At 37.2% G+C, this 144,179-nt stretch overlaps 1 long non-coding RNA gene across 1 annotated transcript; it reads left to right on the top strand.

Moving 5' to 3' along the window:
* Window positions 1-51,648: 51,648 nt before the first annotated feature.
* Window positions 51,649-120,935, top strand: LOC123572904 (uncharacterized). Its single transcript, XR_006697492.2, has 3 exons — window positions 51,649-51,716; window positions 116,163-116,276; window positions 118,855-120,935. It is a non-coding gene; the product is annotated as an uncharacterized lncRNA (long non-coding RNA).
* Window positions 120,936-144,179: the final 23,244 nt, after the last annotated feature.

Raw genomic sequence — 144,179 nt, 5'->3', positions numbered from 1 at the left:
ACTTCTACGGTCTCATCCAAACAACAGACCTGCAGCATCCTACACAGACTTCTATTTATCTACTTGGGCTGAGCTGACCCCACTGGAAATCGAACATTGCTGCAGATATTGATCCAGGCACACGGACACTGGCAGGGCTCCCTTTGTGTGAAATTTACAGAAGGGCCTGCTAGAAAGGAGGGAATTCTAAGTACAGAAGCAGCCACGAGACTGCTGCTTCCCTCATAGGTCTGATAGAAAGAAATCTGCGATCACTTCTATCTGGGCAAGGGACTAGCACCACTGTGGTGCCTCACTGTGTATTGTGCTGAGCATGGCTTGGCTGTCCTGTTCACCCCTCTCATTCCTCTAGCTCCTCCATCTTGCTCTGACTCTTAATGTAATGTGACCAGTTAGTCATGACCTTCACATGCTGCAGTGGTGCCCTGTTCTCCCTCTGCTCTGTGTCTCTGGCCTTAAGCTGTAGTGAACTCACTAAGCACGAGACTCCCCTTTAAAACATCTAACTGAAAGGAGTGTTGTTTGCTTTCTGGCCCTCAAACACCAAGGCACTGTTGTGCTCCTTAAAATTGTAAATTATGTCTGTTTAAGAAAATGTCAGCGTTTTTTAAAACAGAATAACAGTGCTGGAAAAGACTTGGCTGTGCAATTTGTTACCAAAGTTTCATGCAAGAAAAATGATGCATTCATCATTATGAGCACAGTCAAGGGTTCTAATGACTTGGGCACAATGCCTCTTCAGTTCTTTTAAGGAAAATGATGAACTTTTTTCTTTCTCCTCAGCAAGTTATCTGAGTAACGTAAAAGCTCATAAACTAAGATTCAGGGAGACACTGTCAATGAGGCATTATACTTAACAACAATTAAAACGTAAGACACATCTTGTATAATTAAATTGATTTTTTTTCTGCCAGAAACAAGACCTTTTCGGGTAATGATTGCTTTGGTTGTCTAAAATTGTATGTATTGAGGCAGCAGTGGAGGAGATCTGTTGTTACATTTATACATCACTTCATGTGTCTTCAAAATCCAATTCCTAAATAGGCCAGTAGGATGATTTTTGAGTAGGGAAGGGTAAATAGTAGCTATGGATGATCAGTACAATCGATGTTGAGTCACTGCACTTGGAAACATATTATTTAGCTACTTAGAATTTCAGTTCTGCAAGTGGACTCACAGGTTTAGAAAGGCAAGGGTGAAAGTGGTAGCAAATGGGGCCAGGCCTCTGATTTTGATGGGTTATCTGGGAACTAAAGTTGGGACCTGGGGAAGGTCTTAACTTACCCACACATTCTCCAGCGTCACACAAGCATGACGTTGTCACACTTTTTGTGTGTCTGAAATACGTTAAGGTCTGTAAATAAAATGCTTCACTTTTTATATTAAAAATTGCCTTTTAAGGATAGGTGTAACACCACACCCTCAAAAACCACAGTGTCTTTTTGACCCCTGGGTAATTGTATTAAACGGGAATATTTACCTGAATTTTCCTTACTTGGCCTCCATTCAGGTTAAGCAGCTGTTGGAATGAATACAAAGGGACTTGCCTGACTTTCTAGTAATAACCTTCATTTTTTTTCCTCGTGGTTTGAACACATTATTTAGTGGATTGAGTTTTACCTTTTCCTGCAGTGGGAGTAGCTGCTTTTCTGTTAAATATTACTGGGTTTTATTAAGAGATATTAAGAGAAACCTTTGCCATATGGCAATTTCAAAGAAAGAAGGAAGAAAAAAAGAGAGCTATGTTTGCTTTTATTTTTACCTGATGTTTGAAAAGCTAAACGTAACCCAGAGGAGAGTAGGCCAGGGGTTTTTTGTCAGTGGGTGGAACGTATTTGCTGTGAAATGTGATGGAATGTTTACTGAGCTATTTTCTTCAAAAATCAAAATGTTCCTGCTCTCATATCCAGTTTACACAGCAGTAGCCTTTTTAAAAATGTTGCCTCCGTTATGGGCAGGCAGGCTTCGTATTGCTGTCTTTGGAAGTAATGGCCCAGGGTTGTGCCTGGCTACACTCACACTGCTGGGCAAAAGCGCAGACAGATACGCTCCATTTCCAAGCATGTGGGAGCTGAGTTCCATCTCTTTCTGGTATTTACTAAAGACATATCTAATGGATGGGAGGAAATCTAATCCTGACAGAATGTTTTCTTGCTGTCTAGGTTAACATGTGTGTTTCTATGCCTGACTCTCAACCTTGGGCTGGTACCTTTGCAATCACATGGCCCTGGATGAATGAGGAAGGGTGGCATGTGAATAGAAACTGGACCAGGGAGACCACCAAGGAATGGTGTGCACTCAAGCAAGGTCCTCATTCTCTTTGAGTCTCTAGATTCTGTTAGATGAAAGCAAATTAGGACAGTTATTTATTTGTAATAATTCTATGCATACAGAAAGAGATGGAATTTAATATAATAAAATCATAGCAGTGGTGATGTTAATGGAGTGGGATTTTAGGAGAATCTGGTCTTCCATGTCTCTGGATTTTCTGTAATTTTCCCTAAACACACACATGCATACATGCACACACTAGTGACAACAGCAACATTAAAAGGCTTTTGGGCAGGTCTTCACAATGAATAATTCATATTATTTACCTTCATATGCACCAATAGTCTTCAGTCAAAAAATAAAATACATACAAAGTATATATACTCTATCATACTCCTTCATGGATTGTTTTGAAATTAAATGATTAAGCAAACGTGCTTAATATCTTATAGCTTATTTTATAGGTATTGTTATTTTGGAAATTATATTATCATTATTATATTGCTATCCTAAGAATCTAGTTTATCACAAACATACAGATACACATATATAATTTTTACATATTTATCATGTATCTCTCTATATAGATATATATCTATATATATCTCTATGGAGAGAGATCTATAGATCTATATATAGATCTATATATAGAGATCTCTAGTAATTTGAACATTATTTGGGGTATTACATTTTTATTCATTTGGTGAGGGAAGGTTAGTTAAAACTTTATTTTGGAAATGTGAAGATGAACTGTTTTGGAGGCTAGTTTTAAAAATTAAAAACTGTGTGTTTTTAAACAACAACAACAACAAAAGACCAGATCTTTATGTTGTCTTAGTTACTACTGTAGTTTTAAAACTTCCGTGTTTTCCAACTCTATGATTTTCTCTCTTTTCTCTCTTTGAAATTCACTTTAGATGTCTGAGTGCTTTTTTCTTTTTATTTTTTAATTTTTTTGACAGAATCTTGCTCTGTTGCCCAGGTTGGAGTGCAGTGGCGCAATCTTGGCTCCCTGCAACCTCCGCCTACTGGCTTCAAGTGATTCTCCTGCCTCAGCCTCCCGACTTTTTTTTTTCCCCCAGTGGATCCTGCATTAGAAAACCACCAACTTATTGTAACTTTTAGTTAATTATAAAAAGATAACTTTGTCACTGTTCAATCTTATAAAACAATGAAACCAAGTATAAAGTATTATAAGTAAATTGCTTTTCTGCGATTTCTCTTTTCAGAATTGACTGTGGCTCCATCATTTGTTGTAATTAATTAAGCCATGTTCATTTGGACTTTTGATCAAAGTTAGCTAAATGTATTTATTTTATTCTATATTTGACCAAAAGTTTGTTAGTAATAGCATCATCTAGATTTTAGAGATAGTAATAAAAACTGGTAAAAATACTAAGTGGGAAAGTGCACTGTTGTAGCTTATCAGTGTTAGAGCTTGAAAATACCTAAAAAACTGAATGCAGACAGAAAGAAAAACCAAGAGCACTAAATCCAGAGGGTTGCATACAAGCAGTATAAATTACCAGAAAAAACACTAGGTCAAGCTGAGGGAGCATGAATTCCTATGCCTGCTTTGGAATTCCCATGTGGATTTAGGTGAGCTGCCCCTATGCCTCAGTGGCCTTTATTCTTAAATAGAAGGGCCAAAACAGTTCTGTAGGAAGTACCAATAGAAGGGAGTGTATGTCCTGTGCACACTTAATTTTTGAACTATAGAAGCTCTATTTTTGTATGTTTTATATTTTCCTGTCTTGTGTACAGTTCAGTTTGCAGTGAGGTAAGTGTTCTGTTTAAAAACTATTAATGTATACATATTTCTCTCTAAGTAATCACTGAGACAGGCTTGCCTCCTCTAATACATGATTTAAGATACTTATCGTGTAGAGAAATCCTCATATCTGGAACAATGTGGAGAATAAGTGTATGAATAGTGAAAATGATCCATTTAGTCAAATATGTATTGGTATCTACTACATGATAGAAAACTAAGGTCATAAAACAGTAAATCTTAAAAGGAAGTTCTAGATTGGAATTAAGAAACCTAGAATTCAGTTGGGTCTAACCACACTAGCCCTGTCACCTCAGCAAGTCAAATTTCTAGAGTTAGCTTATTATCTGATTTTCTGAACATATACCTTGTCAAATGTTGCTTTGGTTTCTAAGTGCCCACCTAGCCATTCCCTCTTATAGCACCCCAAATATACTAAAACTTCCTTCTTTTTTTTTTCCTGAGCCAGAGTCTTGCTTTCTTGCCCAGGCTGGAATGCAGTGGCATGATTAGGACTCACTGTCACCTTGAATCCTGGGCTCAAGTGATCCTCCCACCTTGGCCTCCCAAAGTGCTGGATTTTCAGGTGTGCGCCACTAAGCCCAGCCTCAGACTTACTTCTGATAATGTAACTCTGACTATACTAATTCGAGTTAATTACCCTATGATTTTAGACTTTAGTTTTCTAAAAACTCCTTTCCAGCAAATTTTTTACTCCTAACTTGTGCTTGTTGTGTCTATCATTAAAGTATTATTGCCTTACTCCTAACCTGGGAAGCTCTCAGCTCCTCTAAAACACAACTTTGGGGCCGGGCACAGTGGCTCACACCTGTAATCTCAGCACTTTGGGAGGCCGAGGTGGGAGGATCACCATGTCAGGAGATCGAGACCATCCTGGCTAAAACGGTGAAACCCCGTCTCTACGAAAAATAAAAAAAAATTAGCCGGGCGTGGTGGCGGCGCCTGTAGTCCCAGCTACTCGGGAGGCTGAGGCAGGAGAATGGCGTGAACCCGGGAGGTGGAGCTTGTGGTGAGCCGAGATCGCGCCACTGCACTCCAGCCTGGGCGACAGAGCGAGACTCCGTCTCAAAAAAACAAAAAACAAAAAACAAAAACAAAAAACACCACAACTTTGGGAAGGAAATGCTTGCATCCACTTGCATCTACTTTTCCATGAATTACTTGAACAAATATTTGTCCACGGCAGGAGGGATTGAGCACGGCGGGATGGATTTGCAGAGTGTCTATTAATAACTGTGATGAAGGGACAAAAAGGGAAAAAGAGACTGACAAGTAATGATCACAAAAAAAGAAAAAAGAAATATCCGAGTAGAGATACAACACGTTTCCCGACCTTCACAGAGGAATTTAAGTTTATGTCATTATAAAGCTCTGAAGATATTTCAATGATTATGGTGGATAAAATGGAACTCTTAAATGATCATACAGGTATGTAGCAGTTCATACTTAACGTTAGCGGAGTATTATAGAGTATTATAAAAGTTAAAACCTGAGGTCATCTTTGCTAGATGATTTCTATGTCAATGAAAACTCAGATGTATAAACCAAAAAGATTGCATCATCCTTCTCAAATTCTTATATTTATAAAAACTTGTGCTAAAATTTCATTATCGCCAAGGTTTCTATCCTAATAAAAGAAGAACAACTCACACTAGAAAGATACCTATGCCAATCAGTGGGCAGGAATACACTATGCAATTTCAGGTCTCTAAGATGACAAATCAAAATAAATTACCCCAATTAAGGCAGACAATTGCACGAGGACCTGACCTGGCCGGTGGTCCTATCCACTCCCTTTTCGGTAGGTTTTTGTTTGTTCATTCTAAATATAAGTGACCAGTTCTTACAAGTTTATATTCAAATAAGCGTTCAGAAGTAAATAAATGCATCTATTCATTCCGTCAAGTAAAGTAATCCAATTTTCCTAGTGTGTGCACATGTGTTAGTGGTTTCCTAATATATATATATTTCTTTTTTAGAAATACATGTGCTGTGGCTTCAAGGGTGGAAAATTTTACACACTTATATAAGTGAGGAGGTTTACTTGTAACCCTTTTGCATTAGTTTTGGAGAAAATCTCTTTAAGAAAATAAATATTGCTTTAGCACCTAGAAATACATATAAAATACTGTGTTTACATCTCTCTCTTCCAGACCCTCCAAACAGTAGTATCAGGTCATTGGTTCTTTTGATGCCTCGTTTTGGCACTGTGTTTGTTCTAAAACGTATTCTAGAAAACACCAAGTAGGTATGCCAGTTATGACCTTCCAAATACATTCCACTTCTCAGCATGCTAGAATATATTTAAAACAGATTGTATTTTCCTTCTGTGTTTCAGTTTTCACAGTTAATAAGACAGGCATTTCCATGGCTGACTTGCTGTTTTCATGGATAGCAAATATTCTGATTAGTATTCCAGATGCCAAGTTTACCAAATTTTATTCAGAATAGAAAATGCCATAGAAATTAAAGGTTTTGCCTCTTACTGTTTAAAGTTAAAACATCAAAATAATAATATATAGCTAATATTCATGATTGTTCTGGTAACTGGTGTTTCTAATGAAGTATCCCTTGAACCAATGTGTCTTGAAAAATACTCATGTGATGTAGAAGCTGCTGAGTTCAAAAAATAACTCCTAGCACTAATCTTATATTTAAAACTTTTAAATAAAATCTTACTTTGGATCCGAGAGATGACAAGGAGCTTTGGAACAATGACTCTCCTGTTGTTTCAGTCCTTATGACCTAAACTTCTTTGCCATCCTATCATATACAACTAACCTTTTAATACCCTCTCCAAGTGGGAAATAGTTGAAGGTAATGTTGTGTATGTTTTTCCAATTATTCTTAGGAAACTAACATGATGAGTTGAAGGTAATGTTGCTGGTAAGTTTTTCCAATTATTCTTGGGAAACTAACATGATGAGTTGAGTTTCGGTACAAGATCTACTACAACTTCCTAACCTCTTTTTTTCACAGGGAAAATAGACCCAGTGTTTCAAAAAAAAAAAAAAAAAAAAAAAAAAAAAAAAAAAAAAGGATGCTTGGGCATTTTTTTCCCTCATTTTGATTCATCATATGTTTTATGATGTTATGATATTAAACATGGTGTTGTAATAAATAGGATCAATGAAAGTCAATAAGTGATTGGATGGGAAGTGGAGGAAAATGTAGATGTCATGTGGCAGTGATGATGGAATTAGATATGTCCAAGAGGGATGATAATGCAACTTGGGGGTCACATGAATTTGTCATAATTTCCAAAGATCAGCCAAAAACTATAAAAATGATCCTTTTGAATTTTAAATATTGTATTCTTCATAAAATGTGGGATAATTTCACTGTTACATGGGCTGAGAGGTTTATTTATTAAGCCTAAAAGTTTCATTCTTAATTAGTTTAATGATAACATTTTGGGTTGAATGCACTCTAACCTTTATTTTGAAAGCACCTGCAACTAGAGGAATAACCTGAAATTACATAGATAATATAATGGGTATGTAAATTGAGCTATTTTTCAGATCTGATGAATTTTTCTTTCTCTATTGAGAATTTTCCAGAAAGAAATACGTTTCAGTCAGTCTGGCACACAATATAGCTAGCACCATGTTCCTGTCTCATACTTAAGGTCAGTTTGATAGAGGATGTGAGAATGCATAGCTGATTGGCCAGCTCTACTGCCACCCAGTTAATGCTTCACAATGGGTGCTGGGTTTAGCAATCTTCCTGGGTATCGTTCTGTCTAGATCCTTATCTCAGGCTGGTTTATATTTGGAAGACTCTCTAAAACTTCTTGAGAATTATTTATTCATGATCTCTGGTGGCTATAATTTCAGTTTAAATCCAGAGCAAATAATCAGCATGATGCTATCTTCTTTCTTAAATTGAAGAAGTTCAATAAATTGAAGAGAAAGTAAATTGCCATTAGCAAGGAAATTCACAGTTTTTTTTTTTTTTTTAAAATGCATGTCTGTTAGGATCCAGTGGCCCAATATGCCTTCAAAAAGTAAGAACTCTTCTTAAAGGCAGAATCAGGTTCATGACCTAAGAATCTGCCTTCTTATACTACATTAAAGAGAAGAAAGAAAAGAAGGAAGGAAAAAGGAAAGAATTTTATCAGGCCAAGAATTTCCTTCTTCTTTCCTTCCTTCTATTTAATGTAGTATAAGAAGACAGATTCTTAGGAAAGACAAAAAGAAAAACTGAAAGAAGGAAGAAAAGAATGAAGACAAAAGGAAGAAATAAAGACAGAGAGTAATTAAGAATAAGCTACTTTTTGAAAGTTATCAAATAAGTTAATTATAAAAGCAAAATAAAAGTCCAGATCTAGTCACATTTACATAAATTAGCATTAAGTTCTTTGTCAGTCATTTGTTAGTTGTCATTCATTCGTTCTTCCAGGCTTGTGCTAAGAGCTAGAAGAATGATAGAAAAGACTCTTATTGTATAAGGCAATGGTTTAAAACCATGGGACAAACCCTACCCTTGAATACTTGACTGTCAGCAAAGTGACCTCCACAAAGTGCCATCCAGTTTCCATTCCCCTTCCAGCTTCTTTGATATTTCCGGGAACTGATAGAGTATGCCTTCTGCATTTAATATTTATAAATTGGTTAAATGTCTCAGACTTTGGTCTAAGCCATATAACATAGGGCAAAGAATGAAAGAGGTTAGTCAGATCAGAGAGAAAAGCAGAGAGAGAAAGGGTCTCAACAGAGCTGTAGTTATTTTCTGTAACCAACTGGCCCTCGAAAACAACTGACATCCTTAGTCAGATGCTAAGCATGTGATGTGGAATGGCCATGGCTGGCACCCTTCACAGAGGATCGTGCGTCTCCACTGTGCAGGTGTTTCTGCTCCTGGAGGCCTGCCAACCAGCAACCTGATTCTCTGAAGGGATCACACACAGTTGCTTCTTAGTTAAAACGGGACACTTAAGCAAACACAGGATCCACTGTTGTTAAATTTAGTTGCTCTTGTTACCTTTCATTCTCTGGTTGTAAATGAGAGAAGCAGATGCTGGCAATGCAGGCTTTACAATTCTTGTTTTTCTACTCATTTAAATTGGCACCCACAGCTTCTACACAGAGACTACACAGCTCTGAAATGACGCATGAAATGGAAAAAAATGGGAACAATTTTTGCCCTGAATGCCCAGGTCACAGAAATTACAGACGCAGATTCACACAACAAATGGTGCTATGTCTCCATTTAGTTTCAGCAAAGATTTAAGCCAACTGTAGTTGGTTGTACCAATAAGCAGAGAATTGAGTCAAAAGAGAATAGGGACTTAGGTCTGTCCACTTCTTTGACTTGACACCATCTCATATGAATCATCTGAAGTCCTGCCCTTTCCTCCTACACCGTCTACCAGTTTGTGCTTCCCTATCACATTTCTTCCTGATTTTTGCTTTCCTTTTTTGCTATGTGCCCTCTCCAAATATTCAACACTTTATTTTCATGCACTCTTTTCTTCCCTTCTATTTTATTTTTGCTCAAAAGCCCCTTACCCAGAGTACCTTCTCAGGAGCATATTAAAGGGAGGCAGAATAAGAATGGGGTCGTAGGGTTTAAGCATTTATTAAAAATAGAGACATATTCAAGAAGCAAAGCCACCAAATGACCCCCGTCTGTAGGTGCCGGTCCATGTATTCTAAAGAAACAAAAGCTATGCTGTGTCACTAAAGATATGACTATCAACCAATTGTCTGCTGGAAGTACTTATGATAGGTCACTTTGCTAAGCAATGTAGGCTTGTCTGTGAATACCCATAAAACTGGATGGGGCTACTTCCCAGCTGTCTGTCACTCCAGCCCTGTCTCTCTTAGTCAAAGAAGGAGATCAAATACAAGAGTAGAAGTTGTATTGGGAGTATAACAATGAAATTTATTTTAAATAAAGCAAGATCTAAATTCATACTGCATTTTAAAGGTTCTGCTTCTCAGCAATCTTGCTATTCAGATGTATAAATGAGGCTGAGCAGGCTTCCCTTTCTTTGTGGATTGTTACTTGATCTTTGAGAATTTAGGGGGTTTCCAGGAAAAGTGTAAGACTTGACATCAGGATACTGGCCTTACTGTTTCAGCTGAGGCATCTACCAATTGCATGAACTATCTATGTTACTTTGCTTCTCTAAGCCTCAGGTTTTATTTCTATTTTTCTTTTTGATAGTGACAAAATTGGAATAAATTCCTTTTGATAATTGAGTGAGTCAAATGAAATGAAATGTGTTGAAGACCTTTTACAATTAAGTAATTGTGAATAGAGAAGACTATCATCTATTCTATGGTAGTAGCCATGACTACAATTTCGATGGCTAACCTGTAAGAAATTCTTTTAACTTCTTTAGAAATCACCATATTGGCATATACCCAAATATTTTCAAAGTGAGAATCTGAGATCAGTATAAAGAATCTGTTTCGCCTGGTGACTAGAAGCATGAACTTTGTAACCAGACTGAATTTAAATCCCAACTTGGCTAATTTAACATTTTTTCCCCCATTGGTAAAATGTGTAAAATAATACTGCCTGCAACATAGGAATGGTATGAGGATTCTGTGAATGCATAATGATGCCTGCCTTCATGTGGCGTGCCCCATAACGTTTACTGAATTAAGAGAAATAAAGTAAGATAAACTGTGACCTGCTCCAGGATATTACTTGCACAACTCCTCTCATCGATATTCTAATCAAGTGTCTAAGGCTACAAATATCATTTGATTTTAGAACTTTTACACAGAAATCAGCACTACAAGTTTCTTATGCTGCTGCTAATGTTTGAATCCTTTCTATTTTTATCTTCTCTTCCCTAACAAACCACTTCCCATGATTCATTTTTATTGGCAATCAAACAAGTGCTGCTCTAATGGCATGTAGAATTTAATCAATTAATGGAGTTCAATAGGCCATTTCCAGTTGCAATATTTTGAGAGGTTAATTTTGCAAACACCTGAATACTTTGGAAGATTATAGGGTAGCCTGAAATTACTGAGTACATGCCTAGTCTCAGTGGACTGAAAAGAGAGGGATCAATATATAAGTGAAACCTTTTCTCTACCAAATGTCCTTGGATAAGTTGCTAATTCCCCACTGAAGCAGGATCTTTATCTTAAATTTACATTGCCAGGTTGTTTTAAAAAATAATTGTTCTGAAAAATTGTTCATACCCTGGCTATATTTACTATATATGCTAGCTTCCTTCTTTACCGTGCCTGCATTGTTGTTTCCTGGAAATAAACAACAATTCATGACAAAAAAAATTATCATTCAAACATAACATAAAATACTATCAAAGTGACCACAAAAACAACAATAGGAACAACCAAAGAGCAAAAGAAAGAGTAAAAAGGAGGTGTGTGTGTGAGTGTGTCTGTGTGTGTGGGTGTGTATGTAGATAGATAAGAAAGACAATTGTTAATTGATTCTTAGACATTTCATTTAGGTTTTTGGATTGTTGATTAATTTGACCAATACATTTATTTACTACCTATGTGATAAAGAATGGTTTATACCAATAGTCATAGAACATTGTCAGCAAAATTAACCTTTTTATAACTACTATGTTAAAAGTAAGAGTTAACTAATTCATAATAAGAATTAACTGGTTGGCTATGCTTTAACAGTTTCCACATATGACACGAATTCAATTTGACACATTTCTTTGCCCTTGAATTCTCAAACTTTTGTCTACATTGGAATCACCTAGAAAGCTTGACAAGCATCGATTTGTGGGTCTGTCCCCAGCATTTCTCCTTGAGTAGATCTGGGGTACAGACCGAGAATTCGTATTTGTAAAGAGTTTCACAGTTATGCTGATGCTGCTGGTTTGGGAACCACACTTCAAGAACTGCTGTGCAATAGTTTCTTTTCAATCAATTCATTGTAAGGTAATTGATTTTTATTGTGCCAGGCTGTTAACTTATTTGCCTTCCTGTGAATCACATCCTCTTGGTACCAATGCCCTTTGCACGAATATGGGCTGGGCTGGTGGTTTGTTTTAAACAATAGAATGAAGTAGAAATGATTCTGTCCTGGTTGTGGACCTGAGCTTTGAGATGGTCTGGCAGTTTTTACTTTTGTGCTAGTAGAAAGCAACCACCACATGAAAAAACTCTAACTACCTTGAGACCCTCATGTTTGAGAAAGTTCAAGATAAGCACATGGAGAGGCAATATAACAGAGAATTGAGGAACCCAGGCAGCAGGGAGAATAGGTCCCAGGCAGACAGCTCCTGCCTAATGGCTCCCATCATCCAGACAGCATAAATTTATCTTACGGGTGAGGCCACTGTAAACCAGCTAGCCATCAGTCAACACTAGGTAAAGCAGAAAAACTGCCAGCTCAACCCATGATCATAAGAAATAATAAACTGTTTTTGTTTAAGCCATTCAGTTTTTGAGGTGATTTTTTAAAGGCAATGGTAGAAAGTAAAAACAAAATTTGTATTTGCAAGTACAATGTGGCTGTAAATGAATGATGTGAAATTAGGGGGTTTGGGGACTAGGTGGCAGTCCCTGAAGGGCCGAAGGGCCCTGAAGCCTGAAGGGCTTCAAAGAAACTTTTACTATACACTGGAACAATATTCGGGAAATTGTTCTTGGTGGCTAGAGAGAATGGGGCTGGTGGAAAAATGAGTGAGGCTTCCATCTTCAGTAAGGCTGATGATAGAAATGATACTTAATGACCTTGTGGCTTGGGTATTGTGATTTCCGGGCAAAATGTTGAAGCTACCTATTTTGACTTTACCTATTTATGACAAAGACAGGAGGAACAAAATCAATTACAAAGGAAATTTTAATTTTTGAACAAAATTAAGAATCAATGTAAAAAAGCCAGGATTTGCTTCAGTCAAATATAAATCTGGTTCTTGGTCAGGGGTGGTGGTTCACACATTGAATCCCAGCACTTTGGGAGGCCAAGTTAGGAGGATTACTTGAGGCCAAGAGTTTGAGACCAGCTTGGGCAACATAGAAAGACTCTCCTCTCTACAGCAAATAAAAAACAAATTAGTGGGGTATAATGGAATGCCTGTAGTCCCAGCTACTCTGAAGGCCAAGATGGGAGGATCCCTTGAGCAAGGAGTGAGTCTGCAGTGAGCTATGGTCATACCCTTGCACTTTAGTCCAAGTGACAAAGTGAGATCCTGTCTCAAAAATATAAATAAATGAAAATTAACCTGTTTCCCATACTCAGCTATTCCAACTGTCAGTAATTCTCACAGTAACAAATGGGCTGAGGACAAAGATGAAATCTGGTTGTGGCATTTGGGGTAAGGTCATGTTTCAAAACCCTTTGTTAATTTCTTTGAAACACTTCAGGCAATACTTCCTAGATTTTCTCTACTAGACTACAGGATTCCTAAGATCATAAAGGCATGACTCATGGAGCTCCTCAGCAAGAAAAAAAAGGACTTCTAAGAATCGTAAGACATTGTTCTACAGCTGAGATTCAAGAGGGTTTTTTAATAGATGTATTGTTATGACTTTTGCATATTTTATTTTAATAGGGTAAACTTTAAAAAGATTTTTTGGAAACCTACAAAACCCTTAAGGTAATTGTATTAGCAGAAGCACTACCAAGCTGGATTAAGAGGGACAGACACAGGTTAAAATAAACAGGGGCCTTTTTAAAAAAATTTTTTTTATTATACTTTAAGTTTTAGGGTACATGTGCACAACGTGCAGGTTTGTTACATATGTATACATGTGCCCATGTTGGTGTGCTGCACCCATTAACTGATCATTTACATTAGGTATATCTATCCCTTTCCCCTCCCCCAATCCCCCAGCAGGCCCTGGTGTGTGATGTTCCCCTTCCTGTGTCCAAGTGTTCTCATTGTTCAGTTCCTACCTATGAGTGAGAACGTGTGGTGTGTGGTTTTCTGTTCTTGTGATAGTTTGCTAATAATGATGGTTTCCAGCTTCATCCATGTCCCCACAAAGGACATGAACTCATCCTTTTTTATGGCTGCATAGTATTCCATGCTGTATATGTACCACATTTTCTTAATCCAGTCTGTCATTGATGGACATTTGGGTTGGTTCCAAGTCTTTGCTATTGTGAATAGTGCTGCAATAAACATATGTGTGCATGTGTCTTTATAGCAGCATGATTTATAATCCTTTGGGTATATACCCAGTAATGGATGGCTGGGTCAAATGGTGTTTGTAGTTCTAGATCCTTGAGGAATTGCCACACTGTCTTCCACAATGGTTGAACTAGTTTACAGTCCTGCCAACAGTGTAAAAGTGTTCCTATTTCTCTACATCCTCTCCAGCACCAAACAGGGGCCTTTGGATGTTAACTTCCTATTGACCGGAAGTACTAAGAAAGCAACCCATCTGCAAATATGGGTCAGTTATTATGGAAAAGGAAGGATAAATCAGAGAATAGAACCAAAAACCACTAAAAAGACATTTCCAGACATTAGAGTTGAGCCCTAATTGAGGAACTATTTATTTATACCTGGATAAATTTCAGGATTTTTTGGACCAATGATTACTATGTACCTCGCATATTTCCAGTTTTTGAATGGGAGCGTTTGTTGTAATTTTCCTGTCCCTGGTTTACAATTGTTTGTTGTGGATATGAGGGACAGATTAACTTGTCTCACAGGCTCACAGATCTTCAGATCAAAAGAAGCCAGGCCTTAAGAATCTCATCTGTACCTGGATATGACCTAGGTGATGAGAATCTGGACTTCAAGCCTAAGACAATGCTCTAATAAGATGAGGTTTTATTGGTCTCAGGAAACAGTAAATATATTTTCCATATGGAAGGGACTCAAATCATGGAAGGCCAGAGGACAGACAAACTTAACTGCAGGAAGAGGCCATGTGAGGCAGCCCCTGAGCTTCTTGCTGACAACCGGCATTGGACTTGTCAGCCAAGAGAATGAGCCACTGTGGAAGTAGACCCTCCAGTCTGAGTTGAATCACCTTAACTGACACCATTGCAAAGATCATTTCAACCCAAATTGCATAATTATGAACAAACAAATTATTGTTGTTTTAACCCATTTAACCCAGTAAATTTTAGAGTGCTTCGTTACGTAAGAGATACTTAAAATGTTTTGTCTCTGGCACAAAGACAGATTAGAGTCTTTTCTTAAAACTACCATCTCATTCCTTTTCCCCAGCTTGACTCTGGGATTCATATTAGGTTTTGCTCATTTATGAATTTTTCTGGAAAACACAGCCCCAATTTTCTTTCCACATTCATCTTCTTTCCCCCCCTACTACTTGGTATTCATCACTTGTTATGGTAACCAGTGGATACATTCACAGTCATTAATTAGTTTTTTTTTCTGCTTTCATATACTGTATCTAGCGTTCAATTTTAAAATCTTATCCTCCTGGAAACCATTGAAATAAACCCTACTGAGTAGTGCTGGAATCTGTTTGGTAGGGATGGGGTTAGGAAATCTTCTCAGCCTCTGAGTTCCCTCTGGTTACTTTCCTAGACTCAGAGGATGCAAAAATGGTGCTCACAGGTGATTGTGCAGTGCCTACAGGGTACAAGTACATCTGGACTCTATCTGTCCAACCATCTCCAGTCCTGAGCAACCAAGAAATAGTTTTGCTCATATTGCTTTATTTTAAAGCCTACCAAACTTCCAGTTTTCCTTTAAAGTCAAGTGGTTGAATCATTAATATTTTATTTTGGGGGATTAAATTTGATACAGACAGGATTTTTTTTGAGAAATTTTGAGATATTCAAAGGAGTAAGATAAATTCTTTACCTTTGGAAAATGTCAAGGCTAAGTTAATATTCTTCTTGCCTTCCAAATATGGCTCTATTTTATCTTCTAGTGACACATATCAATACATATTCAATATGTGATATATTGCAGCATTGAGCATTCCTATGGTCTACTTAGTTCTGCTTCATTCATTTATTCCCTTATACATAGGTCTATCCACCCATCAAGGTTTCATGCTCATTTTTTTCTGAATAGCTCTATATTAAGGATTGAAATAAACACACGAAATAAAAAGTAATGTCCTGACTTTCATGGATTAAAAGAAATCCAGTTGACTTTAAGGGATCTTGGAGGAATAGATGGTTCTTGAACTTGATTACTTTATATTTAAGTAGTTACTGAAAGGATTTTTTAAAAAAGAAACAGATATTTAAATAGTATTTTGACACATTGTAGAGTTCTCTGCATTTTTGTTGACAGCTCGGTGAATGAATAAATGAGAAGAATAAATGAAGTATCATCTGAGTGCTTACCTAAAACCTAGAAAGATCAAAGGGTGCCAAGGAAATTTGTTTTCTAGATTGGGGCACATTCTGCCAAGTTCTAGTTCTTTTCTCTTTCTCTCAGCCTCACTTAGGAACTTTTAGGATCTGTATATTGTTCTCCTTCACCAGGAAGTCAAAAATAAGAGAAGAAATATGAAAAACCATCTTTGCTTCGAGAAAGAATAGCCAATGCCTTCAGATAATCATATAAAATCCTGGTTTAAATAAAAAAAAGACTTGAAGCCACTAACAGAGGAAGAGTTCTTTTCTTGGAATTTATACTAACCTGTCTTTTAGTGAGTATTAATTTGAAAGACTGAGTAGAGGCCATAACTGCTAGAGAAAAACAGAGTATCAGGATTAGAGAGGGCCCCATGTATTATTAGCTGTGAAAAATAAATTCTATATCATTCTTTAACATGCAAAGACAGTAAAGGGAATAGAAATATGTGATTGCATGTGGCTGTGTAACAAATTGCCCTAAAATATAAGGGCTAAAAAGAACTACTCTTTCATCATTTCTCATGATGTCATAGGCGAGAGGTATGCTGACATTACAATGTCCAAATGGCTTTTTCACTCACATGCTTCAGATATGTATGTAGCTCAAAATGGCTCAGCCTGGGTCACATGTCTGGGACTTACATTTTCTCTTTTAGTTGAGCTCATTGGCTGTTTTCCAGTAGTCTAAGGGTTTCTGTTTCTCTACAGGTTCTCTTCACATGGCCTTAACGCACTATCTCCAGCAGGGATGCCACACTTCTTACACAGAAGCTGGGGCTCCCAGGAATACAAAAGCAGAAGCTGCCAGGGCTTCTTAAGGTTTGGGTCTGAAATAGGGCAGCAATGTTTCCACTGCATTCTAATAATTAAAGCAAGTTTCAGGCCCACCTCATATTCAAGAAGAGCGTACTACAGGAAGATGTGAATACCAGAAGGCATGGGCCATTGTGGCATTCCAACATAACAGAAAACCAAAACACAGCATTTAGACTGACTAACTGGAGCCCCAAATCTAAAACCAAAGTTGCAAAACAGGTGTTTGACTCCTGCAAAATGTTCAGACGGCAAGAAGAGAAGATCATCATATAGTGATTGATGCTAAGTCTCCCAAGAATGGAATAAATAGGAAAAAAATGCCCTGGAGAATGAGAGACTGTTTCATTTGTCATCTTGAACATTAATTGTTTTGATTGAAATCATCCTTTTCAATATCAGAGCATAGAATGAATTTTACCACAGTGTTGTAAATTATGTTCTAGAAAAATCAGACTCCATAAAAGTATTCTCTATTTAAGGAATCTGTGTTTTCCTGCAGAATTTTTATTCTTGGTGCTTTGTCATGAAAAATTATAAAATAAGAGAAAGTAAAGGGAACACTACTCTAACTGAATCTTAGTATTTTAGCTGTGGGCTGCAGCTTTACAGGGGTAAACAAGTATCCAAAGATATCTTACACATGGGAACACCACCATTTACATCTTCTGTTCTGTTTTCTTTCATGTTGTACCAGGTCCCGCCTAAAAATGAATTAAAGAGCAACTGTCGAGATGATAGCTTAAAAATAATCTTCTGCACTGTTTCTGGGATGCTCAACTGTGTAGTCTAAAAAAAGACATGTTTAATCATCTCCTTATCTGGTTAATTTACATTACCTCATTGTAAGATATTAAAAGAATGACAGGGCAATTCATACTTATTTTTTGTATATTTCACTATCTATTGCTCTAGAATTAACTCACTTTTACAAATGAAAGTTGCAATAGGTAGCAAAAAACATTGCAGGGGAAAAGAAAATCTAAAATGCGACTTCAAGTTCCTTACAGAATAATTTGTTTTCTTAACTTTAAATTCTATTTTCTATTTTTTAAATTATTTTAATATGTGAAATTTGTGTCTAACCTCACGTGTAGTAATTTACTCTAGGTTCACTCTAATTATAGTCCCAGTTTCTATTTTCCTGCCATATAGACTCAAAATACATTTTTATGCAGCTCTGCAGCAGTGCATGAGATAAAATATTTGAATAGCGACTGATGTTGTGTGTGCTTTTCACCCCAGGAGATTTCTTTCAAGAAAAGCAATGGCCAGGATGTCTCAGCATTTCTTTATCAGTATTCATGCAGCTTTTATTTGTGGCTTCATTTTAATCCTCTGGCATAAGAATTGGAGCCCGAAATGTGTACTCTCTGTTTACGTTATACAAAATGGCCAAGGAAGAAGAAAAGAGGGAAAAGGAATGTAGAAATAAGATTTTAAAACATGATTGCTGCCCTGATGTGAAGAAATTAGGTGTAAAAACGTAGCCAAAATTAACATGTGTGCATGTGTGTGTACATTTGTGTGTTGCAACCTCTTTGTTGACTCATAATCAACACCATTTTCAAAAAAGCTTATTAGCAAGGATGCCTATTCTACTTTGATACTTCAATTGTGATTTTTTTTTTTTTTAATTTGCAGCCTTGCTGCGTATGGTTATATGTACACACGATACACATGATCACTTATCATTGAAAGGAACATATTTGATTATATTTCTTTATTAATAAGGTGACTCCTTTGTCTGAAAACCACAGGATAAGTCAAGACCCTTTTCCCCCTCTCTTACCACCAGCGTTTTGAACTGCTCTGAATAATCTAAAGCTCCGTTCAGCTTGCAACCAGATGTGAACAATCACTGCTTGACATAGAGTACAAATAACACCTACTCCAGCCATTACTCTTAAATTGGAGCTCTGCTCTTGATGGAGGCTGAGATTGCTCTGGCTTGTGTAACTTGCACATGGACAGTAGTAGGCACAGAGTGAGAAGGAGGTCAAAGTGCTTAGGCTGCAAGCTAGAGGCTGCTGTGCTCTGGACGTCTCCCAAATGAGAGTGGTCTGTTTTAAAGTGAAGTGCTGTCACAGGCCACAGTTCAACCTGAAGGACTGAGTAGACTAATGTATTTGGCAGACCCAGACCCGTTAAAACAAAACAAAATAAAAAATAAAGTGAAGAAGGGTACAGGCCTACTTTGAAACCTAAATGGCCATTCACTTTCATTTTTGAAAAGCTTCGGAAGTCTTCTAACCATCCTAGGCTAAACTGTTTATGGTTCATGGTGTTAGAGAAAATGGAGTCTTGACATTCTGACCTTGCATGAACCTGAGATCTAGAAGAGAATGAAAGAACCAGGAGAGCAGAAGTGCTATTCCCTTAGCAAGCTGCTATGTTTGATGGTCGTGGTCAGAGTTTACCAAGATCCTGGGATTGTGCTTCAGAAATGAAACTAACAACTCTTAATTCCATGTAGTATTGATTGGCTTTGTTTCTGCTGTGTGAGTGTTTTTTTTAAATTTTATTTTTAAAGTTAGGTTGCAATCATTGCTTCCTCCTGGATGTTGAGTATTTGTTGTGAAGAATAACAGCATGTTCCACCCGCAGAGAAGGCCCCTACTGAGTTAATGCTCAAGTCCAAGGGATCTGAGCCACACAAATCAGGAAAACAGGTTGTCTTCCATTATGCTTTATTCCTTACTTATTTCTGTTTTATTTACTTTTGCGTTTTTCTTAAATGTTGTTTTTGTCAGAAGTGAGATTGTCTTCTTTTATATCTTCGTATTGAATTGATTCCCTCAGAGAACTATATGAAACGTTTGCACCTTAACAGGGTGAAAATAAACATGGGCCACGAATTGTGGTTTATACTAGTAAAGTTCATGGTTCAATGATTAGAAAAGGGAAGCAAAGAGGAGAGCAATGTATTCTTTAAAGGAGGCCTAGGTTGCATAAGAAGATGTAAAATGCATAAAAATTTCCTGCCATTAAAGATCATTTAGAAGTGAAAACTGGAGGAGGGAAAAAATGCTGTCATGTTCCTGAAATAGAAAAGAGAAAACTCTCAGTGTCAACTCTGGCTCCATTGAGTACTTGCTGCTGTGATGCTGTCAGACTCTGTTATTGGTGGCCCACGTGAAGCCTGCAACTCACTGACTGCCACTACTTAAATTAAATTAAATTGGGCCACCTTGGCTCCTAGAGCTATGAGTAGACCCACCCTCATTTGTGTCACCTGTGGGGAAAAATCACCTGTTATAAGTATGCTCCGTGAAAGGGGTACTAGATTTCCCTTGAAAATAATCTTTATGTATTGAAACTTTTCAGAAAGGTAGAGGTGCTGAACATAAACAATTTAAAAAATGATCAGATGAGATATAAACATCAAGAATGCTGATCCAAATGTACATGCATGTTGAAAAAAATCTAAAAACTGAAATTATTTTGTTAATTCAGTTATACGTTTGAAGGTGCACAGATCTTAAGTGAAGATCTTGAATGTTTACATGTTGTAGAAATGTTTTTAACCATGCACAGATCAAGATATAGAACATTTCTTGCCCCTTAGGAGGCTTCCAGCTCACCTTGCATTGCAAATGTGCACCCCAATATCACCTGGTTTTGAGTTTCACACGAATAAAAGATATGGAGTTTACATATTTGTACCTAATGTCTTTTACTCATCATATATCTGTCAAATTCATCCCAGTTGTTATGTATATGAATAGTTGATTCTTTTATAGATATATAAATTAAATTACATATCTCTAATTTATTTATCATATCCCCATATTGGAATATATATATATATATATATATATATATATATATATATATATAGTTTTCCAGTAGTTCATTCTTTTATATGTATGTAAATTTATATATATATATATTTATATTTATATATTCCTGTATGGGGCTATGATAAATAAAGCTGCTATGAACACTATTGTATATATCCTTTGGAGGACAGAGCACTCATTTTGGACAGGTACATACCCAACAGTGAAATTACAGGTTATATAGTATATTGATTTATTAGGTGCTGCCAAAGAGTTTTCTAAAGTCATCATATCAGTTAACACTCTCACCGGTAATTCAAGAGTTTTTGTTGCTCCATATTCTCCCCAATGCTGTATATTCTTAATTGTAGCCATGCTGCTACTTGTTAGTATTTCTTAATTTGTATTTTTCTGATGAATAATCATGTTGAGCATCTTTTTTTATATGTTTATTGCTCCAATTGTTTTTAAAATATAAAATTTGGGAGTTTATATGGTTTGAATCTGTGTCCCTGCCCAAATCTCACGTCAAATTTTAATCCCCAGTGTTGGAGCTGGGGCCAGGTTGGATCATGGGGGTGGATTTCTCATGAATGGTTTAGCACTACCCCTTGGTGCTGTTCTCAGGAGAGTGAGTGAGATCTGGTTGTTTAAAAGTGCATAGCAATCCCCACTTACTCTCTCTTGTCCCTGCTTTTGCTGTGTGAACTGCTTGCTCCACTTTGACTTCCACCATCGGTAAAAAGCCACCATCAGTAGAAGCCTCCCCAAAAGCAGACGCCACCATGCTTCCTGTACAACCTGTACACCTGTGAGTCAATTAAACCTCTGTTCTTTATGAGTTACCCAGTCTAAGGTATTTCTTTATAGCAGTGCAAGAACAAACTAACATAGAAGTTCAGCTTAAAATTTTACTCCAAGAGGCCTGGGGATCGTATCAGTTTCTTGGCAGTATAAACAAAGGTGAGAAAACAAAATTAATGTTTATTTAGTGCCTATCATGTTGTGAGAACTTTACATATGCCATCTCAATTAATTATTTTAACTGACATATGTGGTATTTTTAATGGCTCTAAAATTCGTAAGTTTATGAATATAGTTCATTCCGTTATCTAATCTCTCTCCTCTTTCTATACCCTGATATGCCTTGATTCTCCATTATCCTCATATAAGTTGGAGATTAATGTGTTTCCTTATTGATGGAGAGAATAATGGTTATTGCTATGGCTTCTTGATATTTCCTTAACCTATTAGCAATCTAACTTCATCAGGTGGGATAGTCTTCTCTATGGTTTTTGGTTTTTAAATTTTCACAACAAATCTCTATTTCCTTTGTAATTGAAAAAAAAAAACTGTAGAGTTATTTCCATTTTAGTGAAAAAAATCTCTTCCTTCCTCCTGGCTAAATGAGAAACCAGGTTCTTGCCTTCTCAAATTGTGTTATGAGAGGGTAATCAATGACCTGTTTGCTTTTTTACTTATTTTCAAAGGCATCTCCGCTTCCAGCTTTCAATTAATAAATAGTCTAGTCCTAACTCTCAAGAAATCAAGTATCATCACTAATTCTTTTTAATTTCAGCAATTCTCCCTTATCTCAGGTTTTCCTTTTACAAAAAATGTTCTCATATTTATACTTAGACTCATTGATATAATTAGCCCGTTGAAGAAAAAGATAGTGGATATAAAATAACTGGAGAGGAATATCAATCATCTTCCTAATCTCACAAAGAAGTTTATGTGGTACCTTAGGAGGGAGTGTTTAAGTTTGTTGATGAGGTCACTGATGTTATTATTGAGTAAGAAATGTCCTACTTCTCTATTTTCTCTTCCTCTCTTGCCCTTAAAATCCAAAATGAAACAAAACCCCAAAACCAAAAAGAAGAAAAAACTTTACTAAAAAAAGGTATTTATATATCTTTTAAAAGTATTAAAAGACACACTGAATATTAACCAAAGACTTTCCTGTATGGTTCCAAGGAATGAAGGTGAAGGTAAACTGGCTAGGTCAAGTCAACATATGGAAGTTTATGCTTTCAACATTTTACACAAAGCTGGGTACATAACAGATACCCAAACATCCTTGTTTGATTTGTTATATTTTTCCTCATCCAGATACTTTTAAATATCAGAGTTGCCTCAGTATGCTTGCTTACCTTGCATCTAAACAAAAGCCTGTTCATTTTTGATATTGATTCTTTTTACTGCAAAACTAAAAACATCTTTCTTAAACCATCATAATAAACCACTTCAACTTCTGAAATGTACCAGGTCCAGATCATTCTTTAATGTTTTCATTAAGGATGATTACATTATCCCTAAGTGTCACCAGGAGCAAATGCATTAACTTCTGAGCCCCCGTGGATAAAGTCAAATGACATGGCATAACTCCAGCCTGCCCATATTTTATATTTCAGTTTTGGTATATTTTGTCTCCATTTTTCTATGTGGTATAATGTTCAGTGGTTGGAGGAGGTGTTCATGCAATTTTAAACCCACACTTTGCCACACATTTGAGTAGATTATTGCAATTGAGTCAGTTGAGAAAAAGCCTATGGATTTAATACAAATGTGCTATCTTGTATTTGGCAATGGCAATTGTATATTTGGATAGGCAAGAGGGCTTGCTGCCAGCTCTCCATGGAGGTAGCAATTTCTGATGCTTTCCCCCTAGTCTGTTTATTTTGACCTTAAAGTAACTTTATTAAGTTAAAGAGTCAGCAATAAATTTCTGTTGTAGAATTCAAAACACTCATATACTTTTCTGGAGTAACAATGTTTGTCTAGTGGAGGTTGGAATAATTCAGCTCAGTTGCCTACAGTCCAATCTTATTTGAAAAGACTGAACTGGATTTTCATTAAGAGTAGGAGCCAGGGGCAGCAGGGGTGCATGGGTGCAGGGGGAAGCAGAACAAAACCAAAAACGAGGGGTCAGGGAGAATGTGGGCAAGACAGTGATCAGGTGTTTGGTTGGAGCTGCTGCTCAGTGCCTGGAGAATGATATTTCTCAACTGTTATTTTAGATATATATGGGTGTGTATTCTGAGATTTATGTAAGGGCTGGACAGGATATGACTGGGTGTGACAAAGACGTGGCTTCCCAGGAAAAGCAACCAAACAAGAAAAGGGCATGATAGAAAGGCATGACCTTCATTTAGAGGACAGTTCTTGTATCCCTGTAGATTTGAAATCTTCAGCTGTGAAGGTGTGCATACAAGGCCAAGGGAAAGGACATGTGATTTTAACCAGTATCTCTTGTTCAGCTTTGAAATTCCTTATATCAATGAGTGAGATATAATACTTTCCACTGAAGATGCATCTCGCATGGCAGCATACCCACAAATGTGACCGCAGGCTGCAGAAACCAGAAAGGAGGAAAACCATAAAAGATTAATCGAAATGAAATACAACTGGAAGGAGAACCATCATGTCTCCCATCTTTTTAGCTTCAACATGAACTAAGGTTGAAAACAAAGTGTGAAGTCTTTGGAATATTTGAGAATCCATCATTGAAAATGAGAGCCAACTACCTAATAAATAATAAATAAATATTTCCCTTCTCCCAAAACCCACAAAGAAGTTCTGATTTTGAATACTAGAATGGCTCTAGAAGTCCATTTGGAGATACTTTCTTGTCCTTACTTATCCATTGATTCAATAAACATTGTTTGGGAATTTGCTACCAATGTCTGTGCTTAGTATGGAAGTACAGAGACGAGTAAGATATAGTTTGTTGCATTTAAGAGTTCATATTTCACTGGGAGAGATAGATCCATGCAGTATTAGATCTGTGCATAGGATATTATGAGAACACTAGAAAGTTTTACTTAGGAGACAAAGAGTAGCAAGAAGAGCAGTGTGAAAATTTTATGGCTATGTAAGGGTCATGCCAATGAAAAACAAAGGAGTGAGGGAGAATATTCCAGGAAACAGGGACTCATTGTGGGAAGGCTAGGATTTTTTTTTTAAAGGTATAGCGCAAGCTGTTTTCTTTAATTCTTATAAAAAGTTTCACATTTGTAAATTTGTTGGGCAGGAAGATAGAAATTAAACTGAAAAGACAGACAATGGTGAGATAATGGGATGCTACCTTTTCCTGCTAAAGGCTTGAGAACTAGAATATAGGACCTAATGGTATAGGCAAAGGGGAATCACTGAGGGCTTCAACCACGGGAATTGATTGAATTTAAGTACTTGATACGATTTGACTGTGTCCTCACCCAAATCTCATCTTGAATTATAATCCCCATAATCCCCACGTGTCATGGGAGGGACCTGGTGGGAGGTAATTGAATCATGGGGGTGGTTTCCCTCATGCTGTTCTCGTGATAGTTAGTGAGTTCTAATGAGATCCAATGGTTTTATAAGCACCTGGCATTTCCCCTGCTGGCACTCATTCTCTCTCCTGCCACCATGGGAAGAGGTGCCTTTCACCATGATTGTAAGTTTCCTGAGGCCTCCCCAGCCCTGTGGAACTGTGAGTCAACTAAACCTCTTTCATTTATAAATTACCCAGTCTCAGGTATTTCTTCATAGCAGCTTGAGAACAGACTAATACAGTACTCTAATCAACACTGGCTTTTATTCTGCTTTAAGTGATTAGTTTAAGGCAATGTTTCCCAAACTTATCTGCACATTAAAATCCTCTGGGATCTCTTGAAAATTCCAAAACCCAGACCACATCCCACGCCAATTAAGTTGTGTTCTCCTGGGATATGTTGGGAACCAATGGCTTAATGAACAAAGTTTAAAAGGGAGTGTTATTTGGAGCAGATGGAATTGACTTGAGAGGCATGTGCCAATTCATTTATTTTTTCTTGCATATGCATTTTTCACAACTCTTAACTTCCTAGTTTTTAAGTGATGGAGAATGGTTGTTGAAACAGGGTCAAGCTCTCTTAACAAGATAAGAATCTACTCACTTTTGTTCACTGTGTGGGCAGTTTCTGTCCAGCTAGTATAAGTAGGAGATTGGGCAGAAAGGATGATTTTCCAGAGACTACATCTTTGGGTCCATAAATTTTTCTTCATTTTTTCCCCCATAGAATCATGCCCCTTAGCAACATTTTTAGTATAACACAATATATTCGTACAATATTTATACTTAGAGCACAAATAGTATTCATTTTTACCACGATATAGTGATGTGTCTAAAGAGGCATTACATACCACATGTATCAATTATGGGAAATACACTATTTATTTACTACTCAATTCAGATAGGGACCACATACCACATAAAATGAGTTTTTCTGTTATGTCCTGGGTCACACCTTTTCCCACCACACTGGGTCCAAAACAGAGATTTTTTTTTTTTTTTTTTGGCCTTTTCTTGGATGTTGAAGAGGCAGGTTTTTAATTTGCCTTTTTAGTTACAAAATTCTATTTAGTTAAAAACAAAATACAACAGTTGCAAACTGTGAACTCTTACTGGTCTAGCTAGTGACAAGTACGGAAGCTCACCTGAGATACAGGATAAAGGTAACGATTCCATGTGCCACATCCAGATTTGGTAAATTTAACATGTTGCTCAGAAGTCTTTGTTTTAAACAAGTATCTGTTCATTCTGATATGATTGGTTTGTTGTCACTTTTTTTTTTTTTTTTTTTGAGACAGTGTGTAGCTCTGTCACTCAGGCTGGAGTGCAGAAATGTGGTCATAGCATACTGCAATCTAGAACTTCCTAGCTCAGGTGATCCTCTCACTTCAGCCTCCCAGGTACCTGGGACTACAGGTGTGCCCCACCACACTTGGCTAATTTTTGTATTTTTTTGTAGAGATGGGATTTCACCACGTTGCCCAGGCTGGTATTGTACTTCTGGGCTCAAGCAGTCCTCCCACCTCAGCCTCCTAAAGTGCTGGGATTACAGGTGTGAGCCAATGCACCTGTCTTGTCACTTTTAGACACACTGACTTTGGCAATAAAGATGTAAAGAGAAATAAGGAAATAAAACATGCCTTGAATGTGTTTTGAACCAAAACAATTTTTTTGGCTTCCATATTTGTTTGTTATAAGATGTTGTGCTAAATTTGAGTAGTTTTCTCCCCATCAGAAATCCTAAGAAAAATATTTAAGGTGGTTCTTCTTCTACCTTTTAAGTAGGCTCTCCTTTCCTTTTTTCTACCCTTTCATTAAATGTTTGCTTTTCTCTCATACTCATACTGTATTTGTTGGTGCTGTAGATTCTCTTCATTCCTTACCATTGTTCCATGTTCCTTTATCCAATTTTCTAACTTTTCTTTTTTCCTCCCTCCCTTCCTTTCTCCCTTTTCCTTCCATCTTCTCTTCCTCCCTTCCTCTTTTCCTCTTTCCTTTTTTGATTACTTTCCTGGGGATCAGCCATTAGGGGCTCTACCTGGTGGGCCCAGTCGATGCTGTCACTAGAGCCAGGTGAGACTTCCTGGCTTCCATGTCCATGCAGTAGCAACTCTGTTCCGCAGGCTGCAGACTGCAGTGGAAATGAGTGTTGGACTGGAAACCCCATGATCTAGGCTTGCTTTAACATTTAGCAACAGGATACTCTTGAACAAACACCATTTCTAAACTATAGTTTCCTCTACAGAGATTTGGAAAAGGTAATATCTACTCTGCCTACTTAATGAAGTTATAATGTAAAGAAGCGAAACTACTGTATGTCAAAATAAGTTGGAAATCTCGAAAGCCTCAGAAATACCTAAGGCAGTGGTTCTCAGTTTTAGCTTGCATCAGACTTACCTGGAGGACTTGTTAAAATGCAGCTTGCTGGATCTCACTCCCAGAATTTCTTCTTCATTGGATCCGTGGTACCTGGGCATTTTCATGTTAATGCTCCTGATGGCAGTATCAGTGGTTGAGAACTTTGGTCTAAGGAATGATTATAAAAATGGTCTAATCTCTCAGTTTGCATCTGCTCTCTGATTCCCTCTAGATCTAAAATTCAGAGATGCCATTAGGAACATAAAGGTGCTAAGAGGAATTTGAAATGACCAGGAGGGTAGGTCTCCATAAAGTGCCTACCAAATAGGAGCTAGAAGCAGCTGAAAACAGATTTCACCTGAGGAAGCTCCACAAATGTCTAAGAAATTATATTTGAAGCCTTGTGTTTCCTTGGATGATGAGTTAATTTACTTTTCTGGGCTATGAAAGTAGTCAGTATTATCTTTTAATTGAAGCCTAAGAAGGGGCAACTGAGAAGGGGCCTCCCGCAGGCCTCTCTGCTGCCTGCATGTTTAATGGCGCAGTTCTGGCTTACTCTAATGAAGAGGAACAGGACACTGTCAGCTTCAAAGAAAATTTTCTGTGCTTTAAATGGTAATGCGGAGAGCATACTAGATAATTTTAGCTGGAAAATCAAAATATGCTGTGACACAGCTATAAAACTCTTGGCTATGAAGCCAATATTATTCTGGCTGACGAACCTCACAAAAGGTGGTTAATTAATGAAACAAACCAGTTGTAAAATGGTCTGAAGGAAGTCTGGTGTGTTGCATCAAGCTTTGAGGTGCCAAATGAGACTACATCTACCTAAAAAGAGGGGAAGCTGGCTGGATGGCAGAAAAACTCAGAACGCCTGTAGATTTGTATCTGAATCTGGTTTCTATGGCATATCTACGTGTAGTATGTGTGCTTGACCAAACATCAGAACAATCAGGCCTTTGAAGGAATGATGGGTCAGTCTAATTGGTCTTTCCTAAGCAGTTGCACATACTGTTAAATTAAAAAAGAAAAGATGGGTCAGCTTAAAGCCATTCACATGACTTGGATTAGCTGTCAAGGTCCTACAAAGGCCAAAGCCAGGAATCCTTGCTCACTGTTTCTTCAGGGTGCAAGGATGGGTTCGACTGGCAGCATAGCTCTTGGTTGCCCTCTGCAGGGACAAACATCTGAAGCTTTTATTCTGGGGAAAAGACTCGAGAAGATTGCAGGCCTTGGAAAGATGGATGGGCTTGAGGCAGTAAATTTCAAGGCATGTCTGGCTCTTTAAGGGCCTATCCAGTGTGGGTGATTTCACAAGCAGGCAATATATTCAGGAACCGAGTTTAGTGCTTCAGATGTACAGGGGATTTGCTGACTTGAGGAAATGGAGTAATTCAGGTCTGGGGCAAATAGGAGAATATGAGAATTATTTTTTTTCTTCCGCCTTCATTGTAAGGCTGCAGCTTGTATGTGGCAGGATGGGGGTGGGGGTGGTGCTCTTATGATAAAACAAAAAATAATACAAAACAATATATACACACAACTCTTGTTTTTATATATTTAGTACTGATGTCAGTGGAACTAATGAAAAGCAGATTGGTCACAGCAACATAGAAAATCAATTCTCAGGCTTTTTCTTATTCAGGTTTTTGATAGTACATTGCTCTCATCTGTTATGTGAGGGTCTCAAAGTGATTTTCAAATGAGTTGTTCTTTAGAGAAGAAATGAAGACACTGAAGACACTTGCTCTGGGTCATACACAATAATACAAAGTAACCTCTTTCTTCCAATGAATGCTTTCTATGGCCTTCAATTTCAAGGCTGACATGAAAGAACTTTTATAATTCTCTTCCATGAGGCTCTTTCCGGGTAATAGAAATCATCAGCTGAAAAATGAGATATTCACATTATACGTGCATTCATAAATTAATATTGATCAACTCCTCAGATATTTTATGACTTCATGGTGACCTAATGCTTTGTCATTTCCTCATATATTAGCAGGACTTGGAACTAGTAAATGTGGCTATGCAACTACTTATTCAAAGATGGATGAAAGACTAAGTCTCTAGTTTATTACTAAAGAATACACATTTCTCCTGGACACATTTGCATTAACATGTCTTGAGGAAGTCTATGGAGGGGACAATTAGGGAAGAGTATATAAATGATCTCTAAACAGAAGACTACATTTTTGCTATTTCTCTTTGTTGAAGGCAGATGAAAGCATGCTCAGTCATTTTGGGTGAAAATGCAATAAGAAATGTCAGGGAGGCAAAGGTAGCATAAATGCCCTATAGATAGCTGTTTTTCCCTCTCCACAAACATGAGAAAGAATATAACATTTGAAAGGAATAAAAATAAAGGGCCTCAATTCGGCTCTCAGTTTCCTTATGTACAGTAATAAAGTTGAGTAATAGCCACATTTCAACATATGTTCCACAGGAATGCAAATTCTATCACATGTAAGTACGCATCCCCCAAAACAATTCCATCGTGATATAGGTTTGAGGAAGATGTGTTTAGTTGAATTGAACAGTCTTATTTACTGCTAGACTTCTTAGGCTTTCATAAACCAATGTACACCAGGGGTTCCCAAGAGGTGGACATAACGTAGTGTTTCCAGTCTTTTTAACCACACCACCATTTTCTCCACGTTACTATGAAAACGTTGATATTGATTATTGTTAGTATCTTGTCCAGATGTCAAATTATATGAGTTCATGTTCAGAAGATGAGCTACACAAAGAGACAGTATGAAATGGAAAATAGATGGAATTAATCATGTGCTTTGGGCCATAATAGCCCTGTTTTACATTTTCACAACGTTACAGCAAATAATTTGTTTCCTTGATTTTCCACATGTTGCTTTGCCAAGATAAAGAAACCTAAGCAGGAGAAAAAAAAAGTCACCAGTAAGAATAGAAATGACTAGATATTTACATGGCAATGAAAGAGATCTTAGTGTCAAATTGGTAGCATCTAGGAGCTGCCATCAGCAACATATTACTATTTTCAAGGCAACAAAATATCTGACTGGAAAACCCAAGCTCTTACCTATCTTCATTTTCCACTCTGGCCATTCTTAGAATATGACAATGCCAGGCAGGCGCAAGGCACTGAATCTGTTTTGAACCCTTACAGTTAAGGCAGAAAACGTGGAATGTTCAAAGGTGAGCCCTTAAGATGATCAAGGAGTTAAAAAACAAGCCCAGTCTGGAAAGGTTAAATGAGATGGGATTTATTTATTTATTTTTTAAAGCATGAAGTAGAGTAAGCAGAGTTAACAGCATGGAGTAGAGTAAGTAGGGTTAACCGTCAATTCTCTTGTGTGCAGTATTATTCAACAGAGGAAGGTGACCAGCTAATTTGAAGGAGAGAAAGTGTTCTTATGCTGTAGTTGCAAGAATTTATTTTAGATATGAGGAATGATTTTCTTATTCTAATGGTTTTGTACCATGATTGCAGTTATCATTTAATTAGGTCAAAAAGGTAGTTTCCTAAAAGACACTTTACCAATATGTAACTAATAATATTAACTCTTATTAAATTATTATTATGAGCCTCATACCATACTGGGGACTATTTAGGCATCATGACATTTAATTTTCATATGTGCTTTCTGAGAAATATAATTTTATCAACAATTTATATATGTGAAAAATTTGGTTTATAGATATTAACTACCATCAGTATTTAGTGGAGTCAGTTTTCAAACTCAGATCTACCTGACTTCAAAAGCCACACAATTGACCATCATAATGTACAATTTCTCTTGTTGCACTATTTCAGTATAGGTCAGTTAGTGTTTATTTGACTGTGCTCCTCAACAATAATATACAATGCAGATTAACTGTACTATAGAGACCAAAAGAAATTTAAACCAAGAACTGACTTTGCTCCTTCTTGACACAGGGAGACAGGTGTGATCTTACTGAAGAATAAAGAGTCTAACGTAGTGGTTCCATGTTGTTTGGAGAGTTGCAGTCTGGGTTCTCAGGGATCTTCATTACTGTCCCTCACCTTGCCTTGACTTGTTACACTGAATCTGCTGCTGAAGACAAAAGGTGGAAAGCAGAATATAATATCAAATGCATAGGTACTGATGGACAGGGTCTGTAATAAAAGGGCTCTGGGGTGCTCTATGAAAGTGTGTAAGAATGGGAAGAAGTTGGCTTAGAAAGATATTATGTACATTAAGTTCCTGAAAGTCAATCTCAGCTAGGTGTGGTGGCTCATGCCTGTGATCCCAACACTTTGGGAGGCCAAGGTAGGAGGATTTCTGGTAATCTCAGCATTTTAGGAGGCCAAAGTGGGAGGATAGCTTGAGCTCAGGAGTTTGAGACCAGCCTAGGCAACAGAGCAAGACCTCGTCTCTACAGAAAATTTAAAAAATTAAAAAATTATCTGGGCCTGGTGGCATGCACCTGGAATTCCAGCTACTTGGCAGGCTGAGGCGGGAGGTTCAACTGGGCCCAGGGAGTCAAGGCTGCAATAATCCATAATCGTGCCATTGCCCGACAGCCTGGGTGACAAAGAAAGACCCTGTCTCAAAAAAAAAAAAGAGAGAGAAAGTCAATGTCACCTTCTTATATAAGACCTAAGAGGCTAAATTCAAGCTGCCTATAACTTTGCTTGAAGGTTTAGATGGATTTGTATAGATGACTATTTAAGAATTTGATTCATGGTAGGTAGTTCTGTAATATAAAGAGAAATAAAGGAGAGATGCAACATCAGAAATGTTGTCTACAAATTCACTGTTTCACCATAATTTATGTTAGGTAAGTCCTAATCTCTTGAAGTATACGTGTACACAATGTGGATGACAGCATGAATAATGTTTTGGAATGCATGCACACTAAAATGGCTATTGATAAGTAGCCAGTAGTCACAGGCATTTACTAATACTCATAATTTTCTTAGCTCTCTCCTGGGAAGAATCCAGCAGGCCTTTCAGGAGACGCCCCAAGAACCTGGGTTTTGCCTCATGGTGCAATGTGCAGGTGTTTATTCCAAACTCTAAGTCATGATGCTTTTCCATTCTGACCTCATTCCCTGAGTCTGCGGTTGTCCTGTGTGGAATCAGAGCAAATCCTACCATAAATCCAAGTTGAAGAATCAGAGTAAATAATGGAAAGCCTCTGGTCAAATTGGATCCAGGGTGTGAGGTCAAGCAGACAGAGCCAAGAAATGTTATGTGAGGATATCTGAAAATATCTGGATAAAACTGAGAATCTGTAGGAATGACCTCAGAACAAATAAATTCTTCTGAATTCTTGCTGGGCCCATCTGTCCACATCAGGAAACTCTAGTCAAGTTCCCAAGAGCATGGAATCTTCCCACATTTCATTTCCATTGGGTTGAACGTGCTTTTTCTAATTTCTCCTGGATCTGCCTCCTGTCTCACTTGAAAGAAAATATACTGAAAAATTGAATCTAGTGTCATAATGTTTGATTATCCTGCTTGCTTGGCAACCAGTCTGCTAGGACCTCAAAAGTTGCTCTTGACTAAGATTCCAAGTACATAGATTGACCACCCAAATTATTTCCAAGATCGTTAGCATCTTAACATTGCTCAGAACAAGTACTACTGTACTTGATAGGCTTCCTTTTTAATTGTCCTCAGTCGCTCCTGAAAGCTTGCACAACTCGATAGCCTTGCCCTGGTTACCCTCTCTCACTAGATAACTGTTTGTATCTCATTTGACCAAAAAAGTAAAATAAAAGAGGCTCTCAAGCCTACCTGAAGCCCTTCAACTTTGAGCTTCCAAATTTACATCTGCAAAGGTCTTATCTTTTTTAATCTCCAAAGAGTGACCTGTGTCTTCTCTAAAACGGATCCTTCCACTTGGGCATTGAATCCATAACTGCCTTTTTCCTCAGAATTTGTTCCAACAAATAATCCCATTCTTTCCTACATCTTCGACTCCTCAATCTCCATTTTTCTTTTCTCCTGGCATGTAAGTATGATAAAGTATCACTCATATGTATTTTAAAGACCTCCTTCTTCCACTCTTTGTTTTTCTTTTTTAGCCAAGCTTCCAACTTTTTTTATTGTTCCCACTATCTTCTCTTTCATTCACCTGATATCAGTTTAACATAATCTGGATTATTTTCTCATTAATCACTGAAACTGTTCTTTATGAGTATCAGTAGATGTCCAATCTAACATCTGCTTTTAAGCCTTAATCTGACATGATTCCTCTCTGGTATTTGACACTCCTTTCTTTTAGAAACATGGTTTCCCTGGGTCTATTTTCTCATTTGTTTCTGACATTTCTGGCTGTTCCTTGTCTCTAATTTCAGGTCCTTTTCCTCCACTTTCCTCTGGATTTTGGAGTTATCTCGAAGTTCTCTCTTTGGTTTCCTTTCTTCTCCTTTCCTTCTTGCAGTAAACTTAATCATCTTTTCCAGTCCTTTGACCTCAATAACATGTTAGCCAATGCCTCTTAAAATTTGATCTGTATATCTGTTCTCTCTTCTGAGCTCCAGAAAGATGTATCTGATTACCTACTGGATATGACCATTTGGGCATTGCACCCATGTTTCAAAACCAATAAACCATGTTCTAAAGTTTGAGGTGTTTCTTATATGGGAACAATGAGGTGAGGAACAGTGAAGAATTATAAGACTATGAACATTCCTAGGCCCAAATTAGAAGTTGGAATACAGAACAGAGATTTGAATTTGTGATTGCTTGATCTTTGCCTTAAATGCATCAAATCTAATTTTATATAAAATAAGAAAAATCAATTACAAACAGATTGAGTGCATGTCTGTGCAACACTTATTCATCGATTAAAACAAAATGTCAGTGCAAGGTCAAAAAATGACTGGTTTACATGATGTGTGAACACTGTAGGGAATATAAGGAAGCACTTCTTTTCCATTCCTCATATTTCCACAGAAGAAAGAGAAGGTATACTGAACTCTCAGGAGAGAAAAATATGATATAAATTTCTTGTGTCCCTCAACAAATCCTCATGTCTGGAAGAAGAAGTAATTTGATCACTGAATTATGGAAAAGAACTGAGCATGATGATTTCTAGAGAGCTCTCTCTCCTTGTCTTTTTCTCCCTCTCCTTCCCTCTCTTCCTGTCTCCCTTCTTCTCTTCCTCCCTTTTACTTGCATCTGCCTGCTTGCAAAAAGGGCAATGTCTAATCTAGATTGCTTCTGTGAACTTCTGGGAAATACATTTTATTTAGGAAAATTATTAGGAGATATAATTGTTGGAGGCATTTCCCCAGTTCCAGGTTATAGTGTTAGTTAAACTGATACATTGACTCAATTTTTTATTTCTTTCTATGTGTTTTTTTTTAAGTTTGACAAGGGAATAGTAATGTGTTGGCACTTTGGAAGTGAATAAACAACACCCCTGATGACAGAAATAAAATGTGATAAATATATTCATAAACTTGTGACTTCAGAAGTTTAAGATGCATTTTCATTTATATCTCTTATTAAAACACAAAAATTGTTTTTAAAATTTTGATTATCTAAAAGGAATAACCATCTAAATTCATTTATATGGTCTCGGTAGAAATTTTATTATGTTTTACATATTTACTATATACTTATATGCTAATAAAATATAAAAAACCAAAATATCTAACATTGTCATATGTATGAAATAATACTATCAGTTCTTGAAATATTTTGAAAATAAACTTCTTTGATGTAACAAAAACGAAAGTGATGGAAAAACATTTTATGTCGATGGATTGAAAGACTTAATATTTTTTAAGAGGGCAATACTTGAAACAATCTATAGATTTAATGCAATAACTATCAAAATTTCAATGGCCTTTTCTGCAGAAATAGAAAAGCTGGTCTTAAATTTCTTATGGAATTTTAAGAACCCCCCCAAAACCTGAATAGCCTTGAACAGAGTTGGTGAACTCCCACTTTGCCTTTTCTTTTTTTTTCATTATTATTATTATACTTTAAGTTCTAGGGTACATGTGCACAAGGTGCAGGTTTGTTACATATGTATACCTGCACCATGTTGGTGCGCTGCACCCATCAACTCGTCAGCACCCATCAACTCGTCATTTACATCAGGTATAACTCCCAATGCCATCCCTCCCCATAATAGGCCCCGGTGTGTGATGTTCCCCTTCCGGAGTCCAAGTGATCTCATTGTTCAATTCCCACCTATGAGTGAGAACATGCGGTGTTTGGTTTTCTGTTCTTGTGATAGTTTGCTGAGAATGATGGTTTCCAGCTGCATCTATGTCCCTACAAAGGACACAAACTCATCCCTTTTTATGGCTGCATAGTATTCCATGGTGTATATGTGCCACATTTTCTTAATCCAATCTGTCACTGATGGACATTTGGGTTGTTTCCAAGTCTTTGCTATTGTGAATAGTGCTGCAATAAACATACGTGTGCATGTGTCTTTATAGAAGCATGTTTTATAATCCTTTGGGTATATACCCAGTAATGGGATGGCTGGGTCATATGGTACATCTAGTTCTAGATCCTTGAGGAATCACCATACTGTTTTCCACAATGATTGAACTAGTTTAACAATCCCACCAAGAGTGTAAAAGTGTTCCTATCCACTTTGCCTTTTCAAACCTTACAACAAAACCTTCAGCAATCAAAAAAAGTGTGATAGTGATATAGGCTAGACATATAGATCAATGGAATACAATTGAGAATCTAGAAATCAGTCCATTTATCTTTGGCCAATCCATGTTTAACTTTTGACCAGGGTTTCAAAAGCATTCGATGGCAGAAGAACAGCGTCTTCCACAAATGATGCTGAGACAACTGGGAATCCATACTCAAAAAAATTAAGTTGAGCCCTTACCTCAAAATGGATATGAGACATAAATATAAAAGCTAAAACTATAATTAAGTCTTAGGAAAAAACTTAGAGGGAAATATTCATAACCTCGTATTTGGCAATTGTTTCTTAGATATAACACAAAAAGCAGAAGCAACCAAATAAAAAATAAATTGTACTTTATCAAATTAAAACTTTCATGTATCAAGGGAGTGAAAAGACTACCTACAGAATGAGAGAAAATATTTTCAAATCATATATCCAAAAAATGTCTAGTATCCAGATTATAGAAAGAACTCTGACAACTCAATAACAAAAAGACAAACAGCTGAAGGGAAAAAATGAGCAAAATACTTTAATAGACATTTCTCCAAAGAAGACATACCAATGGCTAACAAGGACAGGAAAAGATGTTCAACATAGTCTTTAGAGAAATGCAAATCAAAACCACAGGAGAGGCCACTTCACTCTATGACTAGACTGAAAAAAAAAAAAAAATAACGAGTGTTGGTTAGGATGTGGAGAAATTGAAATCCTCACATATTGTTGGTGGAATATAAAATTGTGCATCTGCTGTGAAAAACAGTTTGGCAGTTCCTCAAAAAGTTAAACAGAATTACCTTATGATTAAACGGTTTCGCTCCTTGGTTATACCCCAAATCATTAAATACAGGTGTTCAAACAAGTTTTACATAAATGTTCATAGCAGCACATAAATAATTACCAAAAGTGGAAAGAACCCAAAAGTCCATTAGCAATGAATGGATAAGCAAAATTTGATGTATTATTCAGCCATAAAAAGAATGAGTTTCTGATATGTCTACATTGAAAATCCTTGAAAACATGATGGTAACTGAAAGAAGCCAGACACAAGAGGCCACATATTATATCATTCAATTTATGTGAAATATCCAGAATAGGCAAATTGGTGGAGACAGAAAGATTAGTGGTTGCCAGGGACTGGGGGTAGGAGACATGGGAGTGACTGCTTCATGGATATGGGGCTTCCTTTCAGAAAAAAAAAATATGAAACGAATAGGAATGATGGTTTCACAACATTGTAAATTTTTTGATGTCTCTGAATGGATCCTTTAAAATGGTTAAGATGGTAAATTTTATGTTATGTGTGTTTTACCACAACAAAATTTTAATGTCTATGAAAGGGATTTGATGAGTCAAAATCAAACAGGCAGGTAACTTTTTTAGCTGGTTAAAGAAATATAATGAAAAGATGCCTAACTCTAATTAGGTAACACTGAACGCTCCTACACTGTGGTTTCTTCTGTGCTGTAAGATACTAGTTGCTTTACAAATAGCTCTGGAAACAGAGGGAGGACAAGGAATAGAGAATATTAAAAATGTACTCAAGGGTTATATTTTGCAATGACAGAAAAATATGTTACTATATAAAATATGAATTTTCAGACACTCTTTGAAGTACTCATTTAGTTAGCTATTGTTTCAATATTTATGCTCTAGTATTAAAATGAAGCCTTTTGTCATTTCCTAGGGCTAGTATTGTATATGTGTGTTTTGAAGAAGAAGGGGGCAAGAGCTACGGGGCACAATATGGAATCTTTAAAATATAGATTTCTGAGCAAAAATATTTTGTATACATGAAAGAAGTCCTCTATGAAATGAATTTTTAACTCCTTGCAAATGAAAGCTAAAATGTTTTATTCTTTGTAAAACACATTGAGAAAATATTTGTTTCTGACTGACCATTGATTAATACCTTCACAACATACTATTTTTAGGGAAACCGCCGTTTTTAATGAACACAGATTGAGTTAATGTTAATTAGACTTCATTGGTTTGGCTTAACCTCACATCCAATTCTGCTCTTTTAGATTTCTGTAACGGCAGACTGTCAATCAGTAACTCCATCTTGCAAACTCACAATATGTCATGTCCCAGTTACTGGCATGAATGGAGTTTTTGGGAACCATTCCACTCTTTCAAAAATGTCTTCAATATTTCCATTTCTACTTAGTAGGCATAAGGCCTTATGTTTTCACATAGAAGTAAGCAATGTTCACCTGTTTAGATACCACTTCTGAAACAGGTGGAAGGCAAAGGCTGTTTATGGTACTTGACTGATATAAGCATCAGTATCTTAATCATAGATATCAGGAGAATGTAGTACAGGTATTAATATTTAATAACATGTCACTGAAATAGATGATAAAATAGAATATGCTCATACTGTATATGATGTTATGTATATTAAATATTCCATATGTGTTTTATGAAGTAGAAAAAAAAAGACCTGGTGCCTCTATTTTTGGGCAAAGGGAAGGATTAGTCCAGTAATGGTCATATCACTTGTTTTAACCAATGAAATTTGAGTGAACATAAATTGCTCTAGCAAATGAAATGATGTGAACATCTAAATGGAAATATTGAAGAAACAGTGAGGGATTCTTCATCAGCCTTCCCACTACCATGGCCATCAGAAAAATTTCAGCCGGTAGAGCCTCCATCATGGCGAGTTCTTAAGTAAGGACAACATGGAACTAAGGCTCCCTGAACCAAAATAAACACGTTGCATAAGTGTGTTTTCAAGGAGTTAGACTCTGGAATTGTTTGTTACAGTAACATAGCCTATCTTATACCAATACAGTATATTATAGACTTAGGCTAAGCAGTATGTTTAATACAATATGTAATATTTGTAGCATACATGTATTTCTAAATGTACATGGAATGTCAAACTATGACATAAAATAGAAACATATCCCTATCATGTTATCTTGATGATGATTTCCTTCTCTCCAAGAAATTAGTGTAACCCTGTACTGGATGTGAGATGTATTTGCTCCAGTTCTTGTCTGAATCCTCATTTTATCATCAGGTTCGAGACAATCCATGGCTCTGTTTCTGCATACCAGACTGTTGCCTACTAGTCAACATTAGACATATTATTTCTTGGTATAAAAGCTGACATATGAATTACAGATTTTTCTCATTTCTTGGAAATTTTAGAAATTTAAATCTACAAATTACATCTTTAACATTCTTTTTAAATTACCCTAGATGTTTTCTGTTTTTAATTACCAATTTTTTAGAAATTGAAAAACCCTGGAAATATGACCTTGCTTGTGTTTGTAAAAGTCAGTCAAAGAATGCTTCAAGTGGCCTTTTTACTATCTCCTAAGGGTTTTGTCACGTTCTTGCAATTTTTGTTGAAAATTTCATCATCACGGAATGTTGCAGTTTTTCTTCATGGAAATATCATGGCAGTAATTATATATTTATGTGTGCAATCATTTAAAAAATATCTTTTTCAAAATTAGGCTGTTAGCTCTATGAGTATCTGTTTAGTTTAATACTTTGTCACCGGAAGCCAGTACCAGACTTGCCACATAATAGGTTTTTAGTAAATATTTATTTGGTAAATGTCTGAAAGACATTTTTGAAGTTGATTTCTTCTTTGCTGGGTTTTATTTGTTTTTTGTTGTTTTTTTTTTCCCTCCTCCCAAGACCTCTTCTGTTTACATGAGACTTTGGTGAAAATCTATGGGAGAAATTAAAGCATGGTTAGTTTAAGAGCTATATTTGTTTTTCTTCCACTCTACCTGACTTCATCTGGTACATAATAGGGACGTAATTAAAGCATGCATGTGATTCTGAACACAAAGCACATAAAACCACGTAAATCACTTGGTTTTTTAACTTTTATGATTGTGATTTATAGTGGTAATGACGAGATTGGGTGTCAGGAGGGAGTGTTGGATTTGTAATTAGAAAATGAAACAGATGTTAAAGCCTTCATTTTAAATGATGTTTTCATTATAATAGTCCTCATTGCTCACTGATCACTTTCTATTTCACATACTGAAATGCTCACCAAAAAAATCTGGGTCTCTAGGTAACACCCACCATATGAAGGCTTCACTGCAGTAAAGCACTGAGAAATTTTTGATTCATTACTCTTATAAATGGAGACCCTAAAAAACCCCATGTGTAAAGTCACAGAAACAGAAACAAAATAAACCATTCTTTTTTTTTTTTCTTTTTGGATCCAAAATACTGGGTGTATAATCATGTTTACACACTGCATGTTTTACTCTATGTTTCATAGAATTTACCTAGCTTATTATCTTGACAAAAATCCATTTTTTCCCCAGCTGATCAAAGGAGGGAAGAAAGGAAACTTGTATCCTAAATCAACCTAACACCGTTCAAAGATAAACACTGCTAGGATAAACAAGTATATCTCAGCACTCTGGGTTTGGTGGTGAAAAACACCATTTGTGCTCTCCCTATGGTGTCCTTTAATCAGAGGATGGGTCACACAAGGCTGTATCTACGAGGCCTTGATATAAGAGGCCTTTGCTGACACTGACACGTGAGCAGTAGAAGGAATGTAACACTGTTGATTTCAGTTCAGTTAGGATTAACAGGAGAATGGTGTCATTAAATAGGAAAGGTTATGAAAATAGTAGGGAATATCAGAAATCACTTTAGGCCTATTGATCTTTTCCTCTGCATCTTTCATGCTGCCCCCGTCCCCACCTTGAATGTGGGGCAGTGCACACGTCTGGCTGAAGTCAGAGAAACCTTGAGTCATTGCCAGTATGTCTAAATGGGGAGATCTGAGAACAAATAGATGTCTGTCTTACCATCTAGAATGAATCATGAGGGCAGGGACTATGTCTACTCTGTTTGTCACTACATCTGCAGTGTCTAACACAGTAAATGGTATACGGCAGGGGCTCCAATGTTCATTAATTATTATCACACTAACATGCCAGCAGTGTTACTCAATGATACTAATTGTTTGCTGTTATAACTGAGAGCATCAAGTCAGGTAGACCCAGACTTTAGGCTCAGTGAAAACACTTAAAATCTCTAGAACCAGATCTCAGCTGCCTGGTGAATCTGCAGACAAACTTCTTTTGCCTTGAGGAGGAAACACTTTTCTGTCTGGTTTCACCAATGGAAATGATTGTCCACATCTGAATGAGCCAGTCTGTTCCTTCTTCACATGGAATGCTGCTCTTAGGAAGGAATAAACACCAGCTAGCGAACAAATGGAGCTCCATATGAGAGAGGAAAGTCAGGTAATGAATTACAGAGATGCATTGAGCAAATCTGCTTTGATGTGACATTGTAGTGCTGGTGTCAATAAGATGTTGGTCAACCCCATTTGATAAAGCACATGGAAAGACAAATTTAACCTTCTAGTTTAAGAGCCTGCATAAACGTGTTGTGCGCACACACAGTCCTCTTTGATCCGTTAATGGACTCCCTACTAAAACACATTTTCATCCCCAAATGGTTGTTAGTCAAGTTTTTCACCTTTTTCTTTACATTCCTTCACAATACCCCTTGACTTCATGAAATCACTCTACATTCTACTTCAAAGAGAGGTGTATGTTTATTAACCCAGTTGTGCATAGAAGAATAAAAAGCTTTTAAATGGAGCATTGCAAATTTGCAGAGACTACATATCACTGTATAGAAGACTGTGTACAAGAACAGACCTGTAAAATCCCATTTGTTTAAAGGCAGGTGCTCTCAATTATAGAAATTTCTCCAGTTCTGTATCTCTCCTTAGGGATGAGTGCTCTTGTTCTGGTAAGGAGACACTCCAAGTGACGTATCCATTTTTAATTAATCAGCATTTAAGTTTTTTAGACAATGAGGCCTTCATTATATTTGTTAATGAACTTGAAGGATGAATCTCTAGTCTATAGGTGACTCAATGCTATAAACAAAATATTTCATGAAGCCAACCTTGAACTTGAGAACATATCAAGTCTTCTTCAAAGTAGGGTTCCTATCCTGCTCTCCCCAAGCATTATCATTGTCATGTCACTTTGTATTTAGATGTTGTAATTGTAATGTGAGAGCAGAGAATAAGAGTAAAGGACCCAGCAGGGCATGCTGACTCTTAGAGCATGGTAAAGTCCGAGGTCCTGGCTTTTAAAACCCGGCCTTTGGATTGGCAGGATGCAGGTCCAAAGAGGGAAAGAGTGACTTGTTGGGTTCTGAGGAAAAATGTCAGCTTAAATATATGTCACCTAGAAAGAAAAAGTAAAATTAAGAGTTATTTATTATTCATGAATTATTTTTTGCTCCTTTTATTCCTGCACTCTCATTTGAATTTTTGAATAATCATGATGATCAGATCTGGACAGGCAGTGTCATTTTTGCATGAGACAATCTGGTGTCTGTCTTGTTCATGTCACCTGGTGGATCAGTGCCTCTTAGTGAATGCCTGTGCTGCTGTGCAAGGTACAAGAGTGCATCAGCTGGGCATCTGCAGATGATGGCTCCAGGTGTTAGCCCACGGAAATTGCTGAAACTCAATGCAAATGTCAAAGCTCTAGACATTGAGTTGCAAAAGCCATGCGGGCAAGGTCATGTTTTTGGTACTTGTAGCAGGAACCAAAGAGAAATTCTGAAAGCACTGCCCACATTGTCCCAGAGGGAGAGCTGACAAAAGTTTGCTCCACTGCAGAAAAACATTCAGCACACATAAAATGTCCACTGTTCCCTGAGGCAAAAAAGTAGAGTTTAAAGTATGTGTCTGAAGGAAAACAAAAACTGCCTCTTGAATGTCTGCACGTGGCAGGTAAATGAGTCTTTTCTAAGCCAAGGCCCCTTTGTCTCTTGGCAACTTAGCATTTATCTCTTCATGCTCAGCAACATGAAATTTCCCCCTTCCAAAATTCAAGCCATCTGGGCTATTAGCAACATAATCAATCCTAGCTAATAAATCACCCCACCCAATGTTCTTGACAACACAAATTCTGTAGTATGTTAAAACATTATAATAAATGACAACATGGTATGATCTATGAGCCCTCCTAGAGCTATCCACTTCACCCAGCTGGGAAAATTATGGCCTCAAAATCTTAATTTTGAGCACTTATGTTTGCTGAGCAGACATCTAAAAATGTGTCAATTTTGTGGGAGTTTAAAACCACTTACCCATGGAAGAAGCCCTTGGCTTTTCTCGACAGAAGATATTGTGATCAAAATGTCTTCTTAATGCTTTCTGTGGCCAAGCAATAAAAGAGTTAATGAAAAACAACAATTTGGATGCTGGTTAATAATGCAAATTGGTTTCTTATAGTACCAAGTAAAATGTAATTTTGGCATGGCTTATTTTACATATAGTTCTATTTCTTGGGGTTATGTTTTTACAAATGAAACACACTGTTCTTTGCTGTGAGAATATATAGTGATTTGCAAATATTAAGCCATTAATATCTTCAGTCTCCTCAGGGCAAGCAATTGGAAGTATTCTATTTCAAAAACTCAGAATCAATGTACTAGGACCATGCACAGCATTCCCCACAGTGGCTGCCATGATAAAGTACCTTGTGCAGAATTGTACTCAATGACTCATTCTGAATCTTCTTGATTTGTTTTTCCTAACAGGTAACATTTCTTGAGAATCCAACTAACTTATATAATAAAAATAATGTGTGTTGATTCCAAATACCAGAAATTATATCCTAAGTACACTTATGAAAAGCCCTCAGGAGACTTGTAGATTAACTCTTACCAGTAATAGAGAAAATATGAAATATTTAGAGGGAGATATAAATAGGTACCTATAAGCCATCACTAGGCATATAATATTGTAGATGGCTTGAAAATTTGTTTTAGTCCATCTCTGGCTTTTTCCCTGCTGTAGTGACAGTTAGACTGCTAATTATGCTGTACAGTTTTGCTGCATCAAGAAAACATTATTCATAAAGGGGCTAAAGTCCAAGTAGTGTGCACGACACTGAAAAAATGAACTATTTAGGAAAAGAATTTCAAAAATATAAACTATAGGCAGGTGGTAGAGCTAAGAGGAAGATGTGCTCTTATGCAAGGCTAGCAGGTATTTACATACTGAAATCAAAGTAGTTTATATGTCATATATTATTTATTATCTACTATATACACACACTTAGGGTCACCTACAAATAAAGCCATTCTGACCATCTAGAGCACTAAAATTCAGTGTGTCAACCTAGAGGATTTTTTTCTTGAGTGACACACTGTCTAACTTTTAAAATATCTTCAAAGGATGTTTCTCAAAATAGCCCGGCCTGATTCACTCCATCATCCTTCATCACTTGTCAATCAATAAGTCATCCAATCAATCAATCAATCAAAACTAGGTATTCTCATAAACAACCATTCTAAAGCTTTTTCATTTCATCAACCACTGAAATTTAGGGGGGAAAAAAAGGAATTGACATGTAGTTGCTAACATTTTATTTTCCAAACAAGAACTTAAATAACAGAAACTATCAGTACCATATGCTATCACAGGTGTTTAAAAAGAGATATTATATTTTAACATCAAAAATAGTAAAAATATCTTTTAGAACAAAGTATAATTCTTTTCATGAATAAAGAGTTAGGACTTTCCTGATATATATGTATATCCATACACACAGAGTTACAAACATACATGCATCCATATATGTAATTGTCCTTTCATTTTATTACTTTAAACTACAAATTATTCTTTATTTTATCAACATTTGCTAGATTTGGGGCAAAGAGGGAGGCCTTAGCATAATTCCAACCTGGAATAGTCTTTTACATGATCATTGGCAGATAGTCTTAGTAACATGAAGGATTTCCAGTCATTATTTAATTCTAAAACATTAGCTGAAAGAGAATCTTGGATTTTGATGTATACATCAATTATTAATTTACTGTCTTTCAGCTCCAAACCTGCCCGTCTACCCTTTGTGATGCTGATGCTTGGTCTCTGCAAACTGCATTTCTGATTTGCCAGTTTGCTTAGCCAATAGGGGATGATAAGGGAAGACTGCAAAGCTACAGAACAATAACAACAAAAAAACAACTGGTGCCTTCTTATTGATTCTTTCATGAGTTTAGAGCCTGCTTGCTGACTGCCTGCCAGAATATTAGCCTAGCAACACATCTTCACTGGGAAGTGGTAGCTCCTTTTGGTGGAATCCAGTGGGTACTTTCTCCAACATTTATAAAACCAACTTGTTCGTACCCCACAAAGATCTCACTATGAGCAACTAGTGCCCTTTCCTCCAAGGTCTAGGTCCCAGGCTCATGAAACAATGCTTTCAAGTTTTCAAATTTTATCAATCCAATCTTTTCATTTTGTTCCCTTGGCCCTAAGGATGGAAGTTGCTTCCTGCAGTTGCTACCTCAATGATAATTTAGAGCAGGGGTTGGCAAGTGGGTAATTTTATTTGTTAACTTGACTGGGCTAAGGGATGCCCAGATAGCTGATAGAACAATAGTTCTGGGTGTATCTAGGAAAGTGCTTCCAGAAGAGATTAGCATTTGGATCAGTGGACTGAATAAAGAAGATCTGTTCTCACCAATGTGAATGTCATCCAAACCATTTAGGCCCCAAATAGAGCAAAACGATACAGGAAGGGCAGATTCTCTCTCCTTGAATTGGATCATCCAATTTCTCCTGCCCTTGGAAATCTGAGCTCCTGGTTCTTGAGCCTTCAGACTGCAGGACTTATACCAATGTTCCCCCTGGTCCTCAGGCCTTTGGACTCAGATTGAATTACACCTCTGCCTTTCCTGGGTCTCCAGCTTGCAGATAGCATATCATGGGACTTCTTGGCCTTTATAATCTCATGTTTCAATTTCCATAATAAATCCCAGATCTCCATATATCCTATTGGTTCTCTTTCTCTGAGGGAATTCTGACTAATACAGCAAACTACAGCTTGTAGGCTGAATCTTCCCTGCCGCCTGTGTTTTTGTAAATACAGACCTATTGGAACACACTCAGGCCCACTTCTTATGTCTGAGGTTGCTGTTTCCTTGCTTCCACTGTAGAATTGAGTAGCGTGATGGCTCATGAAACTAAAACTATTTCTATCTGGCCCTTTGCAGAAAAAATTTCCTGATCTCTAACTAAGAGTTCTCGTTTTACCCTTTCGGTTACCTAGTTAAAAACTTCATATTTAGTTAACTGTGTTTTAAAATATTGAATTCTTTTCAAATAACCAGGTGAAGTTTCTGTTTTCACACTGATATAATGTGAAAGATTCACAAATTAACAAAAAATTGACAAATAGGAGGACTGCAAAACACACACTGCGAAAGCGAAAACAAAGAAAACAATCATCGATGAGAAGGACCTCCCTAAAAGTCAGCAAATCAACCAGACCCTGGAATTGCCACATTCCCAAGGCTAAAGAAAACAAAATGAAAGAAAAAGTTTTACACCAGGGAAAAATGATAAATGGTCAAGAGGAACTTTTTAATTGCATAAACTAAAATCAGGTCAACCTGCAGCAAGAATATTTATGAACAAATATCATTGCCATGGAGACAGATACCAAGAACAGATCAAAATTAAGTCTTTGAAACCAAACTGCATCTCAGGGAAAGAAAGAGAACTATAAGTCTATTTGGCACTTTCCTTCGGTCTAATAATTTTCAATAGATCATGTGACATTTGGAAAGGTGGGCTCAAATGACCTCTCCATACAGTTCTACATTCCTTTCTTTATGTGGCACTTGTTTTGGTTATAAAAAAGTAAAAAGCTATGTAAGGATGAGAGTTTTGGTTATAAAAAAGTAAAAAGCTATGTAAGGATGAGAAAAGTATAAGTATCTACTCATTATTTTTATTCCATCTTTTGACAGGAGCCCATTAATGATATAACTAGTGGGAATAGAATTGCAGCATGCGATTCCATTAGGTAACTTATTTTTGGCTGCTTGTTAAAAAGTGTTGCCTAATGCACTGTTGTAAGGACAAAATCACAGTTTTCCTAACTGGTACGCAAGAAATGCTTTCCTGGCTTTCAAATATAAGTCACTAAAGAGAGATCACAGTTTTGATTACCACCTCTGGAGATTTTTGTTAGCAACATTTCTTTTCATTGGAAATCACTTTTGTAAGACATTAAAACTTTATAATATTTGTGGCCTCTAAATCTTAGATGAACCAGCTAGCCTACAGATATTTTCCACCAGAATTGGTAGATGAGTCTTTTGTATTTTCTAAGAGGTTATTACTTTACACACACACACACACACACACACACACACACACACACACACTCTTCTTAACTGAAAACAATTATTCCTCCTTACTCTGATGTTTCTTAATACATGCTCAATGTAAATTGGCAATTGCTTTGTATTTGAAACTTGCCAGAGCCTTCAATTATGAAAAAAAAATACATGTATGATAAGAATCTGCAGTAGAAAAAAAAGTAACAATCGAAGGAAGCTTTGAACATGCCCTTGGTATTCAGACAATTGAAAAATATCTAATTTAATGATAGTAAATCTGAACTTCCTGGGAAATCCCAGAGAAAATATTTTTTATGGTATCCGTTCTGCGCCAAGGATACCAGATACCTGGTATGGCATACTGTGGCTGGTCGACCAAATCCAGCCCTCTACCTGTGAATAAAGTTTTATTGGAACACAGCCAGGCCCATTTGTTTACATACTATCTATGCTGCTGTCACACTACCATGGCAGATTTCAAATGCTAAAATAATTTACTCCCTTACCACTTGCAGAAAAGGTTTGCAGAACCCTGCTCTATATAAATCAAGTATTTTTAATTATATTATTTGACCTGTAAGTTTTATACTCCCTTCTCTCACTAGTCTTTAAAGAACCAAAAATTGGAACATTTAAATGTATGTCATTCCAAGTCTCAACATTTCTGCAATGAACGCATTCCCTTTCATCCCATTTCTGGTCCTCCTCTCTTGCTGCCTGTCTGGACATCTAAGCATCCTCATTCCCTCCCTCTCCTTCACCACCCACGCTCCTGATGAACAAGTCTTCTCCATTAAAACTGGCACAACTTCCACTCCTTTTCTAGACAATTGAAATAGCCTCCAATACATGCTACTTCCATTCTTTGCCTTCTTTAATCCATTCCCCTCATTATAAATAGAGCAATCTTGCCAGAATGTAAATTGAATGTGTCACTCTCTTTATGCAACCCCTTTATTGCTTTTCATCATCTTTAAGAGTAGTTCTTAACCTTGTGATCATAGAACATTGGTATGAGGAGAGCTGCTGTATGATAGTTTTACACACACATGCACACACACACACACACACACACACACACACACACCCCTAACTGAAATTAAAGAACTGGATTTTGAGATGAGTTGTGTTTTGATGAATAAGACAGGATAGGTTATTGTTCTGCATTTTTCTATCGGATGGTCAGTCAGGTGTAATCGCAAGAGGAGACACAGGAGAGGCTCAGGAAAACAAAGTTTATTATCCTCATCAGTCCTAAAAACAGGGGATATGACACTCCTCACAGACACATGGGGAGGTCTCACTGTGGTCAGGGGACAGAAGGCAGGAGTTAGAAAGGTCTAGGTGAGAGGTTTTATTGGGGTTTTGGAGAGAGAGACGAGGCAGGGCACGGTGAATACTTTAGGACTGGCTAGTTTAAATAATTTTGGTGGGCTCTATGCTATGGGCTGGTCCCTGGTTGCCTGGTACCTGGCACCGGGATGACTGAGGCAGAGGAATATTATCTCCTGGAGCTCACTGACCAGAGATATGACTCTGGATTGGTTAGTTTGCATTATCAAACGTAAGCTCCTGGCTGAGCTCTGTGCTGTCTCTAAGGACTGACTGGCTCAGGGAAAGCAGTTGCTCCCAACCCAGAACAAAACTTAAGTATCAAAACATCATAATATACAGAAAATAAAAATATAGACATTACAATTATCCTTCTATTTACCGTTTTCCTTGGGATTCAGACACATTTTTCTTAAGAAGGAGAGAATGGGATAGAGTTCGAGGAAGTTCATCTGGAATTATGCATGAATCTGAATATGTCCATGGAAGAGTGGAACATGTGGAAACATCATGCTCTTATGAGAACTGGTGATCTGCAGGAGAAGGCATAGAGTCCAAGGCTGTGATGATCTGACACCCATGGCAATCTTCTCCACGAAATCTCCCATCAATTCATCAGAGAGTGATGATTTATGGTGGTTTCTTGCTGTCCCTTAAACTTTACCACTCTGTACTTGGCCTGTTGCTTCCTCTGCCTGCGATGCTCTTCCTCAGCTTGATGGACTCCTATGTATCCTTCAAGATTGGGCGTAGATAACTCCTATTCAAGGGAAGCCTTTTCTGATCTCTCCAGACAGAGTTATACACATCCTTCCCTTTTCTCCCCAAATACCCTGTAGACCCTCAGACCCTTCCCTTATAACCTGTGCACACAATAGTTCAATCACCATATACCATATTGTCTTCCATCTAGAGGACCTCAACTGTTTTTTCTTTTCCTTCTTTACATTTATAGTGCCTGGGACTCCACCTGTCATCTAGTGAGTGCCAAATAATTACTTGCTGAATGACTGAATGTCTTTCTGCTCTTTCAACAACTCAGAGAAAACATTGATGTTTAACTCCACTCTATCTTCTCCTCCCAAAGAGTAAAACAGGGAAGAAGCTTCCCTCACAGCCAAGAGTCACGAGTTGAATTCTATGTCTCTCAAAACATTGAGAGATGAAGAACCTTACTTTAAATAAATAAATTCCCAAATGATGTCATTTCATTCTTCAGTAGAAAAAGTGTTTGGGGGTAGCAACTTTTCTAGTATTATTTGTATTCAACCATGTCCTACGGCAACTGAGAAGTCTTTGTTCTCTATTCTGTATGGATAGAGTGACAAGTTGAGGAAGATTACTGGAGAATCCATAAGGTTACACAGCCTCATTTATATGAACTCTGAAGAAACAGCAGACGTCAGATAAAAGCAGAAAGGTTTTTCAAGAATAGTTTGGGAGGCTGTCTAAAATGAAGCACAATGCCTCATTCTTTTTAATCCTGCACCCACCAGGTGCTGAAAATATAATGTTTAAAAAGCATATAGCCAGTCACAAGCCAGTATTTTGAACCTATAGGATTTTTAATATTTAACAAGAGGTTTTGTCTCTATATGTAGTGGTTAAATCAATCAATTAACAGTGCAAATTTCACACAACCTGCTTCCACACATCTTTATTTTTTTTTTAACTGGATTGACCAGCTATATTATTCTCATGAAATCATAGGGTTTAATGAGAACTTATGACCTCGTAACAATGAAATAGCAGATTTTCACCTTGTAGTTACCGTCTAAAAAAAAGAAATTGAAGGAGTCCATTATGGAAGCAGTTTAAGAGTTTTGCCATGAGTTTATCCAGTCTGATCATGAATTGTGAGTGAGAAATTGGTTTCTGGGTTTTCGACAATGGCACCGGAAATAATTAAACTTGATCAGTGACAAGAAACCAGTGAAACTGGCAACTTTAATGGGCCCTCAAAAGTTTTCCTGAAAACATAGGGTAATGCCATTAGTGCTGAATTTGCCCACCTGTAACAAAAATCATTTCCTTAGGGCAGAGTAGACGTGAATGGAAACCACATTATGATGAAGAAAGAGTCTGAGGTGATTTATGTGTGTGGTTTCGCTTGAAAGTGGGTGGCAGAGGTAAAGAAAAAAAAATAATGGTCTTTCCAGGGCTCTTTTTTTCCCTCTAATTCTATGGAAAGAGCTGTGTTCCATGAAACTGGAGTGATAAAATAAGGGCTAAAGGAAACCATAACAAGGATTATTATTAATATGTTTTCATAGACATGGCCAATGAATGTGAGATACAGTGGCATGATTTTCACTGAAATAATATATATCACTTATATGTGTGTATGTATTGAAAGTTGGATGGGGAAGAATAGGGTAAAGAAAGTCAAATTATAGGAGTAATTGCCAAAATCCAATAGATGGAAAATAAACAAATAAGTAAACCTTATTTATTTTATTTAGGTTACACTAAGAGTCCAGACTTCACCACTGTACAAAATATTCATGTGATAAGACTGTACTTGTACCCTTTAAATGTATACCAAAAAAAGGGAGAAACATTTGTTTCATGCTTACCGTATTTCTGACACTGTTCTAACAACTTTATGAATATAAACTCATTTAATTGTCATAACAACCCTGTGTGGTAGGACTATGGTTATCCCCCTTTCACTGCAGCCCAAAGAGGTTAAGTAATTTGTATAGAGGCACACAGCTAGTAAGCGGTGAGGTTGGGTTCAAACCTGTCTCCTCATGCCCTGCTCTTAACCCCATGGATAATGGACTTATCCAGATGGAAAGTAGTGAGATATCCTGGGAATACACAACATAAATTGTGCACAGTGTTGATATTAAAGAAGCACCTGATCAATTTTTTATAGCACTAGAACATTTTCTGTAGCATTCCTGCCTTACTTACCTGACATGCCATTCACCTTTGATTCTTCTCCAGGGTGAAGAAAATAAAAAAAAAAAAAGAATAAGAGAAGCACTAGGAAAGTGATCTAGACAATTTGGTGAGTTACTTCTTGATTGAGATATCATTTATGAATGCAGTGGCTCTACTAATAGAGTTGAAAAGGCTAGTGGTTTTTCACCAATTTTCTTTTTTAATTTTACGTTAAGTTCCTGGATACGTGTGCAGGATGTGCAGGTTTGTTACATAGGTAAATGTGTGCCATGGTGATTTGCTGCATGTATCAAACCATCACGCAGGTATTAAGCCCAGCATGCATTAGCTATTTTTCCTGATGCTCTCCCTCCCTCCACGCCCCGACAGGCCCCAGTGTGTGATGCTCCCCTCTCTATATCTATATGTTCACATTGTTCCGCTCCCACTTATAAGTGAAAACATGCGGTGTTTGGTTTTCTGTTCCTGTGTTAGTTTGCTGAGAATAATGACTTCCAGCTCCATTCATGTTTCTGCAAAGGATATGATCTCATTCCTTTTTATGGCTGCATTGTATTCCATGGTTTATATGTACCATATTTTCTTTAGCCAGTCTATCAGTGATGGGCATTCGGGTTGGTTCCGTGTCTTTGTTACTGTGAATAGGGCTGCAATGAATGTATGCATGCATGTATCTTTATAATAGAATGATTTCTATTCCTTTGGGTATATACCCAGTAAGGAGATTGCTGGGTCAAATTGTATTTCTGCTTCTAGATCTTTAAGGAATCACTACACTGTCTTCCACAATGGTTAAACTAATTTACATTCCCCAAAACAGTGTAACAGTGTTCCCTTTTCTCTGCATCCTCGCCAGCATCTGTTGTTTCTTGAAATTTTAATCATTGCCATTGTAACTGGTGTGAGATGGTATCTCCTTGTTGTTTTGACTTGCATTTCTCTAATGATCAGTCATGTTGTGCTTTTTAAAAATATGTTTGTTGGACGCATGAAAATGTCTTCTTTTAAGAAGTGTATATTCATGTCCTTTGACCACTTTTTAATGGGGTTTGTTTTTTTCTTGTTAAGTTTCTTGTAGACTTTGGATATTAGACCTTTGTCAGATGGATAGATTGCAAAACTTTTCTCCCATTCTGTAGGTTGTCTGTTCGCTTGATGATAACTTCTTTTGCTGTGCAGAAGCTCTTTACTTAAATTAGATCCTATTTGTCACTTTTTGCTTTTGCTGCAGTTGCTTTTGACATTTTCATCATGAAGTCTTTGCCTGTGCCTATGTCCTGAATGGTATTGCCTAGATTTTCTTAAGGAGTTTTTATAGTTTTGGATTTTACATTTAAGTCTTTAATACATCTTGAGTTAGTTTTTGTATAAGGTGTAAGGAAAGGGTCCAGTTTCAACTTTCTGCCTATCGCTAGCCAGGTTTCCCAGCACCATTTATTAACTAGGGAATCTTTTTCTCATTGCTTGTCTTTGTCAGGTTTGTTGAAGATCAAATGGTTATAGATGTGTGGTCTTATTTCTGAGTTCTCCCTTCTGTTCCATTGGTCTGTGTGTCTGTTTTTATACCAGTACCATGCTGTTTTGGTTACTGTAGCCTTATAGTATAGTTTGAAGTCGGGGACCATGATGCCTCCAACTTTGTTCTTTTTGCTTAGAATTTTCTTGGCGATACAGGCTCCTTTTTGGTTCCATGTGAAGTTTAAAATAGTTTTCTTCTAATTCTTTTTTTTTAATTTTTGAGACAGAGTCTCTATTTATCACCCAGGCTGGAGTGCAGTAGTGCTATCTGCGCTCACTGCAATATCCAACTCTCAGGTTCAAGAAATTCTCATGCCCCACTCTCCTGAGTAGCTGGGGTTACAGGCATGCACCCCCATGCCTGGCCAATTTTTGTACTTTTAGTAGAGACATGGTTTCACCATGTTGGCCAGGCTGGTCTCGAACTCCTGACCTCAAGTGATCTGTGCCTTGGCCTCCCAAACTGCTGGCCACCACACCTGGCCAGTTTTTTCTAATTCTGTGAAGAATGGTAATGGTAGTTAATGGGAATAGCATTGAATCTATAAATTACTTTTGGTAGTATGGACATTTTCACGATATTGATTTTTCCTATCCATGAGCATGGAATGTTTTTCCATTTGTTTGTGTCCTGCTGAATTTCCTTGAGCAGTGGTTTGTGGTTCTCTTTGAAGAGTGCCTTCGCTTCCCTTGTTAGCTGTATTCCTAGGCATTCTATTCTTTTTGTAGCAATTGTGAATGGGTGGGAGTTCATTCACGATTTGGCTTTCTGCTTGTCTGTTGTTGGTGTATAGGAATGCTTGAGATTTAGGCACATTAATTTTGTATCTGAGACTTTGCTGAAGTTGTTTGTCATCTTAAGAACGTTTTGGGTTGAGACAATAGGGTTTTCTAAATATAGGATCATGTCATCTGCAGAGACAATTTAGTTCCCTCTCTTCCTATTTTAATACCCTTTATTTCTTTCTCTTGCCTGATTGCCCCAGCCAGAAATTCTAATACTATGTTGAATAGGAGTGGTGAAAGAGGGCATCCTTGTCTTGTGCCGGTTTTCAAGGGGAATGTTTCCAGCTTTTGCCCATTCAGTATGATATTGCCTGTGGGTTTGCCATAAATAGCTCTTATTATTTTGAGGTATGTTCCTTCATTGAGAGTTTTCAGCATGAAGGGATGTAGAATTTTATCAAAGGCTTTTTTTCTGCATCTATTGAGATAATTATGTGTTTTTTGTCTTTAGTTCTGTTTATGTGATGAGTTACATTTATTGATTTTCATATGTTGAACCAGTCTTGCATTCTGGTAATGAAGCCGACTTGATCGGAGAACTTTTTGATTTGCTGTGGGATTTGGTTTGCCAGTATTTTATTGAGAATTTTGCATCAATGTTCATCAAGGATATTGGCCTGAAGTTTTCTTTCTTTCTTTTTTTTTTTTTTTTATTTTAAGATCTGGGGCACATGTGCAGGATGTGCAGTTTTGTTACATAGGTAAAATGTGCCATGGTGATCTCTTGTATCACAAAGAAATGTTTCTGAAACTTTTTTTGAGAAGCTATCTTAAACCCTAATCTAATTAAAGATCCTGAGAAATGAGAAATGATGTTTATCTTTTATCTGTGTCTGTATATGATTAAAATATTATGTGACTATCCTAACTATTTGCAGGACTGCAAAATTTTCTGTTACATAGAGCAAGGGTAACTTCTTTCAAAGCCAATTGGAATTGATTGGGCATTTTCGGCATGTGAGGGAGAAATCTATATGATTTCACCAACATTCTCTCAGCCACCACTCAAATGATTTTACTCTCATCAAGATCAAAATATTATTACAAAAGAAGTTGCCTTTGTCAGCAACATAGACACTTCTTCCTGTCCTGCATCTTTTCTGATGTTTCATACATGAGTTTTATGAAACCAAACTCACTAATTTGACTTAAGGTTGACTACACTCCCAGACCTTCTTTGATCTTAAAGAGGGATTGGCTCCTTTGTCTCAGATGGGTTTCCAGTGAGTCACTTTTGAGCCATTCTAGACTGTACAATCACTTAGCTTTGTATTCAGCTACTTTGAGGGTTGGTGTCATTCTTAGTCTTTGTCCCTGTAAATACTTGAACTCTTAGATTAACAACCTACTAAATACAGCATATAAGCAAAGTCACTAAAATATGTGGCAAAATAGTAAGCTTTGTGCAACACAACTCCTAGCTCCTATTGCAAAGTCAAAATTTTTTCTCAAGCTATCATATAAGTGCTTGGAAAAGGAAGATGCTTGCCTTGTCAGGATTTCAGTAGGCAAAGCGTATCAGTGGAAATTTGTGTGTTCAAGTGTCTACTGAAGTAGATTTCTTCAAAGGTTGAGTAAAAGGACCAAACGTGTATTCATCAAATTCCTTATTGATTTATAATGCATGTCTTGCTTCCAGATATGTTTTCAGGCCCATAAGTGCAGTAACATGCTGAGTGATAATATTTAAGCTGTTTCCTAGCATCCATCTTCTGTGCTTTCCTTATTTGTACAATAAGATATTTAGAAAGCATAAATATAACAAACATGGTCACTTACAATTCAGAGAAATTCATGTCTTTAAAAATAGATAAGATGCCCTAGAAGAGTTGTGCCTTCTATATTACTACTTCTTTGTAGCTCTTAAGGATTTAAGTAAAAGCATCTGAATGTAACCTTTCAGATGATTAAAGATACAGCTTTAAAACAATAGAAATTTCTAATGTTTCCAAATCACTCTCTCTCCTCCTACCCTCTCTCTGACAGTGTGGCTAATCATCTCCTTGCCACATAGTGTAATTGGGAGGGAAAAGTAATCTGTAGAGCTGAAAGATCTTAATTTCCATTTCTTCCACTTACTAACTATATGAACTTAGGTAAACTTCTTAATCAGAAGCTTGGCATTCATATTTGTAAATTTGGTATGAAAATAATTTATTAGTGAGGATATTACAAGAAATAGATAACATGTCTGATAATTCCACTCTATCATTTAGTGCATAGAAACGCAGTAACTATTAATTTCTCTTTCCCTTTCAGATATAAATGGCAAGTAGAAGCATTACTCTTTTAAAACAGTTGGGATCTGATGTAAATAACTTGCCCTCTCTGAGTGGAACACCTGTCCTTAGCTAGGACAAATTCAGGAGGTCCAAGGCCGGGAGCCAGCCCACCATCAGCTCTTCCCTCTTACCTTTCTTTCCTTGTCTTTGATCATTGGAGAATTGTGGTATTTCTCTTCAAAGGCAGGAAGTTTGTACACCTGCTACACTGTGTACTTGCTCTTTACTGGATTATGCAGAATTATCTAAATAAATAAGAACATACCAAGCACTTCCTGCCCATTAAGTGCACAGCCAACTGAGTCAGACTACCATTTCTTTGTAGCTTGACACACCCACAGAAAGATCAAACACCACACCACCTTCCAGCTGCAATACCCTAAAAAGAACAGACTGTTGGGATGAGGCCATTTTAGTGGTGTCTGAAAGACTTTGGTTGAGTCAAAACATTATCTAGGCTGGTAAAGGAATTAATGGCAAAGAATGAGCTGACACTTGGCCAGTTCAGTTGTAAATATATGTATTTAGTAATGTATTAATATATATGTACTATATGTGTTAGTATTATATATTTTAGTTTACTTAGGTTTATGTGTGTAACATATTACATGCATCATTATATATTAATATAGATTTAAAGTACACATTTTATATATATCCTTGTACACACACACTTTTCTTTTTCAAGTAAAGTATAGTCTGGTAAACTGAATAATAATACTTACGAATATCTCCTGTGGTAACTGTGATTCATCATTAAAATATCTGCCTAAATAATGCTTCCCTGTTTCAGAACATGTCAGATTTGATTTCTATTGCCCTTAGCCTTTCTTCTTTCACTCTATCATCAAGTTCTCTTGATTCTGTCTCTGAAATGCATGTCATCATGGTCACCATTTTGGTCAAGATCCTAGTTTCCAACCTAGAATATTGCAAGAGTCCTATAAAGATTTTGTATTTCCATTTTTGATTCTCCTCAGTCTATTCTCCAATTGTAAAATAATCTTTTCAAAAAAACCCATCAGTTTGAGATAAGCAGGTTACAGGTAACTCAACCAGGTTAGGGAATTCTCCATCCCCCACCAGAAACATAGACCCTCCACAGTCTCAACATGTCACATGCCCAAAGCAGAGTTGGGACAAAGTCAGGGACCAACCTGGCCTTTTCTCATCATCCAACGGTGACCCTGTGGCATTGCTGCCACATCCAGGAGAAGGTAGAACTTTCCCTTTTCCTCAGGAGTTCTCAGGACTTGGTCTGTAGTTAGGCTGTCTCTCATGTGGGCAGAAAGATTAGACAAACTTTTGGCAAGATATATTGCACTCCTGGCAATGACAATCAGAAAAACAGCAGCAACCATGAAGTTAGCACTTAGCAGGTCATTCTTAGTACTTAGATTCTGAGTGCTTAGATTCTTTAAATTTTTTCTTTAATTTTTAATTTTTGTGGGTACATAGTAGGTGTTTTTAAAAAATCATTTCTATTCTCAGTGCTTAGGTTCTTAGTGCTTCATTCTGTGTCATGCTTAGGGAAGCCTCTTCTTTTGAATTTTTCATGTTTTAAAAATAACTTTAAGTATGTTTTCCATATCATAAAATTCACCCATTTTAGATTGACAATTCAGTGATATTTAGTATCTCTACTAAGTGGTGTTGCAGTCCCCATAAGCAAGCTTTAGGACATTATGATCCCCCCACAAGATCCTCCATGCCCTTTACAGTTAATTCTTCCCATTCCAGCCATAGACAACCACTAATCTACTTACTGTTCTTTAAATTTGCTTTGTCTGTACATTTCATATGCATGTGGCCTCCCAGATTTGGCCTCCCTCATATAGTAGTGTGGGATGAGCAGCAATTAATTCCTTCCATTGCTGAATGGCATTCCAGCATATGCATATACCACATTTTGTTTACCCATCACCGGTTATATCTCATTTTGTAAGTCTCTTTTTCTTGAAAAGTTTACCCCTTTCTTTGCCACATGCAGCCTAAATTTTCATTAATGACAATAATTTGGTGGATGAATTCTGCAACAGATATTAAAAGTAGGGCTTGATGGTTTTCTACTCAAGACATAAAGAACTAAAATGACTAAATGAAAGACATTATGTTTTTGACTTTTCTCTACAAATAGCAAGAAGGATCTCTGCTGCAGGCTCTGATAAATGCGTGAACTCCTAGGTTCTTCCTATATGTACCTAGAACGGCTGGGTATATGGCTTTGATCAGTCACATACCTGGTATCCTTATTATGAGAGGAATGGCTCACTTAAGGACAGGAAGCAGTGCAACTTATTTAACTCTTGTTTCTGCATTATATTCAGGAAAGCTACGAATTTTGTGAACCATTGTAAAATCAATACATGAAGCTGTGTAGCTGCCAGAATATCCCTGGCAAATGTCCATAGCAATAGGCAGAGGTGAAGACTTCTGTTCAGAAATTCTTGCCACTTTTGTGTCATGGGCTTCATATTAGACTGGGATTCATTGTGGTCGAGGACACCAACAATTTGACAAATTGGGACAGGGCTCTATAAATGGTGGCCTTTTTCAACAAAGTCTAAACTAGTGGTGTTCATTTAAATTAGAGTATATTTCAAACTTCTGGATGCACTATTACTCAGTGGAATTACCCCATGTCAATAATGATTCATGGTCTCACTCATCAGAAAATCTCTGTCCTTTGAAGCTTGAAGAATAATCAAAATAGTGATAGGTCAGTGAATAACTTCAAAGGCAGTGGTTATTCTAGCTAGACCATGTTGAGATAGTTCCCAACATCTAGGTCAATCACTTAATAAACCTATGTTTGAAATAGCCAGTATCCTCTCTTAGTCAATATTTTCTGGTAACAAGAAATCCACTCAAAATACCACCACTAGGAGAGAATATTATAGTAATACAAAAGACATGGAAAATAATTATATATGGGGAGTCAACATGGGAACTCAATATGAAAAGACACTGAAACAACTACTTTTCTTTCCATATTTCAGGACTAAATGTTTTGCTGCCTCTCTGTTCATTGGGGTTCTGATGCTTTCTCTCCATTATGCTTCTTTTATCCTTCTCTCAGAATATACCAGTGGAAAGAGATATTGATCTGTGTGTAGAAAACAAAGCTCAAAGGCAAGAGCCAGGGGAAGCCAATTGAAGAGATAATCTGGGAGTGGTGGACACTGAGAAGAATCCTATGAACAAATGAGAACGGTCAATGTCCTGGTTAAGAGACAGAATGAGCGACAACAGGGGCAGTTCTATAACAAATTACACAAGCATAAAAAATCCATGGGGTTTTCCTTCCACATATAACCTAGCATAATTTACCCAACCCAGAGAAAACTCTTACAGTCCCATATCTAACCTTAGCAATGCAGTCTCACTTTTCAGAGCTGACATTCCTATTTGGCGTAAGAATTTGCTGGTCTTCATAAAATGACTCAGTGCTCCTTCCAAGTAATTGTAGTAGAAATACATGACATTCCCCCTAACTTAAAAAAAAAAAGAAAAAAAAAACACCAGACTCTCCTGCAGCGTAAAATGAATTGCTTATATGACTGGGCACAGTGGCTCACGCCTGTAATCCCAGCACTTTGGGAGGCTGAGACGGGTGGATCACTTGAGGTCAGGAGTTTGAGACCAGCCTGACTAACATGGTGAAACTCCATCTCTACTAAAAATAAAAAAATTAGCCAGGCATGGTGGCGCATGCCAGTAGTCCCAGCTACTCGGGAGGCTGAGGGCAGAGGATCACTTAAACCTGGGAGGTGGAGATTGCAGTGAGCCAAGACTGTGCCACTGCACTTCAGCCTGGGTGACACAGCAAGACTCTGTTTCAATTAAAAAATACAAATAACAAATAAATTGCTTATATAAGCAGGAAATGAGAGAGATTTAACCTAAATGAATACACCTTTGTGGTTTTAGTCAGTGTTAACATTCTATATGAGACAGACTAAATGCTTTCTTTAGAATTAGAGCTCTTCTTGAGGGGGTGAATTCACTCAAGGTATGCATTAATACTCTAGAAACACATTGCCTGTCAATTCTTACTACTTGCTGCTTAATTAAAAGGGATGTCAGACACTTCTGAAAAGGCTCTGGTAAATTGTCAAATTCAACAAAAGAAAGAAAATTTTAGATAATGCACCTTATGTAAATTAGGCCTTCCCCCAGCCCAATTTCCTTCCTTCTTCTAACCACTGTTACCATCATTTTAGGTGACTTTTGTCTAGCATTTAAAAATGAAATATGATTCTCTTATTCACTCCTTGGCAACCTTCCCTGAAATATTCAACTAAGTGTTTTCAATTATTTGCCAGTCCCAATAGAATCTAAGTAAGAGGTTTTAAAAAGATATCTTATCCAGTACATAATATTTTGCAGTTTGAACGCTATCCATATTGCAATATAGATAAATTAAGCAATGCTAATGAATCCTATAACTTTAGATCAATACATTTGTGAATGACTAACCATATATTCCAAAAGGTTTAACATTTTTAAAGGTCATTTTCAATTCTTTGCCTTAGAAAGATCATCAAATTTATAAGCAACAAAATTGCAAAAAAACGAAAACTAAAATTATTAGTAAAACTGGACCTCTAGTATTATTCGATTGCATCAATTTGATTATATATTTATTAAATTATGTAGAAAATAAGGTACTTATTGGTATTTAACTTATTAAAGTTATAAATAGAAAAAGAATGCCTTACATATTAAGTACCAGAGTTACTAAGTGGAAACCACACTAGAATTAGAATTAGAATTAGGGTCCTAGTGCAGGCTTCACAATGTTTTAAGATGTGTGGCCATTTGCAGAGTATTTAAACATTTCATACTTCAATTTCTCCATCCTTGAAACAGTGATAATAATATGTGCCCTGCCTATCTTATGGAAATGTCATAATATTTGAATACACAAAGGTATGCTGAGGACTTTGTACATTCTAATAGGATGGTGCATAAATGAAAGGCATCACTATCAGTTTTTCTTCCAGTTGTGCTAGATCTCATCGCCACTCTTGAACAAATGACGGATTTAAAACAGATCATCATTTTCATCTTCTCTCCAACTCTTTTAGTGACAAGGGTAATCAAAGAAAAACCCTATTTAGAGTTCAGTCTGGTTGGTTGCAACATTTCTAATTTGTGGTCATGTTTTTCTGAAGATTGACGATGTGCTTAGATATTTAAGACCTAAGACTTCAGGAAGTAAAACAAGCAGGAGAGAGAAGTATAATCCTGTTAATAGACATCTAAGATTGAATTGTGATAATTAGCAAGAAATGAGTTAGGAAAGTGAGCAATTTTATAGATTGCAGATCTTTTTTTTTTTTTTTAATAACCTCTCAGGTGTTACAAGATTGCATGTCTATTTTAATGATTCTTGAGATGTTTCTGGTTATGGAATTTTTAGTAAAAACATAAATGAAAGCTATAAATGAATTTTTAGAATATTGAAATCAAGAACTCACAAACTCTTATGGCAATTTGGAAAAATATAAATTATCCAAGCAAGTCGACCGTTGTCAAATTCCTATTTTGATAGAGTAACAAGGCTGGGAATATTATTGCTGGGAAAACACTCTGCTTGGTTAATTAAAAAAAAAAAGTAAAATCCTTTGTCATTTGCCATCAGGATAAATGCTGTAATAAGTAATTGTTCTCTGAGTAGCAGCTTCTCAAAAGTGTCATTTCATTCCCTTTTTTGCATGTTTCACAAATTTGAATATGCCCCAAAGACAGTAGTATGCCTTCAGCATGAATAAGATGATTATAGGATGACAGAATTTTTCTTGAGAGCCATTTTAAGAGCCATTATGTATACTTTGTCAACTTGCAGTTGGATGCCAGATGCATTAGGTGATGAGACTACTATTTAAAACAAAACAGAATAAAATAATTATGCCAATTGACCAGTTGCAAACTGAAAAAACTCTGCATGTTATAATTTTAGAAGTGTATTTTTGCATCCAGGGACATGTGATGGAAGCTTAACGGCTGTGTCCATTGTCTTTTCCGTTCTCCTTCGTGTCTCTTATTGATTTCCAAGTTATGAAGATTAGGTGGCAGTGATGCAAAGTTCACTTTTACTTCTGCACAGGTCCTAATAATCAGGCTGCAAACAGTCTTCTTTTCCCCACAACTGGCTGTAATTAACACAAAACTAATTTTTAAAATTTGCTGCTGTTTTATATCAATAGAGAAATTTCTGTGGCTGTTTTTGAAAAACCATGCCTGAGGAAAAGCTGCTCTCTAGGAATAAAAAGCTACCTAACTGATGTGCATTTAATGTTCAAGAGTTCAAGCTGTCCACAGACATGAGCATTTTATAGTTTTGGCCAATAAAATTAGATCGTTAGGTGCTGGTGTGTGCATTATTAATGTTTTTGACAAAGAGAAACGATGGAGAAAGGTATATTAATACTATCCCATAGTCTAATTCCCCAACTTTTTGCTCGAAGGTGCCACAAAGAGGTGAAGATTGTTGTTGATTATTAATTTACGTATTTGTTTATCCTCCTCTGAAATTCAAGCTGCCTATTTGAACCACCTAGGGTTGGAACCAGAGATCTGGCAAAGCATGAAGATTTTTTATTTGTTCAACAGATGTTTGGCCAGGCACCTTGACTCACACCTGTAATCCCAAGACTTGGGAGGCGGAGGCAGGTGGATCACCTGGGGTCAGGAGTTCAAGACCAGCCTGGCCACCATGGTAAAATCCCATCTCTACAAAAAATACAAAAAAAATAAATAAATAAATAGCTGGACAAGGTGGCAGGTAGCTGTAATCCCAGTTACTCAGGAGGCTGAGGCAGGAGAATTGCTTGAACCCAGGGGGCAGAGGTTGGGGTGAGCTGAGATCATGCCACTGCACCCTAGCCTAGGTGACAAAGCGAGACTCTGTCTCAAAAAAAAAAAAAGATATTTATTCAGCAAATACTGTGTATCAGGCTCTATTCTACACACAGGTGATGTTGGAGTTTATGAGACAAGCAGAGTTCCCAAAGTCCCTGTTCTAATAGGACTTATATTTACTATGCAGACAGTAAAGAAAACATTCTCTGGGGAGGCGACATGGGAACTGAATCCTGGACAATACAAAGGAAGAGTTGCTGGACAGAGAGATCAGCAAGTACAAAGTCCGACAGAAAGAAATGAGGTTGGCATATTTGAGATACCAAACGAAGGCCAACGTGGCCACCGCCAAAGTATGAGAGTAATGGGGAGAGTGGCATAAGATGAGGTGAGACAGGAATGAGCATCAGTCTAGTTGTTTTTGCACTTTAAAAATATATGTGAAAAAAATAGTAAAAATTTAAAACAATGAACAGCTCACGATGTCACAAGAATATTACTGGCATGCTTTGACCAGCTAGTCTGACATTACCCAAAGATTAAAATGAACAAAGGAGTAGCATGGCCCTGCCTGATAGACACTACTCTGCTGGATGATTTATGAAACTTAAGGAAAGAAGGGTCACCTGATCCGCAGGCCAAAAATATTGCAAACATTCTAACATAAAGGGATATTAAAAATTTTATGTCCTCTAACACAGGAGAAATAAATGGTATCTAGATTTCATTCTTAGGGAGAAACTAGGTATCTAGATTTAGCTCTCAGGGAGAAACCACTTCATTCATCTAAAAAATTGTCTATATCAGAGACTGTGGTATTATTATTACATATATGGGTTTTCATCCACAGCTAATGGCTCACAACGCCCACACCCTCATTATAGTCCTCTGTCGTGATGCTAGGGCACTTTGGGCCTCAGGAGCAGGACTCAGGAAACAGAATCTCTCTCTCTCTGACTTCCTCCTCCTCCTCTTACCTGCCCAAGGCAGGAATCTAATCTGATTGTGGGTCAAAAGAACCTCATTCCAGATGAGGTCCTGCCTTGCATTCTGGAGGAAAAAATGCTGCTCAGAGGTGCCAAGAAGAATCCCAATGGACACTTCTCACTGTGTTTCCCCACTCCGTCTATTAGTATGAGATCATGCCCTTTTTGTCCAATCACTGTTCTGCACAGTTGTCAATCATGCCTACATAACGAGGTCTCCAAAATACCCAAGAGGACTAGGTTCAGAGCGTTTCCTCATAGCTCACCACGTGGAGGTTACCGGAGCATGGCATGCCCGGGGAGAGCATGGAAACTCCATGCCCCTTTCCCCATACCTCACCCTATGCATTTCTTCATCTGTATCCTTTGCAATGTCCTTTGTAAGAAACCCGTAAACACAGTACGTGTTTCCCTGAGTTCTGTGAACTGCTCCAGCAAATTAATCAAACATAAAGAGGGAATTATGGAAACTCCAACTTGAAGCCATTTGGTCAGAAGTTCCAGAGGCCTGGACTTGTGACTGGTATTTGAAGGGAGGGGGCCAATCTTGGGGTCTGAGCCGTCAACCTGTGGGATCTGAAGCTATCTCCAGGTAGACAGTGTTGGAATTGAATCCAAGGACACCCAGCTGGCGTCCAGTGCTTCTTGGTGGGAAACAAACCAACCAACCTACATTTGGTTATAGAAGTCTTCCATGCTGGTTGTTATGGTGTTAAGAGCAGAGGGAAAATGCAGTTTTAGAATTTTCTGAAACAGAAATAGAATGTCAACCATAAGTCTGTTCATCTTATTTCTCCCACCTCTTTCTCTTTAGGTAGAAGGGACATATGATTATGACATCATATTTTTAAAATATTCTAAAAGAGTGAATGTTGCCAAAAAGCTTTTAGAATAAGGATTTTTAAGTCTAGGTTTTGAGAGTTAGTGACACCTTTTGAGATTGCATATACGATTCCATATATCCCTGTGCATCTGTGAGTGTGAAACACTAGAGTGTAGTGGGCTGTAGATTCAGGTAGACGCTGTAGTCACACTGCCTGGGTCCAAATCCCTGCTCTTTCTCTTATTAGCATGTGAGCTTTGACAAGTTTCTTATCTGTGCCGGCACCTCTTCTTTTGAAAAATGGATATAATAATATTACCTGCCTGATAGAATTGTTTTAATGTTTAAATGATTCAATGCATAGAAAAGGATATAGTACAGTTTCTGGAATATAAAAACCATACTATGTAAGTATTACTTGTCATTATGTGAACGTTTCTGGGAAGAAAGTCCATGCAAAACCTCCTTACCCTTCATCCCAATAAAGAAAGTTAAAAAGAAAAAACAAAACAAAACAAAACTGAGTAGCTCGGGAAAGATTATCTTTTAAAGTGGCAGTAGACTAACATGTGGAGGTGATTAACATATCAATCTCTGCATGTTATTTCCTCTCCGAGGATATATTCATTATTCTGACCTTGTTTTGGAATCACTACTGTTAACTTCTTACTTTCTTTTATTATTATTTTTTTCAGGGTCGTATTAAAGATTTTGTTCTGGCAAAAATAGTAAAAAATGACTTAACCTTGAAATCTACTTCCAACATAGAATTATCTATCATGAAGGAGAAAAAAAATTATAGTTAGTTTAAATAGAATTTTTGAAATAATCTTCAGTTAAAGCAATTATGGCTTTTTAAAAAGGTTCTCTTTGTTTAGGGTTTAATAGAATTTTCTAGTGAATTCCAACTCTGGTAACCTTCTATGAACTCTAAAATACAGAGCACTTCCCACCAAAAATAACCAGGCTTGTGCATTTGAGTGTGTCAATGGCTGGTACATGCCGGAAGAGAGCTTTCCAAAATGCTAAAGGGAGAAGTGTTTTGTTTTCTTTTTCTCTTTGACACTTCCCTGATGCCCAGAACCATGGTGGGGGCCGTGAGTGTTTTGAGTTTTCTTTTTCTCTTTGACACTTCCCTGATGCCCAGAACCATGGTGGGGGCCGTGAGTGTTTCTTAAGCCTATGCACTGTCTCATCTGTGGTTTGAGTTCTGTAGTTGTGATAAAGCTATAGAGAACATGCCTTGGTGCATTCAATCTCACAGAAAAAAATGAGGTAAATTGTGGTCAGCTCCCAACAGTCATTTTTCAGTCTATTTAGCATATAATGTCACTGAAATAAAAAAGCATGTGTTTATATGTAGACACACATGAAAAAAAGTTAGAAAACTATTTAAAACCAAATATGCAATGCCCTATTTAAATCATAGCCAGGGTTAAATAAGCATTTGTGTTCTAGTCTAGGAATCTAACCCTTTATTTGTCACATTTTCTATAAGCAAAGGCATTTTGTTGTTCAAATCATCAACTTAACAATAAATGCTTAGAACACAAACTTTCTGAAAGCAGGGTGATCCCTTCACACAAACCTGTGTTTCAGCAGGTACTCTTCAATGCTTTCTCCCAGCGCACCCCCGCTCCTACCCCCTAATATCCACCTCTCATTTCTACACGGTTTTGATTTCTAGCATATTTTCCCATGAGTATTCTACTTGATCTGATTAGTCTGATTGACAAAGTTTGGGATCAAATCTGTTCAATTTGTCTATACAACATTGAATGAGGCTACTGTCAACAGGACTCCAAGCAGCAGAATGAAGCCTATTCAACATTGACCTGAACGATGACCCTGAGTCCTGGTCCTGGACTCAACCATCTGAACAAATCCCAGGGACCACTAAGCTCTACCTTAGAAAGCCAGGTAACTTTCTTTATAAGTTTCTGTATTAACTTTTCCTTTAGATCCAAGGCAATAATCTAAGTACAGCATGATGTATTAGTGACCGCATAGATTGCCTTTGCCTGCAAGGAAGAAGTCTATGCATTACTTATAAACAGCTTGGCCAGTAAATTGAGGCTGACCTGGATTCCTTCCAGGGTCAATGTAGTATAATTGGTCAATTTAACTAAAGTCAAGGAAGGACAGATTTTGTACCACCTTTTGTAACCAGAAGGATGGCACTGCAGTTTGGGAGAGGGTAGTAAATGAATGGCTCACTCCCACACAAGGTATACAATTCCAAGGACACATGTGGTGACTCTGAAAAGAAAGTATTGTTTACAAATGTTGGGGTCTCCCAAGTGGGACCTACATTATTCAAAGGGCAGAGGTTGGCAGAGCTTTTGAGGTAGCTTCCTGGCTGGTTGGTAGGCCTTGGGATTCCTAGTTGTGTTCAAATAATTGAGTCTAGTCCTTGCATTTTGAAGGCACTTGGTCCCTTGGTCCTGTTTATCCACACCACCACCCAGGTGGCATTCATCTGTCCCTTGGATTGACTGAGAATGGCTAGGTGGGGAGAGGGGAACATCTGGAGGTTTCTTGCATGGGAGGAGCAGGAACTGAGGCCATCTGATTTTTCCAATAGGCTCTCAGCAAGGTTAAGAAAAAAGGCAATCAAATCATGATCAGAATCCTCTGGTAGGGGATGATAGACTGAATGTGGGTTAAACTTGAGGCACTTGCAGCAGTTTGGGAGCTCCACATGAGGGCATCTTCCTGCAGAAGAAAGGGCCCAGGGATAATTTTGAAAGACAATATATCATTAATGATCCTCTATCTTCTATACGTCCCAAATCTAAAATGCTCCTTGTTGCTCTCTCTCCATTGCCACAGAATGGGAGTGTTCTATTCCAATATCTATCACATCGCCTTTATTTCTGATTATTCCCAACCCACACCCAAACCTTTTGTCTGGAAGGGTTAGGTACAAGAAGAACAAAGGCATTTTTATAAAACTTAACTAGGATTCATTTTGAATCCTCTAGGCTGGCCCCCTTTTGGCCAGGCTTCCACTTGGAGAATGTATCAACCAGCCTGAGCTAGGGTTGCTCTTTGGGGAAAGAAAGACATATAATACTTAGAATGGTCAAGGCAGAATCCTGAATTTTCAAAATATGTCTACTCAATCTCTAACTCCTTTCATCTTGATCATTACTCAAGAAGTAGCTGAGAAAGGGTGATCCTTTCATGTGGTCAGGGACCAAATTGTCTTCCTATTTTGTATGGGCCAGAGTGTGATGAGGGAGGCAGAGAGAAATCTTTTCAAGCCAATTTTCAAGGAGGCTGATTTGCTACTCAATAATACCAGATGCCTCTAAGTGGTAGAGATCACTGAAAGTCCATTACATACCTTAGCTCTCAGCCGACTGTTGAGCTGATCTTGTAATAAAGGGTACTTCACTGTCAGATTGAAAATGGCCCACAAAGCCAAAAACACAAGACAGATTCATTTTGACAGCCACAGTGTTGTAGTGGGAGCTAGCTGATTAGACTGGAATGGCAAAGCTGTAGCCTGAAAAAGTTCAACAGTGGTCAGGCATGACCCATAGCTTTCAGAAGGGGCTGGAAGTCAGATGTAGGCATGAACAATGGCCAATGTGATTTAGCCTTTCTCACTATAAAAGAGATGGGTCAACTTTTGGCAGGAATCACAAGTTTGTCATTTAGTGGGTGCCTCTGCATCAGAAATGTAGAGTCCTTTACTCCATAGTCAGTCTATGATAGTGGCTATGTACCATATTTGGCATGACAATGGGTGAAGACAACCATGGAGGTAACAGGCTTAATCAGTATCTTGATTCCAGTTGGTTTCTTCAAGGAAAGGGCCCTGTGGAGCTTCCAGCTTTTCCTCAGTTGTAGAGGAGAAAATTCCCCCCATTGGAATAGCTGTCACATTGTCATATAAAGCAAAAATGCATCTGTGACAGACCATATATATCCTCAAATACAGCATTTTTATTGGATAAATAAAGTTTTATTTGGCCTTTTCCATCTCATTAGTCATGCAGTCTGAGTTAACCAAACCCCAAATGGGAATAACAGACTGGAGAGCCACAAGACCTCCATGGGTCAGACATTTCATTTCAACAAGAGCCCAGCAGCAAAACAAGATCTGCTTTTTAAAGCAGTGTACCTGGTAGCCATGTTGGGAAGGTGACAAGTCCAAAACCCCAAGTGGCTCTCCAGATGGAGGTTGCCTTCCTTTTCCAGGGGCTCTGTTAGAAAAAATCATTAGTCACAGAGACTTGAATCTCAAAGAAGTCATTAGGGTTGTGGGACCTCAAAGGTAGAAAGCGTACCCCAGCTTGCTGGACAGTTTCCAGTGCAGCCTATTAGTTTGGTTCCCCCTTAAAGGATGCTAATTTGTGGGTTAGCAGTATAAGGAACCAAGTAGCATGCACAGGTGAGGCATACACGGCTCTATGATTCCAATAAGCTGGGCCTACTTCATGGTGCTCAGGCTAGCAGAGGATGGTTTGCTTGCTGAAGAGAATGAGCATTGTTAAGCCAATCACATAGTTCCAAGAATCTTTACTGGGTGAGCAGCTCCCTACATTTGTGACAACACTGTAGTTAAACCATTGGGGCTGAGGCTTCTGGATTGTCATTCAACAGGACATTATATGTACACAGTGAAAACTCTGACATTACAGAGTAGAGGCAATTGTGATAAATTCTGAACCAGCTACTGGTGGCAAATGGCAGGGACATTGACCTTACAATCCCTCCTCTACATGCTTCTCTTCCCCATTAGAAGAACCTCCTCTGACCCTTACAGGGCAAGGAAGTACAAGCTTTTAACACATCAATTCATCTATAAATTTATACAGAGAAGCAATTTTAAAGGTATATTGAATGGACACAAAGGGCTCACTCATGAGGTCACATTAGCCTCTCAACACTCAACACCTAAACCCCCACAAGGTGATCAGAATAATTCTTCCCTCAGGGATTAGGGCACATGGCTGATTTTGATTTCAGTGCCTGTATCTGATGGACCGATACAACTTTGATTCTCTCTACTTCTTAGAATTTCCCTGCATATTCAGACAGACTTCTTTTTCAGTCCACATTGGAGACAAGGAAACCTTGGTCCAATCGTGATATGGTTTGGCCGTGTCCCCACTCAGATCTCATCTTGAATTGTAGCTCCCATAATTCCCGTGTGTTGTGGGAGGGAACTGGAGGGAGATAATTGAATCATGAGGGGCAGTTTCCCCCATACTGTTCCCGTGGTAGTGAATAAGTCTCATGAGAACTGATGTTTTTATAAGAGGTTTCTGTTATCACTTAGCTCTCATTCTCTCTTGCCTGCCACCATGTAAGACATGCCTTTGACCTTCTGCCATGATCATGAGGCCTCCCCAGCCACGTGGAACTGTGAATTTGTTACACCTCTTTTGCTTTATAAATTACCCAGTCTCTGGTATGTCTTTATCAGCAGTGTGAAAACAGACTAATACAGTAAACTGGTACCAGAAGTGGGGTGCTGCTGTAAAGATAGCCAAAAATGTAAAAGTGACTTTGCAACTGGGTTACAGGTAGAGTTTGGAAGAGTTTGGAAGGCTCAGAAGAAGATAGGAAAATGTGGGAAGGTTTGGAACTTCCTGGAGACTTGGAGGGCTCAGAAGATAGGAAGATGTGGGAAAGTTTGGAACTTCCTAATGACTTGTTGAATGGCTTTGGCCAAAATGTTGATGGTGATATGGACAATAAGATCCAGGCTGAGATGGTCTCAGACAGAGATGAGGAACTTCTTGGGAACTGGAATAAAGGTCACTCTTGCTATACAATGAGACTGGTGGCATTTTGCCCCTGCCCTAGATATCTGTGAAATATTGAACTTGAGAGAGATAATTTAGGGTATCTCATGGAAGAAATTTCTTAGTGGCAAAGTTTTCAAGAGGAAGCAGAGCATAAAAGTTTGGAAAATTCGCAGCCTACTGATGGAATATAAAAGAAAAACCCATTTTCTGGGAAGAAATTCAAGCCTGAAGCAGAAATTTGCATAAGTAATGAGGAGACCAATGTTTATCACCAAGACAGTGGGGAAAATATCTCCAAGGCATGTCAGAGACTTTTGCAGCAGCCCCTCTCACCACAGGCCTGGGGGTTCTAGGAGGAAAAATGGTTTTGTGGGCCAGGCCTAGGGCCCCCCCCTACTGTGTGCAGTCTAGGGACTTGGTGCCCTGCGTCCCAGCTCCTCCAACTGTGGCTAAAAGGGTCAAGGAACAGCTCAGGCTGTGGCTCTAGAGGCTGTAAGTCCCACACCTTGGCAGCTTCCATGTGGTATTGAGCTTGCGGGTACACAGAAATCAAGAATTAGGTTTGGGAACATCCACCTAGATTTCAGAGGATGTATGGAAACACTTGGATTTCCAGGCAGAAGTTTGCTGCAGGGTGCCTCTGCTAGGGCAGTGCGAAAGGGAAATGTGGAATTGGAGCCTCCTCACAGAGTTCCCACTGGGGCACTGCCTAGTGAAACTGTGAGAGGAAGGCTACCATTCTCCAGACCCAAGAATGGTAGATTCACTGACATCTTGCACTGTGCACCTAGAAAAGCCACAAGACACTCAATGTCAGCCTGTGAAAGCAGCTGAGAGGGGGGCTGTACCCTGTAAAGCTGCAGAGGCAGAGTTGCCCAAGGCTGTGGGAGCCCACCTCTTGCATCAGCATAACCTGGATGTGAGACATGAAGTCAAAGGAGACCATTTTGGAACTTTAAGGTTTAATGACTGCCATGTTGGATTTTGGACTTCCATGGGGCCTGTGGCCCTTTTGTTTTGAACAATTTCTCCCATTTGTAATGGGAGTATCACCAATGCCTGTACCCCCATTGTATCTAGGAAGTAACTGACTTGCTTTTGATTTTACTGGCTCATAGGCGGAATGGACTTGCCTTGTCTCAGATGAGACTTTGGACTGTGGACTTTTGAGTTAATGCTGAAATGAGTTAAGACTTTAGGGTACTGTTGAGAAGGCATGATTGATTTTGAAATCTAATTTCAAATGAAATATGCTTTGAAATGAGATTTGGGAGGGGCCAGGGGCAGAATGATATGATTTCGCTGTGTTCCCACCCAAATCTCATCTTTCATCTTAAATTGTATCTCCCATAATTCCCACATGTTGTGGAGGGATGTGGTGGGAGAGAACTGAACCATGGGGGTGATTTCCCTCATACTGTTCCCATGGTAGTGAATAAGTCTCACAAGACCTGATGTTTTAATACGGGGTTTTCCTTTTTGCTTGGCTCTCTAGCCTGCCGCCACATAAGATGTTCTTTTCACCTTCTGCCATAATTGTGAGGCCTCCCCAGCCACATAGAAATAGGAGTTAATTAAACCTATTTTTCTTTATAAATTACCCAGTTTTGGGTATGTCTTTATCAGCAGCATGAAAACAGACTAATACAATTCCCGAATCATCTTTTTCCTTAAAAAACTAAAGTCAAGGGAGAGGGAAGAAGGTGATCAGAGGTACTGAGGGGGAGACCAGATTCAGGCCAGGAAGCAAGGCACGGTGGTTGCTCATGGCTCAACCCAAAGAGCTGCCATGTGTTTGTCCTCCCAAGGTCTAATTTGAGTTTGAGGATTTCTTGACCCTTCCTCCTTCTGCTTGGGAGAGAGGGGCAACAACTACAGCATCATTCAGTTTTTGTTTTTTTAAAATTTTTAATCCAACTCTTATTGCTCAAATTTTAACCATTTATCAACAATAGGGCAGCAGGGGATCCTTACTCCTTCAACCCCTTGGCTCACTTTTGGACAAGAGCATTTGCTTCTAGAGTCCACGGAGTCGTCTCTTACCGCCCAACCTTACCTACAAGGCACTTTTCCCTTTCCCAAAGGTTATGCATTTGTCACATCCTGTCCTTGTTGCCAGAAACATTCACACACTCTAAAGGGTCTGAAATGTCGTCATTTTAAACAATTTAGTCTAGTATAGTTTTACCAATATTGGCAGGAGACATGAGACTCCTAGGTCAGAGAAAAGAACTTTATTACTCATAGCACAGCAGGTAGCATGAACTTCATGTTCACATTGGTACCTTATGGCCCTCGTGTCCCAGGGGAGTGACACAGAGGGGACCAGGTGATTGCTGTGCACCCAGTGGGTTTGCGTCACAGCTGAGGGACCCAGGACTTAGGAAACTCCAATCTCTTATAAGGAGGTGCAAGCGAAACTGTGCGATCACTGCTCAAGAAACAGACATTATCTTTATTATGTTGGAGTGCAAACTTACCCACTGTTGCAAAGCGAAACACAACCTCTGTCTTCCAAGGTTGTTGATTATACAAACGGCTTTGTTAAAATAGATCATTATGAAAGCACTATCAGTTACTAATATTGTTTGGCTCTGTGTCCCACCCAAATCTCTTCTTGTAACTCCCATAGTTCCCATGTGTTATGGGAGATGATTGAATCATGGGGGCAAGTCTTTCCTGTGCTGTTCTTGAGATCGTTAATGAGTCTCATGAGATCTGATAGTTTCTAAAAATGGGAGTTTCCATGCACAAACTCTCTCTTTACCTGCCACCATCCACCTAAGATGTGACTTGCTCCTCCTTTCCTTCCGTCTTGATTGTGAGGCTTCCCCAGCCACATGAAACTGGGAGCTCTTCATCAAACCTCTTTCCTTTGTAAATTGCCCAGTCTCAGGTATGCATTTATCAGTGGCATGAAAATGGAGGGGTACAGTTACTCTGCCCTCAAGATGTGCAGATATATAAGTGACCCATGGAGAATTGTCTCCCTTATATCTAATTCATGGTGCTGTTGGGATGATTAAATGAGATAAGATGATTATGAAACATTTAATTAGTTAATATTAGTTATTCTTATTGATATTATTTTTATAGAGGAAGATTTATTTTAAAAAATGGAGTTGATTTAATTTGAAGATATATTAATTTACTGTTCCATAGTCTTTTGTAAAAGAAATATGACTATGCACACATGCAATGTTTTGAAAGCCAAAAGAACGATATATGCCTAAAAATACAAAAATAAGATTCAAGTCCTAGTACACAGAAAATTCTAAACATGGTATAAATAAATAAAAAACAGTTCCTGAAATCTTATACTAAATGGGTTTATACATTTTAATATGGTTAAGTTTTGCCACAGTCATAACAGTTCTAATCGAGTGCTTTAAGTTAATAAATAGATAATTAATAAAATAATTAACAAATGTTTTGCTTAAGAGAGCAGATAAATATGCTTTTTGTTTCCAGAGACTAAGTGGTGTTTTTTATGGCCTTGTATGTATTAGTCTTTTGTATATCTTATAAATATGTGGTTTTTCCAAGTTTGGCAATTATTTGTCTAGACCATCTGCTTCCCTCATTTCTAACCCACTTCCATATCTTAGCCATGGGGACTTAATGTTTTTTAAATTTTTGGTGGGGAAAATAGTACTTGTTTTTGCAGGACCACTTTGTAAGTGAACCTTAGTATTCAGTTTTAAAAATCGTTTTCATTATGTAAAAATTTAAACATACACACAAGTAGAGCAAATAGTATGATGAAGTTGGTTTTCTCATCACTCAACTTCAATAATGATCAATTCATGGCTCACCTGTTTCATCTCTGTTCGTGCAAACATCCTGCTGCCTCCCTGATTATTTTGAAGCCACGCACAGACAGAATATTATTTTATCTGTATTTATTTCAGTAAATTCTCCTGAAACTGAAGGATCAATGTTTAAATTCATAGCCACAATATCTTAATCACACTTACAATTTCTTAATATCATCAAATATTGAGTCTAGTTCACATTTCCCTGATTGCCTTATTATTAATTTACTTTAATTTTTATTTTCATGTAGTTTCATTCAACCACTTAATTAATTAACAGACACATGTCGGTTGAGATCCAAGTAAGGTCTCTGTGTGGACATAGGAACCTATGTCTTTCAAGCCTCTTTTGGATACATTTGGCCCTAATCGCAACCTTTTTGGTTGAAAACTTAGATCATTTATCCTATGGAGTTTTGCATAGCCCAGATTTTCCTCGTTTTATCCCTATGGTGTAATCTGTCATATTCCTCGGTCCCTTGCATCTCTTGTATCTAAAGACCTGGGAAGATTCACGTTCAAGTTTGCGTTTTATTGGTTGGTTTGTTTTGACCAGATGACCCTCAAAGATGCTTTCACTTAGAGTGGCATTAGGAGGTAATAAATCAACAACTCCAGATCTGTGCCAGACTTCCTGTTTCATAAGGGCAACACATTTTAAATTCATTATTTCTATAACAAGAACTTCCTCTCTTCAACTCTTTGGTTTCCCTGGAGTACTGATTACATAGAAAAGGTGAGAAAATTGTTTTCATCTTTCTTTTTACTTACTAGTTAGTTCTCATAAAGATGAAATGGTTTCTTAGCATCCTCCAAAGGTGATCAATTGGTTTTTTTAAGTATCATTATAAATGCACAAATGTAAGCATATTTGATTCTTATGCCAAGGTAGGTTTTGGCTTTGCTGATGGTGAAATTTATTCCATCTTTGGCTTGAGAGAGTTTACCCAGTTTGGCTGCTAAATCTTTTGATGAAGAAACTTCTCTTTTTGTGTGACAAGATATTCATATTCATTTTGTATGTTTCCTGCCCCAGACCTGGAGTCAACCATTTTTCAAAGAAGTCATATCTTTTTTATGGGAAGTAGTATTAATAGGCCACAATCATAACATTTTTAAGGAGAGAAACAAAGCACTCTAGATTGGGCAATCCAGGAAGCCAAATGGATTATGTTTGATATTAGACAAGGAAAAACAAAAGGAAAAAAGATCCTGGAAGAATTTCTGCTTTTTCTCTGTATCCAAGTCATAATATTAACCCTCTCCAAAAGACAAAAGAAAGATTTAAGTCAAATTACATCCATTGTTTCAGATAGGAGAGCCTAGCAGCTCCTGCTTGATTAAGCACGTGTTTTTAACCTGAGGATTTTTATTAAGTGAAAAATTCTTAGTATTGCCATTAAGCACCCCCTTTAAAACTGAATGTGCTGTAAGATGTTTAAGAAATCAGTCATGGCTTTCTATGGATGTGTGACTGGTTTAATAATGTTCCTCTTTAGTTTGTTTATGCAGCCTCGTTCAAAATGCCTGCTCTAGCCTGTTTTAAGCTTGCTACCATAATTTGGTCTATTTCTGTGGATCGGAAACTAAGGAAAGGGCTGGAAGGAGCAGAGGTTGCGTTCCCCACTGTGATCCCCAGTGCTGATGCAGCACTGCGTTTGGTGACCTGAAATCACAGAGCCTGGGGATGGGCAGCTCCTGGCTGGGATGTGCATTTTGATGCAGCTCCTATGGCAAATCTAATGGAAGGCTCTGGCTAGTGGATGCATAGCTGGCCCCCTGCCCTCCTTTAACACACAACGCATTCCTCATTCCACATACCACAGTCTATTTATGGATTCTGCTGGGACTAAGTCAGAAAATAAAATATGTTTTTGGCTAGTTTCATAAAACTGGACACATAGGAAATGGAGGGAAAAAAATTGTTCAAACTCTCAGTCACATTTTAACATAGATGGTAACTATAGGAGGTGTTAGTTGCAAAAAAAAAAAAAAAAAAGATGAGTTGATCAGGAAGATTTGCTTGAGTGAATTTTGATTTTGTTTCCAGTAGACCTCTTCACATGGCATTGTTTATGCAAATAGGCCCTCTTTTCACAAACCGTCTGGCTTCAGAAAACCCATCAGTAGAGCATAAAAGCTAAGTTGTACGGCAGCAGTTAGCAGACCTGAACGCCAGCTGAATGGAGCACAGGATGAATCTGCAGGCAGGCAGGAAAACAGAGGAGCTATTCTTCTCCGGGTACCCATGGTGTGGAGGGAAGTCAGCAGACCCTGGAGGAAGACAGAAAAGGCCTGGAGAAAAGGGGCAGTCACCCTCCGCTAGAGAGAAAGAAAAACCTCCAGTTATGGAAGCCCAGGATTTTACAAGTGTGCTGAAAAGATAAAAACAGATTTTACCCTTGCTCCTGTATTTCCAGTGGTTCTGATATATGAAAATATATTTGTCTCTCTTTGTCTTTCACTCCTGTTAGATGAGATTTATGGAAAGGAAGTAATAGTGTTATTTACTCACAAAAAATAAAATGAGCTTTTGCCTCCATGTTCCTCTTCATTTGTATCCTGACTAGCATTTCTTATAGGAACAGATATTGATGGCAGAGGTACAATGGGAAGTGTGAAGATTTTTTTTTTTTTTTTTAATTTGGTAACCTGTATTTTCCTGGATAGGGTGCTGGGCATGAAAAGCTAGACATCTCCATTTTATTACAGTTTGCTTGTAATTATATGTATTTAGATAGAGGAGTGTGTGTACCATCCCCCGCCACACACACAGAGTATATAAATCATTCAGGGGGTGTTCTAAAAATATAAATATTGCATTTGGTATAATGATTGTATAAATCAACTAGCAAGGAACAAAGAATCAAATAAATTCTGAGTATATTTTGTTTACCTTAAATTATTTTTTTCTGTTTTACATTTTGTGAGAAGCCTAGATTTTTTTTCATAGAATTTTCTATGGAAAAGGTAAGAGGCATAAAATCAGAGCTATTGAAAGCACTTCTTGTCAATAGATTGAGTAACAGTTGAGTCCATTTTTTCCCTTGCACCATTTATTACAACTTGGTTTAGAAACTGCTCAGATTCTCTTTTTATCTGTATGAATGACTATTCTTTATTAACTGAACACATCAAAAAATGTAATGATACAGGTTGCATAATGTAATACAATTGTTTAAAAATACAGAAAACATCAAGATTCCAGTAATGGATATATGCTTTTTACTTCAACATAGGACAGTGTTTATTGCATTTATTCTGGCCACGGCTTTCAGAGTATTATTTGTGTTTTTAACTAGCATAGAAAAACCATTCATTCTGATCAGGGATAAGATTTTTTTAAAAACCACCCTAGGCTGATGCTACATAAGGGAAATGAATAATGTATTTTTAATTTGAATAGATCTACTTCTTTTGCTTTTGCTACCTTTTAAAGCGAGGAACGAGGCCTGGAAGTCTTTTTTAAGAGCACTGTGTAACGACCAGGACCTTCTTTGTCTTTGTGGAGTTTGGAAACTGCTGGCCATTTTGACCACATTAGAAACACATCTTTTTGAACTACAGAAACTAAAAAAAAAAAAAAAAGGAAGAAGAAGAAAAAAAAAGAAAAGAAAGAAGAGAAGGGCATGCTCTGCATTTCATGGGCCTGGCCTTCTTCAGAAAGGTTATTGCCGCGGCTCTCCTTTATCACCCACAAGAATAATAATAACATTTTAGGTGGAAAGTTGGGGGCTCTCCACAAAGGGTTATTTTCCGTCTGCCATCAGTTTGGGTTTTGCATATCACTAAAAAATTAATAAATTAATTTCAGGCATATATGACACAGTTAATGTGGAAGGCCTATTGTTCAGAGAGAAATAGTATATTCTTATCAGTGGATTTAAACAGCTATTCATCATTTCTAAAGGGCAATTATTTGGAATCCATTAAACTGGAATTCATAATACCCCTGCATACTGAATTTTAAATAGAAATCTGTATTTAGATGAAGGAATACATTAGGATAAGTCATTAGAGCACTGAAAATCCATGACTTGTTCATTTTTCACTTTTTTTTTTTAACAGATAATACAAAGCACCAGGGATGTTGGTCCTTTAATAAAACCAAACAAAAAGAAAACCATGCACTCTTTTTTCAGTAGCATTGCTATGGATAATTATGTTTTCTTTTTTATCTTCATGTTCCAGTTTTTCTAATTATTACTCAGAAAATGAATCATCTCATGGAAAAGTTCCCAGTTTGCAACAGAAAACTCCTGACTTAAAAATGGCGGCACTTCTCTGCAGGTGTTGCCTTTCCTGGCTACCTGGGCATCGACATTCTCAAAGTTATTGCTTCCAAGAGCACATGAAAGCTAAAGAGAGATGTGTGTGGAAAATTGCACAACTACAAATGCGGTAGAGAGAACCCAGTCTTGATTAATGAAAATTTAAATTATTATAGAATATTATTTTTAAATAAATTTGGTCCCCATAATTTTAAATAATATGAGAATAATGGTTATTAGGCCTATTTTAATACATGATCCAGAAACATTAGTAGTTATTATGTTGATGCATGCAAAAGTGCTGCTTTTATTGCTGCAAAGGCATAGAAGAAAACATGGTTGCCAGACATCTAACCGAGTCAATACCTTTGACACTAGCAATTTGCTTAACATCCCTTTTCCTCACATAAGCTATGCTGAATAAATTATAATCCAACTTATGTTAGAACAAATAACAACTCTGAATTAGTGTGGACTAATAGAGATTTTTCTGTGTATCGTATCTACCATATTCTCCCAGTTTGAACTTCTGTTAACATTTATGTGTTAGTTATTTATACGGACTTCTGTAGTATATATGTCTGGCAAAGGGAAAACTATAAGCCCACAACTATGAAAGATAAAGATAAAGAGAACCTCACCAATCTGGACTATTCTAAACAAGCCTTTACTGAGCTTTCCCACCAGCCCTCCCACACACACACCTTTCTCCATTACAGGCACATCTTAATGAGACAACCTAATGGAAAGGCAGTTAAAATAATAGGCACATGATCCACAGGTGTTGATGTGGGCTGGCAAAAAATCAGATTTCTTAAAAACACAGCATATGGCCCTATGACTTGCAGCCTCGTTTGCAAAGGTGTGAACACAGTATGTTCCAGCATCCACACTGTTAACATTTTTCTTGACAAGAAACTAAGTATTAAACATGTGAATAAGCATGCGCATCTACTTGTGGCATGCACATGCAAAGAAGCACATGCTGTATTTACATCCCCTATATTAGACTAAGTTGTATGCCAGTAAACATATAAACTGGGTAACAGTGATTTATAGACAACAATTACCAAACTCAAAGGACCATAAATCATAGAATTGCTATTTGAATCCTTTGATAATATACAATCATAAGAAAAATGAGTAACAGTGTACGTGAAGGCAGCAGGAAATCTAGCTAAGGACTGGAGTTTGTGTGTGTGACTGCTTTGCACTTTTCCAAGATGCAATTTTATGAATGCTTATTTGATTTTGATTTTTTTCCTAATATGAACAGATAAATTTAACCTCACCTTCTTAATTGACAAAATAAAATTAAGCATCTTTTGCTAAGTAAACTTTAAGGTATATGAAACTATACTACTTCTTGTATATTAGATATCAAAGTATATGCCATATATAATATTATATCATGTACTATACCTACGTATGTGTGTGTCTATAGTGGTGAGGAGATGACCATAAAAGCTGCACTTAATATGGGGCCCCTATTAGTTTTCCAGGGCTGCTATAACAAAATATCACAGACTGAGTAGCTTCAACAACAGACATCTGTTGTCTCACAGTTTTGGAAGCTGTTAATAGAAGTCTGATTATTAATGTGTTAGCCAACTTGGTTCCTTCTTTATGAGGAAGACTCTGTTTCAGGCCTCTCCCCTAGCTTCTGGTGACTGAGATTTTTTGAGATTCCTTGGCTTGCAGATACATCAGCTTGGTTTCTGCCTTGGCGTTCAGGTGGTATTCTCCCTGTGTAAATGTCTGTGTCTGAATTTCTCTTTTTATAAGGACAACAGTCATATTGGATTAGGGGCTCATTCTATTCCAGCATGACATCATCCTAATTTAACTCATTCATCTGCAATGAACCTATGTCCAAATGAGGCCACACTCTGAAATACTGGAGGTTAGAGCCTCCACACATAAGTTTTGTGGGGATGCAAGTAAACCCCTAACAGGGCCTATAAGATACAGCTTTTGTGAACCACATTTATTTAATGGCTTTTCGAGGGGATGTCTTCACTGAAAGAAGCCTCTCTAGTCCCACTCTCACTCTTAAGACAGAAGTGAATCTGTTCATGTAGACTAGACTGAAGGCTACCTTTACCCAAAGCATGGGTGTGCACCACACTTGAGCAGTAGTTATGCTAAGTATTACCTGAAGCCAAGAAACCATGCAAGTCATAGTCTGGCCACGGTTCAGAAGTAGAATGAAACTAGGCTCAGTGATATAAGTTCTGGCGTGAGTTTTGGAGCTGGAATGATGGAGATGTGCAGGCTCAGAAGCTACTCTGAAGACCTGATGAAGACTTCTCAAATTCCAGTAAATCAGGAAGACCCAGGCTGTCAGAGCTGTGTCTTTCTATGGCTTAATGCCATTTGTAACTATCCAGACTATAATTTTTTCCAAATGAGAACTATGTTACTATTATATGGTAATTTGTTTTGAAAATTTATATTAATACTGCTCCCAGAGTTAAAAGTGTAGCAACCAATAACATCTTGTTACAAAATAATTAGAATAGAATGCCTACCTCAACACTGGTTCAGTTCAGTATGGAGGGAATAGAATTTGATGAATTCTAATTCATCAAACTCAGGACTCACAAGACTATATATCTTGCAAGTTTTAAATCCAATCCATCCTATTTTAGTAGAAATATAATGCTTTAATATCAGGTTTCTAATGTTGAAAATACAGAATGCAAAACAGGGTTGCACGTGATCTTTACATAATAAGTGAGTATGGAATGAATTTTTGAAACTTTGTCCTATGTGTATTAGAAAACAGAAAATGATGGATGGCCCTTTGGGAGAGGTGAACTTAAAAAATACATTGTTATTTGGTAAGAGGTGGACGGCAGTTTGGGTGAAGCTACATGAAAGAAAACCAAGATAAAAATTAGACAAAAAAATTGAAACATTATTGAAGTGACTAAAACAGATTTAGTCTGAGATGACCTTTTGCTCACTGTTTATAATAAAGAATATCCTCTTTACCTGAAAGGTGAGAAGATTGTACCGATCTACACAACTAGTGAAATATGAAAAACAGAGAATAAGTCCTGAATAAAGTCCAAAATGACAGGATTTGAAGAAGCATTTTAAATATTGTAAGAAATAAAATAAGTATTTTCATTAAATTATATTATATATGGTGCCCTTTTTCTTAGTGTTGGAATTTTACTCTTTGCATCTGTCAGTGTCAGAGTTATTTTATTGAAGATTTATAGAAACAGTTTTACTTTTCTTTTCTTTTCTTTTTTTTTTTTTTTTTTTTTTGAGACAGAGTGTTGCTCTGTCACCCAGGCTGGAGTACAATGGCGCAATCTCGGCTCACTACAACCTCCACCTCCTGGGTTAAAGCACTTCTCCTGCCTCAGCCTCCCAAGTAGGTGGGACAATAGGCGCTTGCCACCATGCCTGGCTAAATTTTGTAATTTTAGTAGAGACAGTGTTTCTCCGTGTTGGCCAGGCTGGTCTCGAACTCCTGACCTCAGGCAATCCACCTGCCTCGGCCTCCCAAAGTTCTGGGATTACAGGCATGAGCCACCATGCCTGACCCATAGTTTTACTTTTAATAATTAGGTTATAATCTCAATCCTATTTAGGAATACCCCAGCTGTTAGATGAAGGACCTGAGTTTGTTAGATCACAAAACACATGAAAACAAAACCATGGACACCACCTCAGGATCATAGACCAGCTGCTGGCTGAGTTTCATACAGCCTCACTAGGAATGGTAACACAATTCCTCAGCATCTATAAACAGAATTAAGCGGCCATTACTTATTTAAAAACGAGTTGTTTTATGGATTGAATTATGTCCTCCCAAAGATATATTGAAATCTTCACCCCCGGTACCTGTGAATTTGAAGTCATTTGGAAATAAGGTCTTTGCTGATGTAATTGAGTTAAGGCAAGGTAATTAGTCTAGTCTAATATGACTTATGTCCTTACAAAAGGAGGAAAATGTCATGTGACAAAAAAGACACACAGGGAGAGGCTGAGGGATAAGATGTGATAGGAGAGACAGGGACTGGAGTGAGACAACTGCAAGTCAAGGAACCCTGAGGGTAGATGGCGGCCATCAGAAGCTCGGAAGGGGCAGGAAAGTTTCTACCCAGACTGTCAGATGGACATGGCCCTGCTGATGCCTGGATTTTGGACATCTAGCCTCCAGAACAGTGGAAAAATAAATTTTCTTTGTTAGAAGCCACCATTCTTTGTTACAGCAGCCATAAGAAACTAATACATTGAGTTCTGATATTTAGCATTTTGCATTATTCGACAACACTTGTTATTACAGAAACCTATGGCCTGCACCAGGCAAACTGCAAACTCCTTGACAGGCAAAAGTGCTTTCTTTGTCTTTGGCCTTCCCACTTTAAAAGTACATGTTTACTCACATACACATATGTTGATTCTTTGTGTAAATAGGTCATTTCTTTAGTGGTTAAGGATATACCATGTGTAAGAATAGTGCCTTCTTATGCAGGATAACAAGTCAATAAATAGATTAGGCTCATATAGTCCAAGTCACAGTGTGTTCAGGAGTATTTTTTTCTGTGTATTTTTAAAGTAGTTGGACACCTAAGCCAACTAGCTAGATAAGCCTCTCTCTCTCTCTCTCTCTCTCTCTCTCTCTCTCTTTCTTTCTTTGACAGATTCTCACACTGTTGCCTGGGCTGGAGTGCAGTGGCACGATCTCAGCTCACTGCAACCCCCATCTCCCCGGTTCAAGTGATTCTCCTGCCTCAGCTGCCCAAGTAGCTGGGACTACAGGTGACTGCCACCACACCTGGCTAATTTTTTGTATTTTTAGTAGAGACGGGGTTTCACTGAGTTAGCCAGGATAGTCTCGATCTCCTGACCTCGTGATCCACCCGCCTCAGCCTCCCAAAGTGCTGGGATTACAGGCACTGAGCCTGGTCTAAGCCACACATTTCTACACTTCAGCTTCTCTTTCTGGACTCTTTCTCTAAATTATTACCATCTCTTCTTCCAAATGCACACATCCACCACCCTCATGCTGTTTTTTGGATGTACAAAGCTTCTCATGGTGCCTACCCAAGCCTGGACTCACATGAAATGCCCGTTTCCACCTTCCCATTAAAGGCATAAGCTTCTGAATGGAAATGCCAATTTCTTCAACAAGGTTATATTAGCTGGGTGGAAGCAATTTGATTAAATCAATTCACTTTAATGAATTAATGGCAACTTATTTAATTTTCCCAAGGATATTTGCATTTTGAAAGAGGAAAATTATTAATATAAATTAGTCTCTTATTAATAGAAATGTAGACAGCACATGAAACCAAAATTACATGGTGTAGAGATTTTGAAGGAGATGATCTTTCACATTATTCACTATACCTTACCATTAGAAAATAGCCCACACGGCCAGATGCAGTGGCTCACGCCCATAATCCTAGCACTTTGGAAGGCTGAGGCAGGTGAATCACTTGAGGCCAGGAGTTCAAGACCAGCCTGGCCAATATGGTGAAACCCCATCTCTGGGAGGCTGGGTGGAAATTATCCGGGCATGGTGATGTAAGCCTATAGTCCCAGCTACTTGGAAAGCTGAGGCAGAGAAGTGCTTGAACCTGGGAGGCAGAGTTTGCAGTGAGCTGAAATCAGACCACTGCCCTCCAGCCTGGGCAACAGAGTAAGACTCTGTCTCTGTCAAAGAAAGAAAGAAAGAGAGAAAGAAAGAGAGAAAGAAAGAGAGAAAGAAAGAGAGAAAGAGAGAAAGAAAGAGAGAAAGAAAGAGAGAAAGAGAGAAAAGAGAGAAAGAAAGAGAGAAAGAAAGAGAGAAAGAAAGAGAGAGAAAGAGAGAAAGAAAGAGAGAAAGAAAGAGAGAAAGAAAGAGAGAAAGAAAAAGAAAGAAAGAAAAAGAAAGAAAGAAAGGAATGAAAGAAAAGAAAGAAAGAAAAAGAGAAAAGGAGAGAGAGAGACAGAAAGAAAAGAAAGAAAGAAAGAGAAAGAAAGAAAAGGAAGGAAGGAAAGAAAGGGAAGGAAAGAAAGCCCACTCTAACATCTTCATGAAAGCAATTGTGTTTCCCCATTCTGATCACTTGTGAGCACATAAAGAGAGACAATATTATGAAGATGCTGGGCAATTTTTTTTTTTTTTTTTGGAGTGGAGGATCAGTGTGTATATGTGCAGGTTTGTTAATGGGCATGTTACCTGATGCTCAGGTTTAGAGTATAGGTGGTCCTATTACCCAGGTATTGAGCATAGGGTAGTTTTTCAATGGGTAGTTTTTCAGCCCACGCCCCCTTCTCTCCCTCTCTGTTCTAGTAGTCCCCAGTGTCATTTGTTGCCATCTTTGTATCCATGTGTATTAAATGTTTAGCATTCTTTTATATGTGACAATATGGAGTATTTGGTTGTTTCTGTGTTAATTTGTGTAGGATAATGGCGTCCAACTGCATCCATGTTGCTGCAAAGGACATGAATTATTTATTTTTTATGGCTGCCTAGTATTCCATCATGTATATGTACCACTTTTTTTTTTAACCAATTTACCACTGATGGGCACTTACGTTGATTCCATATTTTTGTTATTGTGAATAGTGCTGTGATGATCATACCAGTTCATGTGCCTTTTGGTAAAATTGTTTATTTTCCTTTGGTTAAATACTCAGTAATAGAATTGCTGAGTCAAATGATAGTTCTATTTGAAGTTCTTTGAGAAATCTTCAAACTGCTTTCCACAGTGGCTAAACTAATTTGCATCCCCACCAAGTGTGTATGCATTCCGTTTTCCCGGGAGCTTCACCAGCATGTGTTATTTTTTGACTTCTTAATAATTGCCATTCTGATCGGTGTGAGATGGTATCCTTTTGTGGTTTTGATTTGCATTTCTCTAACGATTAGTGATGTTGAGCATTTTTTTTTCATGTGTTTGTTGGCTGCTTGTACATCTTCTGAGAAGTGTCTGTTCATATCTTTCGCCTAGTGTTTAATTGGATTATTTGTGTTTTTGCTTGTTGATTTATTTAAGTTCCTTTTAGACTGTGGGTATAAAGTCTTTGTTAAGATACATAGCTTATGAATATCTTTTCCCATTCTGTAGGCTATTTACTCTGTTGATAATTTCTTTTGCTCTACAGAAGCTTGTTAGTTTGGTTAAGTCCCAATTGTCAATTTTTCTTTCTGTTATAATTGCTTTTGGGGACTTATCCATAAATTCTTGGCCAAATCTGATGCTGAGAAAGGTATTTCCTAGCTTTTCTTCTAGAATTTTTATAGTTTGATGTCTTACATTTAAGTCTTTTAATCCATCTTGAGTTAACATTTGTATACAGTGAAATGTAGGGGTCCAGTTTCATTCTTCTGCATATGGCTAATTTAAAAAATAGAGAGTTCCAGCACCGCTTAATAAATAGAGAGTTCTTTCCCATTGCTTCTTTTTGTTAACTTTGTCAAAAACCAGATGGTTGGGCTGGGTGCGGCGGCTCACGCCTTTAATTCCACTACTTTGGGAGGCCGTGGTGGGTGGATCACTTGAGGTCAGGAGTTCCAGATAAGCCTGGGAAGCATGGTGAAACCTCATCTCTGCAAACAAACAAACAAACAAACAAAAAATAGCAACAACAAAAAAATAGCCATAATGGCATACAGCTGTATTCCCAGCTGCTTGTGGGGATTGAGGCGGGAAGCAGGAGGATCACTTCAACCTGGGAGGTCAAGGCTGCAGTGGTGCCGAGTTTGCACCACTGCACTCCAGCCTGGGAGACAGTAAGGCCCTGTCTCAAAAAAAAAAAAAAAAAAAAAAAAAAAAAAAAATCAGATGGTTTTAGCTTTGTGCGGCTTTATTTCTGGGTTCTCTATTCTGTTCCATTGATTTTTGCATCTGGTTTTGTCCAGTACCATGCTGTTTTGGTTAGTGTAGCTTTAGTATAGTTTAAAGCAGAGTAATGTAATTCCTCTAGCTTTATTCTTTTTGCTTAGGATTGCTTTGGCTATTTTGGCTCCTTTTTGGTTCCATATGAATTTTGGAATAGATTTTTTTCTACCTATTTAAAATGACATTGATATTTTGATAAGGATAGCACTGAATCTGTAAATTGCTTTTGGCAGTAGGACCATTTTAACAATATGTATTCTTCCAATTCAAGAGTATGGAATGTTTTTTTCATTTTTTGTGTGTCATGTGTGATTTCTTTCAGTAGTGTTTTGTAGTTTTCCTTATAGAAATCTTTCACCTTCTTGGTTAGATGCACTTCTAGATATTTTATTTATTTTGCAGCAATTATAAATGGGATTATGTTCTTGATTCAGCTCTCACTTAGAGTGTTATTGGTGTATAGAAATGCTACTGATTTTTGTACCTTGATTTCATAGCCTGAAAACTTACTGAAGTAGTTTATCAGTTCCAGGAGCCTTTTGGCAATGTCTTTAGAGTTTTCTAGTTGTAGGATCCTATCATCCATGATGAGAGATAGTTTGACTTCTTTTCCTATTTTGGATGCCTTTTCTTTCTTTCTCTTGTTAGATGGCTCTGGCTGGCAATTTCAGTACTGTGTTGAAGAGGAGTGGCGAGAGTGGGCATCTTTGTCATGTTCCAGTTCTCAAAGGGAATTGTTTTAGCTTTTGCCCATTAAGTGTGATGTTGGCATGGGTTTGTCACAGATGGCTGTTTTTATTTTGAGTCTGTTCCTTTGATGCCTAGTCTGTTGAGAGTTTCTTTTTTTTTCTTTTCATGAAGGAATCTTGGATTTTGTCAACGGCTTTTTCTGTCTCTATTGAGATCATCATATGATTTTTGTCTTTTATTCTGTTTTTATTCTGCTTGTGATAAAATGTGGTGAATCACATGTATTTATTTATTTAGGTTTAACCAACCTTGCATCCCAGGAATAAAGTCTATTTGATCATGATGAATTAACTTTTCGATGTGCTATTGGATTCAGTTTGTTAGTATCTTGTGGAGGACTTTTGTGTCGATGTTCATCAGGGATATTGGCCTAAAGTTGTGTTGTGTGTGTGTGTGTGTGCCAGATTTTGGTATCAAGATGATGCTGGCTTTGTAGGAGGACCTCTTCCTTGATTTTTTTTTTTTTTTGAATAGTTTCAGTAGAATTGGTGTCAGTTCTTTGTACGTCTCGTAGAATTTGGCTATGAATCCATCTGATTTTTGTACATTGATTTCATAGCCTGAAACCTTACTGAAGTAGCTTATCAGTTCCAGAAGCCTTTTGGAAAAGTCTTTAGGATTTTGTAGTTGTAGGATCCTATCATCCATGATGAGAGATAATTTGACTTCTTTTCCTATTTGGATGCCTTTTCTTTCTTTCTCTTGCTTGATCACTCTGGCTGGCAATTTCAGTACTGTGTTGAAGAGGAGTGGTGAGAGTGGACATCCTTGTCTTGTTCCAGTTCTCAGGGGGAATTGTTTCAACTTTTGCCCATTAAGTGTGATGTTGGCCATGGGTTTGTCATATGACATTGACACCTAACATGTCAATGTATATTACATTATGTTAAATTACTGAATTAGGTTTTATATATGTTATATATACTATATATATATTATAATGACTTACTGATTCAATTTCAGAGCTTATTATGGGTCTGTTCAGGTTTTCACTTTCTTCCTGGTTCAATCGTGGGAAGTTTGTGCAGTTCCAATACTTTTTTATTTCCTCTATATTTTCTAGTTTGTGTGTATAAAGGTGTTCATAATAGTCTCTGAGGATGTTTCGTATTTTTGTGAGATCAGTTGTAAGGTCATCTTTGTCATTTCTGATTGCCCTTCTTTGGAATTTCTCTTTATTTGTTTTTCTTTGTAAATCTAGCTAGCAGTCTATCAATCTTGTTTATTTTTTCAAAGAACCAATTCTTAGTTTCTCTGCTCTTTTATATGGACTTTTTAGTCTCAATTTTGTAGAGTTTTACTTTCAACTTTTAGTTATTTTTTTTCTTCTGCTGGCTTTGGGTTGATTTGTTCTTCTTTATCTAGTTTCTCTAGGTGCAATGTTAGATAATTAATTTGAAACCTTTCTAACTTCTTGATGAAAGTGTTTAGCACAATCAACTTTCTTAACACTGCTTTAGTTGTATCCCAAAGATTTTGGTAAGTTGTATCTCTATTTTCATTACTTTCAAATAAATTTTTGATTCTTGCCTTAATTTCATTGTTCAACCAAGAATTATTCAGGAGCAATTCGTTTAATTTCCATTTTTTCCCCATTTTTTGTGTAGTTTTGAGATATCTTGGTACTGATTTCTATTTTTATTGCACTGTGGTCTGAGAGTGTGCTTGGCATGATTTCAATTTTTTCAAGCTTTTTGGGACTTGCTTTATGACCAAACGTCTGGTTAATCTGAGAATATGTTCCCTCTGTGGATAAGAAGAATGTATAGTCTGTGGTTCTTGCGTGGGGTATTCTGTAGATGTCTATTAGGTCCAGTGGGTCAGGGATTGAGTTAAAGTGCAGAATTTCTTTGTTAGTTTTCTTCCTCAATAATCTGTCTAACGCTGTCAGTGGGGTGTTGAAGTCCCCCACAATTATTGTGTGGCTGCCTAAGTCTTTTTGTAGGTCAAGAAGAACTTGTTTTGTTAATTTGGGTGCTTCAATGTCAGGTGCATTTATATTTACAATAGTTAAGTCTTATTACTGAATGAATTCTTCATCATTATATAATGCCCTTATTTGTACTTCCTAACAGTTGTTAGTTTAAAGACTGTTTTATCTGATATGAGAACAGTGACTCCTGCTATTTTTTTTTTGTTTTGTTTTCTGTTTGCATGGTAGATCTTTGTCCATCCCTTTATTTTGAGCCTGTGGGTGAAATGTTGGACAATTTAAGATGAGTACTTGGATTCATATTTAATGTAAATGGAATTGTTAGGGTAAAAACATTTTTAGGGATTACAAAAAAGTAGACCCAGGTTAAATTGTGGATTTATCCTATAGGGCATTTTTGAGCTACTTACTTAACTTCAGAGCATCCCAGTATACTTCATGTAAAAAGAAAATTAAATGACAAAGTACATATTAATTATCTGTCACAGTGCCTGACTTTTCTTCATTCAAGAATATTTATTAAGTGCCTACTACATCCCTAACACATAGTATATGATTAATAAGAGATGCTTTTTTTCCATTTCCTTATTGGTAAGCACGCACACAAAACATGCAATAGCAGTATGGCACTGTAAAGACTCAGAAATAGGCATGATCAATGATGCCCAGGAAGACAGCACATATTTGCCCGATTAGATTGTTATAATTTCTTCTCTACCATACCACTTTCGGCCTTGTATATAGTTTCCCTTAATTAGACATAGGATTTAATAATGTTAATACAGAAAATTTTCAGTTTAATTTAGTGAAAGAAAAGTATTTTATTACTTTTATTAAAAATATATTCTCTCTGTATGACATATAAACTGAAAAAATCTATTTCTTGAATTTATGAAGAAATAAAATTAATATTTTAAAAACAAAGTTTGATCAACTAACTGAGCTATATAGGCCATTGCTTTTTTTCATTTTATATGAAGACAGCTTAGGAACTAGAATTGTCTTACTTTTCAAATAAGATGTGATATATAAAGATAAAGAATGTTTAAGGTCATGGTTTAGATTTACCCTTAAGCTTATATCAATAATTAAGGTCTGAAGACCTTCCAGGCAACAATTCCTTTTGTTTTCAAAGGTTAATTGCAGGGTTTTCCTACATAGTTCTAGCCTTTGAGTAAATATTCTGTTAGAAAATTAGTTAGCTAGCTCAATGTATCTGATTATTTGTGTCTATTTGCTAGCTGTAAAAAAATGCTTGGAAGTTAATCTGTAATGTCTAGATACTCATAACGTGTCTATACTCTAGTTTTATGGTGGCTTTGAACATGGTTTATACCACACAAAGATTACTTGGCTCAACCAATGTCTTTGTTTTGAACCATATTGTCTTTGTTTTTTTTAGGCTGACCTACTGCTTTGCCATCTTCTCATTTATATATTAATTTTAAAATAAGATAATCAGTAATGATGATCAGTTGTAGTTATCTCTACAATTTTCTCAACACTTTTAGGACTAGGCTAATATTGGTGTGCTATGATTTGGGTTGGTCTTGGTCCACTCACTTCATCTGGTTAGGCTTTAGATTTCTCATCCGTAAAATAAGAAGTTAAGATGCCAGATCTTTTCCTGATTGAACTTCCAATGGTTCTATTACTGGAATTTCTGTGCTGGACAATGTTGCTGCATTCGTAGGTGCACTGTAGAGGTAAGTCTTCCCCCAGGGGATGCTTAGCATTTGGGCCCATTTTCAGGTAGTGATGAAATCAGTTACAGGGACTAGTTTGGGAAACTCATTTGTTTTGACATGAGGGATATCAGAGTAGGTGCAAGTTTGTTCTGAAAGTTTGCCTTTGGCAACCTGGAAAACTGTAGAGTGTTTGGGATTATTTATGACCTACTCATGAGTAAGACTTGAGGAGCCAGGGCAAAGAAACAGAAACTGAACCACAGAGGTCTTTTCTAGGGCCACACTTGCTTTAAACTACATACTTTAGGTTGCCAGTTAGATATTCAAGCTTAAATTATCTGATTTAATTTTGTCTCCATTTGTCAAATTAGTTAAGGAAATGACTAGATTTTTATTTTGCTGCATTCTATATAAATATGTCTGTTTAACTCAAACTGGTACCTCTGTGTGTGTGTGGGGGGGGCGGTCTGTGTGTGTGTCTCTGTATGTGTATTTAGTCAACATATTTTCGATGAGAAAATACTGTGTATCAGAAACTACCTTAGGTTGATCAGGGCAGAGAGACTCATACTATTACCTAAGAAAGAGGTTGGCTCTTTCTTAGACTCTGTATGTCTTATACTATAACGAAGAGAGAGATGCCATTTCTGAAAATGTAGCTTTGAGGCCCCAAATGTATTAAATCTATAGCGTGCTGTCTCTGTGTTTCTATTTCATATTTGTTTTCTTTATGAACAGGGCTGTTTTTAACATTCAATTTGTAATTTCCTAAGCATTAGTACCCTAGTGTTACCATATTATGCAAAAGGTAACCAAATTAGTAGACTGAGCATGTGACAGTGTGTATTGAAAACTCAATCATGCTGTTATTATCTTGTTCCCTTAAAAATGTAATTAGAAGAAATAAAATGATACGGAGAGATAATATTGTACAGTTTTAAAATACACGAATGCTGACTAGTCTCCTTTTCTTTAAAACCAAAAATGCCCACAGAGCCTAAAGCTTCACATGGAATGATCTGAAACAGTGTTTGCTTTAGCAGGTGACAGTTTAATGTATATCATCTAGTAACTCTAGTTTTCTACTTAGAACATACTTGCTTACTTAAATGTTAGCCAGTTGTTTATGTGATAACTACCTCATGGAAACAGTCTCTTCTGTGAAGTTTTTCCTGCCACCCACAGGCCATGAAATTGCACCTGTTTCCTGGTCACTGTAAACAATTGCTATCATGTTTATTGCTTTTTACCGGCCTTAAGAATAGTCTCTATTTTACTGAAAACCATTTGGATACATTCATATCTCATGTGTCCAAATCTGGTGTCCTATATCTTAAATATATGCATATTTTAAATATCTATATCTTAAATACATATATGTTGATATTTTATACATTATATCTATATAATTATTTATATCATGTTTGTACAAATTATGTATGCTATAGCTATATTGCCCATTGCTTATCTTCAATAGGGATTTAATGATCAAAATTGCCAATGCCATTTATCAAGTTAGAAATACAAGCATTTGTAATATGTATCTCTATATACCTACCTATAGGTCTATAGAGCAATATTTGCTAGGAATTGCCAATAGATATCTCTTGAGAAATAGGTACTATGGGAAGTTAATTTGATGTATGCTAAGTAAAAGCAATTTAAAAACAAATTATGGTACTGTTCACAATCTATCATACGTAATATGTGCCATGGATATTTAAGATGATGATACTAATTTTATTTAAAGGGGTAGTCCATCTCCAGTGAATATCTTGATTGAGGGACTGGAATTTGATAGGATACATTTCAGGAAACACCAGATATTCAGAAAATACTAAAGGGGTCAATTTCATAGTTTGCAGCTGAAGATACCGTGATAATATTCCTGTCAATAATGTTCTACCTCCTGGTCTTGAGTAACTGTTTTTACATCTTGATGTAGTCCCAGAAAACATTCAGTGTTAAGCAACTAACTTCTTTAACAATTAATCAAAATAATTGAAGAAGTTGTGCAGTTTATCAAATCAAATATTTATTGACCTCTGAATAAATGTTAGTACAAGGAGAAATATAAATGTAACCAATATACTCAGCATTGACTCCAGGGAATCTAAGACAAAGAGCATTGTGAGAATATTTCTCCTGTTGTAACCTGAAGTAAGCAAATACATTTGAAACTTTAGCCCCTTTCCAAGTATTACCCACCCACCAACCCCCAAATACACACACAATTTTGAGAGTCCAGAGAATTAGTCCATATGTTTTACCAAACAATCTTTCAAACTACCTTGTATAAAATATCGTTTTCCTCTTTTCTGATTCTGTTCAAATATTTCTGCTTCTCAGACCTCTTAATGTTTTGCAGCCTCTATGAATGTGATTTTCCATGGGTTCTGGTAATGAATAGTATTCAATGAGGATGAATGTGGGCTCATTATTACTCAAGTTACCATAGTTACCTGTCTGTCATTGGCACATACTCCCATTGCAACAGAGCTCTGGGAGGTTACCCAACACCATATGGGTTACCAGGTTCCCACATGTCCACAAGGTCTTGGCTGCAGGAGATGTTACCATGGTGTGCTTAGTGAAGATGCTCCCATGTCAAAGGCATGTTTTCATACCATTGTGCCAAAATCTCAATGGCCTACAGTCATGCTTTGTTATTCAAATCCTTCAATATTCTAAACTCATGTTCTCCCTCAACTACACTAAAAGAATCCTAAAGCAGTATTCCCATGTGCTTCCAGTATCTTACAGGTAAAGTAGTCCTCTTTCAGTTTTCGCTCTCAGGCGCTTCTCATTCTAGTTCTCAGATCATGGGCACCAAGTTAGAGGACACATCTTAACAAGTGAGAGTGACAAATACAATGAATGTAACTCACTCCCACTCATCTTCTTTCATATGATTAGAGTCATAGCCCCCACACCCAACTCCTCTTTCAAAATCTTTCTTTTCTTGAAATAATTTATGTTTTAGTAGGTTCCTCAGGCTGTCACACATACTGATCATGAATAGGTATGCTCCACAAGTCTTTAAGAAAAATCCAGACAATCTATATTCTGACATGCTTACACTTGGAAAGAAAAATTTACTTAAACATTAAATTACATGATCTCCCAGGACTTTTTTTTTCCAATTGAGTTAAGTAGTGTGACCTATCTAGGGTAGGAATGTAGGGTAAAAGCAGAAGGTTATTGAAGATAGCTTGTTTTTCTGCCATTTGTGAATCTAAGTCAATGAAGAAATTTTACTGACTATGTAGGGAAGGGAGGGGCAGATGCCTTTGAAGAGAGAAAGGGTGGAAATAGACTGAGAAAGGTTTTTCCTAACTAAAGGAAAAGGCGGCGGTTTCCAAGATCTGTGAGGATTTGGGATTCAAGATCTACTTTCTTACAAAACAAAATGGTGACTGGAATCTGGGAAAGAGCTACATTGAACTCTAGTGACTGGAGCTCCTAGTCATAGAAAAGCCTCCTATCCTACATGACATGGGAACTTGTAGATTTCAAAGCTATGCAGGCATGGATAGTTGTTTTCCGTGTAACTAGGATGGGTCAAGGAATGGAAGACACAAGTATTTGTCGTCCATCTAAAATCTCCATCTAAAATCTCTGAATGATTGAATGAACATGAGAGAGGAAGCCTCAATAATTACCACGTTGAATTTTCCACTAGTCTGGATGGTGGGAGCTTGGAGTTTAATTTATTTAAAGAAAACAAAGATTCTGAGGTTAAGACTTGAACTTGCAAGAACAACTTAATGAAGTTTAGAATGCAATCCATAAACATTAAGGCACTTAATTAGAAATTTTTGGCCTCATGACACATTTGATGATTTTCAACACTGAGCCTACATCTTTTAACTATGCAAGGTGGTATACCTCAAATGTCAAAATGAGTGCAAACTATAAGCACTTCAAAATTCCAAAGCAGGGCAACATTTGATCATAAATATGAGAGGAGCCCTCAGATGAAATAAATGACCTCTCTTGGGCCATAAACAAGGGACAGGTGTGGATAGCAGAGAAGAAAGGAGACTATCTCCAAGTAGTCAAACAGCATGAGCAAGACTGACGGCAGAAAGAATCATGTTTTCAGGGAGAGTGTGGAGACCTGCCAGACAGAGGAAAAGCAGACGATGGGGCAGCAGATTCACTAAGGAAGTTGTTAGGACACAACTCTGAACCTTGGAATCTCAAGTTCACCATAACTCCCAAAGCTACTTTATAGCAGACACCAATCAGTTCAGCATTTAAGTAAATTAAATGATTGAGCTGCCAATTAAAATTTCCTTTTATATGTTGCTTTATAGAAAAAACTGTAAAAAGTAATAAATATCAATGTATTTACAAAGTAAATACTCTGTGCTAGGCTTTGCACTGATGGTTTACTTAAATATTATGTCCAATCCTTATTATAAACAGGCATAGGAGGTATTAGTGTCTTTATTTTACAGATGAGAAAACATGGACAAAGAAAGATTGAGTGCCTTGTTTAAATCAAATAGATTGAAAGTATTAACGCTATGAGTTATGAATCCCTGGCAGAACAATCTCTGGCTAAAGCCTGGACACTTTACTTTAGCAATACCACATTATCTCCCAGTATTAAAATATTTTCATAACTTACCAACAATACAATAGATGGATTATTGTATTCTGGGAGAATATATAATGAAAATAATTAATTAATTGAATGTAAATAAATAGATGGCTATTTCCTATTTTCTTTCAAATACAATGTGATATTTGAGGAATTTTAATAATAAAATGAAATTAAGCTTTTGGTGGATTTAGAGCAATTCTATTGTCAGGTGGAAGATACACAGAATTTACACAAACTACCAAAGCCAAACAGAGTAAGAGGAGAGTAAAATACAAAATAAGAAGAGCATAAAATTTCACTGTGCTAAGTCACAGATTATTTTCTATTTAAATTAAAATTATTTTAAAAGGGGCAGAATCAGTTATTTCTACAATGTGGATAACAGGAAAAATAATAGAAAATGAATGCAGTGGGTTGACTGATGGTCCCCCAAAGGAGGTGTCCACCCATGAGCTGTGAATGATCCTTATTTGGGCACGTGACCTCATTTAGAATAAAGAGTCTTTGTGGACGTTAAGGATATAGAGATGATTATCCTGGATTAGAGTGAACCCTAAATCCAACAACAAGTGCATGAGAAGAAGAGGGGAGGGACAAGAAGAGGAAGGGAGGGACAAGAAGAGGAGGGGAAGGGGGGAAGGGAGGGGAAGAGAGGAGAGGAGAGGAAAAAAGAGAAGAGGGAAGGGAAGGGAAGGAGAAGAGAGGGGAGGGGAGGGACAAGAAGAGGAGGGGAAGGGGGGAAGGGAGGGGAAGAGAGGAGAGGAGAGGAAAAAAGAGAAGAGGGAAGGGAAGGGAAGGGGAAGAGAGGGGAGGGGAGGGGAAGGGAGGGGATGGGAGGGGAAGGGAAGGGAAGGGGAGAAGATGGGATTCAGAGGAGAAGACCTTGTGATGGGGGCAGAGATTGGAGTGATGTGCCACAAACTAAAGAACTCCTGGAGCCACCAAAAGCTGGAGAAGACAAGGAACAGATCCTCTCTCAGAGCCTCCAAAAGAAACCAATCCTGCTAGTGCTTTGATTTTGGATTTCTGACTCCACAACTGTGCAAGAATAAATTTCTGTTGTTTCAAGCCACCCAGTTTGTGGTAATTTGTTATGGCAACCTTAACACATTTACAAACAAACAGCCCTAAGAAATAATTTACGACGACAATATGTGGTTTAAACCACAAGTGTATTAGAGTTCAAAAAACAACTCTCTGTTCTATGTGGAATGACTCCAGTCTTTCACCAAATAGTTTTCCCATGGACAAAAGAGGAAAACCAAAAAACAAGTAAATAAAATATATTCTCTACAAATGTGAGTGGTATACTGGGATTGAGCCTCAGTCTGCTTCTAGAAAGTTTTCTAACTGAATTTTCTGAAAAGCAAGAGTGGACACTATGAGGAAGTACCAGAATTTGCTGGAATTTGCTGTTTTCTGGTCATTAGAGAATTACATCCATTGTATATGAAGCTTAATTTGAAAAACAAGTCATCATATGCTTGAAAGAACAAATGCATGTATTTATCCACCTACAAACTCAGAGTTTAGGCTTCATTGGCTCTTACCTTTTCCTTAACTTCAAACACAAATGCATTTAAGTGAGTAGTGCACTCATGCATATGTGAAATGAAAGGCTGATGATTCAGTTATAACCACACACAAATGCCCCACAAATAAAGCATCTACTATAAATTTAATTAGTTATATGATTTATTTTGTTTTTATATGACCAGTACTTTGTTATTTTTAAATCATAGAAACACTTGATTATGTAACCACCATAAAAAAGAATCAGTATTCTCATAAATAATAGTGCCCACATTTAGAAATAGCGAATTAGCAAATTCTGGAGCTCATCTGTCAGTACTATATTTTCAGACTATATATCATTTTCATGGACACACAAATATTTTAATTATCCTCATCATTTATTGGGAAGGTTTCTCCATTTTGATTTAAAACATGACAACACCTCTAGCAGCCTTCTAAAATCCAAACCCAAATAATACAGCATTATATGGTCATGTAAAACAACTTTTACCTTCTCTTCCATCTACTCTTAGGTTTCAGAGATGCTTTCTTGGCCACTGTTTGGATGTTCAGAGCCCATTTAATCTACGAAGCCTTCCGCTATCATCCTGATCAGAAATCAGTGTTCTCTAAATGTATTTTACTGTTATGTGACTTTCAAACAACTTATTACATGCTGCTATGGGTTGCAGTGATTTACGGATGTTGTACTGCTCCTCTTTTTAGGTATAAGCTTCTTAAGTAGAGGTGGTACGTCACTTTCACTTGACATGTCACCTCCAATGACGGGCAGTCAATACCTGAGGTACCCTGTTGAGAAGGACCTGAAGGTGCTGTTCTGGCTCAGCAGGGGGAAAAATACCCTGATCCAATAGGCATTTGCAAAATAAGTGAATGGTTTTGCTCTTTCTGTTCTTTAGGGTAGGACCATAGTGCATTTATCTATTTCCAACAGTGCTTAGCACTGGGGTATATGTTTATTTCTTATAGGCCTCTAATTAGCTTCAACATAAAAATCCCAAAGTCCACCAGAACTGTACACAAACCAGTCACACATGCCTGAGTTATTGCTCCTGGAATTCTAGGCCTGTTTTCCTTTAGTCTGCTTCAAACTTCCTTATTTTGGCTCCCTTTGGTCCTTGATTTGCTTAGCATTGCATTATGGTTTCTTTTCTTGATTTATAGTCCCTTGGATTAATAACTGGTTTCAGATTATTTATTACAAAGAAAAATCGACCAAGTAAATTCTTCTATATTTCTCAAACCGTAATTTTAAGTACAGAAGCTGCCCACCCTCCCATCTGAGACATCTGTGACCCACAGTAGTTTTCCATAGGCTGAGGCTGCAGCCGTCACCCATCACCCCCACAGATTCAGGCAGGAGTATATCTTGCACGAAAGAGGCTGTGCATGAGTGGTGCTTGATAGATTTTTATTTTAATCAGTTGATTTTTAAAAGTGTGTGTGTATTATGGGGACCTGTGTACCATAGATCCTTCTCCTGGCTTTTTGTGAAAAATGTGATACTTTATACTTGAGTTCTTAGATAAAATTAATAAAACATTGAATTATCGATCTGTCTTCACATTTTCAGTGAAATATTTGGTACTGAGAAAAAAAACAAAAACAAAAACAAAAACTGAACTGAGCCTGAAGTCTGTGGTTTTGAATAACACTTAGGTATGTGGTTTCAAAAAACAATTTGACCTTCACAGGAGTAAAAGGCCTTTTTTTCCTGCTTTTATGCTTCATTTTGGTGATAGCAATTTTTTTTTGTATAGCACAATGTCTTTTAAATACAATTTAACCAGCAAGTCAAACAAAAAAAAAATTCTTGTATGCATTCAAGATGTTCATAATTTTAAAAAGGAGACTAGTGTTTTTTTTTTGTTTTAACCTTTCCACAGGCCTTCATAAATGATGTTACAGATATATTGTGTTTGCTGCCACCAGGACTTGTTGATGGAAAAGAAAATAATCCATTCATAAGCCTTAGGGTATTTTGTAGGCCACCATATGCTCTGGGATTGGGTATTAACACAGCATGGAAGGCTGCTATGTCTGTCAGTTTTTTGGAAGCTGTGGAAGTGAGGAGGATGGGAATAAGAGTTCTCTAAACAAGTGGATGATCACACACACACACACACACACACACACACACACACATTGGAATGGCAGGGAAATTCAGGTAGGTGTTATAGTTCTAACAGGTACATCAGAGAAAACGTTAGTTGAAGCAGGAAGGTAAGGGGAGATCAAAAAAAACTTTACAAACTTTAAAGTTGATGGTCCTCAAGTTCGTCAAATGGAGATAGAGCACTCATAGTTTTATGGGATGTAAGTAGACAAGAATTCTAGTCTCCAGTAGGGTAGAGCTAAAGGTCAAGGTGCAGTGGTTCAGAACTCACAAACAATGAAGACACAGCTTAGCTTTAGCCTAAGCCAAGAACTTTAGGCAAGAAAAACTCAGCATCTAGGTTTTGTATTTTGTAAAAGAATCATGGCAATCAACAAGAGCAGGGAAGGGAATGAAGTTCCGCAGGAGGTAGGTCTCAGTCTTGTTTTACGTGGCTTTTGCTCAGCACAAGAATAGCAGCAGAGGCAGTGGAAGAGTCACCACCCCGTTGTGGAGGCCATTCAGGGAGTGCCTGTGAGTCGCTTTCTCCCTAATTCCCTGACAGCAATAGATAGGGCACAGGCTTTGGAGGCACACCTGTTGTAAAACTATTCAAGATAATTAACCCTTTGGAATATCAGTGTGCTAAAATATAAATGGTGGCTAATACCCGGTGTTATTGTGAATACTAATTGACACAATGTATGTAAAGTACTTAGCACATTGCCTGGCATATAACAAACAATCCCCCAAGCAGGAATAGAACCCTTAAATATCTAAATATTATTACTATTCTAGATGGGAATTCTGAGTATCAGTGATTTTAGGTAACTTGCCCAAGTCACTCAAATAGTAAATGGTGATCCAGGATTCACAATCAGATTTGTTTAAAGTCAAAGCTTCTATTTTTTCAACTCAGTCACACTGGATGTAGGTATAATTCAGCCCAAATTCACAGTCAGATTTGTCTAAATCCAAAGCCTCTACCTTTTCAACTAGATCATACAGGATGTAGGTGTAATTCAGCGCAAATTTAGATACTGTGAGGAAGAATGAATTCATTCTTGGCAGTATCAGTCACGTGGCTACTTTGTAATGATAAGTCAGTTTCCCTAAACAAGAACTACTGTGGCTTTTTGCCAAGGTAGGTAATAAAATAGTGCTGTAATGTTTAAGTTTTACTTGATTTACATATTTGAGTGACTTTAAATAATCCCAGCAGCATTTGGTGCTATTATGAAAATTGTATTATATATGCTTTGGATTCTAGGCACAGACTACATAGTTTTTTCAGGTTCACACCATGAAATAAAGGTGAAGGGGCTGTTTCAAACATTTTAAAGGTACTTTTTCAGAAGTCAAGTCAAGACCTACCATTGGAGTTTCTCAACATTTTGTGTATATTTTTATATATATATATATAGAGAGAGTATATATTATACATATAGTGTAGGCATAAAAAAACTGTCCTGTGCATTTCTCTCCTCACTTACTTAAACTTGCTACTTTTCTGACATAATGTGCCAGTCATACAAGGTAAATATGGAATATGAAGTTATACAGTGACGAGTGGGTGACACATTTCTTAAACTCTGCCCAAGACCCATTGCTATGTGGTTCTCTAGAGGTGGCATGAAATTAAGAGTTTCCACCTGGAGCCTAATATGTGCCTATTTATTCAGGTACAAATCACTCTAATAATCACAAAAGGAGCTTTCTGTGTAAAACTTCAGCAAGACAGCAGATCCTGTGGCTCTTTGGATGCTAACTTTGATTTATGAAGAGAGAAAAATAAGACAATACAAAAAATGCTATGCTAGTCAGAAACCAGTGAAGTGAGATCAAGAATAACACTTTGTTCTGATCAGTGGAAGGTCAGAACTAATCCTCTCTCTCACCCTCATTTTGAGACCATCAGAGTGCAGTTTTGCAGGGGAATGATGAATTGGGGGTTGTCTTAGCTTGCTAGGTGCTGTAGATCTCATTTATTTTATTTTACAAGTCATTTGGCACAATGGTAATAATGACAATGAAATTGGATTCCTGCTACTTAAAAAGGCCTTCTACTTTGTGCATAAATACCTGAGCCCATGCATTCAGTTGTCAGGGGAAGGCCTTTATCCAGTTGCCACCTCTAGTTACAGTAACTTTAATTTGGTTATTTAGTATTATAGTCAGTTCACACATAAGCAGGATGAGGCAAATACCTACACAATACTTGCAACTAGTGTGAAAATTATCTCTTTCCCCCAGAATAGTTTGTCCACTTGCACGTAATAGAATCTCAAATTTTGGCCAGGTGCAGTGGCTCACGCTTGTAATCCCAGCACTTTGGGGGGGCCGAGGCGGGCAGATCATGATGTCAGGAGTTTGAGACCAGCCTGACCAACATGGTGAAACCCCATCTCTACTAAAAATACAAAAATTAGCTGGGTGTGGTGGCGGGTGCCTGTAATCCCAGCTACTCAGGAGGCTGAGGCAGGAGATCGCTGGAACCTGGGAGGCAGAGGTTGTAGTAAGCCGAGATCATGCCACTGCACTCCAGCCTGGGTGACAGAGCAAGACTGTCTCATTAAAAAAAAAAAAAAAAAAAAAACAAAAACCACTCAACTTTTTCCATTAAAGAATCCTGTATTTCTTTTAAAACTCCATGCCTATATATATACATATATTTTAATATGCTGCTGTTTGTTATAAGTCATTTACCTATTCATGTGAACTGTATTACCTCCTCCAGGACAATTAGCAATGACTTTTAAGTAACATGAAAGAAGGTCGTGTGTCTGATGATTCTCTATTCCATACATGGTACCTGGTACACTCTTATGCACATGCACTTAAGAAAAGATTTTTGATAAAAATAAGTACTTGATTTCAGTGAACAATGGAAATCCTCAAGTTCCAGGTACTATGGGAGGGGAAATTTTGATGGAAGAAGAAGGAAGAATAATAATGGAGAACAAAGGCACAAATGAGATATTGTCAAAGATTGGTAGGTAAAGAATAAACATATGAATGGTATGGATGGAGTGAGCATGAGAGTTACCAAAAAGAAAATCAGGGGCATAGGAAGAGAACGTAGGAAATATTTCCAAGACTAAATTCACAGTTATGCCTTAGGCTAATCCCAACAGAAAGATATATAAGATCTTGCAAACTGAAGCTTTTCTTAGCAATCAACTCCAAATTGACTGTTTCAAACACACACCTCTCCTCTCTAACCTGATCCCACTGTGGTAGTCAATTTGGATTATTTTCAAAAGTATCCCTTCTAAGGTTCCTGATGAAATATACTGAGCACATTTTGTCCCCTTGAAGTAAATGTGCTTTCCACGGTTCATTAAATCACCATGTCTCCAGCATAATTCAATTCTAGCCTCATATACACCTTAGAACTAAGCCACACATTACCAAACAACACCCCTCCTCTTTACTATCACAGAATTTGATCATTATATTTTCTTAAAATAAAAGGTAGTTTTATAAATGAGCTTGCTCCATTCAGTTCTGGCTCTTCTAATAACCAGCTTCAAGGGTTTCAATTTATTTAACAATGCTGTCATTTAAAGTATGAATTTTTAATCTGCGCGTGTGCGTGTGCGCGCGCGCGCGCGCACACACCCACACACACACACACATACACACAAGAAAAACAGAATTAAAAATACTTCCACTTGCCACTGATGACTCTGAAGAGTTAATATACTCAGAGCTGGCTATTATTAATATTTTGGGCCAGTCAAAATGTGTTTGCCTTGAAGGAGTTTAACCACAGTAGCAGCTGATTAAATGGGGCTTCTTAGCTTTCTGCTCAGATAATTCCATGCTCTAGCTTCAAAAAGTGACAGCTTAGAAGCTTAGACACCTAATAATCCCCAGGTGCCCTGAAATCACGAGATGCCGCAACACTGAAAAGCTGAGGGTTCAAGTGGACAGCGTGGAAATAATATGTTTACAAGTGAAAATGCATATAGTACACATAAGCAGTTTGCATCCCTACAGAAATTAGAAATTATCATAATTTCTTTCCAGATTGAGCTCATGAGTACACTTCTTACATTAGTGCACGTATTTCTTACACCACTATTGACAGATCTTTCATATTACACCTTGTAGCTGAAGTGACAGTCCTTGCCTTAGCACCTAGGCTATATCAGTAAAAGGGGACATTTTATTCCAAAGGCCACATACATTTACACATTTCTCCATGCAGCATTGATGTATTTGTGTATCGTGTGCCATGCAGTACTCTATATGTTGGTGAAAAAGACAGGCAAGGTCTTTGTGCCAAAAGACTTTACATACAAGTGGAGGGAGAGAGATATTAAAGAACTGTACCAATAAATGAATGATATAATTTTAGAGAGAGATGGTGCTAATAAGAAATAAGCCAGAGTACTAGGATAGAGAGACATGGGTGCAGGTGGTCAAGAAAACTGTCGTTGAAGACAAGTTGTCATTTGAGTAGAGGTGTGATGATGGGAAGAAGTCAGTCCTGAGATCTCAAGTGACAATTCCCTGGCCCATGAAAAGGCAAACATAGAAATGAGCCATCATGATCAGGGAATACAGAAGACCATTGTATTAAGAGTGGGTTGAATGATAAGGAAAGTGGTAAATGAGTTGGAGAGAACAGAGAGACAAAATAAGAGGGAAAGACAAAATACAGTCTTGCAAGAATTTGGATTTATTTTAACGATATGATTTGGATTTTTAAAAGCTCACTCTGACTTCTGTTCAGGAGTGGCATTATGAGGCCAAGGATGAAATGAAGGAGGCTGGTTATTTTACGCCCTAAATCTTATAAAGATCAAAACTCTAAGTTTCGAGTGCTGTTAATTCTTCTTTGATGTATGAATGACTGTGGCTGTGAAGGTGTATAACATCATTGCTCTATTCTACTCAGTGTGAAGAAAGGAAGCCCAGCCTACAGTTCTTACTTGTTTTATGTTGGGGTGATAGGGATGGGAGAAGAAGTTTTCTTCAGGTCCTTTCACAGGAGTTTTGTGCATGATTTCAAAACAAGAATAACTGTCACAAAGTTTTTATTTGTAGCCCTTTCTGAGTTAGGGTGGTAATGCAGAAATAACCTAAGGCTTGGAATCAGATTTAGAATACACTCTCAACCACTTATTAGTTACGTAATTTAATTTTCTTAGTTTTTTATTTTTGTGGGTATGTGGTAGGTGTATATATTTATTGAATATATAAGATATTTTGGTACCGGCATGCAATGCATAATAATCATATCATGGAAAATTGGGTATTCATTCCATCAAGTATTTATCCTGTGTTTTGCATTCCAATTATACTCTTTTAGTTATTTTAGAATGTACAATTAAATTATTGTTGGCTATAGTCCCTCTGTTGTGCCATCAAATATTAGGTTTTATTTATTCCTTCTATCCTCCCCCAAACCCCTAAACCCGTCCTACCCTTCCCAGCCTCTGGTAACCATCCTTTTATTCTCTATCTCCATGAGTTCAATTGTTTCGATTTTTAGATCCCACAAATAGGTGAGTACATACAATGTTTGTTTTTCTGCACCTGGCTATTTTAACTTAACATGATGATTTTCAATTCCTTCTATGTTGTTGCAAATGATAGAATCTCATTCTTTTTATGGCAGAATAGTACTCCATTGTGTATAAGTACCACATTTTCTTTATCCATTTATCTGTTGATGGACACTTAGGTTACTTCTACTTCTTGGCTATTGTGAACAGTGTTGCAACAAATATGGGAATGCAGATATCTCTTTGATACACTGATTTAATTTCTTTAGGGTATATATCTAGCAGTGGGATGGTTGGATCACAAGGTAGCTCTATTTTTAGAATTTTTAGGAACCCCTAAACTGTTCTCCATAGTGTTTGTACTAATTTACATTCCCACCAACAATATACAGGGGTTCCCTTTTCTCTACATCCTGGCCAGCGTTTGTTATTACCTGACTTTTGGATAAAAGCTATTTTAACTGGGTGAGATCATAACTCCTTGGAGTTTTGATTTGCATTTCTCCTACAATCAATGACGCTGAACACCTTTTCATATGCCTGTTTGCCATTTGTATGTCTTCTTTTAAGAAATGACTATTCAAATCTTTTGCCCGGATTTTAAATTAGATTACTAAATATTTTCCTATAGAGTTTTTGAGTTCCTTATATATTCTGGTTATTCATCCCTTGTCAGATGCAAATATTTTCTCCCATTCTCTGGGTTGTCTCTTCTCTTTACTGATTCCTTTGTTATGCAGAAGCTGTTTAACTTGATGTGATCCAATTTGTTCCTTTATGCTTTGGTTGTCTGTGCTTGTGGGTGTTACCGAAGAAATTTTGCCCAGAGTTTTCCCAAAGATTTCTTGTAGTAGTTTTATAGTTTGAGGTCTCAGATTAAGTTTTTAATACATTATGATTTGATTTTTTTATAAGGCAAGAGATAGGGATCCAGCTTCATTCTTCTGCATATGGATATTCAGTTTTCTCAGGACCATTTATTGAAGAGACTGTCTTTTCCCGAATGTATATTCTTTGGACATTTGTCAAAAATGGGCTCGCTGTAGGTGTGTGGATTCATTTCTGGGTTCTCTATTCTGTTCCATTGGTCTGTGAGTCTGTTTTTATGCCCGTACCATACTGGTTGTTTGTTTGTTTCTTTGTTTTTCCAGAGCTCTGCAGTATAATTTGAAGTCAGGTAATGTGATTCTTCCACTTTGTTTCTTCTTGCTCAGGATAATATTGGCTCTTCTGGACCTTTTGTGGTTCCATATAAATTTTAGGATTATTTTTTCTATTTCTGGGAAGAATGTCATTGGTATTTGGATAGGAATTGCATTGAATCTGTAGATTGCTTTGGGTAGTATGGACATTTTAATAATAATGATTCTTCCAATTCACGAACATGGAATATCTTTCCATTTTGTTTGTGTGTGTGTGTGTGTGTGTGTGTGTTCTTTTCAATTTCTTTCATCAGCATTTCATAGCTTGCATTGTACAGATCTCTCACTTCCTTGGTTAAGTGAATTCCTAGGTATTCAATTTTATTGTGGCTATGGTAAATGAGAGTATTTTTATTTCTTTTTCAGGTTGTTCACTGTTAGTATATAGAAATACTACTGATTTTTCCATGTTGATTTTGTATCCTGCAACTTTACTGAATTTACCAGTTTTAATAGTTTTTGGTGGCATCTTTAGGTTTTTCCAAATATAATATTATATCATCTGCAAATACAGATAATTTGACTTCTTCATTTCCAATTTGAATGCCTTTTATATCTTTCTCTTGTCTGATTGCTCTAGCTAGGACTTCCACTACTCTGTTGAATAACAGTCTTGACAGTGGGCATCCTTGTCATGCTACAGATCTAAGATAAAAGGTTTTCCGTTTTTCTCCATTCAGTATGATGCTAGCTGTGGGTTTGTCATATAAGGCTTTTATTATGTTGAGGTATGCTTGTTCTATACCCAGCTTTTTGAGAATGTTTATCATGAAGGGATGCCAAACTTTATCAAATGCTTTTCCAGCATTAATTGAAATGATTATATGGTTTTTGTCCTTCATTCTGTTGATATAATGTATCACATTCATTGATGCGTGTTGAACCATCCTTGCATCCCTTGGCTAAATCTGATTTGGTCATGATGAATGATCTTTTTAATGTATTGTTGAATTCAGTTTGCCAATATTTTGTTGAGGATTTTTGCATCAATATTCATCAGGGATATTGGCCTATAGCTTTCTTTTGATTGATATGTCTATGTCTGGTTTTTGTATCAAGGTAATACTGGCTTGGTAGAATGAGTTTGGAAGTATTTTCTCCTTCTCTATTTTTCAGAGCAGTTTGACAAGGACTGGTATTAGTTCTTCTTTAAATGGCAGTGAAGCCATTGGACCCTGGGTTTTTCTTTGCTGGGAGATTTATTATTACAGCTTCAATTTCATTACTTGTTACTGGTCTGTTCAGGTTTTGGATTTCTTAATGGTTCAATCTTGGTAGGTTAAGTGTGTCTAAGAATGTATCTGTTTCTTTAGATTTTCCAAATTGTTGGCATATAGGTGCTTATAGTAGCCACTAATAATCCTTTACATTTCTGTGATATGAGTTATAATATCTCCTTTTTCATCTCTGATTTTATTTATTTGGGTATTCGCTCTAATTTTCTTAGTCTGGCTAAAGCTTGTCAATTTTGTCTAACTTTTCAAAACATTAACTTTCTGTTTCATTCATCTTTTGTATTGTTTTCTTTATTTAGATTCATTTATTTCTGCTCTGATTCTTTTCCTCTACTAATTTTTCATTAGGTTTTCTATTGTTTTTCTAGTTCTTTAAGATGCATCATTAGGTAATTTATTTGAAGTTTTTCTTTGTTTTTGATGTAAGGACTTACAGCTATAAATTTCCCTTTTAGTATTGCCTTCACTGTATCCCATAGGTTTTGGTATGTTGTGTTTCCATTATCATCTGTTTCAGGAAAATTTTCAATTTTCTTTTTAATTTTTTCACTGACTCATTAGTCATTCAGGAGCATACTGTTTAATTTCCATGTGTTTCTATATTTTCTAAAATTACTGTTGTTACTGATTTCTAGTTTTATTCCACTGTGGCCAGAGAATATGCTTAATAGTATTTCAAATTTTGAATGTTTTAATACTTGTTTTGTGACATAACATATGGTCTCTCCTTGAGAATGATCCATGTGCTGAAAAGAATGTATATTATACAGCTGTTGGATAAAATGTTCTCTAAATATCTATTAAGTTTTTTGTTCCATAGTGCAGATTAAGTATGATGCTTCTTTGTTTATTTTCTGTAAGGGAAATCTGTCCAATGCTAAAAGTGGAATGTTGAAGTCTTCAGCTATTGTATTGTTTTGAGGTCTATCTCTCTCTTTAGCTCTAATAATTTCTTTTATATATCTGGGTACTCCAGTATTTGGTGCATACCTACTTACAATCATTAGATCCTTTTTTGAATTGACCCCTTTATCATTATATACCAATCTTCTTTGTCTCTTCTTAAAGATGTATTTTTAAAATCTATTTGTTTGAAATAAGTATAGCTACTCCTGCTCTCTTTTGGTTTCCACTGGCATGGAATATCTCTTGCCATCCCTGTTATCAGTCTATGTGTATCTTTATAGGTGAAGTGTGCTTCTTATAGGCAACAGATCATGGGGTCATGTTTTTTTCATCCATTCAGCCACTCTATGTCATTTAATTTGAGAGTTTAGTCCACTTACATTAAATGTTATTATAGATAACTGGGACTTACTCCTGCCATTTTGTTATTTGTTTTCTGGATTTTTCACAGTCTTCTTTTCAAAAAGAAACTAATAAAAGCTCTATACTAACTTTGTCCTCCTGCTTGAGTTTCTTGGCAAGGCTCACCACTGTGGGATGAAGTGCTCTGGGGTCATAGGTAAACATGAAAGGCAGTCTTGGAAACAAGGACTACAATTCCTAGGCAATTCCTAGTGCTAGGCTGGGTTCAGAGCCAGTGAACTAGGGTGGCATGTGACCTAGCAAGATACAAGCTGGTGCAGCTAAGGGAATGCTTGCACCATCCCTCCTCCAACCTGAGGCAACACAGCTGGCAGCAACAAAAGGGTCTGCTTCTTTATGCTCAAGAAGAGGAGAGCTAAGAGTCTTTTTTGGGTTAAATCTACCTGATGTTCTCTAACCTTCTTGTACTTGGATATTGATATCTTTTTCTAGATTTGGGAAGTTCTTTGTTATTATCCTTTTGAATAAACTTTCTACCCCTATCACTTTCTCTAACTCCTCTTTAAGACCAGTAACTCTTAGATTTGTCCTTTTGAGACTATTTTCTAGATCCTGTAGGCATATTTCATTGTTTTTTATTCTTTTTTCTTTTGTTTTCTCTGGCCATGTATTTTCAAATTGCCAGTCTTCAAGTTCACTAATTCTTTCTTCTGCGTGGTGAATTCTGCTATCAGGAGACTCTGATGCATTCTTTAGCATGTTGGTTACATTCTGTAATGCTAGAATTTCTGCTTCTTTTTAATTTTTTTAAAATCTCTTTGTTAAGTTTATCTGATAGAATTCTGAATTCCTCCTTTGTGTTATCTCGAATTTCTTCAAATCAGCTATTTTGAATTTTTGGCCTGAGAGGTCATATATCTCTGTCTCACCAGGATTGGTCCCTGGTGCCCTATTTAGTTCACTTGGTGAGATCATGTTTTTCTGGATGGTGTTGATGATTGTAGATATTGGTTGGTGTCTGAGTATTGAAGAGTTAGGTATTTATTATGGACTTTGTGGTCTGGGTTTGTTTGTGCCCATCCTTCTTGGGAAGGCTTTCTAGGTATTCAAAGGAACTTGGGTCCCAACCCCTATAATGCCATGGCTTTGACACACTCATGGAGATACTGCCTTGGTGGTCTTGGACAAGACTAGAATAATTCTCTGGGTTATCAGGCAGAGGCTCTTGTTCTTTTCCCTTACTTTCACCCAAATAAATGGTGTCTCTCTCTCTCTGTTCTGAGCCACCTGGAACTGGGATATGGTGATGCAAGCACCCCTGTGACCACCATCATTGGGACTGCAATGGGTGAGACCTGAAGCCAGCACAGCACTGGGCCTTGCCCAAGGCCCTTCCCTTTAGGGCAGTAAGTTTCTTCAGGCCCTGGGTAACTCCAGAGATGCCATCTGAGAGCCAAGGATTAGAGTGAAATATCCTAGCAATTTACCTGATGTTCTATTCTACTGCAGCTAAGCTCAAACCACAATACAAAGTTCTTCTCACTCTTCCCTCCCTTTTCCATAGGCAGAGGATCCTCTCCCTGTGGTCAGCACCACCACTGGTCCATTGGGTGTTCTGACAGGCCACTTCTCATGTTCACTTACAGCCCAAGGGCTCATCCGTCAGCTTATGGTGAATGCTGACAAGCTTGGGACTCACCCTTCAGAGCAGTGGACTCCTCTCTGGCCCAGGGCAGGTCTAAAAATGCTGTGCAAGAGCCTAGGCCTGGACTTGGGGACCCCAAGAGCCTACTTTTGCTCTACTCAACTGTGGTTGAGCTGGTAGCTAGGGTGCATGACAAAGTCCCATTTACTTTTCCCTCTGCTTGTCTCAAACAGAAGGAGTGTTTCACTGTAGCCACCACAGCTGGGAATGTGCTGGGTCACCCCGAAGCCAGCATGTCTCAGAGCCCAAGGCCCATGGTGTATTACCTGGGTATTGTTGCTGTTTAATCAGAGCCCAAGGGCTTTTTAGTCAGGAGGTGATGAATCCTGCCAGGACTGGGCCCTTCCCTTCAAGACAGCAGGTTCCCTTTTGGCCCAAGATGTGTCTAGAAATATCCCTGAGCTAGGGTCTGGACTGGGGGCCTAATGACTTTGCCCAGTGCTCTATCCTACTGTGGCTGGTATCCAAGGTTCAAGACAACATCCTCTTGACTCTTAGGTCTCTTCTTCTTGAGCAGAAAGAAGGAGACCCTTTTGTTGCTGCCAGCTGTGTTGCCTCAGGTTGGGGGAGGGATGGTGCAAGCACTCCCTTAGCTGCACCAGCTTGTATCTTGCTAGGTCACATGCCACCCTAGTTCACTGGCTCTGAACCCAGTCTAGCACTAGGAATTGCCTAGGAATTGTAGTCCTTGTTTCCAAGACTGCCTTTCATGTTTACCTATGACCCCAGAGCACTTCATCCCACAGTGGTGAGGCTTGCCAAGAAACTCAAGTTCCGACCACTAGACTGAAGGATTCACCTCTGGCTAGAGCTGGTCCAAATGTTCCCTCTGTGTGCAGGCACTGGAGGAGGCCAGCATGGCTTTATTCCTTGCCATGACGGGATGGCACTGAGTTCAATGTAAAGTCCCCCGGCATTGCGAGCTCATTCTCCAAAGGGCACAGATTCTCTCTCCATGCTGCATGGCCGCTGGCAGCGAATGGGGAAGTGGTGCCACTGGTGATTCAAGACTGTCTCTCCTGCCCTCCTCATTGCCTTTCTCTATGATATGAAGTTAAATCCAGGTGCTGTGATTTCTCATCTGATTTTTGGGTCTTGTGATGGTGCTTTTCTCTATGCTGTTAGTTGTTAAAATTTGGTCTTCCAGCGGTGGCAGTGAGGGTGGGAGTGGGCAATGAATGGTATTAGCTTCCATCTTGCTCTGCCTTTAGAGTTAAATAATTTTGGGGAAGTCAGTTAATGTATCTGAACCTCAGGTTCCATCTCTTTCAAGTAAAGGAAATAGTACCAGTATGTAAGATCAAGTAAGACAGTGCATGTGACAGCACTTTATAAATTTTAAAGTGCTGTAGAACTGTTGGGCATTTTGATTAATGAGTATCTAGGCTGACTTCTATATTTCATAAGGTGGAGATAAAAATATATTAAGGTGCACTGTCAGTGTCATACACAAAAGTGGGCCTCTAGGGCTGAACTCCCATCACTATCCTGTAATACTTCCAAAACTCCAAAGTGAAGGTGAAAGTAGGAATTGAAAAGGGAAGGATGGCCAGGCAGGGTGGCTCATGCCTGTAATCCCAGCACTTTGGGAGGCCAAGGGGGATGGATCACCTGAGGTCAGGAGTTTGAGACCAGCCTGGCCAACATGGTGAAAACCCGTATCTACTAAAAATGCAAAAATTAGCCAGGCATGGTGGCGGGCACCTGTAATCGCAGCTACTCGGGAGGCGGAGGCAGGAGAATTGCTTAAACTCGGGAGGTGGAGGTTGCAGTGAGCCTGGATCGCTCCATTGCACTCCAGCCTGGGCAGCAAGAGTGAGGCAGAAAAAAAAAAGGGGGGGAAGGGGGAAGGAGATAACAATCACCTTAAAAAAGAAAAGAAAAGGTTGGAAGGGAAATGTAAAGGATCATGTAGTCTCTAGGTTGACAAGCTTTTTCTATAAAAGGCCAGAAAGTAAATATTTCAGGCTTTACGGGTCACACATTCTCTGTTGCAGCTACTTAACACTGCTGTTGTAGCACAAAAGCAGCACTAATAGATCATATATTAAAAAAGTGAACATGCTTGAATTTCAATATAACTTTATTTATGGACATGGAAATTTGAATTTCATGTAAGTTGCATAAGTCAAAAAATATTATTTTCTTTTTGATTGTTTTTCAGTCATTTAAAAATGTAAAAGTCATTCTTAGCTCATGGGTCATGCAAAAATAAGTGGTGGGATGGATTTGACCCAAGTGTTGTAGTTTACAAACCCTGATGTGATCTATTTCTCTAGGTCCTGGATTAACTGTGAGGGATAATCTAAATCTACTAGCTGCTAATTTAGCTATTAAGGAAACTTGAAAAAATAGGATAATGAGGACTTTGCAGTGAGAGAATATAATTCAAAAATCAAATAATGAAAAAAATCTATTTATACAGAGAATTTTTAAAAGACTTTATTTAGATAAAAAGGGTGATTTACACATACTGTGCCAAAGAAAATGAAGACATATACTGGACCTCTACTGATAAGAATGTCCAGCTAGATTAAGAAATTTGCTAATTGACACTTGTAAGTTTAGAAAAGATAAACAGAGCTTCATCTGTAGGACACATAAGCTGTGTTGTCATGCACAGACAGACCAAGTTCACTGTTGCTAAGAATCCTGTCAGATTAAATCAACCTGCAAATATATAATTGTGACATCTTGTTCTCTTTGGTACAGTGTGTGCCACTGTAGTCATTATCTCAAAGCTCTTTCACTCTGAAGAGCATCACTGTTTAATTATATTCTTTTATGAGAACTCATTTGTAGACATCATCCTCTTTCAGAGTTGGCTTTGCTGAGGGAAAGTAGGTCATTTTTTCAAGACTGTCCCAGTAGTGCTGAATAGTAAGCCTCTCAACAATGTCCTTTTAAATAGAGCATCTTGTGGAACCAAAACTCCTTGTTCTTGCTTTAAATTCTTTAGCTGTAAGTTGACAGATGAACTTACATCCCAATTCCTACAGGCCCTCGCTATCCACAACAAGGCCCAGGGGAAGATTATGGGCTTGTGGTCTGTTCAGTCTAGCATGTGGGTCAAACTCTTCATAACAAATGGAGAAAAACGTATTTTATTTCCATATCAAAAGCTAAAATTATGAGTTATTTGAGAATAATCTCTAAGAAACTCTGTGAGAAAAGGAATAATAGTTAATATGTGATATGAGGCTTGAGAAAGACAAAAGGTTGACAAACTATGGCCCAAGGACCATATCTGACCCACTATTGTTTTAATAAATGTAGTTTTATTGGAGCATAGTCATGTTTATCTATGTGTTGTCTATGGCTTTCTTGCTACAACAGCAGACTTAAGTAGTTGAAACAAAAACGTACAGCCTGTAAAGTCTATAACACGTACTGGTCCTTCAGAAAAAAGTCTTGCTCACGCCTGCTAAAGACTGTCAAAATCACAAAGTTAAAACTATAAATGAACTTTAGTTAGCTATTCAAGTGTCGATAAAACTTTCAGAATTACATTCTATTTGTTATGCTATCTTCAACTTAAAATGAGACATAATGCCAAAAGTGCTTTTATTCCCCTTTGTTCATCTAAATTAATACATCTGGCATAGTACTACTGTGTGTTCTCCTGGTACTTCAAAAAGAAAAAAAACCACAAAGTTCTTTCTGAGTGTGTGTGTGTATGTGTGTGTGTGTGTGGTGTGTGTATGTGTCTGATTATGTGTGTTTAACAAAAACACAATTTCTGAGTTTTTCATTTTAAATTGAAATGGGAGATATATGTTCCTGCTCTCAGCATACCCAACCTGCATGGGCCTGAATATTCATTAATAAGCACCAAACCTGGGAGGAGATGCTTCAGACCTAAGAAATTCCCCAGATTCTTGGTTAAGGAAGAACTAGTGCCCCTTACCTGATATAAGATTTCTTACTTTCCTAGAAATTTTTTCTTTTAACGACAGGGTCTTACTCTTTTGCCCAAGCTGGAGTACCATGATGCCATCAGAGCTCACTGCAGTCCTGGACTCCTGGGCTCAAGTGATCTCCCGCCTCAGTCTCCCAAGTAGTTTGGGACTTCAGGTGCATCACCACACCTGGCTAATGTTTTAAAAATCTTGTTGTTGTTTTTTCATAGAGGCAGAGTTCTACCTATGTTGCCCAGGCTGGATCAAACTCCTGGCCTCAAGTGATCCGCCCGCCTTGGCCTCTCTAAGTGCTGGGATTACAGGTGTGAGCCACAGTGCCTTGCCTCCCCAGGACCACTTTAGAGTGGGAATCTTATTATATACTATCCTTGTCCATATCTCCAAAAATAGGGAGGGAGAAGGACATTACATGGGTGCTAATCAATGTATCTCATGGATAATTCTATGAGTTAGCCAACTTCCTTATCCTCTCTTGGAGATGGTCAACACATACTACAATGTGCTTAGAGAAAGTAATAATCTGGTTCGGTAGAAGGTTGGATTCAGCAAATAAACTACTGATATTTTTTAATGAAATTAAAATACAATTGTTTTCCTTTACTTTCTCCAGGTTATTTTTATATGCATACACCATTAAAAAGTACCACCGACTCTCTCTTTCCCAGTCAGCACGCAGCTGGAAGTGGGATTTCCTTTGGCAGTTATTGAAGAACTTGTTTTTAAGACTGAATATATATGAGATTTTTGAGTTCCACAAATGTGGTTGTATTTCTAAAAAGAAACTTTTCCTAACTAGATTCCATTCACCAATGCCAAATTAAATATTTGGTCAAATATAGCACCAGGGAATTAAAGGTATATATAAGTATCTTTTCTAGAAATTCTTATTTTTATCATATGATTTTTCTTTTGAAAGTCTAAAAGAAATCCAAATGCCCATCTCCTAACCCACTGAATACTTACCATTAATTATGATTTACTTATAAAGGTCTTCTGTTAAGTGAACAAGGGCTTAGTATGTGGAATGGCAGCTTGATTTTTCTTCTTTTGACATCTGTTAAAAATGAGCTATGATATCATCAATCATATTAACTCTGTGGTATTGTGTTATTCCTTGGGTGTTCTGATTTCATATGACAGCTTTTTCTAGGATTCAAACCATAAACATTTCCTCTAGAGACTGTAATGAGAGGTACAATTATAAACCCAGGGGACTGTACATGATAAAAAAAAAAAAAATCCTTTTGCACACTCTTCCCTAACCCACAAAACTAACTCTTTACTATAATTTTCTACAAATAGAAGAACAAGTGGAACCACTAGAAGCTGAAAAATCTAAAGGTTTAATTGCCAAGAACAATTTGGAACCATAGTAATTGTTTCTACATTTATATAAAGCATGTAAGAAAATATGTATTATCGATTTGAGCAGAACATACCAATCTGAAAAGTGGTAACTAAAACTGATAAACATGGAAATTGTATCACTTTATTTAAGAATAATGAAGTATTTTATTGTCAAATTCTAGTAGTATTCTATTTATATAAAAAGGAGCATAGAAAATAATTTTGTTTAAAAAGGTAGCATTGATAGGAAAATAGCAGAGTATTTCCTCATATCTAAATTATATATATTTCTTTTTGGATACTCATACACAACTTAATAGTTTGAAACCCAATTCTCAACTAAATGTCAAAGTAGGGTGTGTGTGTCTCTGTATGTATGTGTGTGCATTTTAGGCTACTTAATGCTTATTTGTATTATAGACAACAAAATAGCATCAGATGCATTTTGTTGTTGTAATTTATACACTGGATTTTAATGTTGCTGAATGATTTTCAAATTAGCTTACATTAAATACACTTATACCTTTTTATTGTTACTCATATCAAGAATAAGCACTATAAGAAACTTTACCAAGAGTTTTGTGAAGGAGACTAGCTGGATTTTCATCACACTTATTTCCTCTTCCTCTTGAGCAAAGTGCAACCATGCTAGTAATTATGCCCAGCTGTGGGAATGCCTTCTGCCAGTTGAATATGTATAGGTGGAAGTGATTTGTGCCATTTCTAGGCTTGGCCCATAAAAACTTCCCATTTGCAATTCTCTGTGTTACTTTTTCAGTGACCATAGAAGCTGTGTGTGGAACGCGGTAGAGCCACAGGATGGAAAGGTATCAGTTCCCTAATCAAAGAGAAGAGCCGACTACCAATCGGGAACACCCATTTTGGACTTTAGGTGAGCAAGTAATAAACCACTGATGTTTGAGAATTTATTACAGTAGTTGGAGTTACCTTCATAAATTCCAATTTGAATTAATTTAGATGTGATTTGGAATTATTAGTTTTTAAGTCTGCATGCTAACAAATCTATGGAAATGTTGGAATGAAGTTGTTTCTTAAGAATTTTCACAAAGTAACTCAAAGTTACTAAAACTTCCACTTTCTGATAACCTGCTAAACAGCTTTGATATAGGGAATTTGAAAAATTTAAGAATAAAAATAACACATAAATAAAACAAAGCTCAGGGGCTTCTTTATACTACCAGCTACATCATATTTCCGTGATAAAAATATGTTAGAAGAAATTTCAGGCACTTACAGGCTCTACTTATACGTGAACATCAGGATCTTATTGAAACTTACTTATGTTCAGACCACAGTGAGGAATGGACTCCCAAAGGAATGGTTTTCAATACTGTATAACCTTTGTATCACACTCAACCCCTAGTATAATTAACCCACATTACGTAACTGGGGCTAGTGACCATTGGGGAAGAAGGAAGAAAGAAAAATAAAAAATATTCACATTAACTCAAGTTCCACGTCCCAGTCCGCCATTCTCCTTTTCTTGGACATCTCAAGAAACATTCACAAAATATGGAGATAAATAAAAGCTATAGAAAACAACCTCAGCAAATTTAGGTTTGCATTGTGCAAAAGGTAACAGTGTCATGTTACATGCCCACAATCCCTTTAGGAGCATTCAATATAGAATTATTATAAATTGTAGCTAACTTTTGGAGCAATGCTCAACCCATGGCCTACCTATGTGAGAATGTCCTTCCCTTTCAATGGAGGTTTGTTTCCAGGACTTGTATCTGTACCGTGTGATTCCACTCCTGACCACAGTGCATTGGATCAACTGGGCAAATAAGATTCTCCCTCTAGGAATTTTGGGATATAGATATAGCAACCCCAGTAAGTCTGGACTATTACTAGATATGATGAAAACTGTAATATCTTAGTACAAAATGATGCCATTCTTCAGAGAAAAATTATTCAGACCTAAAGATGAGAGAGCCTGAGCAGGTTAAGGAGAAGGAAGAAGAAAGACAGAGAAAGAGAGAAACATGGACAGAGACTGAGAATGAATATATGAGAGAGTGCCTAGGTTACTAGTCGCTTTCCATTTCCTGGTTCTAAACCCACTGCTGAAATATGTTTAGCTTCTGGATTCACCCAGAATAAAAGTGCAAATGAATTGCACATTCATTCCCTATTATGGACCAGTTCTGGCTGATATTAAATTACATCTTTAATGGGCCTTCCTCTTTCAACTTCACCTTCCCAACATTCATATTTTTTTCCTCTGCTTTACTAATTTTTCAATAAGTTATTTTCTACTTATCTGTAAAGATCTGGATCAAATATCACCTCCTCTGTGAAGTTTTATCCAATTCTGTTAGACAAAGTTAGTCATTACTGCACCTGTGTTTTCACAGTACTTTCCACATTCCTGAATTATAACTATTTGCTTATGAAACTCCCATCCATCAAACTAGAAGGACTTGTGGGTTCTTGAATCTCCAACATCTAGCAGTTGCTGGCACACAGTGGGCTCTCAATAAATGTTTATTAAGTGAATGAATCAATGCAGCAATTACTTCCTCTATGATGTTTTAAAACACCAAGACACTCCTAAAATTCTGCATCTGTCCTCAACCTTTTGAAGGGAACTTTCCCTTTCTAAGCAACTATTAGCTTTCTTGCCATCCATATCCCTCTTGAGACAGGCTTGTTCTAGAATACTTATTACTCTATAACTCATATATTTTTCATAAGAAGTGACTCAATCCTGCTTATAGCTAGGGCTCATTAGCAAATGAGGCTTTCACATTGCAAATACCACTCCTAGAGTGAGTTTACACATAGTGAAGATATACAGAAAAATTAATAGAAAAACTTCAGAAATTACTATATCTTGGATTTATTCATAGGAGGTAGCCTACTTTAGTGTTCAATGTAATAAGATATGTTAGTTTTACCATGAAACATCAAACTGATGTGAAGAAAAGTATGAATTATAATATAGAATTATTTAGAGGCCTAAATAAGCCTATAGCCTATCAGAGCAGCAAGTGAAACCACTCAGATATCCTAAGTCTCAGGAATACTAACTCTTTATCACTTTGGAATCCAAATTTCCAGTCTCACTATTGTGATTTCACAGGGTAGCTACATAACTAAAACCCATATGCAGCACATGTAGCTACACGGCTTCTGTTTTCTTCTTGTTTCAAAGAGGCATGAGCTGTTGACTCACCAGACTTTTAAATATCTATGGAGGGAAACAAGAGAGAAACAAAGCAAAGGGGTTCTTTTTTAACTACATGTGTATGTGTTCTGTCTGTTTCTCTTCTGTGTGTGTGTGTGTGTGTATGTATGCAAGATTATATGACATTATATACAAGTATATATACACAACAATATATATGTATGTGTATGTTTATATGTGTGTGTGTGTGTGTGTATGTGTATATATATATATAAGTCTGAAAGTGCTTTTTTGATTTTTTCCTCCAACCCTTCATAAGGTGAAGCTTCATCAAATCACATCATGTGACTCTCCAGGAACCTCACTGAACGGGTCTGACTCATCGTCTGGGAATTTTAAATAGGCATGTGCTTCCATGAGAGTTAATACTTAAAAATACACATACACACAAACTGGCAGTGAAAGAGAGCAAAAAAAGAAAAAAAAAAAGAAAAAGAAAAAAACAAGTGAAGCTTTTGCTTGGCACAAACACTCAGGTCAGACACTGGCCACTCAATATTTCACAGTTAATTACCAGGTGGAATTACCTTTAGAGTGAAGGTGGTGGCTAAGTGCTCAAGGGGCAGAGGCAGTAAATCTACAGTTTATATCATTAAGTCAGGCAGGTTGGATTAAGCAGTGAAAGGGACTGCCCCTGAAATTGTTGACCCTGATTCCCCTCTGTGATACAAAATTTTCCTGAGAACCAAGGGCTGTGTCTGCCCACTAGTGGTCAGGTGGCAGAGCTGGTGGGACCCAGACATTCCCTAGAGGATTTTATGCCAAGTTCTATCTGGATCAGTTGGGAGTTGGCCCTGGCCACCCAGTCTGCTTTTTAAAAAGCATTTTGAGATCTATCAGCTCAGCCCCATGAGATAAGTCAGTAAGAATAACACAGCCTATGTCAATCTTGAGGGAAGGTTTCTGTTTGTGATAGTTACCTTAAACTCTTATTAATGATGAGTAATTGCACTAGGAACTAACATTTCTAATCTATTACCAAAAGATCACTTGAGTCAGTAACACTCAGTAAAGACTAATCACTTTTTTCTCTCTTCCCAGACCTTCATAGAATACCACAATGATGTTTTTCTATTTGAAAACTACGAAATGTTCTCCCATCGTTAAAAGAATTAATTTATAAAATTTTAAGTTAGAATTAAAAGTCTTTTACTTAATTGGCCCCAAACTATAATTTACTCTTTATCTTTATTAAGCTCCTAAATGAAATCTGTATTCTAGCTCAACTCAAACACTATTGTTAGCTGACTTTTCAGTTTTTCCTCCATGCTTTACTCATGACTACCTACTTGAAGCACCCACCATGTTCTACCTACCCACTTACCTACTTACCTATATAAATATTACCCTCAATTCAAAGCCAAATCCTATATCATCATCAAACTCTGAAATGCCTGAGATTAGCACTAAGTATATGAAACTTGCTATAGCCTCCTTTCTTTGCCATATTTGTATCTCGAGCAATAACTTAGATACATGTCATCTCTATAGGATTTATGTCATATACTCCTTTTAACACTTATAATGTCTGATAAAATTGTTTTTTTTTTTAAGCTTGGAATAGGGTGTCCACAAATATTTGTTGAAAGTAAAACACAGAAATAAATCTGTGATTAAATTTATCCGTCAAGACTCAAATACAACACAGTTTTATTGTGGTCCAACATAATAGCACCAATAACAAAGCTACCCCTCTATGGGTTTAGTTTTCTCTATAACTCCTAGGAACATTAATCTTGCACTGTGGGTAGAAAAAGGCTGTTGGGTGGAGTATTGACTCCCTGGTAAAGTATAAATTTTCTTTGACCTTCACATGAGTGTTAGACTTCATGATATGCAGATTTTCTCAATTTTAGCATATTTTAAGATAAAAATTGATTGTATGAAATGCCATTGGAAAACTTAAATAAGTTTTAAAGAAATTCATATCCATGAGCTCATCCTTTTATTTCACCACTTCTTTGTCCAGTGACATTAGGAACAACCACACCATCTCATTATATTCACTAGTTTTCAAAAAATGTTCAGTCGTATCATACATAAAGTTACTGAGTTCCTTGGATTCTTTTAAGTGGGTGATTAAGAAGACCCCAAGGAGATATTTTGTGTATCTCTGTTACCAATTTATGCTATGGATTATCAATTCTCTCCTTACTACTGAAAATAGAGACATTAGCATCTTAAATGTAAACATATTAGCGAATTCCAGAAACACTAGAACCAATTCAGAAGATGAGCCCTAAAATTCTCTTCCTCTAGAATCACTCTTGGTATTAAAATATCTGTATTTGTTAGGGTTCTCCAGAGAAACAGAGTCAATAGGAGATATATACGTGTGTGTGTGTGTGTGTGTGTGTGTGTGTGTGTGAGAGAGAGAGAGAGAGAGAGAGAGAGAGAATGAGAGAGAAAGAGAAAGATTCTTAGAATGAGTTCTCTTGATTATGTACACTGAGATGGTTCATGATCAGGAATCTGCAAGTTATAGATCTAGGAGAGTCAATGGTATAGTTTTAGTCCAAGTCTGAAGACCTGAATGCCTGAAAACTGAGACAGTCCTAGTCCAACAGCAAGAGAAGACTGATGTTCTAGCTCAAGCAATTGTGCAGAGAAAGTAAATTCTCCCTTACTCTGCCTTTGTGTTCTATTCAAGCCCTCGACAAGTTAGATCTGGCTCACCCACACTGGGTAAGATGCAAGTGGATTGCACATTCTGTAGTTTCTTGTTCAACCTGCCTACCTAGGAGAGGCCCCTCCCGTGTCTTAGGCCCAAGTTGTCATTTTGAGGGTTTAATCCTGGGTCACATCCGATTGTTGGGCTGAGTTCAAGTTGGCATGACTGCAGCCACCACCTGGCCAAGGAGGAACAAAGAAACTAGGCTCTCCTAGGCTCTCCTATCTAGAACAATACCCACTACACTGTCATGGGCTTCTGTGAGACTGAGACTTGACGGAACTATACTGCCCACAGCATCTTACCCATGTTGCTCATCTAAGAGGGGCCCTCCCCTCTCTGTTCATAAACCCTCGGTTTGCACCATTTTGAGGGTTTAACACTGGGCTGTGCCCCACCCTTGAGTTGAGTTTGAGCAAATGTGATTGCAGCCACCACCCAGCCAGGGAAGAGATGGGGAGACAAAGATTTCCTAAGCACATTTAGGACAATAGCCACTGCCTTGCTATGGGCAGCTGGGGGACTAGAGACTAGCCCATCCAACCCATCACAGCTTTCAGCAACACCAGCATAGACTTCTTGGGTACCAGTGGGTACACCACTGCTACAACCATCACCTACACCAATCCAGCTGCCCAAGGGTCTAAGAACCAACCCGCATGCCTTGTTCACCTCTTCCACTTCTAGTTTCTAAGCAAGCCACCTGAAGATTCAAGAATCAATCTCCAGGACCTTCTAACACTACAGCCAGTGTAAAATGCTCTGGGGCCTTAAAAGGGGCATATTTACCCCACTGCTGCCACCACCAGGGCCCAAAGATTAGCTCAGTTTACATCCAAGTCCTCCTCAAAAATTGCACCACTACTTGAACCAATGACTATACCCTAAGCAACTAAGGAAATCACAGATACCACTGACCCTGTGTATTGCCAAAGAAGTAATGCAAAGATCACACTACCACAGGCACCCAAAGTCAAAGTCAAACTACATTAATCAACAATATACATAAAACCTCAAGGAAAATTTCTCTCCTACAAAAGTAATTTCAAAAAATTGGAACAAGCATCTGCTACACCAGATGCACAGATATCAGTGGAAGAACAGAGGAAACATGAAAAAGCAGGGAAATATGACACAACCAAAAGACAAAACAATTGTCTAGCAACATATCCCAATCAAAAAACTCCTACAAATGTCAGATAAAGAACTCAAAATATTGATTTTAAAGAAGCCCAATGAGATGCAAGAGAAATCTAAAAAGCAATACAAAGAAACCAGAAAATCAATTCAGGATGTGAATGAGAAATTTACCAAGGAGATAAATATATTTAAAAAAAAAAAAAAAACGCAGAAATTCTGGAACTAGAAAATTCATTGAGGGAAATAAAAATACATTTTAAAGCTTCAATCATACACTAGATAAAGCAGAAAAAAAGACTATCAGAACTTGAAGATAGGTATTGTAAATAATCCAGTGAGAAAATAGTAAGGTAAAAAATAAGAAAGAATAAACAAAGCCTTCTAGGATTACATAAAGTGATCGCAAGTACAAATTTTCAGTACTATCAAGAGGGGAGGGAGACCAACAGTTTAATAAATCCATTTGAGAAAATAATTGATGGAAATGCACCAACTCTATTAAGAGCATTAGACATCCAGATATGGGAGGCCTAGCAATCCTAAGAAAAATACATTACAGAAAGGAATTCACAAGAGTGTATTATATTCGGAATGTCTAAAGTCAAAGTGAAAGAAAAAGTTTTTAAATTAGCAAGAGAAAAATGTCTAGTCACTTGTAAAGGAAATTCCATCAGAGTAACAGCAGACTTTCCAGCAGAAACCTTACAGGTCAGAAGAGAATGGGATGGCATTTTCAAAGGGCTGAAAGAAAACAAACAAACAAACAAAAAAACTGTCAGCTGAGAATTTTATATCCTGCTTGAATAATCTTCAACAATGAAACAGAAATAAAGTCTTTCCCAGATAAGTAAGCACTGAGGGAATTTCTCACCATGAGACTGTCCCTACAGGAAATGCACAAACGGTTATTAAACATAGAAACAAAATGTCAATTTTACTATCATGAAAACACATAGAAATATAAAATTCACAGCTGTTATGAAACAGTCACACAAAGGAGGAAGAGGCAGGAATCAAATGGCAACATGGCAGAATTTCATCAAACCACAAAGAAAAAAAGACAGAAATGGAAATAAAGAATGTATAAAACCACTTGAAAAAAACAATATGACAGGAACAAAGCCTCACATATTAATATTAACCTTAAATGTAAATGGCTTAAATACTCTACTAAAAGATACGGATTGGCAGAATGAATATTAAAAAACATGATCCAACTATACGCTGCCTTCAAGAAAACTCACCTTACCTAAAAAGATATGTAGACTGAAAGTGAATGAATGGAAAAAGGTATTTCATGCAAACAAAAACCAAAAGCAAACAGGAGTAGTTATACGTACATTAGAATAAATAGATTTTAAATCAAAAACAGTAAAAAAAGATGAAGAAGGTCATTATATAATGATAAAGGGATCAATTCAGCCAACAATCTTAAATATATATGCACCAAACATCAGAGCACCCAAATTCACCGAACAAATGTTACTAAACCTAAAGAGATAGACAGCAATGCAATAATAGTGGGTGACTTCAACACCTCATTCACAATACTAGATTGATCATCAAGACAGAAAATTTAAAAAAAAGAATTGGACTTAAATTGGACTTTAGACCAAATGGACTTAATAGTCATTTATACAACATTCTATCCAACAACTGCAGAATATACATTCTGCAAAATATTCTGCAGAAAATACATCAGCTCATCAAACATTCTTCAAGATAGATTACCTCTTAGACCATTAAACAATTCTTAACAAGTTTTAAAAAATCAAAATCATATAAATTATTTCCTTAGACCACAGTGGCATAAAGCCAGAAATCAACACCAAAAGGAAATTTGTAAACTAAGCAAATGAAAATTAAGCAGTATGCTCTCAAACAATCACTGCATAGATGAAGAAATTCAGATGAAAATTTAAAAATTTTTTTGAAACAAATGAAAATGAAAACACAGTGTATCAAATTCTGTGGAATACAGAAAAAAAGCACTGCTAAGAGGGAAGTTTACAGCATTAAAGGCTTGTATAAAAGGTGAAATACTCATAAATATACAACCTGTCATTGCATTTCAAGGAACTAGGAAAACAAGAATAAACCAAACCTAAAGTTAAAAGAAGAAAAGAAATAACAAAGATCAGAGCAGAACTAAAACAGAGACCAAAAAATTACAATGGATTAATGAAAGGAAAAGCTGGTTCTCTGAAAAGATAAAATCAACAAATCACTAACTGGACTAACCAGGAAAAGAGAGTAATCCAAATAAACACAATCAAAAATGAAAAAAGACATAAGTGATAGCATAGAAATACAAAAGATTATCAGAGTCTATTATCAACAATACATTCATAACCTAGACAGCCTAGAGGAAATGGTTAAATTGCTGGAAATATACAGTCTCTCAAAATTGAACTAGGAAGAAATAAAACTCCTGTACAGAATAGTAATGAATAGTGAGATTGAATCAGAAATTTAAAAATCTCACAACAACACAAAACCAAGACCAGATGGATTCATAGCCAAATTCTATCAAACATACAAAGAATAACTACCAGCCCTCCTGAAACTAGTCAAAATAATTGTGGAGGAGAGAATTCTCTGTAACTCATCCTATGAGGCCAATGCCACCTTGATATCAAAACCAAACAAGGACCCAAAAGTCAAAACTACAGACAAATGTCCCTGATAAACATAGACCCAAAAATTTTCAACAAAATACTAGCAAATGAAATCCAATATCACATCAGAAAGATAATACACCATGATTAGGTGGGATTTGTTCCAGGGATGCAAAGATGATTCAACATATACAAAACTAGTAAATGTGGTACATCACATAAACAGATTAAGGACAAAAACCATATCATTATCTCAACAGACACCAAAAATGCATTCAATAAAATGCAGTATCCTTCATGGTAAAAATCCTCAACAAACTAGGCATAGAAGGATCATATCTCACCATAATAAAGGCTATATACAACACACACACAGCCAGCATGATACTTAATAGGAAAAAGTTGAAAGCATTTCTTATAAGAACAAGTAGAAGACAAGAATCTTCACTTTTGCCACTGTTATTCAACATTGTACTGGAAATCCGTGCCAGAGCAAAACACAAGGACAAAGGACATCCAAATTGGAAAAGAGGAGGTAAAAGCTGATTAGCTGATAATATAATCTCATATCTAGAAAACCCTAAAAACTCCACTGAAAAACTTAAATTTGATAAACAAATTCAGAAAAATCTCAGGGTAAAAAATTATCATACTGAAATCAGTAGTGTTTTTATACACCAATAACGATCTAGTCAAGGACCAAATCCAAAAGGCAATTCCATTTATGATAGCATCAAAACACACACACACACACACACACACACGCACGCACACAAAAACCACAAACCTAGGAGTATTTTTAACCAAGAAGGTAAAAGAGCTCTATAAAAACAACTGCAAAACATCAATTAAAGAAATCGTAGGTGGCACAAACAAATAGAAAAACATCCCATGCTCATAAATTAGAAGAAACCAATATTGTTAAAATGGCCATACTACCCAAAGCAATTTGCAGATTCAATCCAATCCCTATCAAATTACCATTTTTCCAGAATTAGAAAAAAAATCATAATTTATATGCAACCAAAAAAAAAAAAAAGACCCCAATTGCCAAAGCAATCCTGAGAAAAAAGAATACAGCTGGAGGCATCACATTAGTTGACTTCTAATTATACTATAAGGCTATAGTATCCCAAACAGCATGGTACTGGTATAAAAATAGACACAACAATGAATAGACAGATCAATGAACAGAATAGAGAACCCATAAATAAAACCCCATACTTACAACTAACTGATCTTAAACAAAGTCAACAAAAATATACACCGGGGGAATGACACTCTATTCAATAAATGGTCCTGGGAAAACTAGTTAGCCAATGCAGAAGAATGAAAAAGTCAAAAATCTATAGATATTGGTAAGGATGCAGAGAAAAGGGAATGCTTATACACTGTTCATGGGAATGCAAATTACTATAACCATTATGGAAAACAGTATGGAGATTTCTCAGAAAATTAAAAGTAGAACTACCATTTGATCCAGCAATATCACTACTGGGTATATACCCAAAGGGAAATAAATAATTATATCAAAAAGATACCTGCATTTGTATATTTATCATGGCATCATTCCACAAAGCAAGATATAGAATCAACCTACGTGTCCATTAGTGAAAGACTGGATAAAGAAAATGTGGTGTACATATATGTATACTATGGAATACTACTCAGCCATAAAAAAGACAATAAAATCATGCCTTCTGCAGCAACGCAGAAGGAACTGGAGGCAATTATTTTAAGTGAAACAACTCAGACACAGAAAGGCAGATGCTGTATGTTTACACCTGTAAGGGGGAGCTAAACAAAGGGTACATATGAACAAACAGAGTGGAATAATAGACATTGGAGACTACAAAAGCTGGGAAAGCTGGAGGGGAGCGTTGAGGGCTGAAAAATTACCTATTGGGTGCAATGTTCACTATTCAAGTGATGTGTACATTATAAGCCCAGACTTCACCACTATGCAATATATGTATATAAGAAATCTGTATTTGCAACCCCTAAATATATAACTATTTAAACAAGTTTAAAGCTGGAAGAGAATCTATTTAACATTTAATCCAATTCTCAATTTTACACATGGGTAAATTGTGGATCAGTGATTTGTCAAAGTTCATATAACTAGTTATAAAAAAAATCATGGGTACAACAAATTTCTTTTGGGTCACAATCTAATATTCTTTCTATAAAATAACATTGCTGCCCTGATATTTTGGTGGTAATGATGTCTGATTTAGTATTTGGTGTGAAGGCTTTATGTACTATTATTTGATAATGCATTGACTACTATATCATAACATACATGGCCTTTAGATCAAGCCCAGTCACAAATCATACAAAATCTTCTTCAGTGACTGGTAGTTCCTAGAATAAGGGGAGGTTTGTGTAGGTTGAAGAGATGGGGAGGTGCTACCATGTCTGTCATAGCTTGGACAGCTATGACAAATTAGCATAGGCTGAGTGTACTCAACAATAATATATTATTTCTTACAGTTCAGGAGGCTCAGAAGTCCATGATCAAGGTGTCTGTTGATTCGGTTCTATTGATGGCTCTCTTCCTGATGTGCGGGTGGCCATCTTCTCCTTGTATTTTCACACAGAGGAGAGACAAACCTCCTGTCTCTTCCTTTTTTTTATAAGGGCATTAATCCTGTCATGAGGGCTCCATTCTCATGACCTAATCTAACCCCAGTTACCTCCCAAAGATCCCACCTCCAAGTACTTTGGGGATTAGGATTTCAACTTGTGAATTTTGGTGAGACACAAACATTCAGATCATCACTTTGCCCATGGGAAAAAATTCCAGCATGGACCAAATTCAGGGTCATGAGAGATATAGGCAAATGCTTAATGTACAAAAGTATTGCTAATGGTTACCACATTCATTCATTCCTGTAAACACATTGGCACTCTAACACCATATACAAATGGCCAGAAATTCATAATGGGTGATATGGTTTGTATTTGTGTCCCCACCCAAATCTCATGTCAAATTGTAACCGTCAGTGTTGGAGAAAGGTGCCTTGTCAGAGGTAATTGGATCATGGGGGCGGATTTCCCCTTTGCTGTTCTCATAATAGTGAGAGAGTTCTCAGGAGATCTGGTTCTTTAAAAGTGTGGAGCACCTCCCCTGCTCTCTCTATCTCCTGCTCCAGCCATGGAGAATGTGCCTGCTTCCTCTTTGCCTTCTGCCATAATTGTAAGTTTCCTGAGGCCTCCCCAGCCATGCTTCCTTTACAGTGTGGAACTGTGAGTCAATTAAACCTCTTTTCTTTATAAATTATCTAGTCTTGGCCGGGCGCTGTGGCTCACACCTGTAATCCCAGCAGTTTGGGAGGCTGAGGCGGGCGTATCACCTGAGGCTAGGAGTTTGAGACCAGCCTGACCAACATGGAGAAACCCTGTCTCTACTAAAAATACAAAATTAGCTGGGTATGGTGGTGCATGCCTGTAATCCCGGCTACTGGGGAGGCTGAGGCAGGAGAATCGCTTGAACCTGGGAGGCGGAGGTTGCGGTAAGCTGAGATCACATCATTGCAGTCCAGCCTGGGAAACAAGAGTGAAACTCCATCTAAAAAAAAAAAAAAAAAAAAGATCTAGTTTCAGGTAGTTCTTTATAGCAATGCAAGAATGGACTAACACAATGGTCAGGAGAGCCTTCTTTTTTCATTTGTCAAAATGTTTAAGTTCAAACTTTTATAATTATGATTTTTTCTTTTTTTAAAAAAAAATCGCTATTTACTCTTTTTTTCTGAGTATGAAAGTAACATATGCTGTCTGCAAATGTGCTGAGAAACTGAAAATGAAGAAGGAAATACTGCCCTGAGCAATACAGTGAGACCCCATCTCTAAAAAAAAAAAAAAATTAGCCAGACATAGTGGTGCTTGCCTGTAGTCCCAGCTACTCAGGAGGCCAAGGTAGGAGGATCTCTTGAACTCAGGATGTCGAGGTTGCAGTGAGCCATTATTGTGTCACTGAACTCCAGCCTGGGTGTAAGAGAGAGATTTCATCTCAAGAAAGAGAAAGAAAGGAAGGAAAGAAAGGAGAAAAAAAGAAAGGAGAAAGAAAGAAAATAAAAATCAGCTGTAATTTCATCACTCAAAGAAAGAAAACAATCCTAAGGTTAAGTATTTCTAGTATTTTGGAATATGCATAGCATAAGTACATGTTCTTTTTTCCCCAAAATGACAAAATAATTCTCAGAGAGTTCAAATTAAATAAGTGTTTTATGGTAATTTAATTAACATTTCTTCATGCAAGAACTAAAGTTATAGAATATAGAAATGCTCAAAATATAACACTGAGGCTGGGCATGGTGGCTTATGCCTGTAATCCCAGCACTTTGGGATGCCCAGTGTAGGCAGGTCTCTTGTGGCCAGGAGTTCAAGATCAGTCTGACCAACATGGTGAAACCCCATCTCTACTAAAAATACAAAAAAGTTAGCGGGCATGGTGATGTGCACCTGTAGTATCAGTTACTCAGGAGGTTGAGACATGAAAATTGCTTGAACCCCAGGAGGCAGAGGTTTCATTGAGCTGAGATCACACCACTGCACTCCAACCTGGGTGACAGCATGAGAGACAGAAACCCTGTCTCATATATGTACATATTTCATATATATGAGATAAAGGCAGATATGAACATTTCTAGAATTTTATACTTGATTCTGGTGAGAGAAAATAAAAACAAAATATTTTTGTAGCCAGCAGTTGGCTTGAGAAAGGAGATTGGAAATGTCAGGCATACTTACAGCACTGCATTTAATATTAAAGTGCTGTTGACCAGTCACTCCCAGATTTAGGTTTAATGGCCACTTTTTCAATGTTTACTGGACAGATTTCTCACCAGTCAAGAGGTTTCCACCATACAAGTTATTAATGAAGTCTGCCAATAGCAGGGTGCTCATTGTATTTAGATTAGCTGCTCCACTCTGAACATATTCTCAGAGATAGATGCTATCACACATCCTCTCTTAAACAATCCAAATTACTTCCATTGGCTTAGATCCAGTTATTTCACCTCAAATAATCTTTGCACTCCTTAGAATACCTTTATAATAGACAGAATACAATTTGCTTCAAATGAGACACCTTTTGAAAGAGTACAATCTAATTTAAACTGTCTTGAATGTCTTTATTCTAGGCAGCCTCTATTACAATATCTATTTTTACATACACTTTATTTTCCCACTTTCAAGTTGATTAAAATTGTGAAGCATTAAGCAAAATTATTATACCTTTTGCTTTTCAATATTCTAGACAATTCAAATGATCAACTTATTTTTCAAAATTCATAACAAGAAGGTGAAAATTAATTTGTGTGTGCATATATTTTCTTCTTAAAAATGATAATACATCGGAATGCAGGACTGATGAAGTTCTGTATATTAAAAAATGCAGATTTTTTTCAGAATATAAAAATATTCTTTTTTTCCCTTTTGGGTATGTCTTCCTTCAACTTTATTTTTAAAAAATATTAATTTAGGCTTTTCTTTACTTCCTTTACATTTTTAAGGCAGTGTGCTGAAATCACAAGCCATTAGAATTTACTGGATTCATTACTATGAAAGGACAGAATTCAGAAAGATATAGTATAAAGTTTGGAATCAGGTTCCATTAGTGAGCTTCAGTCCTTGCCCTGTTCTTTTTATAACCCTTTCAATTTGACATCATTAATTTTCATCCTTTCTCACTTTCCCTCCAGAGAGTCAACTCCCTCTTCCAAGTTTATTTCTCCTTACAGCCCATTCCTTAAAAGGCTTAATCCATATATATATATATGTACACACACACACATACACATACACACACACACACATATATACAAACACACACATGTATATTGATTGTTGTGCAATTAACACATGAATAAATTACCACTGTGAAAGATTAAAACCATATAGCACCATGTAGAATAGAATGCCTAAGTCACTCTCTCACTAGCCACAAATTCGATTTTCTTAGCAGAGATGTGTCCTGTTAATAAACTAGGATGAAGATTTCTATCTTTTTTCTGTTCATGTATCTATACATGTATCACTTTAAATAAAAATGAAACCATGATATATTCATTGTTCTGTGACATGTTATTTTCATTTAACAGTAAATTTTGGAGCTTGTTTCAGATTCTTACATGAGCCAATCTCCCTTTTTTTAATTGTTATATACCATTCCATGATATTTGACATTGGATATTTTATTTAAATCTCTTCTCTTGATTTATATTTAGTTCTTTTCTGATTTTTTTATAGTTTAAATAATACACAGCCAATACTTATGTACATATATTATTATGCACATAAAATTCTTTGGGATAGATTCCTTGGAGTCAAACTCTGAATCAAAACATAAATATTTACATTTTAATAACAGCTGAGAAATGGTTCTCAAGTTAGTTTACATACTCATTGTCATTATAAGACAATGCCTGTTTTCAGAAATCTTCACCAGTACCGAAGATTAACATTAGTATTAGTCACAATTCAGTCAGGATAATAGAAACCATGTCAGTTATTTAAACAGAAGGATTACAATACAAGAAATTAGTTAAACAGGTACTGGAAAACTGAAAAGGCAAAACAACAAATAGGAAGTGTTAGACACTGCAAAATTAAACTACAACTCCTTTTTAATTTTAAAGAAATGAAGGAAACAGGTTAAAACAATTATCACCTAAGCTGGGCACCGTGGCTCACACCTATAATCCTGGCACTTTGGGAGGCTTTGGTGGGCAGATCACTTGAGGTTGGGAGTTTGAGGCCAGTCTGGCCAACATGGTGAAACCCTGTCTCTACTAAAAGTACAAAAATTAGCCAGGCATGATGGTGCATGCCTTAATCCCAGCTACTCGGGAGGCTGAAACAGGAGAATCACTTGAACCTGGGAGGTGGCGGTTGCAGTGAGTCGAGATAGTGCCACAGTACTCCAGCCTGGGCAACAAAGCAAGACTCTGTCTCAAAACAAAAACAAAAACAGAAACTATTATCACCCAACACCTTTGAGCTGGGACCGAGACCAGAATGGGGGGGGTGTCTGCTCAGTTGGTAGAAGAATATAAAACACCCAAATTGCGACATCTGAAGAGTTGAAAATGTCTGGTAAAAAATAAAAATAAAATAAATAAATAAATAAATGAGGCCGGGTGCGGTGGCTCACACTTGTAATCCCAGAACTTTGGGAGGCCAGGAGTTCGAGATCAGCCCAGCCAACATGGTGAAACCCCGTCTCTACTAAAAATACAAAAATTAGCTGGGCATGGTGATGGGTGCCTGTAATCCCAGCTACTTGGGAGGCTAAGGCAGGAGAATCACTTGAACCTGGGAGGCGGAGGTTGCAGTGAGCAGAGATTGCACCACTATACTCCAGCCTGGGCGACAAGAGCAAAACTCTGTCCCAAGAAACAAACAAAAAAACTGAAACCAACTGCTCTACTGGAACCAACTGCTCTTTCCAGAATGAAGAATTATGGTTGGAACAATGTTACAAAATACAACATGAAAAGCAAATCAATCTGAGAATAACAACTAAAATTGAAGGAAGTACAGCAAAATCTAATTCAAGGATGAAATCAAATGAGCTGTATGACATAGGAAGGTGCTGGAGCAGTCTGAGCCCCAGAAAAGGCCCAAAACTAATAATCTAAAGCCCTCTTCTAGTGAAAAGACCAATATGGAGAACTTTGTAGGAATTTAATCAAATTTGAGAAGGACAGGGTTAAAATAGGGGGCAGAAAGATGATCAAAGTAAGGGTTGTGCTAACTTTTACTGCAGAGATGAAGAGTAAATATTTCAGACTGTGCTAGCCAAAGTCTCCATCACAACTACTCAGTTCTGCAACTGCAGCCTAAAAGCCGCCAAAGGCAATAGGTAACTGGCTGTGGCTGCATTTTGATAATACATTATTTACAAAGCAACTGGTGGGCCAGATTGTCCCACGGGTTAATGTGTTGGAAGGGAACAGACAAGACAGTTCTCAGAAAGTGTAAAGACATATATTGATTCTTTTTAAAGTAACAAAAGTGGAAACTCTGAAGCGGTGAAGCTAAAATTTCACTTGACCCAGTATTACCTCCTAAAAATACAAAAAAACCCCACTTCATCTCTTAAAACAAAGGAAAGAGGAAAAAAAAATAATAAAAAAGGAAGAAAGGATTGTGATCAAATTTTATAAAAAGTTATAAGATAATAAGAATAAAGTCCATAATAATATACATCTAGACAATTGTGGAGTCCCGCTAAGTAAGCAACAATGAGGAAGGGGCCCAAGATTGTGGAGAACAATGTTTTGAGAAATGACTAATCACAGACAACCTGCTGGCACAACATCCTGTTCCCAAATACCTGCCTCCACATGTAGCCCCAGCAGCATGACCTCATTCTTCCTGTAGCCCCTCCAGCATGACCCTGTAAAACTTTCCTCCAGCCCCTGCCTCTTGGCAAACAGCCTCTCTCTGCTGTGCTGCCCACTGCACTCTTGCAACGTATCTTTGTACTTTAATAAGTCCCTCCAGCACAACTCTATAAAACTTCCTCCCAGCCCCTGTTTCTTGGCAGACAGCCTTCTCTCTGCTGTGCTGCTGCTCATTGCATTCTTGCAATGTATCTTTGTACTTTAATAAATCTGCCTTTCTTTACTCATTATTGTCTTGGTCTTTTTTTTTTTTTTTTTTTTTTTTTTTTTTTTTTGCTTTTTCCTTTTTAAAGACACAGTCTCACTCTGTCACCTAGGCTGGAGTGCAGCATCTTGATCTTGGCTCACTGCAACCTCTACCTTCCAGGTTCAAGCAATTCTCATGCCTCAGCCTCCCGAGTAGCTGGGATTACAGGCACGTGCCACCACACCTGGCTAATATTTTTGTATTCTTAGTAGAGACAGGGTTTCACTATGTTAGTCTCAAACTCCTGACCTCAAGCAATCCACCTACCTCGGCCTCCCAAAGTGCTGGAATTATAGGCATGAGCCACTGTGCCTGGCTTTTGGCAAATTCTTTTACTGTCCATGATGCTGGCCCCAGCCAGTTGTACCTGTGACAGCAATGAAATCACAGGGAATGATATGTTCAGAAAAATATAACCCAATACTTTTAAATGAGATAAAAGAAATTAGAAAAAAAATTAAAAAGCTATAAACAAAAACAAATATCAAAATCAAATTCCAAAACAAGGCATTTGAAATAGCGAAGATGTGAAGAGATGTGATAGAATCCAAAAAAGAAATCAGAAATTAAAGAAGAAAATTCTTGCAATAAATACTAAATTAAAGGCATATAAAAGAGAATAAACAGAATGGTTGATACCTTAAAAAAATAGAAAATGTAAATTTTTCAGTAAAAAAAAACAATTGCAGAAAATGATCAGGATAGAAAATAGACCAAAAAAGAAAAAGAAAACAAAGACATATATATACACACACACACATATACATATACATATATACATACATATACATATGTATATGTGTATGTGTGTGTGTGTGCATGTGTGTGTTCTTGAAAAAGAAAACCAAAGCAATAGAACCAAACAAAAACTAAAAAGCATGATTCACAAAAATGTTGTCACCATGAAATCAATCTAAAAATACATATGGAAATGTACATTCTCTACCTTGGAAAACTGACCCAAATAACAAATACCAATATACAGTTCAGGAAATTATTGGACTTTAAGGAAAAAGTTTTATGTATATACATATGAATACATACATACACACACACACATATATACGTATATAGGCACTTAGACAAAATGAAGACTAAGGCACTTACAAAAAATTCAAAAAAAATCATATTGTCATCATGCTTTATACCATATGTCAAAGGAGTAATACTTTTAAGTTACTCAAGAAAATGTGAGCTAGAATTTTGTATCTAGTCAAAATGACCTTTGATTCTAAAAGCTATCAATGAAACTTTATGAATGTTCAATAACTCATGCAATATTGTTCCTTGTGCTCTTCTGTATTAGGGCTCTCCACAAAAAGAAAAAAAACAGAATTGAAGAAAGATATAGATAGATAGATAGATAGATAGATAGATAGATAGATAGATAGATAGATAGATATAGATATAGATAGATAGATCTTCATCAAGAGAAATTGGCTCACAAAATTATGAAGGCTAGGAAGTCTCACAATCTGTGATCTGCAAACTGGAGAACAAGGAAAGTTCATGGTACAATTCTGTCAGAGTCCAAAGGCCAGAAACCTAGGGCAGCTGATGGTGTAATTTCTAGTTGAGTCTGAAGGCCTGAGAACTGGAGGGAGTGGGGGAAGATAGGAGAGGATGGGGAGGGTACAAAGAGATGATCTTGGTCTAAGTTTCAGAGTCTGAAGACCTGAGAACTAGGAGCTCTGATGTTCCAGGGAAGAAGATGGATGTTTGAGCTCAAGACAACAAAGAGAATTCTCCTTTCAGCCTTTTTGTTCCATTTGAACCCTCAAAAGATTGGATGAGGCCTCTCCACATTGGTGAATGTGGTCTTCCTTTACTCAGTCCATCAATTCGCTTCTCAAGCCATCCTCAGAGACATCTCCAGAAATACTACTTTACTAGCTGTTTGGCCATCTCTTAGTTCACTCAAGTTAACCATAAAATTAACCATCACACCTCCCTACAGAACCTCCTAGAGAACAAGCTTCAGGAACTGAAATGATTGGAGAGGCATTCAGCAAAGGACTGGGAGGTCTTCAAATGTCACATAATTTTGAAGACCAAAGAAAAAGAGAAGTTCTTAAAAACAAACATCAAAAAGGCAGACTATTTTCAAATTTGCAATAATCAGACTAACAGCTGAATTTTTATCAGCACCAGTAGATACCAGAGATGATGGAAAAATATATTTAACAAGTTAGAATAAAGTAATTGTAAACCATTAATTCTACCCCTAGGGGAAATAACTTTTAAGAATAATTTATAATGAAAGTAAAGACATTTTTAGGCAAACAAAACTTAAGAGTTAGCCACAAAAAGATCCTAACTAAAGGAATTTCTATAGGCAGAAGAAAATGATTCCACATGGGTGGTCTGAGATGTAAGAAGAAATGAAGACCAAAAAAAGATGGTAAATGTGTTGGTTTATCTAAACAAACATGTATGACCTTTGAACAATATGGGTTTGAATGGCCCAGGTTCACTTATATGTAGATTTTCTTCCACCTCTTCCACTCCCAAGACAGCAAGACCGACCATCCTCCTCTGTTCCTCTTCCCTACCCAATGGGAAGGCAATGAGGATGAAGATATTTATGATGATCCACTTCTACTTAATAAATAGTAAATCTATTTTCTCTTCCTTATAATTTTCTTAAAAACATTTTCTTTTCTCTTGCTCACTTCATTGTAAAAATATAGCATGTAATAATTACATAATACAAAATACGTGTCAACCAATTGTTATGTTATCAATAAGGTTTCTGGTCAACAGTAGGCTCTTAGTAGTTACGTTTTGGGGGAAATCCAAAGTTATATGTGGATTTTTGACTACACAGGGGGTCAGTACCCCAGCCCTTTGCTTTAACAGGGTACTTTAACAGGGTACTTATGGGAGTCTGCTGACAGATAGCTATACCAACTTGAATTAACTTTTTAAGGCTAGTTCACATTTTATTCAAGGGTCAACTCTATAATCAAAAATTAATTGTATAATGCAACACATACTATCTCGAGTAGAAAAGAAACAGAATTTTAACATCCAAATAATACTAAAACACTGAATGAAAATAGCAACCTAAGTCAGCAGAGTTTGGAAACGTGAGGACATGAGCCACTCACTGGGGGATGGAGCGAAGCACTTTAGTATTTAAAGGCAATTGCGACATACTTGAGTTTTTGTTTTGTCAGACTGTGCATAGTGTACATATTTTATAAAATTATATATATATATATATCTTTGTATTAATACAAACAAATCTTTAAAGGAAAAACCACAAATCTCAATGGTTGGTTCAGATCAGTAATGGTATTCTTTAGAAAGATAACTGAAAGAGATATTTCTTTCTGAATCTACCGTCAAATTTATCAGTTGTGATATACTAATAAGGCAGTATGTTTTTTTCAAAGGTCCTGATGTGTTTCATGCTTTTCAAGCCAAGTGTAAGATAAAAACATTAATTTTATCTCTTTTTCCTTTGAAAGTTTCAGTTGGAATAAAACTCAAGTCAAAATGATATAGAGAATTAACTACTTTCTTTATTTGATATGGGATTTCCCTAGCTAATATCTAGCCTCTTTTTTCTATATATTAAGATAATTACAGTCATTAGTAGTACACTGTGGTAGAGATACTATCACTATCATAGTGTCATATGAACATTTTCATGGTACCTAAAGTGAGAAAATGCAAAAGTTTGTCCTCAGAGAGCTTTAATGCAATATGTTAAGTCAGCACTTGGTATGAGAAGGGAGGAGCGGAGACAATGGGAAAAAGAGCTTGGAAGCTTTAAATGTAAATGAACGTTAATCATGAAAAACACTGATTAAAGTGTAATGATGTAAAAGTTAATCTAGCTACTATGCAATTAACTCAAAATTACAACCATATATTGTATGTGTAATCACATCCTAAGAAACATACTACATTTTAAAAAATGAAACTGCTTTAACAGGGTGCTTATGGGAGTCTGCTGACAGATAGCTATACCAATTTGATAATTAACTTTTTAAGGCTAGCTCACATTTTGTGTTCCTAATTAATGCCTACTTAATTTTTGATACATTCTATATTAGGTTAAGTGCCAATTAAACACTGCAGGCTCTTAAGAGTAAAAAAATTCTCCAAACCTCAAAAACATGTGATTTTATCCTTAGATCGCTGAACAGAAATCTATTCAGTGACTAAGAATATCACTTTCTCACTAACAACCTAATAAATTTATCCTTGAATAAAATTATTAAAAAATAAAACATGATTGGCTGTGATGACCTCATGAATTCAAGTGATTGGGATGATCACTGTGATGATAGTTTCTAATTATATAGTCACTTGTAAAAGTCTATTTAAACAACTTTCACAAAATCCACTAATAATCTCTGCACAGTTTCATCAGACGTACTAAATTATGTCTTCATCTGCAAAGGAAAGTAGTAGAGCCCAGGCTTGTAATCTTATCCAAGAACACCATGGAAGACAGAATGCTGAATGCACACCAGACCAGGAATCGGAAGACATTGAGTGAAACACTTAGCAAGTTTCTATTTAATCTTAAGCCTCAATTTCCTTATTCATGTAATGGGAATGGCAATGTCTGCCTGTTAGCGGGGTTGTTAGGATTAAATAAACATGTCTGACACATAGCAGACAACACGTACAACAAACAATATTCATACTTAACATTTGCCCCAAAAGTAACCTAAGTTTTTTTAATGTACAAGCATGTCCCTGCGATTCTCATAACAGTGCTGTGATTGATACTTTTCTTCCCATTTTTCAGATGAGAAATCTCAGGTACATAAAGCTTAAGTAACCTACCAAATGTCACACAGCTAGTGACTGGTAGAGCTGAGTAAAGAACCCGGGTAGTCTGGTTCCAGAACCCAGGCTCTTAATCACTATGCCGTAGAGTTCAGTAAAGGTTAACTGGATTTGCAAGTAATTTTCCCATCACTGTTCTCTGCAGTGTGGCTTTGCTTCTTAAAATGGTGTGCTCTTAAGTCTACAGGATATTGAATGTTGCATACCCTATGCTTTTATCAACTCCTGAATAATGAGGCAAATTTTCCTGAATCTGCAATTAGAGGTACCTTAAAGAAAAAAAAAAAATCAGGATTAACACATTCTAAGCAAATTTATTTATATATATGTCCTGTATATTATATTTGTAAGTAAATTTTTATTAAAGTATCACATATATAATAAAATGCACAAATTATTAGTGTATAGCTAAGTGAATTTTAAAGTAAACACACTCAGGAACCAGCACCCACATCAAAAATAGATCAGAAGTCCACCTTTTCTCACTCACTAAATAAGGTTGATTACTATTCTCTAAGGTTGATGACTATTCTGATTCCTAACATCATATATTATTTTTTGCTTATTTTTGCAATGTATAAATGGAAACATACCTTATGAACCATCTTGTCTTTTTTTCTGATTTCATTCAGTTAATATTGAATTGATGATATTCATTCATTTAGTTGTACCTAGTTACATCTCATTTTTTCTCATTGCTCTATAACATTTCATTATATGAAGATGCCACAATTTATTTATTTATTTATTTATTTATTTATTTTTTCTGCTCTTTTTTTTTAAAATTTATTTATTATTATTATACTTTAAGTTGTAGGGTACAAGTGCATAACGTGCAGGTTTGTTACATATGTATACTTGTGCCATGTTGGTGTGCTGCACCCATCAACTTGTCATTTATATCAGGTATAACTCCCAATGCAATCCCTCCCCCCTCCCCCCTCCCCATGATAGGCCCCGGTGTGTGATGTTCCCCTTCCTGAGTCCAAGTGATCTCATTGTTCAGTTCCCACCTATGAGTGAGAACATGCGGTGTTTGGTTTTCTGTTTTGTGATAGTTTGCTAAGAATGATGGTTTCCAGCTGCATCCATGTCCCTACAAAGGACACAAACTCATTTTGATGGCTGCATAGTATTCCATGGTGTATATGTGCCACATTTTCTTAATCCAATCTGTCACTGATGGACATTTGGGTTGATTCCAAGTCTTTGCTATTGTGAATAGTGCTGCAATAAACATACGTGTGCATGTGTCTTTATAGCAGCATAATTTATAATCCTTTAGGTATATACCCAGTAATGGGACGGCTGGGTCATATGGTACATCTAGTTCTAGATCCTTGAGGAATCGCCATACTGTTTTCCATAATGGTTGAACTAGTTTACAATCCCACCAACAGTGTAAAAGCGTTCCTATTTCTCCACATCCTCTCCAGCACCTGTTGTTTCCTGACTTTTTAATGATCGCCATTCTAACTGGTGTGAGATGGTATCTCATTGTGGTTTTGATTTGTATTTCTCTGATGGCCAGTGATGATGAGCATTTTTTCATGTGTCTGTTGGCTGTATGAATGTCTTCTTTTGAGAAATGTCGGTTCATATCCTTTGCCCACTTTTTGATGGGGTTGTTTGTTTTTTTCTTGTAAATTTGTTTGAGTTCTTTGTAGGTTCTGGATATTAGCCCTTTGTCAGATGAGTAGATTGCAAAAATTTTCTCCCATTCTGTAGGTTGCCTGTTCACTCTGATGGTAGTTTCTTTTGCTGTGCAGAAGCTCTTTAGTTTAATTAGATCCCATTTGTCAATTTTGGCTTTTGCTGCTGTTGCTTTTGGTGTTTTAGACATGAAGTCTTTGCCCATGCCTATGTCCTGAATGGTACTACCTAGGTTTTCCTCTAGGATTTTTATGGTATTAGGTCTAACATTTAAGTCTCTAATCCATCTTGAATTAATTTTCGTATAAGGAGTAAGGAAAGGATCCAGTTTCAGCTTTCTACTTATGGCTAGCCAATTTTCCCAGCACCATTTATTAAATAGGGAATACTTTCCCCATTTCTTGTTTTTGTCAGGTTTGTCAAAGATCAGATGGCTGTAGATGTGTGGTATTATTTCTGAGGACTCTGTTCTGTTCCATTGGTCTATATCTCTGTTTTGGTACCAGTACCATGCTGTTTTGGTTACTGTAGCCTTGTAGTATAGTTTGAAGTCAGGTAGCGTGATGCCTCCAGCTTTGTTCTTTTGACTTAGGATTGTCTTGGAGATGTGGGCTCTTTTTTGGTTCCATATGAACTTTAAAGCAGTTTTTTCCAATTCTGTGAAGAAACTCATTGGTAGCTTGATGGGGATGGCATTGAATCTATAAATTACCTTGGGCAGTATGGCCATTTTCACGATATTGATTCTTCCTATCCATGAGCATGGTATGTTCTTCCATTTGTTTGTGTCCTCTTGTATTTCACTGAGCAGTGGTTTGTAGTTCTCCTTGAAGAGGTCCTTTACATCCCTTGTAAGTTGGATTCCTAGGTATTTGATTCTCTTTGAAGCAATTGTGAATGGAAGTTCATTCCTGATTTGGCTCTCCGTTTGTCTGTTACTGGTGTATATGAATGCTTGTGATTTTTGCACATTAATTTTGTATCCTGAGACTTTGCTGAAGTTGCTTATCAGCTTAAGGAGATTTTGGGCTGAGACAATGGGATTTTCTAAATATACAATCACGTCATCTGCAAAGAGGGACAATTTGACTTCTTCTTTTTCTAACTGAATACCCTTGATTTCTTTCTCTTGCCTAATTGCCCTAGCCAGAACTTCCAACACTATATTGAATAGGAGTGGTGAGAGAGGGCATCCCTGTCTTGTGCCAGTTTTCAAAGGGAATTTTTCTAGTTTTTACCCATTCAGTATGATATTGGCTGTGGGTTTGTCATAAATAGCTCTTATTATTTTGAGGTACGTTCCATCAATACCGAATTTATTGAGCGTTTTTAGCATGAAGGGCTGTTGAATTTTGTCAAAAGCCTTTTCTGCATCTATTGAGATAATCATGTGGCTCTTGTCTTTGGTTCTGTTTATATGCTGGATTATGTTTATTGATTTGCAAATGTTGAACCAGCCTTGCATCCCAGGGATGAAGCCCACTTGATCATGGTGGATAAGCTTTTTGATGTGTTGCTGAATCTGGTTTGCCAGTATTTTATTGAGGATTTTTGCATCGATGTTCATCAGGGATATTGGTCTAAAATTCTCTTTTTTTGTTGTGTCTCTGCCAGGCTTTGGTATCAGGATGATGTTGGCCTCATAAAATGAGTTAGGGAGGATTCCCTCTTTTTCTATTGATTGGAATAGTTTCAGAAGGAATGGTACCAACTCCTCCTTGTACCTCTGGTAGAATTCAGCTGTGAATCCATCTGGTCCTGGACTTTTTTTGGTTGGTAGGCTATTAATTATTGCCTCAATTTCAGAGCCTACTATTGGTCTATTCAGGGATTCAACTTCTTCCTGGTTTAGTCTTGGAAGAGTGTAAGTGTCCAGGAAATTATCCATTTCTTCTAGATTTTTCAGTTTATTTGCGTAGAGGTGTTTATAGTATTCTCTGATGGTAGTTTGTATTTCTGTGGGGTCAGTGGTGATATCCCCTTTATCATTTTTAATTGTGTCAATTTGATTCTTCTCTCTTTTCTTCTTTATTAGTCTTGCTAGTGGTCTGTCAATTTTGTTGATCTTTTCAAAAAACCAACTCCTGGATTCATTGATTTTTTGGAGGGTTTTTTGTGTCTCTATCTCCTTCAGTTCTGCTCTGATCTTAGTTATTTCTTGCCTTCTGCTAGCTTTCGAATGTGTTTGCTCTTGCTTCTCTAGTTCTTTTAATTACGATATTAGAGTGTCAATTTTAGATCTTTCCTGCTTTCTCTTGTGGGCATTTAGTGCTATAAATTTCCCTCTACACACTGCTTTAAATGTGTCCCAGAGATTCTGGTATGTTGTATCTTTGTTCTCATTGGTTTCAAAGAACATCTTTATTTCTGCCTTCATTTCGTTATGTACCCAGTAGTCATTCAGGAGCAGGTTGTTCAGTTTCCATGTAGTTGAGCGGTTTTGATTGAGTTTCTTAGTCCTGAGTTCTAGTTTGATTGCACTGTGGTCTGAGAGACAGTTTGTTATAATTTCTGTTCTTGTACATTTGCTGAGGAGTGCTTTACTGCCAATTACGTGGTCAATTTTGGAGTAAGTACGATGTGGTGCTGAGAAGAATGTATATTCTGTTGATTTGGGGTGGAGAGTTCTATAGATGTCTATTAGGTCTGCTTGCTGCAGAGATGAGTTCATTTCCTGGATATCCTTGTTAACTTTCTGTCTCGTTGATCTGTCTAATGTTGACAGTGGAGTGTTGAAGTCTCCCATTATTATTGTATGGGAGTCTAAGTCTCTTTGTAAGTCTCTAAGGACTTGCTTTATGAATCTGGGTGCTCCTGTATTGGGTGCATATATATTTAGGATAGTTAGCTCTTCCTGTTGAATTGATCCCTTTACCATTATGTAATGGCCTTCTTTGTCTCTTTTGATCTTTGATGGTTTAAAGTCTGTTTTATCAGAGACTAGTATTGCAACCCCCGCTTTTTTTTGTTCTCCATTTGCTTGGTAAATCTTCCTCCATCCCTTTATTTTGAGCCTATGTATGTCTCTGCATGTGAGATGGGTCTCCTGAATACAGCAGACTGATGGGTCTTGACTCTTTATCCAGTTTGCCAGTCTGTGTCTTTTAATTGGAGCATTTAGTCCATTTACATTTAAGGTTAAGATTGTTATGTGTGAACTTGATCCTGCCATTATGATATTAACTGGTTATTTTGCTCGTTAGTTGATGCAGTTTCTTCCTAGCCTCGATGGTCTTTACATTTTGGCATGTTTTTGCAATGGCTGGTACCGGTTGTTCCTTTCCATGTTTAGTACTTCCTTCAGGGTCTCTTGTAAGGCAGGCCTAGTGGTGACAAAATCTCTAAGCATTTGCTTATCTGTAAAGGATTTTATTTCTCCTTCACTTATGAAACTTAGTTTGGCTGGATATGAAATTCTGGGTTGAAAATTCTTTTCTTTAAGAATGTTGAATATTGGCCCCCACTCTCTTCTGGCTTGGAGAGTTTCTGCCGAGAGATCTGCTGTTAGTCTGATGGGCTTCCCTTTGTGGGTAACCTGACCTTTCTCTCTGGCTGCCCTTAAGATTTTTTCCTTCATTTCAACTTTGGTGAATCTGGCAATTATGTGTCTTGGAGTTGCTCTTCTCGAGGAGTATCTTTGTGGTGTTCTCTGCATTTCCTGGATTTGAATGTTGGCCTGCCCTACTAGGTTGGGGAAGTTCTCCTGGATGATATCCTGAAGAGTGTTTTCCAACTTGGTTCCATTTTCCCCCTCACTTTCAGGCACCCCAATCAGACGTAGATTTGGTCTTTTTACATAATCCCATACTTCTTGCAGGCTTTGTTCATTTCTTTTTCTTCTTTTTTCTTTGGGTTTCTCTTCTCGCTTCATTTCATTCATTTGATCCTCAATCGCTGATACTCTTTCTTCCAGTTGATCGAGTCGGTTACTGAAGCTTGTGCATTTGTCACGTATTTCTCGTGTCATGGTTTTCATCTCTTTCATTTCGTTTATGACCTTCTCTGCATTAATTACTCTAGCCATCAATTCTTCCA

Source organism: Macaca fascicularis, chromosome 4 (assembly GCF_037993035.2).
Source record: "Macaca fascicularis isolate 582-1 chromosome 4, T2T-MFA8v1.1".
Lineage (NCBI taxonomy): Eukaryota > Metazoa > Chordata > Mammalia > Primates > Cercopithecidae > Macaca > Macaca fascicularis.
The sequence above is the reverse complement of the archived record's forward strand: the minus strand, read 5'-3'. Positions and strand labels throughout refer to the sequence as shown.